This window comes from Cenococcum geophilum, assembly GCF_001692895.1.
Source record: "Cenococcum geophilum 1.58 unplaced genomic scaffold K441scaffold_79, whole genome shotgun sequence".
In the NCBI taxonomy this organism is placed as follows: domain Eukaryota; kingdom Fungi; phylum Ascomycota; class Dothideomycetes; order Gloniales; family Gloniaceae; genus Cenococcum; species Cenococcum geophilum.
Window position 1 is genome coordinate 634,538 of NW_027137637.1, and position 144,179 is coordinate 778,716.

At 38.3% G+C, this 144,179-nt stretch overlaps 13 protein-coding genes across 13 annotated transcripts; 5 read left to right on the forward strand and 8 right to left on the reverse strand.

Annotated features, from left to right (window-relative positions):
- Window positions 1-69,860: 69,860 nt before the first annotated feature.
- On the reverse strand, window positions 69,861-71,009 carry K441DRAFT_670177 (uncharacterized protein). The gene has a single exon (XM_067650243.1). The coding sequence runs from the start codon at window positions 70,962-70,964 to the stop codon at window positions 70,086-70,088; it is 879 nt and encodes a 292-aa protein (XP_067497345.1). The 5' UTR covers window positions 70,965-71,009; the 3' UTR covers window positions 69,861-70,085.
- A 2,873-nt stretch (window positions 71,010-73,882) lies between these two features.
- On the forward strand, window positions 73,883-74,673 carry K441DRAFT_459518 (uncharacterized protein; the record flags this gene model as incomplete). The annotated part of the gene is made up of 3 exons (XM_067641763.1): window positions 73,883-74,109; window positions 74,164-74,501; window positions 74,561-74,673. Coding segments are annotated over 3 exons (678 nt in total), but the record flags the coding sequence as incomplete, so codon positions are not given.
- A 1,161-nt stretch (window positions 74,674-75,834) lies between these two features.
- Window positions 75,835-78,422, reverse strand: K441DRAFT_337407 (urea active transporter). Its single transcript, XM_067641246.1, has 3 exons — window positions 78,191-78,422; window positions 77,759-78,131; window positions 75,835-77,697 (listed from the first exon to the last, which is right to left on the reverse strand). Exons 2-3 carry the CDS (start codon window positions 78,101-78,103, stop codon window positions 76,132-76,134), a joined length of 1,911 nt encoding a protein of 636 aa, XP_067497347.1. The 5' UTR covers window positions 78,104-78,131; window positions 78,191-78,422; the 3' UTR covers window positions 75,835-76,131.
- On the reverse strand, window positions 78,151-78,683 carry K441DRAFT_337370 (uncharacterized protein). Its single transcript, XM_067641245.1, has 2 exons — window positions 78,525-78,683; window positions 78,151-78,472 (listed from the first exon to the last, which is right to left on the reverse strand). Exons 1-2 carry the CDS (start codon window positions 78,590-78,592, stop codon window positions 78,295-78,297), a joined length of 246 nt encoding a protein of 81 aa, XP_067497348.1. The 5' UTR covers window positions 78,593-78,683; the 3' UTR covers window positions 78,151-78,294.
- A 2,233-nt stretch (window positions 78,684-80,916) lies between these two features.
- Window positions 80,917-83,259, reverse strand: K441DRAFT_682354 (sodium/nucleoside cotransporter 1 /nucleoside cotransporter 1; the record flags this gene model as incomplete). Its single annotated transcript, XM_067651561.1, has 7 exons — window positions 80,917-80,958; window positions 81,019-81,355; window positions 81,410-81,562; window positions 81,618-81,815; window positions 81,870-82,262; window positions 82,323-82,751; window positions 82,844-83,259. The coding sequence occupies 7 exons, from the start codon at window positions 83,257-83,259 to the stop codon at window positions 80,917-80,919; spliced, it is 1,968 nt and encodes a 655-aa protein (XP_067497349.1).
- Window positions 83,260-86,128: 2,869 nt separating this feature from the next.
- K441DRAFT_592291 (uncharacterized protein) lies at window positions 86,129-87,547 on the reverse strand (the record flags this gene model as incomplete). Its single annotated transcript, XM_067644869.1, has 4 exons — window positions 86,129-86,347; window positions 86,403-87,185; window positions 87,242-87,369; window positions 87,427-87,547. The coding sequence occupies 4 exons, from the start codon at window positions 87,545-87,547 to the stop codon at window positions 86,129-86,131; spliced, it is 1,251 nt and encodes a 416-aa protein (XP_067497350.1).
- A 247-nt stretch (window positions 87,548-87,794) lies between these two features.
- Window positions 87,795-91,081, forward strand: K441DRAFT_647912 (uncharacterized protein). The gene is made up of 2 exons (XM_067646871.1): window positions 87,795-88,304; window positions 88,355-91,081. Exons 1-2 carry the CDS (start codon window positions 88,117-88,119, stop codon window positions 90,852-90,854), a joined length of 2,688 nt encoding a protein of 895 aa, XP_067497351.1. The 5' UTR covers window positions 87,795-88,116; the 3' UTR covers window positions 90,855-91,081.
- A 703-nt stretch (window positions 91,082-91,784) lies between these two features.
- On the forward strand, window positions 91,785-96,738 carry K441DRAFT_682357 (uncharacterized protein; the record flags this gene model as incomplete). Its single annotated transcript, XM_067651562.1, has 2 exons — window positions 91,785-92,225; window positions 92,410-96,738. The coding sequence occupies 2 exons, from the start codon at window positions 91,785-91,787 to the stop codon at window positions 96,736-96,738; spliced, it is 4,770 nt and encodes a 1,589-aa protein (XP_067497352.1).
- Window positions 96,739-97,622: 884 nt separating this feature from the next.
- On the reverse strand, window positions 97,623-98,457 carry K441DRAFT_670186 (uncharacterized protein; the record flags this gene model as incomplete). The annotated part of the gene is made up of 2 exons (XM_067650244.1): window positions 98,092-98,457; window positions 97,623-97,852 (listed from the first exon to the last, which is right to left on the reverse strand). Coding segments are annotated over exons 1-2 (586 nt in total), but the record flags the coding sequence as incomplete, so codon positions are not given.
- Window positions 98,458-99,293: 836 nt separating this feature from the next.
- On the forward strand, window positions 99,294-100,840 carry K441DRAFT_647919 (uncharacterized protein). The gene is made up of 2 exons (XM_067646872.1): window positions 99,294-100,265; window positions 100,311-100,840. Exons 1-2 carry the CDS (start codon window positions 99,358-99,360, stop codon window positions 100,543-100,545), a joined length of 1,143 nt encoding a protein of 380 aa, XP_067497354.1. The 5' UTR covers window positions 99,294-99,357; the 3' UTR covers window positions 100,546-100,840.
- An 877-nt stretch (window positions 100,841-101,717) lies between these two features.
- Window positions 101,718-104,833, reverse strand: K441DRAFT_709195 (HCP-like protein). The gene is made up of 4 exons (XM_067653834.1): window positions 104,754-104,833; window positions 104,553-104,693; window positions 102,531-104,492; window positions 101,718-102,389 (listed from the first exon to the last, which is right to left on the reverse strand). Exons 1-4 carry the CDS (start codon window positions 104,791-104,793, stop codon window positions 101,980-101,982), a joined length of 2,553 nt encoding a protein of 850 aa, XP_067497355.1. The 5' UTR covers window positions 104,794-104,833; the 3' UTR covers window positions 101,718-101,979.
- A 232-nt stretch (window positions 104,834-105,065) lies between these two features.
- K441DRAFT_709196 (MFS general substrate transporter) lies at window positions 105,066-107,774 on the forward strand. The gene is made up of 4 exons (XM_067653835.1): window positions 105,066-105,756; window positions 105,904-106,322; window positions 106,446-106,604; window positions 106,734-107,774. Exons 1-4 carry the CDS (start codon window positions 105,555-105,557, stop codon window positions 107,667-107,669), a joined length of 1,716 nt encoding a protein of 571 aa, XP_067497356.1. The 5' UTR covers window positions 105,066-105,554; the 3' UTR covers window positions 107,670-107,774.
- An 822-nt stretch (window positions 107,775-108,596) lies between these two features.
- K441DRAFT_682362 (uncharacterized protein) lies at window positions 108,597-109,942 on the reverse strand (the record flags this gene model as incomplete). Its single annotated transcript, XM_067651563.1, has 2 exons — window positions 108,597-108,716; window positions 108,794-109,942. The coding sequence occupies 2 exons, from the start codon at window positions 109,940-109,942 to the stop codon at window positions 108,597-108,599; spliced, it is 1,269 nt and encodes a 422-aa protein (XP_067497357.1).
- Window positions 109,943-144,179: the final 34,237 nt, after the last annotated feature.

A 144,179-nucleotide genomic window follows, 5' to 3' on the forward strand; every position in this document is an offset into this window, starting at 1 on the left:
GTTTAGAGTATAAATAAGGACACCTATAAGTAAGAAGCAAGCGGCTTTGCTATAGATTAGAGAATCTATAATATAAATAGTAGTTAAATTAGAAGACAGATATATAGACTTAGAGAACTTACTAGTTAAATAAGATATTTAGACTAAGGATTAAGAGTTTAATACTAAGATTAAGAAGTAAGAAGACTTTAAGGATCCATTTATAAGACGCAAAAAGAAAGAAACTATAGAGGAATTTAGAGTAAGAATTACCTTATAGTAAGAACAGAAACTAGATAAGAAATCTAGTATATTAGGATATATAAGGGACAGAGTACCCGTATAAAGAATTACTAATAGACCTAAGATAGGTATACTAAGAGCTAAGTGGCTTACTAAACTGGAATAAGAAGAGGATTTAGGGATTCTTACTAAGTTCAAAGAACAATATATAAAAGGCTGTTATAACGTAGTAATAAGAAGATACTTCCTTACGGATAGACTATATATACTTTAACAGCTATACTAAAAGTAGTATAGGCAACGACACAATAATAAGTAGGAAGATTTCTATATATAGTTAGACGAAAAAGTTATCTAAGACTACCTAATTACGGAAAAAGCAATAAATTATATTAAGGGAGCCTTAATTATAACGTTAAAGGATCTAAAGGAATAATTAAAGGACTAGAGGAGCGAGAGACGCATCTTAATACCTATAAATAAAGTTATAACATTTAGATTAGTATAATAAAGGTTTAAACTTAAAGATAAAGATAAGTTAAGAGTTAACCTAAAGCACCTAGTATACTATACGCTATTATAGATTATATGCGTAAATAATATATATAAAATGCATAAGAATCTAAAGAAAAAGAACCAGAAATACCCTATAAGGATGTACTAGATAATAGATAAACAATAGTATAAAAATACCAAGTATATATACAGATAGCATCTAGTAAAAGTCTAAGAGGAAGGAAGTTTAACACTTTAACCAGAAAGGTTCCTTACGGAAAAATGCTTAGATAGATAACAATAGTAGGAATATCTAAAGAATACCTATCTATAGTATATTAAAGATAAAAAGCGAACTAGGCATTAGCTAAAGAATAAGTTAAGTATAATAGGATTAAGTAGCCAATAGTTAGGAAAAGTAGAGGCCTATAGAATTAGAGAAAGCTAGTAGTAGAGCCTTAAACCCTTAAAGGAATTTAAGGACAACACCTAAATCTAAAAGTTAAATGGCAAGATTAGTAGTTTAAAGTATTAGTAAATAGTGGAGCAATAAGGAACTATATCTTACTAGTAATAGTTAAAAGGATAGGGCTACTATATAGGCAAAAAGAGCACCCTTATCTATTAGTAATAATTTTAGGAGATCCAATAGCCTATAAAGGAGGTATTATTAATCTTAAAACAGGACTAATTTAGATAACTATTAAAGGGAGATAAGTTAAGATATCTTTTAATATATTATTATTAGGGAATAGTAAGGCAGTATTAGGAATACCTTAATTATAGAAATATAATTTAAAGATTAATTAGGTTATAGGTTAGGTTAATATTAGAAATATATAATAATATAAAATATAATAACAAACCAAGTTAGTATAGTATTAAGTTAGAGCGATATATAAGGAGACTAATTAAGGATTAAGTTATATACTAAAGAGATACCATAAATATAGTAAAAAGTTATGGTTACTAGAAAGTAAGAAGCTATTAGAGTATATAGTATAGGACTATAAGATAGAATTAGAACTAGGAACGAGTTTAAGGTTCTATCTAACCTATAAATTAACAGAAAAAGAGTTACAGGCACTTAAGGAGTTTGTCTAGGAAAATCTTTAAAAAGGATATATTAAACCATTGTAGTTATTAGCAGAATATCCAGTACTATTTATACTAAAGAAGAATAAAAAACTTAGGCTATACATTAACTATAAACAGTTAAATAGTATTACTAGAAAGGATAGGTATCCTTTACCCTTAATTAGTAAAATCTAAAACAGGATTAGTAATACGCAAATCTTTATAAAGATAGATCTAAGATAGGCGTACTATTAAATTAGGATTAAGGAAGGCAATAAATAAAAAGCAGCCTTTAGGTTAAAGGAAGGACTATATAAACCACTAGTTATATAATTCGGGCTTATAAACGCACTAGCAACGTTTTAAAAGCGTATTAACAATATATTAAGAAAACACTTAGATAAATTTATTATAGCATATTTTAATAATATTATTATCTACTTAATAAATAAGAAAGAATATAGAGAATATATTAAATAGGTCTTAAAGAGACTATAGGAAGAGCAGATACTAGTAATAATTAAAAAATACGAGTTCTTTACTAGGAAGACAGATTTTATTAGATTTATTATTAAACTAGGCTAACTTAATATAGATCTAAAGAAGATTAAGGCTATAGTGAATTGGTAAGAACTAAAAAATATAATATAGTTAAGGTTATTTCTAGGGTTCTGCAACTACTATAGAAGGTTTATAGCTTAATAGTTAAAGAATATTAAGCCACTTATAAGATTAACAAAGAAGGAAGAACTATAGGCATAGGGAGAGAAATAAAAGGAACTATTTAAGAAAATTAAATAGTTATTTACGTAANAGCTAGTTTTTAAAATCTATTAACTATAGTTAGAGATAGTAGTTAAAACGGATACATTAGACTATATACTAGGAGCGTACTTCCTATAGAAATATAAAGATAGATAGTACCTAGTGGCATACTATAGTTAAAAGATAACACCACTAGAACTAAACTATAATATCTATAATAAGGAGTTATTAAGTATAATTACAGCACTAAAGAAATAGAGATTATTCTTATAAGGTATAAAAAAACTATTTATAGTTAAAATAGATTATAAGAACCTAATAGGGTTCCTAATAATAAAAGAACTTAATTATAGATAGGTTAGATAGGCGGAGATGCTTACAGAATACTATTTCAAGATTTAGTATACTAAGGGTGTGGGAAATATATAAGCAGATACTTTAAGTAGAAAGACTAAACTATAGAATAACAAAAATCTATTAGGGGCTTTATTGCGAAAAGATATAAATAGATTAATTAGATATAATTATCCGAAAATCACAGCAATATAAGAAAAACAGATCTATAATTTACTAGAGAGTAATTAGATATAAAAGATCTAAGATATATAAATAGAGGATTTAGACTTAGAGTAGTATAAAAATTAAAAAGTAATATATATATTAAGATCTATTACAAAGGAGTTTATTAAGTTATTTTATAAAGGACTAACTTAAGGACATAACGGAGCTATAGGCTTAGTGTTAAGACTTTAAAAGGAGTATATTATTAATAAAATCTAGGGTTTAGTATGGAAAATTACTAAGAAATATCTAAATTACTAAAGAAATAAACTAATAAGGCATAAGCCATATAGAGGGCTATAACCTATTAAAATACTGGAGAGACTATAGGAGGTTATATTATAGGACTTTATTATTAAGTTACTAAAGTTAAAAGATCCTATTACCGGACAAGATTATAACGCGATTTTAGTAATAGTAGACAAGCTTATAAAGTGGGGATACTTTATAGCATATATAGAAGAAATATTAGCGGAAGATATTGCTAGAATCTATATTAAAGAAGTATTTATAAGATATAAAGTACTAAATAAGATTATATTAGATAGAGATCTAAGATTTATAGTAGTATTTTAGGAAGTATTCTTAGTAGAGTAAGGAGTTTAAGCAGTAACTTTTACCGTATATTATTTATAGACAGACAGTTAAATAGAAAGATTAAATTAGATACTAGAGTAGTATCTAAGGTATTATATTAATTACGTATAGAATAATTGGGTATCGCTATTACTAGTTATATAGTTTATATATAATATAACACCACAAAAAGGAATAGGCATGTTACTATTTAAGGCGAATTACGGATATAAGCTAAGGACCTTATTATCGCCATATTAAGTAAAGAAGATAAGTAGTACAGCTAAATAAAGAATAAAGAGTTTAATAAATCTTTATATAGACCTTATAGAAACAGCTAAGGTGGTATAGTAAAGGATAAAAAAGTATTATAATACTAAGAGATCTAAGGGACCAGATCTTAAGGAGGGAGATAAAGTATAGCTACTATACAAAAATTTTAAAAGTTGATAACTAAGTAAGAAGTTAGACTATGTTAGACTAGGACCTTTTAAAATTATATAGAAAATTTTATTAATTATATTTAAGTTAAACCTACTAGCTAGGATAAAGATCTACCCTATATAGTATATTGTAATACTAGAGCTAGTATATAGGAATATTAAGCCACCGGTTTATAAAGTAGATATATATAGAGGATAAGAGGAAGATAAATAGTAAGTTTTAAGGATTATTAGTTATAAGGATATAGATAATAAAATATAGTATAAAGTAAAGTAGATAGGCTATAATAAGACTACCTAGGAGTTACTAGAGAACCTAAAGAACGCTATAGGAAAGGTATAGGAGTATTAGAAGAAAAAAGGTTAGGCAATATTAATAAAGAGAAATTGCTAAAGAATAAGTCACCTAAAGGGGACCTAGGAAGAGCGACTGCTAAACTACTTAGAGTTATTTCCTTCTCTATTAGAAGAGAATCCGTTTTTTTATTACTAAGTTTTTATAGACCTTATTAAATAAGTTTCCACTCCTTTAAATAAACCTTCTTACGTACTTTCTTAAGACGAAGTAGATAAGTAGACGCCGTAATATAAGTATTTAGGGCCTTCTGTTCCGCATTATAAGAACACTTAAGTTTAGCTAGGGCTTACGCTAAGTTACCATTAAGCTTTATAGCAGCGGATTAAATATAAGACTCTATAACAAATTACTTAGGGAACTTAGAGACTATTAAGAGTTATAAGATGTGCATATTTAGTGTTAAAAGTAAAGCAAATATTATAAGATAATTAAACGTTTGCTTTAGTGCACTCTAAATAAAAAGAGGGTTATTAAGATAAAGGACTTGCTAGCGTAATATAAACTAACCCCTCTTTTAAATAATAAGAATATGGAAATAGCATTATTTTACTAAGCGATAATATTATAGCGATAGTGCGAGCATAACGTTGCGCGTATAAAGAAGAAGAGGCTTTAGGTATTATAAGTAACAATATTAATTAAATTAATTAGACAGATATTATACCTCTAGTAAATAACTTAGAGATATTAGGTATCTTTAAGGACGAAGATAAAGAGAAGGGAGATGGTGTTACGAACGCTTTAAGTATAATATTATAACTACTTAAAGAAGAGTTAGAGGAAGCTAGTTAGTTAATATAAGTACGGTCTAGGATAGAACTTATAGAACTATATAATAAGGAATAGTAGCTAAGGTTATATAACGTGCTATATATTAAATAAGAGGGATAAGAGGAACTTACGTACCTTATATATAATACGTATATTACGTATAAGAAGGATTTCTTAGGAGTATAGTTGCGTATTTAAGGACCCTTAGTCCCTACCTAGATAGTTCCTTTCTTATAGTGATTTTTAGAATACAATTAGAGTTAATCTATTAGGCAACCACTCTACTAGTTATTATTACGTTATTAACTTACTTGCAATACCTATATACCTAGCCCATTAACAAGTCTACCGTAGTCTCTACTACAAGGCTCCGTTATAAGAATTAGAAGAGTATTTTGGCCTAGTGGGCTTATTATTTAGTAAGTTACTTTATAGTTATAAAATACTCTAGGGCTTTATAATCCGTATATATTTTAATCTAAGAGTTAGTACCTTTAAGCTCTACGCGCTATTAAAATAACAATTGGATAATAGCTAGCATTTCTTTATTATATACTTTATAGTTCTACTTAGCCGGGTCTATTATTTATAAAAAAAGGCGATAGGGTATTATTTACTGTCTAAATATAGCTATAATAGGATTCCCACTATAACTCCGTTAGAAGCGTCTGTTTTTAGCATTAATTTAAGGTCTAAATTATAGTAATAAAGGATTAGAGTAGAGATAAGCCGATCTTTTAACTCCCTAAAGGCTTTTATATAGTTATTATTAAAGATAAAAGGCGTATCTTTCCGGGTAAGTTGTGTAAGAGGCTTTACTACTATTCTATAGTTATAGATAAATTAATAGTAGAAGTTATAAAAGCTAAGGAAAGACTATATCCCTTTTACGGTATAAGGGGTTTCTAATTAATAATTCATTGCTTAACATCTAATTTAGATCCCTATTGGGCCTACGCGGACTACTCCTTATTTATATATAGGGAGAAAACTCTATTTAAGAAAAATAAGAAAACCCTGTGATCCATCTCCCCGCCTTTTAGGACTTGCCTACTTAACGCCTACAAGTCGCCTATAGTACTTAACTACCTTACTATTTAACCTCTTTAGGAACTACTACTGCCGTAATAAGCCTATAGACGCGCTAGTATTATAAACTATTACTCTACTACTATAGAGTTACTAGGGGGCACCTACTACTCGCCCCCTTACCTTTTATTACTATTTCCCTTATAACCTAAAACTAATTTAGCACATTTTAACTAATAAGCCACTAGGTGACCGCCTTAAGGCCTTTTTATATTAAGAGCAGTATATTATAGTTCTTTATGCCAACTACTAAGAGTATTATTTCTTAATTGGTGCGTAGGGGGTATAGCAGTATTACGTGTTTTGGTATCTATCTTAGCCAGCTATATTCGCATCTTAGGCTACCTTCTAGGACACCCACCCAGTAAAGCCAATCTTTTAGTCCTATTATTCCTATTCTTAAGAGTGTTGCTATTATATTTTCTGCCTTTATTAGGCCTTCTTAGAGCCCTTAGGTATTTACCCCCTATAGTATTAACTATGCTATTGTAAGGGATATTATTGCGGACACCTTGGGTTGCCCTTAGGACAACCCCTAGACGCCCCTTAGATGGTCGCCGGTTACATGCTAAAGGCACATGCCTGTAGTATATAGTCTCCATAATCCCAGAGGCCTTACCTCCTTAAGGATTCGTCTCTCTCACTAATCTATCTTATTCCAATCGTGTCCTTATAGCCCCCTGTCTATAAGATCCCCTTATATTTAAATCCTTCCTACTCTTTTTTAGAAGGGTAGTCGGCTTTAAGGACCAGATTGTTTGTTTACATTATTTGTTTATAACTACTATCCTCCCTTAAAATCTCGCGATAACCTAAATGGAAACTCTACGGATACCTTATGGAAAGCTGTCGCGCAAAGGTAGGAAGGTCCCTCTAATAGCGAGAGATTGCGATAATATAACCCTCTGGGCAAGACGGCCGAATAAGCCCTAATACCTAGATGCTCTAGGAGCTTGAAGACTCTTACACACCTATAGTTACTGGCAACGCTGAGGAAAATATAGATACCCTCTATAATGGTTATAATACTACTAGAAAGCAGCCGGAACCCCTCTGGTCCTACCTAGGCTAATTAAAAGATTAAGCGCTAGAGGCGACTCTAAGATCTTCCCTTAAGCTAGAAATGCTAGAGGAATATACTAATATATCTAACTAGGGAACCAACCGGAACCCTTCCGGAAGACCACCGGCCTATAATTAGTATAGTGGTAGTACATAGACTGCTTACAAGCCAAGTAGGCCTACCCCTTTAGGTAATTTAAGCTAATTACTAACTTAAGACCTAAGCCCCGTTAGGAAGCCTATACTAGCTACTAGTACTAACACTACCTTTATAGCAGGAGCCTCCCTAGGCCCAAGTTTGGAAGGTTAAGAGCCCTATACCAATCTCCTTTAAGACGGATATCGGGAAGCTATTATAAGGCTCTTGGAAGCTATATGGGAGGAAGCCACTAATAAATATATTAGAACCCTTTAAGGGCAAATCTAGATCTAGCAGGGTCTAATCTAAGCTAGATAAATTCTTTTATAACCTAGTTAAGGCTAAGGGCTTCCTAGGGGCTACCTAGTACCTACCTAAGGAGGTATAGAAGACTTAGAGAGGCACCTATGTAATAAATAGAAAAAGGAAACAGACCGACTAGCTAAGGCCTCTAATAGTCTAGAACTTTATTATAGACCTAACGCCTAATAGCTGGACGATTGGGTTTGCGAGGTAGATAACTTCTTTAAAATGCTAATAATATAAAATAATACTAAAGAGCGTACACGCTGGATTATTAGTAAGATTAAAGACCAATCGCTAAACTAGATTGCGTTTAATTAACTTAATAAAGAGTAAATTATAATATGGTTATAGCTATAGACTTTCCTAAAGGGTTAGACCTAAGATCTGTATATTATATAATACAATAATGCAGAACAATTCTGGAATGGTACGCAGCTGGACCGTTAAGACTTCCGCCAGTTTATAAACTTTATAAAAACTTATGCTTAATAGATGGATTTAGAGCCCTTTAAAAATAAGGATGGCAGCGTTTATAAGAAGGAGAAGATTGGATTTATCTGGGCTAGAATTAAGCTAGTAATTTATAATGAAATAAAGCGCGTAGAAGCCCTATCGCGGATTACCGTATATACGGATTTTAAACGAGCGGTTCTGAATGCTAAGGATACGGTAAGGAACTAGACCTCTTCCGGTAGGAAGCTAGGGGGTTACTAAAAGCGCGGGCACTTTAATAGTAATATAGGGCAGACCTAACCTTTAAAGAAGCCGTTCTTAAAGAGAACTTTAGAAGGGTTAAAGTTAGGAACCTTAAATAATAGGAAAGACTTTTAGGGCTAACCTAATACCCGTCTAGCACCTTTATAAAAACACTCTAAGAAGTTAAAAGAAAACTCTAGAGGTAGATCCTATTAGAAAAATAAGTAGGGCGATAACCGCACTAACAATCTAAAAAAAGAAAAGCCCTAGTTGCGGACCTTTCCCGGCTATAACTAGGGCAAGATACGGAAGAAGAGACTCTCTATATTGCTATTAAGCTAGAAATAACACCCCCTATAGGTAAGGTATGATAGTTCTAAGCACTATACGACAGCGGCGCTGAAATTAATCTTATACGATATAATTTAGTAAAAGAGCATAAACTTATCCTATTGTAAAGGTGGCGAAAACCTATTATAGGCTTTCTAAATAAGCATTGGATTAAACTATATAGTGCCTATAAGCTTATAGTGTTAGTAGCCGATATATATAACTACACTAAGGTAGTTAGCCCGCAACCCTTCTAGGTGGCTAACTTCGTAAGTTATAACCTTATCCTTAGATACCCTTAACTAGCGGAAGTAGATCCTAAGATATATTTTAAAACTAGAGCCTTTAAATAGTGGAACAATAAAGATTTAAAAGGGCGTATATTACTAATAAGCCTAAAGGATATCCTAGAGAATATAGCCCTAGGCGAAATAGTGTATGCTCTATACCTAAAGGAGTATCGGATCTAACCCCTATTTGGTAGCAAGATGGGTATAGAGCCTAGTATAGGTAATAATCCCTCTATAACGGAGACCCTATGGGGAACTGCCGGATAGGTCGCGGAGACATTATAGGGAGGCGGCGATCTTGAGGATTTTATAAGATACTTTAACTGCCATGGATTACTCTGGCTTAAGTAATATACAGAGAGCATACTATGGCACCTTAAATGCTGTGTTAAGGAGTTCCCTACCCTTTACTGGCTACCGTATAAAATGGTTTAATGTATAGTGGCAACCATATATAAGCAACTACTATAGCGTATAATGCTGCCCGTAAGTATTTTAAGGGAGCTCTGGGACCTACCCGATAATAACGTAAAGGATAAACGCGACCCTAATTTGTTAAATATCCTAGTAGGCCTAAGGGACTTACTAAGGGTATTTTCGGGCAGGAGAGTAAAAGTCCTACTGTAAAACTCAGAGTATAATTATATAATTAATTTAGAAGAAGGTAAATAACCGCCGAATCTTCCTATCTATAACCTCTCGCGTAAAGAGCTTAAGATCCTACGGGAGTACCTTAATAGGTTACTGGAAAAGGGGTGGATCTAGCCTAGTAAGTCGCCGTTAGGCGTACTGATCCTCTTCGTCCTAAAACTAAATAAAACCATAAGGCTATATATAGACTATTACGGTCTTAATAAGATTATAATTAAGAACCGTTACCCACTACTACTGGTTAGTAAAATGCTGGATTAACTATCTAGGGCGAAGATCTTTATAAAGCTGGATCTATAAGACGCCTACTATAGGCTCCGTATTAAAGAAGGGGATAAGTAGAAGACTGCTTTTAAGACCTAATACGGCTACTTTAAGTATCTGGTAATGCCTTTTAGGCTAGCTAATACGCCTGCGACATTCTAATCGTATATTTATAGAGCCTTAGGGGGACTAGTTAACCGTATATGCGTTATCTATTTAGATGATATCTTAATCTACTTAGAAGATAAGGATTAACACGAATAATATATCCGCGAAGTGCTGGAACGTTTGGATAATTAGGGCCTCTACGCTAAGGTATTAAAGTATATCTTTAATACTAAGTAGGTTAAGTTCCTGGGTTATATTATAACGCCTATAGGTATAGTTATAGACCTAGTACGGGTGTAGATGATCTAGGAGTGGCCAGAGCTAGAAAGCTACTAGGATGTTTAAGTGTTCCTAGGCTTTGCTAATTTTTATAGGCGCTTTATCTATAACTACTTAGACGTCGCCTAATACCTATTTAACTATATTACGGAAGCTTTTTAAGACCTAACCTAAGGAGCAAAAAGCTTAAAGGCGGTAAGGAAGAAAACTAAGAAGGGACCAACTAAATGGTATAAGCTATAGTTATGGCCTAGAAAGGTTTAGGAGGCCTTCTAGGAACTTCGCGTAAAGTTTATAGAAGCTTTATTACTGCGGCATTTTAACCTAGATTAGCTATTAATAATAATTACTAATGCATTAAATTTTACCCTTATTGGTATTTTATTATAACCTAATAGGTATCCGGACGCTACCTAGCTCTATTAGAGACTAGTAGCATTTTATAGCAGAAAATTCCAGGGACCTAAAGTTAGGTATTATACCCACGATAAGGAACTGCTGGCTATAGTTAACTGCTTTAAACAGTAGCGATATTACCTTAAGCACGCGAGCTATACCACTCGTATACTCTTAGATTACTATAATCTACGCTACTTTATAACTATAAAGGAGCTTATACCTCGACAAGCTAGATAAGTAGAGGAGCTTATGCGATTTAATTTTAAGATTAAATATAAGCTAGGGGAAAACAACCCTGCTAATAGACCGTTACGACGGCTAGACTATGCCAAAGGCTTTAAAACGGGAGAAGGAAAATAAATAATAGATATTTTACTCCTTATATTGTAGAATAAGCTCCAGGTATAGGATGCTTGAGCACCTATAGCTCTATATACTAAGTCTTAGGCGGTATAAGCCCTATTGGTTTTTATTAACATTCCGGCTAGTACCCGGTCCGTTACTAATAAGGGTCCAAATATACCTAGACAGGACGTCCCTAATATATTCTTGGAACCTAGTAATATACCATCTCTAATTGCTAAGCTATCCCCTTAAACAAATAGTAAAGCTATAGAGCAATTGGAACTCAGAGCCCTATAGTAACTAAAGGACTTTAACCTTATAGCGGCCTTCCTAACGTATACGCATCGAAGAGTTATAAGATCTATGGTACCATCTAGTCTTATACTTAGAGCAGTATAGGATAAAATAGCTTTTACCCGGGAACTATCCAAAGGGTTAATAGATTTTATCCATAAGGTGTAATAGAGGGACGCTTTCTATGCTATTCTTAATACGGAAGTAGACCGGAAACGTAACGGAAAGGAAGCTGCTAGGCGCTACTATTGGGAACTGGACCTAATAGGCCTACTGCGTAGAGGTGGTAAGGTTTGGGTGCTATAAGAAGCAAATCTACAACAGAAGATTCTTATAAAGAATTATAATAATCCTCTGGGCGGCCACTATGGTTAAGTAAAAACAGTGGAATTACTTTAGCGTAAATACTATTAGCTAAGGCTTAATTAGAAAGCAAAGGAGTACATCAGCTATTGCAAAAAGTGTTAAGTATATAAGATCCGCAGGCATAAGCTATAGGGTCTACTTAAATTAGTTCCCCCCGCTAGTAAGCTATAGCGATATTACGCCATGGACTTTATTACGGATCTCCCGCCATTTAAAGATGGCTAAGGACGAATATATAATTTAGTTCTTATACTTATTAATAGGTTTTTAAAGTACGTTTAATACCTTCCCGTTAATAAGACGATTAATATATAAGAGCTCGCCAACCTAATTAAGGAGAAATGCTTTCTTAAAGTAGATTAGCCGCACTCTATTATTACTAATAGGGGCAGCGTCTTTATAAGTTAGTACTAGTTAGATCTATACTTCCATTTAAAGATAGACTACTAGTATAGTACGGCTTTTTACCTATAGATAGATAGGTAAACGGAACGCTAGAACTAGGAACTAGAGTCTTACCTACGGATGTATTTAAACTACTAGCAAGATAACTAGTACGAGCTACTTCCGTATATAGAGTACGCTTATAATTTAAAGCAATATATATTATATAAGTATGCACTAATCTAGATTGCCTATAGCGTTTAACTATTTAGGTTTAATAGTATACCTAATGATTACTGGCTAAGGCCGTATAATTAGTTATAGGATCCTACCGGAAAGTCTAAGGATATCCACCGGAGAGTATAAGGATACCTCTAGGAATAGGAGGAGTAATAAAAGCATGCGAAGCAGAGCCTGTAAGATGCCTAAGAGTAATAGAGACTTTAGTATAACTATAAGTACTAGGATAAGCATTTCGGAGTAGGCAATGAGGTTCTATTACGTTTAACGAATATTAAGACCCGTTAACTATTAAAGAAGCTTAATATAAGATACCTAGGTCCCTTCTAAGTTAAGGAACGAATTAGTAAGCTAGCCTATTATCTCTAGCTACCCCTATCTATGGCCTATATATATCTAGTGTTTTATATAAACCTACTAGAGCTATAGCATAGACTACCGCCGGAAAAGAACTTCCGTCTAAGTCCAATTAAACACCCTAAAGTGGTGGGCGAGCGGTATAAGGTTAAAGCTATATTATGCTATAAGTCTATTAAGAATAAGCTTTAATTTAAAGTTAAATGGCTAGGCTAGCCCGCTAAGGACTCTATATAGGAACTAGAGGATTACCTTAATTATTATAAAGATATTCTAAAAGAATATTAGGACTAAGGTCTATAATCTATAAGTCGTAGAAAGCGCTTTAATACTATGGTGTTATCGCGACCTATAAAGAAAGTTTGTAAAAAGAGTAAATAGGTTAAATTAAATATGGAACGGATAGGCTCCGGAAACTATAGGGATAGGGCTATAGCTTAAGGCAGGACGGGTCCTTAGCCTTTTTACGTATATAGCATAGAGTTAATAGGGCATTTTGCTAGAATTGTATTCCTATTCATTAATCTATACTAGGAATATTATTCTTAGGGCTTCTAAGCCCTTTTTAAAAGCCTTATAAGGCCTTCCCGAGCACCTAATTAAGGTCCTTAATTGCTACTATGTATAAGAACAAATCCTAAAAGTCTAAACCACAAATGCCTAATCTAAAAAGCCACTACGCCTTATTATTAGGAGTAGGATTAGTATCTATTAGGCCACTAAGTAATGGCTGACAAGAATGGGATCTAGATGCCTTAGTAGGCGTATAAGTAGGCATAAAAATAGGGGTAGGATGATAAGGTGTAGCTAGAGCAGAGACTCTTAAACGCTTAACACTAATATTAAGTCCAAACCAATACCAACGAAGCTCTCGCGGCGTAAGCTTATAGTTAATAAAGATACGCTCAAGCCTAAAATAAACAGAGACGTTAGCTGGCTGGCATAGTCCAGAACCACTGAGACCTTACTACGGTAACTATTAGTTACCTATCTAGTAGGTATCCGAAGGGTAACCTACCTAATAACGCATTATATTATGCTCTTTCGAAACTTGACGCGCATACGCGAACTCCTTCCTATAGTAGACAGCAACCTTCTTCTTATTACCCCTATCCCTTACCCTATCCTTAGTATACCAACCTTGCTCTCGCATTAGGCGTTGCTAGCTAGCTTGCTGGGAATTATGGGCAGTGTAGATGGCCGTAGTATAGTCTTAAATTCGGCCAAGTTGTTTAGCATTTGCGCTGGAATAAAAAAGAGCCCGGGCGATATAGTAGTCAAGGACATTAAAGGAACGTCGCCACTTAGGCCCAGGCTATTAAAGCTTAAAGTTAGCGGAGGTTAGGGTTCTATGTGTAAAGGTAGGGCTAGGATACGCTGTAGAATCTGTTTAGAAGAGCAGTCAGTAGGAGAACAAAGAGGCATATTGAATTATTGATGGAAAAGAAGAAAATCTTGATAATATATCGAAGATACGTCTAAAATTGGACAAAGGTTGATGATGGGAAAGTAAGGTATTAAGGAAAAGGAGCTGCTTAATAAGCAAAGGTGTCCTTATACTTTACCGTCTAATACCCTTCTAGTAAATAGCCGCAACCTTACCAATATAACTCCGTTATAATAGCGCTATTTAGAAGGAAGGAAACACGCGTATAAGTTATTTAACTATTACTTCCTTATAAAAACTAACTACGCGGCCGGGGGAAGGCAATTAAGACGTTAAATTAAAGATGTATATGGGTTAAATTAAACCTAAAACGATACTATAGTATTAAAGAATAACGTTATAGACGTTCTTAATAATTGCATAATAGCTATAATTACCATCGCGAAATGTCCCTGTTTGCTAGGTAGTAGAGCTATACCAAATATACGGTATAGAACTACTAGATTTAAAACCACATATACTAAATCTTAAGAGATAAGTCTCTTTAACTAACTAATTAATACCTTAACCGCATCTAATAGCCTAAGGGTAAATGCGGGAGTAATACGTTAGTAACGTAGAGGATTATAAGAAAAGGATCATAAGAAAGAATTATAGACTATATCTTAGTAGTTAAAGACGACGGTAAGCCAAGGCTCTATACGTTAAATCCTATACTAAAAGGTTCTATAGAACTATATTAGAATACCAAATTGCCTATAATACTTATAATTAATTATAGACCGGTATAAAGGCTTAGAAGCAGAGTTGCATAAAAATCCCTATATTAGCCTAGGTAGTTACTAGCATACTTTTAGTAGACTTCTAATAGGTCTCCTAGTAATCCTTACGTCTTTTCTTTAGTTACGTTTTTCCCTTATTAAGGTTTTTTAGGAGTTTAAAGCAGGGGTTAGATAGATAGATGATATACAGTGGTATACCAATACCTCTCTAATATCTCTCCGAACCTCTTCCGGGACGAGCCCTTATAATCTCCCTACTATAAGGTAATGGCGATTAGGGGCCGACCGCAAGAAAGGGGGGGGTAATGTAAGGGATATTATTGCGGACACCTCGGGTTGCCCTTAGGATAACCCCCGGATGCCCCTTAGATGGTCGCCGGTTACGTGCCGAAGGCACGTGCCCGTAGTATATAGTCTCTACAATCCTAGAGGCCTTACCTCCTTAAGGATTTGTCTCTCTTACCAATCTATCTTGTTCCAATTGTGTCCTTATAGCCCCCTATCTACAAGATCCCCTTATAGCTATAGCTTAGGTTTATTTTGCCTAAGTTAGCCTCTATACCTTTAACTTCTATTTACCTCTTTAGTATTAGTCTAACTAGTATTATATTACGGTAGATAGTTTCCTAGCATTCTTATATATTCTACTTTAGCTCCTTTTTCTATCTTACTATTATCTTTACTAACCTTTTACACGTCTCCCTTTCTCCTCTATATAGGCCTAGGCCCTAAAGCGGTACTATTCTTCTTTTACTTTCTTTACCTATTTCTCTAATATCTTTTCCCTACTTTAGGGTTATTAGTTTATTCTCCTATAGGGCACCCTAGGGTCCCTTTATAGTTTACTTAGGCGTGTCTTAATATACTTTATAATATTAGAGTTATATTTATTTTACGTCCTTTATATTGCAGCGGCTTTAATATATAACTATAGGGGGGGAATATTAGATTCCTTCTTAAGCAGTACTGTGGCCGTTCGCTTATACCCGCCTATAATACTTTAGAGGTAGACTATTTAGACCTTTTAAAGTAGTTTAAGGAGTAATTTAGGGGGGCCCTTTTTAGTTTCTCTAATAGCCCAAATACTGGATCTATATGTTATAGTTAGCCGGATAACTGCTATATATAGTAGGCGTGACCTTTAGAAGCATAGACCCTATATAGAATTAACAATCCTAGATAAAGTAATAAACTATACTTAGCCTTTACGGGCCGCTTATGCTGTATATACGCTTTACTAGAGCTTGCTATCTACCTATACTCCTAATACCCTTAAGCCCTAAACTAGTTAACCCCTAAAGCCTTAAATGCGAATTATATGCTAAAAATCTATAGATTGGTTGCGTTTTCTTATAAAATAGATTAGCTAGTACTTCTCTAGTAAGAATTAAACTCTATAATGTTTTACCTATTCTATATAAGTATTATAGGCTTTCTCTAGTATTCTACAATTCTCTACGGCTATTAGCCTATATATAATTAGGTTTATATTATTAATAAAGCCTATCCCTTAGGTTGCCCCTTTCTTAAAGGAGTTAAGTAGGTTACTTATAAAGAAAAGGAAGAGTATAGGTAAGAGGGGTAATTCTTATAGTATTCCTGTTATAACTATAATAGGGGGGCTCTAGTATTCGCTAAAGACTAGTAATATTTCTTTCTGGCCTATAAACCCTTAGACAAATTATACAATCTATTTTAGGAAGCCCTTTGCCCTAAGGATATATAGGAGACGCTTATAGGGTATATTATTATAGGCACTACTAATGTCTAGGCTAAGCATTAATACTATAAAGTCCTTTCGTATCGCCTATGCAGATTTAATAGTAGTAGTAAGTAGCGTAAGTACTAATAGTATTAAGTGGTTCTTTCTTACCCCTATTTAGCTTTATAGTAGTAGGGCGTGTTCCTTTACTATATCTACCATATGTTCCGCTATTACCCTTTCTAAGATCTTGCTAAGGGTGTTTTCTAAGGCAATAGGGCGGTAGCTTCCTAGGATTAAGTAATCTGCTTTACCTTCTTTTTATAAAATAACCGTTGTTATAGATTTTCTAAGTCTTAGGTAGTAGCCTATAGCAAAGTATACTTTGGCTATATCTGTAAGCTAAGGTGCTATAAGTGGCCTATAGGTTTTTAGGGCCTTATTTAGAATCCTATCTAGTTCTAGTACTATATTATTTAAAAGGCGGCTAATAGTTCTAGCTATTTCCTCTATTATTATATCGCTATTAACCCATAGGCAAGTCACTAGTGTTTCGCCCATAATATTACTAAGGTCTACTAGAGCTAGTTAGGGGAAGAACCTTTCTATAAGGATCTTTACCTTCTTATTATTATTATTTATAGCCTATAATTCTTCTACTCTTTATAGGGGTAGTAGGTATAAGTCTTCTGCTAAGCGCCCTACCTTTTTTTTTATACCTATTTTACTATAGCCTAAAGGCCCTTATTATGGGGGAGGCTTAAGTTAGAAGTATACTTATTTATAAACCGTCTCTAGTTATTCCTTACTTTTTTTTTAGGGTATTCTTTAGCTAGTTTCTTATATCTTTATATCATCTCTTATCTTTAGGGTTATAGCTGCTTATATATTTCCTTCTTGCTTATTATTAGCTAGTAACTAGAATTACGCATTATATAGACTATATATATCGCGCGTAGGGGCCTAGTTTTAAGATTAGGTAGTACTTTTCTAGCCTATTTTTAATTGCTGCCTAGATCCTTTCTAGTCTTTAGTTAATTTCCTTAGGGGTGGCTAATAAGCCTTACTTATTTAGTATTGGGTGGATTTCTTCTAGGTCTTAGAGTTGTTGTTTAACTATATTAAGGAAACTATCTATCTTAAGCTTCCTTATTACGTATCTTTTTCTATTTAGTTACGCTTTAGTATCTAGGTCTAGCTATATCTAAATAGGGATATAGTCTAGGGTAAGTGCCTATTCTTCTTTGGGGTTATACCTTTTAAGTCTCTAGTATAGGCCTTTGTCTATAAATATAAGGTCAATTATACTTCTGGCGGTACCTTATTACCATATAATTACTCCTAGGGGGGTGGCTAGCTTAAGGCCCTAGATATCTATAGCCTTTAGTAGGCACTCTAACTATTAATCTATAGCAATATAGATACCCCCCCAACCGCGGGTAGTAGAGGTTTATATCTTTTAGTAAGATAAACTCTATACCTTTAGTTTCTAGTAAGCTTATTACTAATATAATATTCTCTATTTATAGGACCCCTTTAACCCTAGGGTTATATATATTAATAATTTATACCAGTCCCCTATATATTTAAATTGTTATAACTATAATATAAGGTTCTACAATCTACACACAACGATGCAATCGCCCGCTAAAGAAACCTTTAAAACAAGCCCAATAGAGCTCCCATAAGCTCTAGAGGACTCTAGAAACCCTTCCTATTAACACTATATACCCCAATTCGGCGTTAGTGGAGGTATATATGGTGCTTTCTAGTATATAACCCCTAAAGCCAGACCATAACAAATAAATAAGCCCCTACCCCCACCCCTAACCCCAACGACCCCAACTAAACAACGCGCCCTTTAAGAACGCGTCTTATAGACTATATAAGCTACAGAATAAACCCAGCAGGTGCTATAGAAACGATCTCTTAATGCAGATAAGGAGCGTACCACTATACTCTCCTTCCTCACTACCGCGATTACAACCCTCTGGGCAGCCTTCGCCACGTTAGCGGAGCTTATCTGGACCTAAGGAACCCAGGAACAGTATACCTAGGATATAAAGGCAATTTAGATAAATATTGGCGCCCTCTAAAGGGCCGCAATAATGGCTATAAAGAGCGGACCAGCGTCTATAGGCCCGCTGTTATACGCACACGTCGCTGCCACTACACTTATAATACCCTAAGCTATAAGACAAGTTGCCTATAAACCTATAGAAGTAAACAAGATTATAATCCGCATAGGCGACGCTGCCGACTGTAAGGAAACCTTAAAGTAAAATAGCTAAGCCCTAGTATATAAGCTCTAGGCTGTAGGACCCCTAAACACCCATAAGATATAAGCCGTAAAGAAGCTATAGAGTAGCGATATTAGGGCGTACGTTATAGATAAAGATATAAAAGATAGATTGCTATAAGAAACGGGGTAGATAAAGGTTATTAGGAAATTTTTTTTTGGGCACGTTGTTGTAAACGAAAATCGGGGTCTGCAAAACCTACGAAAGTCGCAATTTTAGCAATTTGCGGCGATTTGCAGTAATTTGTTATAAATACATAAGCTACCTATGCACGCGCTTGCTCTATCTATATGTTTATAGTAAATTGCTGCAAATTGCCGCAAATACTAAAATTGTAACTTACGCTTGCAGGTTTTATAGACCCTGATTTTCACTTGCAACAACGTACCTAAAAAAAAATCCTAATACAGAGGCTCTGCATAAGGCTCTATATAAAGCTCTGCACAAAGCTCTGCACAAAGCTTTACACGAAGCTCTATACAAAGCTCTACNCGAAGCTCTACACGAAGCTTTGTATAAGGCTCTACACAAGGCTTTACATAAAGCTCTGCGTATAGAGGCTCTGCACGAGGCTCTACATAAAGCTTTGCACGAATTCGTGCACGAGGCTCTACACAAAGCTCTACACAAAGCTTTACACGAGGCTCCACACGAGGCTCTACACGAAGCTTTGTATAAATTTATGCACGAAGCTCTACACGAAGCTCTACACGAAGCTTTGCACGAGGCTCTACACAAAGCTCTACACAAAGCTTTGCACGATGCTCTATACAAAGCTCTACACGAAGCTTTACACGAAGCTTTGCACGAGGCTCTACACGAGGCTCTACATAAAGCTCTATATAAAGCTTTACACAAAGCTTTATACGAAGCTTTATATAAGGCTCTATATAAGGCTCTATACAAAGCTCTATACGAAGCTCTACACGAAGCTCTATATAAAGCTCTATACGAAGCTCTACACAAAGCTCTACACGAAGCTCTATACAAAGCTCTATACAAAGCTCTATACGAAGCTTTACACGAGGCTCTATATAAGGCTCTATATAAATCTCTGTATATAGAGGCTCTGCATAAGGCTCTGTATAAAGCTCTATACAAAGCTTTATATAAGGCTCTGCACGAAGCTCTATATAAAGCTTTATATAAGGCTCTACGGGCTCTATACAAAGCTCTACGTACTAAGGCTCTATATAAGGCTCTATATAAAGCTCTGCATAATGCTTTACACAAAGCTCTATACAAAGCTTTGCACGAAGCTCTGTATAAAGCTCTATATAAAGCTCTATATAAAGCTCTACACAAAGCTCTATACGAAGCTCTACATAAAGCTTTATATAAAGCTTTATACAAAGCTTTACACAAGGCTCTATACAAGGCTCTATATAAAGCTCTACGTATAAAAGCTCTACATAAAGCTCTATATAAAGCTCTACACGAAGCTCTATATAAAGCTTTATATAAGGCTTTACATAAGGCTCTATATAAAGCTCTATATATAGAGGCTCTGTATAAGGCTCTGTATAAGGCTTTACACAAAGCTCTATACGAGGCTCTACACAAAGCTCTGCGCGAAGCTTTGTGTATAGAGGCTCTACACAAAGCTCTACACAAAGCCTTTGTATATACGCGTGATACACTACTATTGGGTCCCCGCTATATTCCTAATAGCCTTAACACGTGCCTCTGCTAAGTATACCCCTTATATTTACCTAGGTAGCCACCTTATTTTTTACCCTTCCTTACATTCTCCCTACTTAGGAAGACACTAGAACGACAGCTAGCAGACGACCGTCGCTGGAGCCAAACGACTGTCGCCAGAGCTAGACGACCGTTAGAGCCAGATAACCGTCGTCAGAGCTAGACAACCGTCGTTAGAGCTAGACGACTGTCGCCAAAGCTAGATGACCGTCGCCAGAGCTGGACGACCGTTATTAGAGCCAGACGACCGTTGCCGGAGCTAGATGACCGTCGCTAGAGCTAGACGACCGTTAGAGCTAGATGACCGTCGCCGGAGCCAGATGACCGTTGCTAGAGCTGGATGACCGTCGTCAGAGCTGGACGACCGTCATCAGAGCTGGACGACCGTCATTAGAGCTAGACGGCCGTCGCCGGAGCTAGATGACCGTCGCTAGAGCTAGATGACCGTCAGAGCCAGACGACCGTCGTTAGAGCTAGATGGCCGTTGCTAGAGCTAGATGACCGTTGCCAGAGCTAGACGACCGTTAGAGCTAGACGACCGTCATCAAAGCCAAACAACCGTCGCCGGAGCCAGACGACCGTTGCCGGAGCCAGATGACCGTTGCTAGAGCTAGACGACCGTTAGAGCTAGATGACTGTTGTTAGAGCTAGACGACCGTCGTCAGAGCTAGACGACCGTCGTTAGAGCTAGATGACTGTTGCCGGAGCTAGATGACCGTCGCTAGAGCTGGACGACCGTCGTTAGAGCTAGACGACCGTCGCCGGAGCCAGATGACCGTTGCTAGAGCTAGACGACCGTTAGAGCCAGACGACCGTCGCCGGAGCCAGATGACTGTTGCTAGAGCTGGACGACCGTTGTTAGAGCTGGACGACCGTTATTAGAGCTGGACGACCGTCATTAGAGCTAGACGGCTGTCGCCGGAGCTAGATGACCGTTGCTAGAGCTAGACGACCGTTAGAGCTAGACGACTGTTGTTAGAGCTAGATGGCTGTCGCCGGAGCTAGATGACCGTCGCTAGAGCTAGACAATCGTTAGAGCCAGACGACCGTTGTTATCGCCATATAACCGTCGCTAAAGCCATACGACCGTTGCTAAAGCTATATGACCGTCGCTAAAGCCATATAACAACCGTTTAAACGACTAGCTAGCGAACACGATAAACGATTCGATTGATTGATTAAATTAAGGTGACATAGATAGGTAGGCACAGATAGGTAGGTATAGATAGGTAGGTATAGACGGGTAGGTATAGACAGATAGGTAGGCAAGTAGGTAGGTAGGTAGGTAGGTAGGCAGGTAGGTAGGTAGGCAGGTAGGTAGGTAGGCAGGTAGGTAGGTAGGCAGGTAGGTAGGTAGGTAGGCAGGTAGGTAGATAGGTAGGTAGGCAGATAATTTAGAGCCTCCGCGAGAGGCTTCCCCCTTAATACCTAAAGTAGATAGCTCTACATTTTATATAGTTATAATATAAATATATTTAAAAGTATACTATAGAAATCTATAGAAATATGTGATAATTTGGTTATTATGTAATATAATTATAATTTATATAGTTACAATTTATACAATTTATACAATTTGTACAATTCGTATAGTTTTTACAATTCGTACAATTCGTACAGTTTGCGCACTATTTATTTATAGGGTAGCGTTTTGCCGCAATTTGCTATTAGGTGCTGCAAATTTATTATAAAACGCGCAAATTGCTATTAGGGTGCTGCAAACTTGTTATAAAACGTGCGTTTTGCGCAAATTGCTATCAACTATATACATCTGCCGCAACCGTACGGTTTGCGGCAATTTGCCGCAAACCGCAACAACGACCCTAAAAAAAAATTTCCTGATGGTCCTAGAGCGCTCTGCTATACTAGCCGTACCGCTAGTACTAGTAGAGGTCTACGCGGTGCCTATAAGCCTTGCTACTTAGGGCCTAGAGGCTAAGTAGATAATAGAGGATATAATAAAGTAGAATTATACTATAGCAGGGCTTATAGTAGAAAGGCTAGCGTAGAAAAGGCCAGGAAGAGTCCGGATAGGAGAAAAGGTCTAATTATTACTTATTATGGGCGTATAGTTAAAAGAGGTTATAAATACGCTATTTAATTAGGGCCTCTTCCTAGGAGGAGACTATTACCTAGTTATAAGGCACGAGACGACATTTCTAGTAACGCAATGCTTTAAATGCTAGGGCTTTAACTATATAGCCAAGAGCTGTAGAAGAAAGGCTAGATACAGACACTGCACTAGGCAATATAACACTAGCAAGTGCGTAGGGGACCCACCTAAGAAGTGCATTAACTATAAGGTAGACCATAAGGTATAGAATAGGGCGTACAGCGTTAAGCAAACACAGTAGGAGAAGGCTATAATAATTAGGGCCTTTACGCTAATATACTACGCGGGCACCTATAAGGCGCCCATAAACGGACAGCAACCATAATTATAATATAAGATTATTACTAAAGAGGCATCGCAACAAACTAAGAAAAGGAAGCTAAAGGAAATAACTACGCGGGAGAGCTCTATATAGGCAGAGAAGGCCCCCTAAAAGGTCGGCCAACTATAGACCATTAACTACTCTAGGAAGGAAAAGGGCCAGAGAACCCTCCAATTAATACTTTAAATAGCGCTAAATAGCAGTATATACGCCCTAATTTAAGTCCTAGTAACTTAGGAGCCCCTATAAAGTATAGAGCTTAATATAAAAGTAGAAGCAGAAGCCTAGATCTAAAGAGAGGTATTTAAAGGCACTAAAACTATATTGTAAGGGAGCAAACAGACGCTAAAGGGCACCAACTTAGCTAACTTAAAGGCCAGCATAAATATCTTATGTTAGGACACCGGAATCTACTTACAATTATACAGTATAATACTAATAATAGCAGAAATAGCGTACTGCTCTACTTCTTATAAGAGGAAGAGTAGGTAGACCCTTAGCTAGATATACTAGCTATCTAGGAGCCGTAGAGGAAGGACTAAGGAAATATAATATATACCACAAAGTCCTACCACCTAGTACACGCGGGAGTTGGCAATATAAGGGTTTGTTTCTATATAAATAAGGCTATTAATATAAATAAGTAGGCGCCTACGCACTACTTAGCGGACGTATATATAATTAAGCTAGAGGGCCGCGAGCGGACTATCTAGATCTATAACATTTACAACCCCTAATAGATAAATAGTAGCCTCCGCGTACTACCGGAGCTACTAAAAGCTAAAGAAGAACATATACTGTTAAGAGACTTTAACCTACACCACCCCTTCTAGGGGGGTATAGCAGTAATAAGCGTAGATAACGCGGTGGACGACCTTATCCGCGCTATAGAGGTAGCTAGCCTAAGCCTAGCCACTAAGGCGGGCATAGAGACGTGGGTAAAAGGCATATTAAGGAGCACGCTAGACCTAGTATTTACCTCCCCCTAAATTATAGATAGACTACTATAGAGTTAAAGGCAGGACTATTAGTATATAGGGTCTAACCACTTCCCTATTACCACAGAGGTAGACGTAGAGGCGCTAAAGGGGCCTCCGCTACCTAGGAGACCACTATAAAAGAAGGCCAATTAAAAGGAGGTATAAAATGAACTAAAGGGCTAGCTCTAACCCCTATATAGTTTCCTATATAACATAAGAGATAAACTAAACGCATTAGCAGAGGCTATACACTAGGCGATTAAAAACACTATAACAAAGATAATACTTAGCGCGCGGCCCTTGCCGTAAGCCTTTAAAGCGTAGTTAGAGAAATATATAGAGGTAGTAAAGGAAACCCAACAGGCTTCCCAGGCGTAAAAGGCCTCCCAATTAATACCTAATTAGATTAACTATAAAGTCGCATATAATAAGAAGAAAAGGGTAATCTAGTAAGAGGCTAATAAGCTATAAAGATATACCGTTAAGAAGCTAATAAATAATCCTAAGGGAGTGTAGAGGTTAGTAAAATGGGCGTATACAGCGGACGGGAAGCCAAAGGCCCTACTATAGTTCCCTCCTATTAGCAGACCAAGAGAAGAGACCCTACACTATAATAATAAGGAGAAGGCCGCTATCCTTATAGAGCAATTTTTCCTACTACCTATAGAGGCAGACCTTAGTAATATATTAGGCTTTATATACCTAGAGCCAAGAACTATAAAGGAAGAAGTTAAGGAGGAGGATATTATTGCGGCTCTAAAGGGGCTTACCCCTAATAAGGCCCTAGGCCTAAAGAAGATTATTAATTAATTTCTTAAGATATGCGGAGAGCAGCTAGCCCCAGTACTGGCTAAGCTCTTTAACAGCTGTATAGGAATTAGATACCACCCAAAACCGTTTAAAGACTCTATTATAGTAGTCCTCCAAAAACTATAGAAGCCGTCCTACTCTACGGCAAAGGCCTACTAGCCAATTACGCTGCTTAACACTATTAGAAAGCTACTTAAGAGAATAGTAGCTAACAGACTATCTAGAATTACGAAAGAGATAGGTATACTACTAGCTAGCTAGATAGGAGTAAGGCCGGGGCGCTTAATACAGATAGCGCTAGAACTACTAACTTAACAGGTATATATAGTATAGAGGAGCAATCTAAACCTAGTAGTATTACTGCTTAGCCTTAATATTTCCGGGGCCTTTAACTAAGTCTCCTATAAAAGAATAATCTATAATATAAAAGCCTAGGCCGTGCCCTACTAGATAGTATAGTTTATAAAGTCCTTTCTTAAAAACTAAACAATAAGGCTCTTAATTAGAGGATATATAGCGCAAATAATATAGACGAATACTAGCATACCCTAAGGCTTAGCGCTATCGCCAATCCTATTCCTCTTCTTTGCCTATACGCTCCTGCCGGAGCTATAAGGGGGTACCACTACAGCGTTTAGGTTCGTTAATAACTTAAATATACTAACATATAGTAAAACTATAGAGGAGAACTATAGAGCCCTAGAAAGGGCATATAAAATATACATAAAGTGGGCACGTTAATATAGGGTAGTGTTCGCCCCAGAAAAGTACCACCTTATCTATTTTATAAGAAGCTATAAGAAGTTTAATATAAAGGCCACAGTTAATATATATAAATTCACGGAAGGCCTAGTTAGTAACCTACGCGTACTAGGGGTATAGGTTAATTTAAAGCTTAAATAGGGACCGTATATTAATATCGCTAAGGCAAAGACGGTTATATAAATAGCCGCACTAACCTAACTCACAGCCTCTATATAGGGCGCCTCCTTTTAAAAGGCGCGGACGATATACTCCGCCATAGTCCGACCGATAATCTTATATGGATATAGCACCTGGTACTTGCTACTGGAGTGGTTAAAGCCTAAGGAGATAAGTAAAGCTAAGCTGCGCCAACTAGGCGTAGCGCAGAACCTATACCTCCGTACTATTACGGGGGCGTATAAATTAACACCAATAGTAGTGCTAAAGCACGAGACGGGGTTTTCGCCGCTCTAGATATACCTAGAAGAGCTAGCTATAGCCTATATAAAAAGAACGCGGGAGAAGTAGGTAAGAGAATATATTAAAAGGGAGTACAATACTATACAAACTATAATAGCCTACTAGCTTTAACCTAGAACGAGGCTACCAATACAGCCCACTAGAAGGGACAAGCTTAAGAGAATAGCGGCTATTATTATAGGGATAGATATGCGGCCGGCGGACCTATCTAAAGCGTAGTATAGGAAGAGTAGAAGGGCTAGGGTATAAGAGGCGTTTAAAGAGCAGTGGAAAAAGGAGTAGGAAAGGTACTAGAGCACACTTATATACTATATAACGGCCTAGGCTAAACCATAAAATAAGAAGGCCCATAAACACTACATAAGGCTTACTAAGATAGAGAGTATAATTAATACGCTGCTTAAAACAGAATATATAGGACTTAATAGATACCTCTACCATTAGAAAGTACTAGAGTAACTAACTCTAGCCTACCTATGCGGCTATAACTAATAATTAACGATATATATAATAGTATACTACCCTAAACACATCGCTAGCTAGGTAGAAATATATTACCGCGCTAGAACATCCTTATATAGAGAGCTCCTAGCTAAGCTAAATGCTATAAAGGTAGTTACGGACTGGTTTATATAGATAAACCTCCTACTATACCTCTTACTAACTAGGGAGCTAGCTAGGGCTAAGGGAGGAGACTAGGAAGTACCTTAAGAAGAGGGACGATAAATTACGGCAATATTGCGGCAATTCGCCGAATATGGCAGAATACTATAGATATAGCAGAATTCGGCAGAATTTGGCAGAATCTAGCAATATAGCAAAATTTAGTAGAACTTAGTAAGCTAGCAGAATCTAACAGAACTTAGTAAGTTAGTAGAATTTAATAGAACGCGACAAGTTAGCAAAATTTAGCAGAAATTAGCAAGTTAGCAAAACTTAGTAGAACTTAGTAGAATTTAGCAAGTCGGCAGAACTTAGCAGAACTTAATAGAATTTAGTAAGTAACGCGCCTTAGCACCGTCATAGCTACGGAGCTGCGTATAGACTTCTATACCACTAGCCTTACAGGCCGCTAGCCCTCGCCCTACCTAGATAACTAGACCAACTAGGATAGAACTTAGGCCCTAGCTATATACCCCACCAGATAAACCTAGGAGTACGCATTAAGATAGCTTTTCTATAGCGACTTAAAGAGACGTCTACTTATACTTAGCAGCTACTAATTAGAAGAGAGGCTATATAGGCTATATAATAGTAAAAGGAGAGGTTTTATCCGGCTATAGCTATACGGTTTCCCTTTTATATATATATACCTATATAGACCCACTACATAGACCCTAACGGGAGCCGCAACAGCGTAATTGAATATCTTATCTTATCTTATAACTATAATATCTAGGTTAACTGCCTGCTATAACTATAAGGATAGGCTAATAGCCTTACTAATTATAAAGCACACGCGTATAGCTGCTTTTAGTTTATATAAGAGCTAAAATCCTTAGGGGTAGTATATTAATTATATAAAGGTATTATAATACGGTTCTTATATAGTAAGGATATAGTATTTCTCTAAGTCTAAACTGTCTAGTAGGGGCCTTATAAGGCGGTGGTTTATATTGCCGCAGTTATACTATATAATAGATAGGTGGCGGACCCCTAGTAAGGGTCCTTTAACTTTCCTTTATTCCTTACTTCTTCTATTTCTACTTTCTTTAGGATATTTAGAGCTTCTGTCTCTTATATTTATACCCTAGTTACTACTTATTTTATATAGAGCTTTCCATTCCTATATCTTATATTCCTATTAGCGCTTTTATATCTAAATCTGTTATTATTACCAGTTCTTTCCCTATTCTTACTAGTTGGCTATATACCCTTTATAGGTTAACTATAAATGTTATATTTACCGTATTAAGTCTAATTCTTAATTGTCCTAGTCTTAAGCCTACTATTGTTATTTATAGGGGTCTTCCTATAGGGCGTTCTCTCCCTTATATCCCCTATAACCTTTATATCCCTAATTAGTCTAGTAATATCGCGCGGTATCGCTTCTGGTCTATTAAGGCTTAAGATAGCTAGCCTAGCCCTCTAGTATTAAAGGTAGGAAACGCTAGGAAGGCGCCTATATCCCCTTAGCTTATTACCTATTATTTCTATTTATATAACCTAGTATATAGTTATTCCCGCAGCTATTAAGCCCTTACCTTCCGTCTTCTATATTTAATATAGTTTTCTCTCTCCTACGCCTTATATATACTTTGGTAGCAGTTTACGCATTTTATTTAGTCTTAATTTAAGCAATATCTTGTATTATAGGGGCCTATATAGTGGCCGCAGCATACCTATACTACGCATATAGATTAGGTGTGTCCCTATTATATATAGCAATAGTATTATTCTAGGCGTAGTCTGTAGTTATAGAGCCTTATATTATATATAAGGCCATTTATAATTATTCCTTTTTAGATAAGGAGTTTTTGTATTCCTAGTATATATATACTAACAATAAGGGAGCTATATATTTGTCTAGCGTCTCCCTAATAAGTCTTTAGCGACCCTTATATCCTCTTATTATTCTTATTATATACTTAGTTTATATTTTCCTATTAAAGCTATTAAATTTAGGTGATTTTAAGTCCTAATATAAGGCGTTCTGTTTATCTTACTATCTTCTATATAATTACTATATTGTCCACCTAGCGTTCCTTTTCTACCCTAAGGCTTATAAAAACCGCTAGGACTTTAACTAGGTAATCCTTATAAAGTACTTTTATACTAATACGTTTTCCTAGCCTATCCCCTACCTTTACGGCTTATTCCTTTACCTATTAGTTCTTTAGGGTAACTCTAATATCTCCGCTCTTAAGGTATTAGACTATAATAGCATTATAGACCTCTTTACGTATCTTTATAAGGACTTTTATTTCTAATTATCCCCTAAGCCCCTTTACTTATTTTATATTTAGTTATATTATAATTATATACCCAGTTATTAACTTAAGGGGGGTAGGTTCCCTATACTGTAAAACCGCAGCTATGGCGGCCTAGGTGCGGTTTGCCGGTAAAGAAGAGTTATACTTATTTTTAATTTTGCTTAGCTATTAGAGGATTTAATTAAGGGTTTACTAGAGGGGCGCCTAAGGTTCGCTAGACTAGCGGAGCTATTCTACTAGCTATATTAGTTCGTTATAGCTAACGGTTACTCCCTTATAATTTTAGATACTAAACACGTCTAATAGGCTTTATATTTTATTAGATGCCTTCTTAATAGAGGTATTTCTGCTTTATAGTGTAGTATTTGCCTATCTTTATTATAGAGGGCTATTACTAGGCGTAGTTCTAGCGGTCGCACGCGAGTGTAAGCCACTGTCATTTAACGTATGCCTCCCCTGCGATACATACATCTTAGGGGGATTCTCTAGGTGTTTTTCAGGGTTCTTTTGGTTAGTTTTAGTCTTTTTAGGCTAGGTGCAGTAAGAGCTCCTTTTTAGTATATATGTTTAGGGGTTTTTAATTATAAATTACTTTAACCTTCTCTAAATTAACTTTAATTCTATTTATAGTAATAATAAACTTAAGATACTTTATACGCTTTACCCCAAATTTATATTTCTTAATATTAACTTATAAGCCTATATTCCGTAATCTCTTTAAAACCTTCTTAATATAAACCTAGTGCTTTAGTTCGTTATCTAAGTATATAATGTTAGGCCGTCAAAAACGGACTTTGCACCTATACGTGGTAACGGCTACAAACCTAAGTCTTTAAAGTTTAGACTTAGAGCCAACGTAGAGACGTTACACAGCGTGCGATATAACCTAGTGGTGGTAGTTATAGGTATTATGGGCGGTGGTAAAAAGTTTTTATATAGGATGGTGAGATCTCGAAAATAACCACTAAGTGCCCCTTACAGCAATAATAATAACACTATTCTCCTATTAAGGCACCTATACGATCCAATATAGATACGCGGCATTTAATAATATCCCCTAACCCCTAATAGAGAGCATTAACGACCTCTTATATTGACGAATAAGCGATTATAAGCGATTATAAGCAAATATACGGCCCCTTCTAATCCCTAGGGCAATCGCCTACGGAGCATACAGTTACTTACCATTAACTATTAAATACTATCTAGCAGCCTAGATAACACCGTACGGTTTTTTTTATCTCCTTTTAAAAAGTAGTAACCCTTAGCGAGGGCCTAGTGACTAGGGCCTAGGCATAAAAGATACTTAGGTATATACGTCCCGCTCGCCTTTTAGTATAGTGGTTTATAGATAAATCCCCCTTACGCCTTCAATAGGCCTTAGGGGGGGGGGAGGCATAGCGTATATAGTAATGGTTAATAAGAGATAGTATATAGGGGGTGGTTAAAATACGGAATACAACTATAAGTATACAGCAATCGAACGGTAAGGCCTAGCTAGGACGTAGTGAACCCTAGCTAGGATAAGCTAAAGAAGGAAGTAGTGGTTCCTAAGGAGTTTAAATATCTAAGGAGGATAGGACGTAGCCGTAGGCCCGTAGGGCCGCCGCTATAGACAAACATAGCAAACTAGGGTTTTTATCCTACTAAGGTGGCTTATAGGGTTTTTCCTCCCCTAAACTGCAGGGTTTTCTTCCTATAAATTATAAGTTTTCCCCCTATGACGGAGTAGTCTGCGTGGGCCTAGATAGGATCCATATCAGACGTTAATTAAGAATTACTACTAATAATGTTATCTAGGTAGGCCGTATAGAATTTGTTAAGGTAGTTAAATAGGACGTTATTTATATACCTTTAGTATATAGTAGGCCCATTTATAAGTCTAAAAGGGAGGACTTTATATTTATAGGACCTATAATAGGTATAGAATGTCGTTAAGTTTTTAAAAGTAGGGGTTATCTAAATTCGGTAAAAAGCCTAACGGATATTAAGTTTAGTAAAGATCTTTACCTAACTTAAACATATAAGGGTCTTATTAATTAAGGGGAAAGGGTACTAATTCTTTTAGGTAATAGCGTTTAACTTTTAATAGTTAATATAGAAGCGTAGGCCTCTGTTAGGCTTTTTTATAAATAGGATAAGTAAAGTAAAAGAGGCTTAACTTGGCTTAATAAACCCTTTATTAAGGTTATTAATTAAGTACTACTTTATTACTTTTAGCTTATCTATTAATTATTAGTAAAGGGGGCTAAAGCCTAGTAATTTATTAGCTTCTAATTAAATCTTATAATTATATATCTGGTAAGGTGGTAGTATATCTAAAGCTATCTTTAAGAATGCGTCCTTATAATCTATATAGATAGTAAAATAGAGGTATTTAACTAGTTCCTTATTAGTTTCCTTAGCTAGCTTTTCTTCCCTATTATTAATAATTTAATTAATCTTATATAGGCTTATTATAATAATTTATTGCTTAACGTCCGATTTAGATCCCTATTGGGCCCACGCGGACTACTCCTTATTTACATATGGGGAGAAAACTCTATTTAAGAAAAATAAGAAAACCCTATAATCCATCTCCCCGCCTTTTAGAACTCGCCTACTTAACGCCTACAAGTTGCCTATAGTGCTCTACTACCTTACTATTTAACCTCCTTAGGAACTACTACTGCCGTAATAAGCCTACAGACGCGCTAGTATTATAAACTATTACTCTACTACTGTAGAGTTACTAGGGGGCACCTACTACTCGCCCCCTTGCCTTCTATTACTATTTCCCTTATAACTTGGAACTAATTTAGCACATTTTAACTAATAAGCCACTGGGTAACCGCCTTAAGGCCTTTTTATATTAAGAGCAGTATATTATAGTTCTCTATACCAGCTACTAAGAGCATTATTTCTTAATTAGTGCGTAGGGGGTATAGCAGTATTACGTGTTTTGGTGTCTATCTTAGCCAGCTATATTTATATCTTAGGCTACCTACTAGAACACCTACCTAGTAAAGCTAATTTTTTAGTCCTATTATTCCTGTTCTTAAGAGTGTTGCTATTATATTTTCTACCTTTATTAGGCCTTCTTAGAGCCCTTAGGTATTTACCCCCTATAGTATTAACTATGCTATAGCTTAGGTTCGTCTTACCTAAGTTAGCCTCTATACCTTTAACTCCTATTTACCTTTCTAGCGTTAGTCTAACTAGTATTATATTACGGTAGATAGTTTCCTAGCATTCTTATGTATTCTACTTTAGCTCCTTTCTCTATCTTACTATTATCTTTACTAACCTCTTACATGTCTCCCTTTCTCCTTTATATGGGCCTAGGTCCTAAAGCGGCACCATTTTTCTTTTACTTTCTTTACCTGTTTCTCTAATATCTCTTCCCTACTTTAGGGTTATTAGTTTATTCTCCTATAGGGCACCCTAGGGTCCCTCTATAGTTTACTTAGGCGTATCTTAATATCCTTTATAACATTAGAGTTATGTTTATTTTATATCCTTTATATTGCAGCGGCTTTAATATATAACTATAGGGGGGGAATATTAGATTCCTTCTTAAGTAGTACTATAGCCGTTCGCTTATACCCGCCTATAATACTCTAGAGGTAGGCTATCTAGACCTTTTAAAGTGGTTTAAGGAGTAATTTAGAGGGGCCCTTTTTAGTTTCTCTAATGGCCTAAATACTAGATCTATATGTTATGGTTAGCCAGACGACTGCTATATATAGTAGGCGTAACCTCTAGAAGTATAGACCTTATATAGAATTAACAATCCTAGATAAAGCAATAAACTATACTTAGCCTTTACGGGCCGCTTACGCCGCATGTGCGCTCTACTAAAGCTTACTATCTACCTATACTCCTAATACCCTTAGGCCCTAAACTAGTTAACCCCTAAAGCCTTAAATATAAATTATATGCTAAAGATCTATAGATTAGTTACGTTTTCTTATAAAATAAATTAGCTGGTATTTCTCTGGTAAGAATTAGACTTTATAATGTTTTGCCTATTTTATATAAGTGTTATAAGCTTTCTCTAGTGTTCTATAATTCTCTATGGCTGTTGGCCCGTATATAATTAGGTTTATATTATTAATAAAGCCTATCCCCTAGGTTGCCCCTTTTTTAAAGGAGTTAAGTAGGTTACTTATAAAGAAAAGGAAGAGTATAGGTAAGAGGGGTAATTTTTATAGTATTCCTGTTATAATTATAATAGGGGGGCTCTGGTATCCGCTAAAGACTAGTAATATTTCTTTCTGGCCTATAAACTCTTAAATAAATTATATAATCTATTCTAGGAAGCCCTTTGCCCTAAGGATATATAGAAGACGCTTATAGGGTATATTGTTATAGGCACTACTAATATCTAGGCTAAGCATTAATACTATAAAGTTCTTTTGCATTGCCTATATAGATTTAATAGTAGTAGCGAGTAGCGTAAGTGCTAATAGTGTTAAGCGGTTCTTTCTTGCCCCTATTTAGCTTTATAGTAGTAAGGCGTGTTCCTCTACTATATCTGCTATATGTTCCGCTATTACCCTTTCTAAGATCTTACTAAGGGTGTTTTNTAAGGTAATAGGGCGGTAGCTTCCTAGGATTAAGTAATCTNCTTTACCTTCTTTTTATANNATAACCGTTGTTATANATCTTCCGAGTTNTNGGTAGTAGCCTATAGCAAAGTATGCTCTGGCTATATCTGTAAGCTAAGGTGCTATAAGTGGCCTATAGGTTTTTAGGGCCTTATTTAGAATCCTATCTGGTCCTAGTGCTATATTATTTAAAAGGCGGCTAATAGTCCTAGCCATTTCCTCTATTATTATGTCGCTGTTAACCTATAGGCGAGTCACTGGTGTTTTGCCTATAATATTACTAAGGTCTACTAAAGCCGGTTAGGGGAAGAACCTTTCTATAAGGATCTTTACCTTCTTATTATTATTATTTATGGCCTATAATTCTCCTACTCTTTATAAGGGTAGTAGGTATAAGTCTTCTACTAGGCGCCCTACCTTTTTCTTTACCTATTTTGCTATAGCCTAAAGGCCCTTATTATAGGGGAGGCTCAGGTTAGAAGTATACTTATTTATAAACCGTCTCCAGTTATTCCTTACTTCTTTTTTTAGGGTATTCTTTAACTAGTTTCTTATATCTTTATATTATCTCTTATCTTTAGGGTTATAGCTACTTATATATTTCTTTCTTACTCGTTATTAGCTAGTAACTAGAACTATATATTATATAGACTATATATATTATATATAGGGGCCTAGTTTTAAGATCGGGCAGTGCTCTTTTAGCCTATTTTTAATTGCTGCCTAGATCCTTTCTAGTCTTTAGTTAATTTCCTTAGGGGTGGCCAATAAGCCTTACTTATTTAGTATTAGGTGGATTTCTTCTAGGTCTTAAAGTTATTATTTAACTATATTAAGGAAACTGTCTATCTTAAGCTTCCTTATTACATATCTTTTTCTATTTAATTGCGCTTTAATATCTAGGTCTAGCTGTATCTAAATAGGGATATAGTTTAGGGTAAGTGCCTATTCTTCTTTAGGGTTATACCTTTTAAGTCTCTAATATAGGCCTTCGTCTATAAATATAAGGTTAATTATACTTCTAGCGGTGCCTTATTGCCATATAATTGCTCCTAGAGGGGTAGCTAGCTTAAGGCCCCAGATATCCATAGCTCTTAGTAAGTACTTTAACTGTTAATCTATAGTAATATAGATACCCCCCTACCGCGGTTAGTAGAGGTTTATATCTCCTAGTAAAATAAACTCTATACCTTTAGTTTCTAGTAAGCTTATTACTAATATAATATTCTTTATTTATAGGACCCCTTTAACCCTAGGGTTATATACATTAATAATTTATACCAGTCCCCTATATATTTAGATTGTTATAACTATAGTATCTAGGTTAACTGCCTGCTATAACTATAAGGACAGGCTAATAGCCTTACTAATTATAAAGCATACATATATAGCTGCTTTTGGTTTATATAGGAGCTAGAATCCTTAGGGGCAGTATATTAATTATATAAAGGTATTATAATATAGTTCTTATATAGTAAGGATATAATATTTTTCTAGGTCTAGACTGTCTAGTAGGGGCCTTACAAGGCGGTAGTTTATGTTGCCGTAGTTATACTATATAATAGATAGGTAGCGAACCCCTAGTAAGGGTCCTTTAACTCTCCTTTATTCCTCACTTCTTCTATTTCTACTTTCTTTAGGATATTTAGAGCTTCTATCTCTTATATCTATACCCTAGTTACTACTTATTTTATATAGAGCTTTCTATTTCTATATCTTATATTCCTATTAGCGCTTCTATATCTAAATCTATTATTATTACCGGTTCTTCCCCTATTCTTACTAGTCGGCTATATACCCTTTATAGGTCGGCTATAAATATTATATTTGCCATATTAAGTCTAATTCTTAATTATCCTAGTTTTAAGCCTACTGTTACTATCTATAGGGGTTTTCCTACGGGGCGTTCTCTCTCTTATATCCCCTATAACCCTTATATCCCTAATTAATCTAATAATATCGCACGGCGTCGCTTCTAGCCCATTAAGGCTTAGAATAGCTAGCCTAGCCCTCTAGTATTAAAGGTAAAAAACGCTAGAAAGGCGCCTATATCCCCCTAGCTTATTACCTATTATTTTTATTTATATAACCTAGCGTGCAGTTATTCCCGCAGCTATTAAGCCCTTACCTTCTATCTCCTATATTTAATACAGTTTTCTCTCTCCCACGCCTTATATATGCTTTAGTGGCAGTTTACGCATTTTATTTAGTTTTAATTTAAGTAATATCTTATATTATAGGGGCCTATATAGTGGCCGCAGTATACCTATACTGCGCATATAGATTAGGTGTATCCCTATTATATATAGCAATAGCATTATTCTAGGCGTAGTCTGTGGTTATAAAGCCTTATATTGTATATAAGGCCATTTATAATAATTTCTTTTTAGATAAAGAGTTTTTATATTCCTAGTATATATATGCTAATAATAAGGGAGCTATACGTTTATCCAGCGTCTCCCTAGTAAGTCTTTAGCGACCCTTATATCCTCTTATTGTTCTCATTATATACTTAGTTTGTATTTTCCTATTAAAGCTATTAAATTTAGGTGATTTCGAGTCCTAGTATAAGGCGTTCCATTTATCTTACTATCTTCTATATAATTGCTATATTATCCGCCTAGCGTCCCTTTTTTACCCTAAGGCTTATAGGAACCACTAGGACTTTAACTAGGTAATCCTTATGGAGTACTTTTATGCTAATATGTTTTCCTAGCCTATTCCCTACCCTTACGGCTTATTCCTTTACCTATTAGTCCTTTAGGGTAACTCTAATATCTCCGCTCTTAAGGTATTGGACTATAATAGCGTTATAGACCTCTTTACGTATTTTTATAAGGACTTCTATTTCTAATTATCCTCTAAGCCCCTCTGCTTATTCTATATTTAGTTATATTATAATTATATACCTAGTTATTAACTTAAGGAAAATAGGTTCCCTGTGCTATAAAAGCGTAGCTATAGCGGCCTAGGTGCGGTTCGCTAGTAAGGGGGGGTTATACTTATTTTTAATTTTGCTTAGCCGTTAGAGGATTTAATTAAGGGTTTATTAAAGGGGCGCCTAAGGTTCGCTAAATTAGCGGAGCTATTCTACTAGCTATATTAGTTTATTATAGCTAACAGTTACTTCCCTATAATTTTAGATACTAGACGCGTCTAATAGGCTTTATATTTTATTAGATGCCTTCTTAATAGAGGTATTTCCGCTTTATAGTATAGTATTCGCCCGTCTTTATTATAGAGGGCTATTGCTAGGTGTAGTTCTAGCGGTCGCGCGCAAGTGCGAGCCACCGTCGTTTAACGTATGCCTCCCCTGCGATGTATGCATCTTAGGGGGATTCTCTAGGTGTTTTTCAGGGTTCTTTTGGTTGGTTTTGGTCTTTTTGGGCCGGGTGCAGCAAGAGCTCCTTTTTCCCTTAGATTATTGGGTATATATATATATATGATTTATAGGCTTATTATAAAGACCTTATTATCTTTCCGGTACATATTAAAGTGGAACGCTATAGCGCTAATTACGGCAATATTTACTATAGGGGGGCTATATAATAAGGATATACGCAACTTTAGGGGCTTCCAGGGTATTAGTACTATTATTACTCCTTTTAGCTCCTATTGCATCTTTTAGAGGTTATCCCTTATATCTTATTAGTACGTTCTTTTCTATACTGGTTATGTCACGGGACGGAGGTAGTGGCTACGAAGCGTATATATTTAAGGAGTCTATAAGATATTACGCGATCGATTGTAAGGGTCGAGGGCGTAAGGAGGTAATACACCTACGCGTAGCTGACATAAGCTGTACGCGAGGTGTATGCGAGAGCACGGGGCTTTCCTATAGAGGCCCCTGCGTGGGGTTCCGTAACACTACCCCCCCTTTTATAAAGGCGGAGCTTTGGTGACGCTATGGTTACTATATATATATAAAAGGGACACTTAAGGTATAGAAAAGAAGAAAAGGGGGGTATTACTAAAGGCTTAAAACAACGTTATATAATAGGGCTTAGTATCTAAAAATCCAACTAATTAGATAACTTTAACCGCCGGTTAAAGTTCCTAGATATCTTAATAATATTCCGGTTATATAATCGCACTTTACCGCAATCTAATGGCAATCTAATAGCAATTTACCCTTACGTAGTAATATATAACGGTTTAACTCTATAAGGGCTTCTATAGAGGATTAGGTATAAAGTCTCTACTTAAGCCTAGTGTTTATAGGTTCGCGTAGTAAAAGTCGCTAATTAGATCCTTTGCATTTTTAAAGTCTTTCTATAGTTGCCATTCTGGCTAATTTATGTCAAATCCTATATATATAGCTCTATAGTAGAGCCGTCGTCCTCTACCTTTACTAAAGTATTTAGAGTTAATAATTCGTTTAATGGTCTACTCCTTATAGTTCTTATCTTTATTCTTATCTCGGATTAGTACTAGTAGGGGTTTAGGCTATATTTGCCCTAGTAAGAGGTTAGGCTAATAGAGGTATAGTAGCTATAAGTAAAATACGGGCTATATCCCGCGGGTAGCTAGGGTAGGTAGAAGTTCTAGCTTATATACGGCTCCCCTATTAATAACTTGTTTAATTAAATAGGGGCTAAGGTTCTTATAATTAAGTGACTTTATAGGCCTCTATATAGAGATATTATATATATCTAGCTATACTTAGTCGCTAACACGCATCTCCAGTGGTGGCGTTTTATAATAATTGGCGAAGTAAACCTACTTTACTTAAGCCTAGGCTATTTCTCCCTTATAGTAGTTAAGTAGATTTTTTATATAGTTTATATGCTGGTTAGTAAGTAGTATCTTAAGGCGTTTTTTATATGGCAGTTTCTTATTAATAGGTTTTAGTAGCTCTATACTGGATTAGGGGTAATAACCCTTATTTATAAAGAATGGGGTAAGTCCTATAGTGGTTAAAACGTAGTTATTTACTACGAATTTACCTAGTGGGAGGTAATCTACCCAGTTATTTTAACTATAGGCGACTACCTATTATAGGTACACTTTTATACTAGTATTAGCGTTTTCTAGTTACCTAGTAGTTTTATAATAAAAGGATGTAAATATCTTAACGGAGATACTAAGGCGTTAGTAAATTCGTCTTTATACATTAGAGTTAAATTATATACCTTAGTTGGACGTAATTAAGTTAGGTAACCTATATAGTTAATAAACTTTGCGGAAAAAGGCGTTAGTAATGTCACTAACGACTACGCCTTTAATTAGGACATAGTGGCGCTCTTTTATAAGTCGGTATATTATTATAAGGATATTCTTATAGGTACGGCCATATCGTTTATAGGGTAGTAGGTTAATAACGAAATCTATAGCAATATCTGCCTATTGTTATATAGGTACTAGTAAAGGGTATAGTAGTCCTTAGTACTTTATATTAAAGGCCTTAGCGCGCTTATAACCGTAGCAGGCACCTATAAAGTGTTTAACTAAGTCTATTATTTTTAGCTAAAAGTAGTATTAGCTAAGAAGCTTATAGGTTCCTCCTTTACCTAGGTAGCCGCTTAATTAGAGGTCGTAGGCTATTTAGATTAGTTGCCGTTATATAACGGAACCTTATAGTAAGAACTACGGTGGATTTGTCAATAAGCTAGGTATGTAGGTAATGCAGGAAGTTAATAACGTAATAATAACTAGTGGAGTAGTTGCCTAACAGATTTGTTACGAACGCTTTAAGTACAATATTACGATTACTTGGAGAGGAATCGGAAGAAGCTAGTTGGTTAATACAAGCACGGTTTAGGATAGAACCCGTAGAACTATATAATGAAGAATGGTAACCAAAGTCACATAAGATGCTACGTAAGGAACGCGAGGAACGAAGGGAACTTACGTACCTTACGTATAACACGTACATTACGTATAAGAAGGATTTCTTAGGAGTACGGTTATATATTTAAGGACCCTTAGTCCCTACCTAGATAGTTCCTTTCTTGTAGTGATTCTTAGAATATAATTAGAGTTAATCTGTTAGGCAACCACTCCACCAGTTATTATTACGTTGTTAACTTACTTGCAATACCTATATACCTAGCCCATTAACAAGTCCCTACTATAAGGCTCCGTTACACAATCACTACTATAGTTACGGTTTCAATAAGTTAAATAACATGCCACCAAAAGCAGCCACCACAACGCCATTAACGGCGGCAACTACGTTAGAATTAGGTAACAACACTAACTTATAGCAGCCTATAACAGTAGGACAGTTACAAGCAATAGTTAATTAGTTAATAGGAGATAATGCGGTACTTAAAAATAGGATTAATGGAATAAGAGCAGTAAAGGTTAAGTTACTATTAATTAAAAGATTCTTAGGAGAAAGATTAAAGCTTAAAGGATTTCTTACGCAAATATATTTTAAGGTTGCGCAGGAAGGAGCAAAGCTGGCAATAATTATGGATTAAGTAGCATATGCGGGATTGTTCTTATTAGGAAGAGCACTTAAGTAGTTTAAGCCTTACCTTATAGAGATATAAGCAAATGGAATAATAATAATAAACCAAGAAGTACGGTTTATATTTTTAAGCTAGAATGGATTTATAGAGCGACTTATACAAATATTTGGGGACCTAGAAGCAACAACTATAGTAAAAAAAAAGCTTTAGGACCTAATATAACGAACTTTAGTAATTAAGTACACAATATAATTTTAAACGCTAGCTATATAACTTAAATGGAACAATAAGGCGCTTATGGCATAGTATAAACAGGGATTTAAGGCTAAAGTCTAGGATATAATTATTCTAATAGAAGATGCGGACACCCTAAGGGAATTAATAGATTAAGCGATTAAGATTAATAATAGGATCTTCTAAAGGGAATAGGCTAAGAAAGGCTAGGATAGAGTTCTATAGTTATATAAGACGTAGAGCACGTAATAACCTAAGCTAAATTAAAAACTATAGTATGGCGCAGAGCTAATAGACCTAAGTGGTACCAAAAAAACCTATAAAAGATAGAGTAAGAAACTATAGAAACCTAGAGGTTAAAAATTAAGTAATTATAGGACTAAGGAGTATAGGCTAAACTAAGGATCTTAGTAGTAGAAGATATTTAAGCAAACTTTATAGTAAAAACAATAGTTTAAAGATGGAGCTTATATAAATTATAAAAAATAGGGTTATTTTACTAGAGACTATAGAAGTGGTTAGAGTTATTATATAGTAAAGGGAACTAGACTAGTAGTATATAATATATATATATAGAGGGATAATAGTACACTGCGAAAAACAAAAGAATATTTAATTAGAAGTTTTACGTTTTATTATAATAACGCATACCGAATTTATAAGAACGCTAAGTATAGTATAAGCTATTGGCTACAAGAGCTAGAGTTAAAAGGACTTAAAGGAACTAAAGAGTTAAATAAAGAATAAGATTAACTCTATAAGCTAGATTAAGATATTACAGTAACGTATAGATAAAAATTAGTAACAATAATAATAGAGTCGGAGTACTTATTAATTAACAGCGACGAGGATAGTAAAAGAACTAACTAGGGGTATCCAAACCTTAATAACGTAATAGAAGTAGAGACTAAGACCGCTATAGAATAAGGTTTAGTAACAGGCATTATAATACTATTAGATACGGCATCTATTACTTTATAAAATAGAAGGAGTAATATCTAGAGATAATTAAGCAAGCAGACGACTGCTAGTGCTAGCTTACCACTTAATAAAGGTAAAAGGCCAAAGGCTTAAGATTCTTAAGATAAAATAAGGTATGCTTAAAGACCTATAACGGACAATAACCAATAGAGTAGAGTAGCAGCTTAGTTTAAGAATATATAAATAAGCTCGGGATAAGTATTCCTAATAGCATAAGACTCTTAAGATAAGATAAGTAAGATCTAAGATTCTTAAGACAAGATAAGGACACTAGTAAAGCCTAGTTAGACTAAGGCTAGAGCTAAGCTTAAGTTAAAAGCAAGCTTAGGATTAAAGAATCCAAGGGATTAAGAATTTAGAGTATAAATTAGGACACCTATAAGCAAGAGGCAAGGAGCTTCTTTATAGATTAGGGAATCTATAATACAAATAGTAGTTAGACTAGGAGACAGATATATAGACCTAGAAGACTTACCAGTTAAACAAGATGTTTAGACTAAATATTAAGAGTTTAATATTAAGATTAAGAAGTAAGAAGACTTTAAGGATCCACTTATAAGACGTAAAAAAAAGAAACTATAGAGGAATTTAGAGCAAAAATTACCTTATAGTAGGAACAGAAACTAAATAAAAGATCTAGCATATTAGGATGTATAAAGGATAGAGTACTAGTATAAAGAATTATTAATAGGCTAAGAATAGGTACATTAAGAGCTAAATAGCTTAACGAACTAGAAAGTAAAGAGGATTTAGGGATCCCTACTAGGTTTAAAGAACGATATATAAAAGGCTATTACAACACAGTAATAAAAAGATACTTTCTTATAAACAAGCCGTATATACTCTAGCAGCTATACTAAAAGTGGTATAAATAGCGACACAATAATAAGTAGGAAGATTTCTATATATAGTTAGACGAAAGAGTTATCTAAGACTATCTAATTACGGAAAAAGCGATAAACTATATTAAGGGAGTATTAATTATAATATTAAAGGATCTAGAGGAACAATTAGAGGACTAGAGAAGTAAGAAACGCGTCTTAATACCTATAAATAAAGTCGCGACGTTCAGATTAGCACGATGAAGGTTTAAGCTTAAGGATAAAAACGAGCCAAGAGTTAACCTAAAGCACCTAGTACACTATACGCTATTATAGATTGTATATATGGATGATATATATAAAATGTATAAGAATCTAAAAGAAAAGAATTGGAAATACCCTATAAGGATATACTAGATAATAGATAANNNATAGTANAGNAATGCTAANTATATATATANATNGCATCNAGCAGAAGTCTAAGAGGAANGANATTTAATACTTTAGCCAGGAAGATTCCTTATAGAAGAATGCTTAGATAGATAATAATAGTAGAAATATCTAGAGAACACCTGTCTATGGTATATTAAAGACAAAAAGTAAACTAGGTATTAGCCAAAAAATAAGCTAAATATAATAGGATTAAGCAGCTAATAGTTAGGAAAAGTGGAGGCCTACGGGACTAAAGGGAGCCAGTAGTAGAGCCTTAGACCCTTAAAGGAATTTAAGGATAATACCTAAACCTAAGAATTAAATAGCAAGATTAATAGTTTAAAGTATTAATAGATAGTGGAGTAATAAGAAACCATATCTTACTAGTAGCAGTTAAAAGAATGGGGATACTATATAGGCAAAAAGAGTACTTTTATCTATTAGTAATAATTTTAGGAGATCTAATAACCTATAAAGGAGGCATTATTAATCTTAAAACAGGACCAATTTAGATAACTATTAAAGGAAGATAAATTAAGATGTCTTTTAATATATTACTATTAGGGAATAATAAGGCAGTATTAGGAATGCCTTAGTTATAGAAATATAATCTAAAGATTAATTAGGTTATAAGTTAGATTAATATTAGAAATATATAATAACATAAGATATAATAATAAACTAAGTTAGTATAGTACTAAGTCGGAGCAATATATAAGGAGACTAATTAAGAATTAAGTTATGTACTAAAGAGATACTATAAGTATAGCAAAAAGCTATAGTTACTAGAAAGTAAAAAGCTATTAAAGTATATAGTATAGGACTATAAAATAGAGCTAGAACTAGGAATAAGTCTAAGGTTCTACCCAACTTATAAGTTAATAGAAAAAAAGTTATAAGCACTTAAGGAGTTTATCTAGAAAAATCTTCGAAAAGGATATATTAGACTATTATAGTTATTAGTAGGATATCTAGTACTATTTATACTAAAGAAGAATGGAAAACTTAGGCTATATATTAACTATAAATAGTTAAATAGCATTACTAGAAAGGATAGGTATNNTTTACCCTTAATTAGNNAAATCTAAGANAGGATNNGTAANNCGNAAATCTTTANAAAGATAGATCTAAGATAGGCGTACTATTAGATTAGAATTAAGGAAGGCAATAAATAGAAGGCAGCCTTTAGGTTAAAGGAAGGACTATATAAACCACTAGTTATATAATTCGGGCTTATAAACGCACTAGCAATATTTTAGAAGCGCATTAACAATATATTAAGAAAATATTTAGATAAATTTATTATAGCATACCTTAACAATATTATTATCTACTTAATAAGTAAGGAAGAATATAAAGAACACATTAAATAGGTCTTAAAGAGACTATAAAAAGAATAAATGCTAGTAGCAATTAAGAAATGCGAGTTCTTTACTAGGAAAACCGATTTTGTTAAATTTATTATTAAACTAGGCCAACTTAGCATAGATCTAAAGAAGATTGAGGCTATAGTAAATTAGCAAAAACTAGAGAATATAACGCAGTTAAGGTTATTTTTAGGGTTCTGCAATTACTACAGAAGGTTTATAGCTTAATAGTTAAAGAATATTAAGCCACTTATAAGATTAATAAAGAAAGAAGAACTATAGGCATAGGAAAAGGAATAAAAGAAACTGTTTAAAAAGATTAAATAGTTATTTACCTAAGAACCAGTTCTTAAGATCTATTAACTACAGTTAGAGACAGTGGTTGAAATAGATATATTAGACTATATACTAGGAGCGTACTTTCTATAAAAATATTAAGATAAATAGCACCCAGTAGCATATTATAGTTAAAAAATAATACTACCGGAACTAAACTATAATATCTATAACAAGGAGTTATTAGGTATAGTTACAGCATTAAGGGAATAAAGATTATTCTTATAAGGTATAGAAAAATTATTTATAGTTAAAACGGATTATAAGAACCTAATAGGGTTCCTAATAATGAAAAAACTTAATTATAGATAGGTTAAATGGGCAGAGATGCTTGCGGAATACTATTTTAAGATTTAGTATACTAAGGGTATAGAGAATATATAAGCAGATGCTTTAAGTAGAAAGGCTAAACTATAAAATAATAAAAAGCCATTAGGGGCTTTATTGCGAAAAGACATAAATAGATTAATTAGGTATAATTATCCAAAAATTATAGTAATATAAGAAGAGAAGATCTATAAATTACTAGAGAGTAATTAAATATAAAAGATCCTAGATATATAAGTAGAAGATTTAGACTTAGAGCAGTATAAGAATTAGGAAGTAATATATATACTAAGATCTATTATAAAAGAGTTTATTAAGTTATTTTATAAAGAACTAACTTAAGAATATAATAGAGCTATAGGCTTAGTATTAAGACTTTAAAAAGAGTATATTATTAATAGAATCTAGGAACTAGTGGGGCAAGTTATAAAAAAATATTTAAATTGCTAAAGAAATAAACTAATAAGGCATAAGCTATATAGAGAGCTACAACCAGTTAAAATACTAAAAAGACTATAAAAGGTTATATTATAGGACTTTATTATTAAGTTACTAAAGTTAAGAGACCCTATTACCGGATAAAATTATAATATAATCTTAGTAATAATAGATAAGCTTATAAAGTAGGGGTACTTTATAGTATATATAAAAGAAATATTAGCGAAAGATATCGCTAGAATCTATATTAAGGAAGTATTTATAAGATATAGAGCACTAAGTAAAATTATATTAGATAGAGATCTAAGATTTATAGTAGCATTTTGGGAAGTATTTTTAGCAGAGTAAGAAGTTTAAGTAGTAACTTCTACCGCATATTATCTATAGATAGACGGTTAAATAGAAAGATTAAATTAGATACTAAAACAGTATCTAAGGCATTATATTAATTATATACAGAATAATTAGGTATCGCTATTACTAATTATATAGTTTATATATAATATAACACCACAAAAAGGGATAGGTACGTTACTATTTAAGGTGAATTATGGATATAAGCTAAAGACCTTATTATTGCTATATTAAGTAAAGAAAACAAGTAGTATAGCTAAGTAAAAAATAAAGGATTTAATAAATCTTTATATAGACCTTATGGAAACAGCTAAGGTGGTATAGCAAAGAATAAAAAGGTATTACGATACTAAGAGATCTAAGGGACTAGATCTTAAGGAGGGAGATAAAGTATAGCTACTACATAAAAATTTTAAAAGTTAATAACTAAGAAAGAAGTTAGACCACGTTAGACTAGGACCTTTTAAAATTACGCAGAAAATTTTATTAGTTATATTTAAGTTAAACCTACTAGCTAGGATAAAGATCTACCCTATATAGTATATTATAATACTAAAGCTAGTATATAGGAATATTAAGCCACTAACCTATAAAGCGGACACGTATAGAGGATAAAAAGAAGACAAATAGTAAGTTTTAAGGATTATTAGTTATAAGGACGTAGATAATAAAATATAGTATAAAGTAAAGTAGATAGGCTATAATAAGACTACCTAGGAGCTACTAGAGAACCTAAAGAACGCTATAGGAAAGGTATAGGAGTATTAGAAGAAAAAAGGTTAGGTAATAGTAATAAAGAGAAATTACTAAAGAACGAGTTACCTAAGGGGGACCTAAAAAGAGCGACTGCTAAACTACTTAGAGTTATTTCCTTCTCTATTAGAAGAGAATTTATTCTTTTATTACTAAGTTCCTATAGACCTTATTCTATAAGCTTCCACTTCTTAAAATAAACCTTCTTATACACTTTTTTAAGATAAAGTAAATAGGTAGATGCCGTAATATAAGTATTTAGAGCCTTCTATTCAGCATTCTAAGAATGCTTAAGCTTAGTAAGGGCCTACGCTAGGTTACTATTAAGCTTTATAGTAGTAGATTAAACATAAAACCCTATAATAAATTACTTAGGGAACTTAGAGACTACTAAGAGCTATAGGACGCGTATATTTAGCATTAGAAGTAAAGTAAATATCATAGGACAATTAAACGTTTGCTTTAGTATACTCTAAATAAAAAGAGGGCTATTAAAATAAAGGACTCGCCAACATAATACACACTAACCCCTCTTTTATATAATAAGAATATAAAGATGGTATTATTTTACTAAGTAATAATATTGCAGCAATAGTACGGGCACGACGTTACGCGTATAAAGAAGAAGAAGCTTTAGGCATTATAAGTAATAATATTAACTAAATTAATTAGACGGATATTATACCTCTAGTAAATAACTTAAAGATACTAAGTATCTTTAAGAACAAAGATAAAGAAAAGGGAAATGGTATTATAGACGCTTTAAGTATAATATTACAACTACTTAAAAAAAGTTAGAAGAAGCTAGTTAGTTAATATAAGTATGGTCTAAGATGGAACCTATAAAACTATATAACGAAGAATAGTAACTAAAGTCATATAAGGTGCTATATAAGAAACGCAAGAAATAAAGGGAACTTACGTACCTTATATATAACATATACATCACATATAAGAAGGATTTCTTAGGAGTACAGTTATATATTTAAGGACCCTTAGTCCCTACCTAGATAGTTCCTTCCTTATAGTAATTCTCAGAATATAATTAGAGTTAATCTGTTAGGCAACCACTCCACCAGTTATTATTACGTTATTAACTTATTTACAATACCTATATACCTAGCCTATTAACAAGTCCCTACTATAAGGCTCCGTTATAAGATTAACTCTAATTATATTTTAAGAATTATTATAAGGAAGAAACTATCTAGGTAGGGATTAAGGATCCTTAAATATATAACTATACTTCTATAAAATCCTTCTTATATATAATATACATAATATATATAAGGTACGTAAGTTCCTCTTATTCCTTATATAGTATATGTAGCATACTATATAACCTTACTTACTATTCCTTATTATATAGTTCTACGGGTTCTATCTTAGACTATGCTTATATTAACTAACTAGCTTCTTTTAACTCTTCTCTAAGTAGTTATAATATTATACTTAAAACGTCCGTAATACTATCTCTCTCCTCTTTATCTTTGTCCTTAAAGATACCTAGTATCTTTAGGTTATTTACTAGAGGTATAATATCCGTCTAATTAATTTAGTTAATATTTTTACTTATTATACCTAAAGCACTTTCTTCTTTATACGCGTAATATTATGCTTATACTATTACTATAATACTATCGCTTAGTAAAATAATACTATCTCTATATTCTTATTATATAAAAGAGGGGTTAGTTTATATTACGCTAGCGAATCCTTTATCTTAGCAACCCTCTTTATATTTAAAGTGCACTAAAGTAAATATTTAGTTGTCTTATAACGTTTACTCTACTTCTAACGCTAAATATATATATTTTACTATTCTTAATAGTTTTTAAGTGCCCCTGTTAATTGCTACTAGGGTTTTAAGTTTAATCTGCTGTTATAAAGCTTAATAGTAACCTAGCGTAGGCCCTTACTAAGCTTAAGTGTTCTTATAATATAGAACAGAAGGCCCTAAATACTTATATTATGGCATCTACCTATCTTTTTTGTCTTAAGAAGGTCTATAAGAAGGTTTATTTTAAAGAGTAAAAACTTATAGAATAAGGTTTATAGGAACTTAGCGATAAAAAAACGGATTCTCTTTTAGTAGAAAAGGAAACAGCTCTAAATACCTTAGCAGGTACTCCTCTTAGGTCCCCCTTAGGTGGCTTATTCTTTAGTAATTCTTCTTTATTAATACTACCTAACCTTTTTTCTTCTAATACTCCTATACCTTTCCTATAGCATTCTTTAAATTTTCTAGTAGTTCCTAGGTAGTCTTATTATAGCCTATTTACTTAACTTTATACTATATTTTATTATCTATGTCCTTATAACTAACGATCTTTAAAACTTACTATTTATCTTCCTCTTATTCTCTATATATATCTGCTTCGTAAACTAGTGGCTTAATATTCCTATATACTAGCTCTAGCATTATAATATACTATATAGGGTAGATCTTTATCTTAGCTAATAGGTTTAACTTAAATATAACTAGTAAAATTCTCTCTATAATTTTAAAAGGTTTTAGTTTAATATAGTCTAACTTCTTACTTAGTTATTAACTCTTAAAATTTTTATATAGTAGCTATACTTTATCCCCCCCTTTAAGATCTAGTCCTTTAGATCTCTTAGCATTATAATACCTTTTTATTCTCTACTATATTACCTTTACTGTTTCTATAAGGTTTATATAAAGATTTATTAACGTCTCTATCCTTTACTTAGCTATACTACTTATTTTCTTTACTTAGTATAGCGATAATAATATTCTTAGTTTATACCTATAATTCGCCTTAAATAGTAATATTCCTATTCCTTTTTAAGGTATTATATTATATGCAAACTATATAACTAGTAATAATAATACCCAATTATTCTATATATAATTAATATAGTATTTTAGATACTGCTCTAGTATCTAATTTANTCTTTCCGTTTAACCNTCTATCTGCGNATAATATGCGGTAGAAGTTACTACTTAAACTCCTTACTCTACTAAGAATACCTTCTAGAATGCTGCTATAAATCTTAGATCTCTATCTAATATAATTTTACTTAGTGCTTTATATCTTACGAATACTTCCTTAATATAGATTCTAGCAATATCTTCTACTAAGATTTCTTCCGTATATGCTATAAAGTATCCCTACTTTATTAGCTTATCTACTATTACTAAAATTGCGTTATAATCTTGCCTAGTAATAGGATCTTTTAATTTTAGCAACTTTATAATAAAGTCCTATAATATAACCTCCTATAGTTTTTCTAGTGTTTTAACTAGTTATAGCTCTCTATATAGCTTATATCTTGCTAGTTTATTTTTTTAGTAATTTAAATATTTCTTAATAACTTATCTCGCTAGTTTCTAGATTCTATTAATAATATACTCCTCCTAAAGTTTTAATACTAAGCCTATAGCTCTATTATATCCTTAAGTTAATCCCCTATAAAATAACTTAATAAACTCTTTTATAATGTTTTTAGGCACGTATGCCACATATTACTTCTCTATTTTTATACTACTCTAATTCTAGATTCTCTACCTATGTGTCTTAGATTTTTTATAACTAATTACTTTCTAGTAATTTATAGGTCTAACTAGTTTCCTTTATTACTATAATTTTTGGATAATTATATCTAATTAATCCGTCTATGTCTTTTTGTAGTAAAGCCCCTAATAGCTTTTTATTATTTTATAGTTTAGCTTTTCTACTTAGAGCGTCTACTCGTGCATTATCTGTACCCTTAGTGTGCTAAATCTTAAAATAGTATTCTATAAGTATCTCTACCTATTTAACCTATCTTTAATTAAGTTCTTTTATTATTAGGAACCCTATTAGGTTCTTATAATCTATTTTAACTATAAATAGCTTCTCTATACCTTATAAGAATGCCCTCTATTTCTAAAGTACTATAACTATACCTAATAACTCCTTATTATAGATGTTATAGTTTAGTTCTAGTGGTATTATCTTTTAACTATAGTATATTACTAGGTGCCATCTATTCTAATATTTCTATAGAAAGTATACCCCTAGTATAAAGTCTAATATATCTATTTCGACCACTATCTTTAGCTTTAGTTAGTAGATTTTAAGGATTAGGTTTTAAGTAAATAACCCCTTAACCTCCTTAAATAGTTTCCTTTATTCTTCTCCCTATACCTAAGGTTCTTCTTTCTTTATTAACCTTATAAACGGCTTAATATCCTTTAACTATTAAGCTATAAACCTTTTACAGTAATTATAAAACCCTAGAAATAACCTTAACTGTATAACGTTCTTTAGTTCTTGCTAATTTACTATAGCCTTAATCTTCTTTGGATCTATACTAAGTTAGCCTAGTTTAATAATAAATCTAACGAAATCTGTCTTCCTAGTAAAGAACTCGCATTTCTTAATTACTACTAGTATTTGTTCTTTTTATAGTCTCTTTAAAACCCATTTAACGTATTTTCTGTGCTTTTCCTTACTTATTAAGTAGATAATAATATTATTAAGGTATGCCATAACAAATTTATTTAAGTGTTTTTTTAATATATTATTAATACGCTTCTAAAATATTACTAGTATATTTGTAAGTCCGAACTATATTACTAATAGCTTATATAGTCCTTTCTTTAACCTAAAGGCTGCTTTCCATTTATCACCTTTCTTAATTTAGATTTAATGGTACGCCTATCTTAGATCTATCTTTGTAAAGATTTATACATTACCGATCTTATCTTAAATTTCGCTAATTAAGGGTAAAGGATACCTATCCTTTCTAGTAATGCTATTTAACTATCTATAGTTAATGCATAGCCTAAGTTTCCCGTTTTTCTTTAGTATAAATAATACTAAATAACCTGCTAATAACTATAATAGTCTAATATATCCCTTTTGTAAGTTCTCCTAGATAAACTCTTTTAGTGCTCTCCCTTCTTCTTTAGTAAGCTTATAGATTGGAAAGAACCTTAAACTTGTTCCTAGTTTTAATTCTATCTTATAGTTCTATACTATATATTCTAACAGCTTTTTACTTTCTAGTAACTATAGCTTTTTACTATACTTATAGTATCTTTTTAGTACATAACTTAGTCCTTTATTTATTTCTTTATAGGTTACCCCTACTTAGTACTATACTATCTTAGCTTATTGTTGTATTTTGCGGCGTTAAGTATTTTTAATATTAACCTAACCTATAACCCAATTAATCTTTAGATTGTATTCTTATAACTAAGGCATTTCTAATACTGCCTTATTATTCCCTAATAGTAATATATTAAAAGACATCTTAATTTATCTTCCTTTAATGGTTATCTAAATAGGTCCTATTTTAAGATTAATAATGCCTCCTCTATAGGCTATCAGATCTCCTAAAATTATAACTAGTAGATAAAGGTGCTCCTTTTATCTGTATGGTAGCCCTATCCGTTTTATTACTACTAGTAAGATATAGTTTCTTATTATTTTACTATCTATTAGTGCTTCAAACTATTAATCTTGCTATTTAACTTGCAAATTTAGGTATTGTCCTTAAATTCCTTTAAGGGTCTAGGGCTCTACTACTAGCTCCCTCTAGTCCTATAGGCCTCTACTTTTCCTAACTATTAGCTACTAGATCCTTATATACTTAGTTTATTTTTTAGCTAATACCTAATTCGCTTTTTATTTTTGATATACTATAGATACGTATTTTCTAGATATTTCTACCACTATTATCTATCTAAGCATTCTTCTGTAAGGAATTTTTTTAGTTAAAGTATTAAGTTTCCTAACTCCTAAACTTCTACTAAATGCCAGCCGTATATATACTTAGCATTCCTATACTATCGCTTATCTAGCGCCCAATATATCCTTATAGGGTATTTCCAATTCTTTTCTTTTAGATTCTTATATATCTCGTATATATCATCTATATATGCAACCTATGCTAACATGTAATGCGCTAGGTGTTTTAGGTTAACTCTTAACTTATCTTTATCTTTAAGTTTAAACCTCTATTACGTTAATCTAAACGTTTTGTTTTTATTTATAGGTACTAAGATACGTCTTTTACTTTTTTAGTCCTCTAATCGTTCCTCTAGATCCTTAGATATTATAATTAAGGCTCCCTTAATATAATTTATTACTTTTTCCGTAATTAGGTGGTCCTATATAACTCTCTCATTTAACCACATATAGAAATCTTCCTACTCGTTATTATGTCTTTGCCTATACCACTTTTAGTATAGCTGTTAAAGTGTATACAGCTTATCCATAAGGAAGTATCTTTTTATTACTGCGTTATAACAGCCCTTTATATATCGTTCTTCGAATCTAGTTAGAATCCCTAGATTCTCTTTATTTTCCAGTTTAGTAAGCTACTTAGCTTTTAGTATACCTACTCTTAGCCTATTAGTAATTCTTTATACTAGTGCTTTGTTTTATATACGTCCTAATATACTAGATCTTATATCTAGTTTCTTTTCTTGCTATATAATAATTCTTGCTCTAAATTTATCTATTATCTCTTTAACTACTTGCCTTGCAAGTAGATCCTTAAAGTCTTCTTACTTTTTAATTATAGTATTAACTTTTTAATCTTTAGTCCGAACACTATGTTCTACTAGTAAATCCTTTAGGTCTATATATATATCTCCTAGTCTAGTTACCATTTGTACTACAGATTCTCTAATCTATAAATAGGCTTCTTGCCCCTTTATAGGTGTCCTTATTTATACTCCGAATTCTTAGTCCCTTAAATTCTTTAATCCTAAGCTTGCTTCTTTCTTAAGCTATACTCTAGCCTTAGTCCAACTAGGCTTTACTAGTGTCCTTATCTTATCTTAAAAGTCTTAAATCTTACTTATCTCGTCTTAAAAGTCTTATACCTTTAGGAAACTTTGTCCTAAGCTTATTTATATATTACTAAACTAAGCTATTACTTTACTTTATCGGTTATCGTCCATTATAGGTCCTTAAGCGTACCTTATCTTATCTTAAGAATCTTAGTTATTTCTTATCTTGTTTTAAGAACCTTAAGCCTTTAGCCTTTTACCTTTATTAAGTAGTAGGCTAGCACTAGCAGTTATCTGCTTGCTTAATTACCTATAGATATTACTCCTTTTATCTTATAAAGCGATAGATGCCGTATTTAACGGTGTTATAACGCCTGTTACTAAACCTTGCTTTATAGCGGTTTCAGTCTTTACTTCTATCGCGTTATTAAGGTTTAGATACCACTAGTTAGTTCCTTTTTTATTCTCGTCGCTATTAATTAATAAGTACTCTAACTTTATTATTATTATTGCTAATCTTTATCTATATATTACTATAATATCTTAATCTAGCTTATAGAGTTAATTTTATTCTTCGTCTAACTCTCTAATTCCTTTAAGTCCTTTTAACTCTGGCTCTTATAGCTAATAGCTTACGCTATACTTAGCGTCTTTATAAATTTAATATGCGTTATTATAACAAAACATAAAACTTCTAATTAAACATTCCTTTATTCCTCGCAGTATACTATTATCCCTCTATATGTATATATTATATACTATTAGTCTAGTTCCCTTTACTATATAGTAACTCTAATTACTTCTATAGTCTTTAGTAAAATAACCCTATTTTCTGTAATTTATATAAGCTCTGTCTTTAAACTATTACTTTTACTATAAAATCCGCTTAAACATCTTCTGCTATTAAGATCCTTAGTTTAGCCTATACTCCTTAGTCCTATAATTACTTAATCCTTAACTTCTAGGTTTCTATAATTGCTTCCCCTATTTCTTATAGGTTTCTTTAGTACTACTTAGGTCCATTGGCTTTACGCCATACCATAGTTTCTAATTTAGCTTTAGTTATTACGTACTCTACGTCTTATATAACTATAGAACTCTATCCTAGCCTCTCTTAGCCTGTTCCCTTTAAAAGATCTTATTATTAATCTTAATTGCTTAATCTATTAATTCCCTAAGGGTATCCGCATTTTCTATTAGAATAATTACATCCTAGACTTTAACCTTAAGTCCCTATTTATACTATGCCATAAACGCCCTATTATTTTATTTAACTTATATAGCCAACGTCTAAAACTACATTATATACTTAATTGCTAAGGTTTGTTACATTAGGTCCTAAAGCTATTTTTTTGCTATAACTATTACTTCCAGGTCCCTAAATATCTATATTAACCGCTCCGCGAATTTATTCTAGCTTATAAATATATATCGTACGTCCTAATTAGTAGTTATTATACCATTAACTTGTATTTCTATAAGGTAAGGTTTAAACTATTTAAGTGCCCTTCCTGTTAAGAATAATCCTGCGTATACTACCTGGTCTATAGGTGTCACCAACTTTGCTCCTTATATAACTTTAAAGTATATTTACGTAAGGAATCCTTTAAGCTTTAATCTCTCTTCTAAGAATCGTTTAATTAAAGGTAACTTAACCTTAGCTACTCCTATTCTATTAACCCTATTTTTAAGTGCCTTATTATTATCTGTTAACTAATTAACTATTGCCTATAACTGTCCAACTGTAACTAGTTATGCGTTAGTATCCGCTATACTAGTGTCGTTACCTAACCCTAAGGTCATTGCTGCCGTTAATGGCGTTATTATGGCTGCTTTTAGTGGTATATTATTTAACTTCTAATACCGTAACCGTGGTAGTGATTATATAACGGAACCTTATAGGAGGAACTATGGTGGATTCGTTAATAGGCTAGGTGTGTAAGTAATATAGGAAGTTAATAACATAATAATAACTAGTGGAGTAGTTGCCTAATAGATTAACTCTAATTATATTCTAAGAATTACTATAAGAAAGGAACTATCTAGGTAGGGACTAAGGGTCCTTAAATACACAACCGTACTTATATAAAATCCTTCTTATACATAATATACGTGATGTACGTAAGGTATGTAAGTTCCTCCCGTTCCTCGCGTAGTATACATAGTATACCATATAACCTCGCTTACTATTCCTCGTCACATAGTTCTATGGGTTCTATCCTAGACCGTGCTTGTATTAACCAACTAGCTTCTTCTAACTCTTCTCCAAGTAGTCGTAATATTGTACTTAAAGCGTCCGTAACACGTTATAGATTTTCTAAGTTAGGGATAAATAGGCGGCCTCTATAATAGAGCCTAATCTCTTTTACTTTTAAGGCTGCTATATTAATCTAGCCTAAGCTTTAAAGGTTAGTAGGCAGCATATAGGCGCTAGCGGTCTTTGCGGCAATAAGTTAATATAGTAATGGGTTAATAGAGGCGTTATATGCCGTAGTAATAAGCTTATTAATTTTAGAAGGTAACTCTAGTTCTATAGTATAAAGCTAAGGTATAGTTAGCTCTATTATAGGTAGTATACCTAGGGCCAAATTTCGTGCTTTTAGGATTGTTTATTATTGGAACTAATTATAGGGGTTATTTTTAAACTAAGGAAGGTCTTGCGAGCGGCGTATTAGGCTATTAGGTTTAGTACCTTATACTCCTAGTCTATATACAATTTTAAAGTTAAAACTAGAGAGGAACTCGTTCTAATATACTTAGCGTTAGTTTAGCTACTTTGTGGTTATAAAGTACTTAAGGTTGCGATGGTCCGTAAGGACTTCGGTTAGCTAGTTAGGCTCTACTAAAGAGAGTTCTAGTTAGAATTCTTTAAACGCTTATACAATTATAAGGAGTTCTTTATTATAGATCTTATAGTTATACTCTTATAGTATAAGCTTAGACGAGTAGAATATAACTAGGTAAAGAAGACCGTTATTACCTATCTAGGAAAGAACGCCTACGTTAACATAGTCTAAGGAGTTAGTTTTAAGGTAGAGTTGTTATCCTAGTGTAAAGTAAGCTAGAATAGGTGCTTTAGTAAAGGTATTTTTAAGGTCTTAGAATGCCTTCTCGTATTTAGGCGTCTAGGTAAAGTATAGGTGCGTTTTTCTTCCTTTTACAGAAAGGCCCTTTATTCGCATTATTGCTATAAGTAGTACTACTACGCCTAAAAAGTTATATATAAATTTCTAATAAAAGTTAGCGAAACTAAGGAAGGCTTATACGTCCTTAATATAGTTAAGGGCTTACTATTTAGTAATTATGCGTACCTTCTTAGGGTCTATATAGACACCCTTAGTAGTAATAATTAGTTTAAGGTATTTTACTTCTATAACTAAGAATTCGCACTTCTTTAAATTAATATAAAGTCCTACGTCCCTAAGGCGCTGTAGGACCTTTTAAACGTATTTAGTATACTTAGAGGGGTTATTACTATAAATAAGTATATCGTCCAGGTACGTAGAGTAGAAGTTATTAATAATAATTCATTGCTTAACGTCCGATTCGGATCCGTATTGGGCCCACGCGGACTACTCCTTATTTACATATGGGGAGAAAACTCAACTTAAGAAAGACTTAACTTGAGAAAACCCCGTGATCCATCTCCCCGCCTCTTGGGACTCGCCTACGAGGCGCCTGCGAGGCGCCTGCGAGTCACCTGTGGTGCTCCTACTACCTTACTTTTTGACCTCCTTGGGAACCACTGCTGCCGTAACTAGCCTACGGACGCGCTAGTATCGCACACTTTACTCTGCTACAGTAGAAGTTATTAAGGTAGTCCTATAAGGCGTTATTAATATAGCTTTAAAAGGTGCCTAGGCCGTTATATACGCTAAAGGGTATAACGGTATATTTAAATTGGCCAAAGCGCGATACGAATACGGTTTTCTATTTATTACTTTCCTGTATTTAAAAATAGTTAAAGGCGGCGATAATATTAAGCTTAGTATAGATTTTAGCTTAACTAAGCCGCTTAAGGGTCTTACGTATAAGCGGTACTAGGTATTGGTTTTTAATTAATTAATAATTTATTGCTTAACGTCCAATTTAGATCCCTATTGGGCCTACACGGACTACTCCTTATTTATATATAGGGAGAAAACTCTATTTAAGAAAAATAAGAAAACCCTATAATCTATCTCCCCGCCTTTTAGGACTCGCCTACTTAGCGCCTATAAGTTGCCTATAGTGCTCTACTACCTTACTATTTAACCTCCTTAGGAACTACTACTGCCGTAATAAGCCTACGGACGCGCTAGTATTATAAACTATTACTTTACTACTATAGAGTTACTAGGGGGCACCTACTGCTTACCCCCTTGCCTTTTATTACTATTTCCCTTGTAACCCGGAACTAATTTAGCATATTTTAACTAATAAGCCACTAGGTGACCGCCTTAAGGCCTTTTTATATTAAGAGTAGTATATTATAGTTCTCTATACTAGCTACTAAGAGCATTATTTCTTAATTAGTACATAGGGGGTATAGCAGTATTACGTGTTTTGGTGTCTATCTTGGCCAGCTATATTTATATCTTAGGCTACCTACTAGGACACCTACCTAGTAAAGCCAATCTTTTAGTCCTATTATTCCTATTCTTAAGAGTGTTACTATTATATTTTCTACCTTTATTAGGCCTTCTTAGAGCCCTTAGGTATTTACCCCCTATAACATTAACTATACTATAGCTTAGGTTTATCTTACCTAAGTTAGCCTTTATACCTTTAACTCCCATTTACCTTTTTAGCGTTAGTCCAACCAGTATTATATTGCGGTAGATGGTTTCCTAGCGTTCTTATATATTCTACTTTAGCTCCTTTCTTTGTCTTGCTATTATCTTTACTAACCTCTTATACGTCTCCCTTCCTCCTCTATATAGGCCTGGGCCCTAAAGCGGCATTATTTTTCTTCTACTTTCTTTATCTATTTCTCTAATATCTCTTCCCTATTTTAGGGTTATTAGTTTATTCTCCTACGGGGCACCCTAAGGTCCCTCTATAGTTTACTTAGGCGTATCTTAATATACTTTATAACATTAGAGTTACGTTTATTTTACGTCCTTTATATTATAGCGGCTTTAATATATAACTATAGGGGGGGAATATTAGATTCCTTCTTAAGCAGTACTATGGCCGTTCGCTTATACCCGCCTATAATACTTTAGAGGTAGGCTATTTAGACCTTTTAAAGTGGTTTAAGGAGTAATTTAAGGGGGCCCTTTTTAGTTTCTCTAATGGCCCAAATATTAGATCTATATGTTATGGTTAGCTAGACGACTGCTATATATAGTAGGCGTAACCTCTAGAAGCATGGACCCTATATAGAATTAACAATCCTAAATAAAGCGATAAACTATGCTTAGCCTTTACGGGCCGCTTACGCCGTATATACGCTCTACTAGAGCTTACTATCTACCTATACTCCTAATACCCTTAGGCCCTAAACTGGTTAACCCCTAAAGCCTTAAATATAAATTATATGCTAAAGATCTATAAATTAGTTGCGTTTTCTTGTGAAATAGATTAGCTAGTATTTCTTTAGTAAGAATTAGACTTTATAACGTTTTGCCCATTCTATATAAGTGTTATAAGCTTTCTCTAGTGTTCTGTAATTCTCTGCGGCTATTAGCCTGTATATAATTAAGTTTATATTATTAATAAAGCCTATCCCCTAGGTTGCCCCTTCCTTAAAGGAGTTAAGTAGGTTACTTATAAAGAAAAGGAAGAGTATAGGCGAGAGGGGTAATTCTTATAGTATTCCTATTATAACTGCGATAGGGGGGCTCTAGTATCTACTAAAGACTAGTAATATTTCTTTCTAGCCTATAAACCCTTGGATAAATTATATAATCTATTTTAGAAAGCCCTTTACCCTAAAGATATATAGGAGACGCTCGTAGGGTATATTGTTATAGGCACCACTAATATTTAGGCTAAGTATTAATACTATAAAGTCCTTTCGCATCGCCTACGCAGATTTAATGGTGGTAGTAAATAGCGTAAGTGCTAATAGTGTTAAGCGGTTCTTTCTTACCCCTATTTAGCTTTGTAGTAGTAAGGCGTATTCCTCTACTGTATCTGCTATATGTTCCGCTATTACCCTTTTTAAGATCTTACTAAGGGTGTTTTCTAAGGCAATAGGGCGGTAGCTTCCTGGGATTAAGTAATCTGCTTTACCTTTTTTTTATAAGATAACTGTCGTTATAGATCTTCTAAGTCGCGGGTAGTAGCCTATAGTAAAGTATGCTCTGGCTATATCTATAAGCTAAGGTGCTATAAGTGGCCTATAGGTTTTTAGGGCCTTATTTAGAATCCTATCTAGTCCTAGTACTATATTATTTAAAAGGCGGCTAATAGTTCTAGCTATTTCCTCTATTATTATATCGCTGTTAACCCATACGCAAGTTACTAGTGTTTTACCTATAATATTACTAAGGTTTATTAGAGCCGGTTAGGGGAAGAACCTTTTTATAAGGATCTTTACCTTTTTATTATTGTTGTTTATAGCCTATAATTCTCCTGCTCTTTATAGGGGTAGTAGGTATAGGTCTTCTACTAGGCGCCCTACCTTTTTCTTTACCTATTTTGCTATAGCCTAAAGGCCCTTATTATAGGGGAGGCTCAGGTTAGAAGTATGCTCGTTTATAAACCGTCTCTAGTTATTTCTTACTTCTTTTTTTAGGGTATTCTTTAGCTAGTTTCTTATATCTTTATATTATCTCTTGTCTTTAGGGTTATAGCTACTTATATATTTCTTTTTTACTTATTATTAGCTAGTAACCAGAACTGCATATTATATAGACTATATATATCACGCATAGGGGCCTAGTTTTAAGATTAGGCAGTACTCTTTTAGCCTATTTTTAATTGCTGCCTAGATCCTTTCTAGTCTTTAGTTAATTTCCTTAGGGGTAGCCAATAAGCCTTACTTGTTTAGTATTGGGTAGATTTCTTTTAGGTCTTAAAGTTATTATTTAACTATATTAAGGAAACTATTTATCTTAAGCTTCCTTATTACGTATCTTTTTCTATTTAGTTACGCTTTAATATCTAGGTTTAGCTATATCTAAATAGGGATATAGTCTAGGGTAAGTGCCTATTTTTCTTTGGGGTTATACCTTTTAAGTCTTTAGTATAGGCCTTCGTCTATAAATATAAGGTTAATTGCACTTTTGGCGGTACCTTATTGCCATATAATTACTCCTAGGGGGGTAGCTAGCTTAAGGCCCTAGATATCTATAGCTCTTAATAGGTACTCTAACTATTAATCTATAGTAATATAAATGCCCCCCTACTATAGGTAGTAGAGGTTTATATCTCCTAGTAGAATAGACTTTATACCTTTAGTTTTTAGTAAGCTTATTACCGATATAATATTCTCTATTTATAGGACCCCTTTAACCCTAGGGTTATATACATTAATAATTTATACCGGTCCCCTATATATTTAGATTATTATAACTATAATATCTAGGTTAACTACCTGCTATAACTATAAGGATAGGCTAATAGCCTTACTAATTATAAAGTATATGCGTATAGCTACTTTTAGTTTATATAGAAGTTGGAATCCTTAGGGGCAGTATATTAATTATATAAAGGTATTATAATACGGTTCTTATATAGTAAGGATATAGTATTTCTCTAGGTCTAGACTATCTAGTAGGGGCCTTATAAGGTAGTGGTTTATGTTACTATAGTTATACTATATAATAGATAGGTAGCGGACCCCTAGTGAGGGTCCTTTAACTCTTTTTTATTCCTTACTTCTTCTATTTCTACTTTCTCTAGGATATTTAGAGCTTCTGTTTCTTATATCTATACCCTAGTTACTACTTATTTTATATAGAGCTTTCTATTCCCGTATTTTGTATTCCTATTAGCGCTTCTATATTTAAATCTGTTATTATTACTAGTTCTTCCCTTATTTTTACTGGTCGGCTATATACTCTTTATAGGTCGGCTATAAATATTATATTTACCGCATTAAGTCTAATTCTTAATTATCCTAGTCTTAAGCCTACTGTTGCTGTTTATAGGGGTCTTCCTATAGGGCGTCCTCTCCCTTATATCCCCTGTGACCCTTATATCCCTAATTAGTCTAGTAATATTACGCGGCGTTACTTCTAGCCCGTTAAGGCTTAGGATAGCTGGCCTAGCCCTCTAGTATTAAAGGTAAAAAACGCTAGGAAGGCGCCTATGTCCCCTTAACTTATTGCCTATTATTTCTATTTATATAACCTAGTGTATAGTTATTCCTATAGCTGTTAAGCCCTTACCTTTTATCTCCTGTATTTAATATAGTCTTCTCTCTCCTACGCCTTATATGTGCTTTAGTGGCAGTTCGCGCATTTTATTTAGTCTTAATTTAAGTAATATCTTATATTGTGGGGGCCTATATAGTGGCCGCAGCACACCTATGCTGCGCATATAGATTAGGTGTATCCCTATTATATATAGCAATAGTATTATTTTAGGCGTAGTCTATAGTTATAGAGCCTTATATTATATATAAGGCTATTTATAATTATTCCTTTTTAGATAAGGAGTTTTTGCATTTCTGGTATATATATACTGACGATAAGGGAGCCATGCGTTTATCCGGCGTCTCCTTAGCAAGTCTTTAGCAACCCTTATATCCTCTTATTATTTTTATTATATGCTTAGTTTACATTTTCCTATTAAAGCTATTAGATTTGGGTGATTTTAAGTCCTAGTATAAGGCGTTCCGTTTATCTTACTATCTCCTATATAATTGCTGTGTTATTTACCTAGCATCCCTTTTCTACCCTAAGGCTTATAGGAACCGCTGGGACTTTGACTAGGTAATCCTTGCGGAGTACTTTTATGCTAATATATTCTCCTAGCCTATCCCCTGCCCTTATGGCTCATTCCTTTACCTATTAGTCCTTTAGGGTAACTCTAATATCTCCGCTCTTAAGGTGTTAGACTATAATAGCGTTATAGACCTCTTTATATATCTCTATAAGGACTTCTATTTCTAATTATCCCCTAAGCCCCTCTACTTGTTCTATGTTTGGTCATATTATAATTATATACCCGGTTATTAACTTAAGGGGGGTGGGTTCCCTATGCTGTAAAAGCGCAGCTACGGCGGCCTAGGTGCGGTTCGCCGGTAAGGGGGGGTTATACTTATTTTCAATTTTGCTTAGCCGTTAGAGGATTAGTTTTTAATTATAATAGCGTTAAGTCCTTTATAGTTAACGTAGAATTAAATACCTCCTCCTAGCTTCTTAGTAAGAAAGATAGGGGCGGCTGCTAGTAATATACTAGGACAAATAAATCCTTTATTAAGGTGCTTATTAATATACTTTTTTATAACTAGAAGTTTATCTTTTAATATTAGGTACATTAGGAAATTTTTTTTTAGGGTCGTTGTTGCGGTTTGCGGCAAATTGCCGCAAACCGTACGGTTGCGGCAGATGTATATAGTCGATAGCAATTTACGTAAAACGCACGTTTTATAATAAGTTTGCAGCACCTTAATAGCAATTTACGCGTTTTGCAATAAATTTGCAGCACCTAATAGTAAATTACGGCAAAATGCTACCCTATAAATAAATAGTGCGCAAACTGTACAAATTGTACAAATTATAAAAACTATACAAATTGTACGAATTATACGAATTGTACAAATTGTAACTATATAAATTATAATTATATTATATAATAACCAAATTATTACATATTTCCATAGATTTCTATAGTATACTTTTAAATATATTTATATTATAACTATATAAAATGTAGAGCTATCTACTTTAGGCGTTAAGGGGGAAGCCTCTTACGGAGGCTCTAAATTATCTACCTACCTACCTACCTACCTGCCTACCTACCTGCCTACCTACCTGCCTGCCTACCTACCTACCTACCTACCTACCTGCCTGCCTGCCTACCTACCTGCCTACTTACCTACCTATCTGTCTATACCTACCCGTCTATGCCTACCTATCTGTGCCTACCTATCTGTGCCTACCTGTCTATGTCACCTTAATTCGATCGATCGATCGAATCGTTTATTGTGTTCGCTGGCTGGTCGTTTAAATGGTTGTTGTGTGGCTTTGGCGACGGTTGTGTGGCTTTGGCGACGGTTGTGTGGCTTTGGCGACGGTTGTGTGGCGATAATGACGGTCGTCTGGCTCTGACGGTCGTCTAGCTCTGGTGATGGTTATCTGGCTCCGGCGACGGCCGTCTAGCTCTGACGATGGTTGTCTGGCTCTGATGGTTGTCTAGCTCTGGCGACGGTCATCTGGCTCCGGCGACGGCCGTCTAGCTCTGATGACGGTCGTCTAGCTCTGATGACGGTCGTCTAGCTCTAACGACGGTCGTCCAGCTCTGGCGACGGTCATCTAGCTCCGGCAACGGTTGTCTGGCTCTAACGGTTGTCTAGCTCTGGTGACGGTTATCTGGCTCCGGCGACGGTCGTTTGGCTCTGACGACGGTTGTCTAGCTCTGGCGACGGTCATCTAGCTTTGGCGATAGTCGTCTGGCTCTAACAACGGTCGTCTGGCTCTGACGACGGTCATCTAGCTCTAACGGTCGTCTAGCTCTGGCGACGGTCATCTGGCTCCGGCGACGGTTGTCTGGCTCTGANGACGGTCGTCTGGCTCTGACGGTCGTCTAGCTCTGGCGATGGTCATCTGGCTCTGGCGACGGCCGTCTAGCTCTGACGACGGTCGTCTAGCTCTGACGGTTGTCTAGCTCTGGCGACGGTTATCTAGCTCTGGCGACGGCCGTCTAGCTCTGATGACGGTTGTCTAGCTCTGATGACGGTCGTCCAGCTCTGACAACGGTCGTCTAGCTCTGGCGACGGTTATCTGGCTCCGGCGACGGTTGTCTGGCTCTGACGGTTGTCTAGCTCTGGCGACGGTTATCTGGCTCCGGCGACGGTCGTCTGGCTCTGACGACGGTCATCTAGCTCTGGCGACGGTCATCTAGCTCCGGCGACAGTCGTCTGGCTCTAATGACGGTCGTCTGGCTCTGACGACGGTCGTCTGGCTCTGACGGTCGTCTAGCTCTGGCGACGGTCGTCTGGCTCCGGCGACGGTCGTCTGGCTCCGGCGACGGTCGTCTGCTGGCTGTCGTTCTGGTGTCTTCCTAGGTAGGGAGGATGTAAGGAAGGGTAAAAAATGAGGTGGCTACCTAGGTGAATATAAGGGGTATACTTGGCAGAGGCACGTGTCAAGGCTATCGGGAATATAGCGGGGACCCGATAGTAGTGTGTCGCGCGCACATATAAAGGCTTTGTGTAGAGCTTCGTGTAGAGCCTCTGTACGCAGAGCTTCGCGCAGAGCCTCGTGTAGAGCCTCGTGTAGAGCTTCGTGCAGAGCCTCGTGCAGAGCCTCGTGCAGAGCCTCTATATGCAGAGCTTTGTGTAGAGCCTCATGTAGAGCCTCGTGCAAAGCTTCATGTAGAGCTTCGTGTAGAGCTTTGTGTAGAGCTTCGTGCAGAGCTTCTGTACGCAGAGCTTTGTGTAGAGCCTCGTGTAGAGCCTCGTGCAAAGCTTCGTGCAAAGCTTCGTGTAAAGCTTCGTGCAGAGCTTCGTGTAGAGCTTCGTGCAGAGCTTCGTGTAGAGCTTCGTGTAGAGCTTCGTGCAGAGCTTCGTGCAGAGCTTCGTGCAGAGCTTCGTGTAGAGCATTGTGCAGAGCTTCATGTAGAGCCTCATGCAGAGCCTTAGTACGCAGAGCTTCGTGTAGAGCCCGTAGAGCCTCATGCAAAGCTTTATATAGAGCTTCGTGCAGAGCCTTATGTAGAGCTTTGTGTAGAGCTTCGTGCAGAGCCTCGTGCAGAGCCTCTATATGCAGAGATTTATGTAGAGCCTCGTGTAGAGCCTCGTGCAAAGCTTCGTGTAGAGCTTCGTGTAGAGCTTCGTGTAGAGCTTCGTGTAGAGCTTCGTGTAGAGCTTCGTGTAGAGCTTTGTGTAGAGCTTCGTGCAGAGCTTCGTACAGAGCTTCGTGTAGAGCCTCGTGTAGAGCCTCGTGCAAAGCTTCGTGTAAAGCTTTCGTGGCAGAGCTTCGTGTAGAGCTTCGTGTAGAGCCTCGTGTAGAGCCTCGTGCAAAGCTTCGTGTAAAGCTTCGTGCAGAGCTTCGTGTAGAGCATCGTGCAAAGCTTCGTGTAGAGCTTCGTGTGGAGCCTCGTGCAAAGCTTCGTGTAGAGCTTCGTGTAGAGCTTCGTGCACGAATTCGTGCAAAGCTTCGTGTAGAGCCTCTCGTGTGGATCGTGCAAAGCTTCGTGTAGAGCTTCGTGCAGAGCCTCTGTACGCAGAGCTTTGTGTAAAGCCTCGTGTAGAGCCTCGTGCAAAGCTTCGTGTAGAGCTTCGCGCAGAGCTTTGTATAGAGCTTCGTGTAGAGCTTCGTGCAGAGCTTCGTGCAGAGCTTTGTGTAGAGCCTCGTGCAGAGCCTCTGCATCAGGATTTTTTTTTAGGCACGTTGTTGCAAGTGAAAATCGGGGTCTGCAAAACCTGCAGGCGTAAGTCGCAATTTTAGTATTTGCGGCAATTTGCAGCAATTTGCTACAAACACATAGATAGGGCAGGCGCGTGTATAGGTAGCCTATGTGTTTGTAGCAAATTGCTGCAAATCGCCGCAAATTGCCAAAATTGCGACTTTCGCAGGTTTTGCAGACCCCGATTTTCGTTTGCAACAACGTGCCCAAAAAAAAATTTCCTGATGTATAGTCTTTTATAAAATAGTATTTTTCCTTATTTAATATTAATAGTATAGTTATTAGGTTAATATAGCGGGAGTATATCTACGCCCTTTTATAAGTATATATTAGTAAAGTTATAGACCTCTTAGGGAGGAGCTTATAGAGTTCTTTATTGGTAAGTCCTTTTTTAAGCTTTATAAACTTTTTAAAGTCTAAAGGTAAAAGTCTGTAGAGTTCTATAGGGGCGTCGTCTTTTAAAAGGTTAACTATATCTATCCTATTACTATAGAGGACGTAGTCCTATTCTTTATTAAGCTTATATAGTTATAATTAGAAAGCTATAGTAACGGTTTAGCCTTTCCTATATACTATACGGTAGAAGGATAAGGTATTTATATAGTAGTAGTTAGTTATAGATAGGATAATAAGGGGTTCCTTAAGTTAATATCCTAGGGAGTAAATAAAGGCGGCTAGGCTATGCCCTAGGCAAGTCTCTTTATAGTATTTAGAATTAAAGGTTACTTCTTTTTTCTTCTAGTTAATAGCGGGGTTATATTATTTAAGCTAGTTTATTCTAAGGATAATAGGCTAGTTAGTAAGTAGTATAATATAGGCCTAGAGTTTTTCCTAGTGCCTATTTATATCTAGGTGGAGTTATACTATATAGGTAATCTTCTATATAGTATAACTACCGTTAGCAAGTTATAGGGCGCGGGCTTTAGTAAGGGGTAAGGTAGGTAGATTATAATACGCATAAATTAGGTATCTATAAATTTATTAGTAGCTCTACAATTAATTATAAGCCCGGCCTGCCTACCGTACTACATTTAATCTATATATTTAGCGCTTACTAAGCAATTAGTTGCTACCTTGTTTAAGAAGTCACTATTTCTTTTACCTTTATAAGTGTTTTAAGCTTCTTCTAGATACCTCTCTTGTACTTATAATTACCTTTATTTACTAAACGGACGGACGATTAAATATTAATTGCATTAAATATTGGTTAAACCGAACTAAACCTAACCATATAAACCCGACCGTACGAACCCCAACCTTCTTTAACCTAGATACACAACCATTTGACAAAGTCAACCTATTTACTACAGCGTAACGACCTTATATAGCGTCTAAGTGAGAGCCTAGCTAGCGCGATAGCCCAAGCATAGAGCTAGAGCGAGATGCTAAAACATAGAGCTAGAGTATAGAGCTAGAGCGAGATGCTAGAGTACGGAGCTAGAGTAGAAGCTAGCTTGGATATACTAATGGTAAGAGATAAGGATATTGGGTAGATATAAGGAAGGCACTAAACTGACAGCAGCTAGTAGAGAACTGTTGCTAAAACTAGACAACCGTTTGAACGACCAGCTAGCGAATATTAGATTAAACCAAACTAGAGCCTTAATATAGGCCTATCGCCAAATTAAATTAAGGCTTCCTAGGGAGGCACTAATACTATACTAAACGGACGATTAAACTAAGTGTATAAACCCGACTAACGAACGAACCGACGAATTAAATTAAAAGTTTAGAACGTCTAAATAAGGTTACACTAAGACACTAATTAGACACTTCTTAACCCTTTTAAATTAATATTCTTTAACTAGTTATAACAGACGACTTCTATAGTACTATAAGCTTATAGGGCAAACCAGATATAAGGCAATAGGCTAGATACGAGGCTTATGCTAGATGGATAATTACTAAAACAGTATGGAAGGATCTAGTACTACTACGACTTAGCTAGATACTAGATGGATAGTTACTAAAGGATATTTAATTAAGAAACCACCGTTACTAAAGCCGTACGACGACCGTTTAAACACTAGAATAATTTAATTAATTAATTAATCGAATTAGGCTAAAGCTAATATTAATATAGGAACAATTAATTTTAATTCCAAAGCACTAATCCTAACGTCTCAACGTTACTAAATCTGATGTCTTAACGTCACTAGATACGACGTCTTAACGTCACCAAAGTCACCAAATGACTACGTTAATCTCCTGCAATAACAGCAGCGTCTAAAGCACATTAATGCAATTAAGCAGCTTTATAAGCACGTTAATGCAATTGAACAGCTTTATAAGCACGTTAATGCAATTAAACAGCTTTAAAGATCTACCTCTATATCTACCTTAACTATAGATTAAAAAGGTCTACCGTAAGCACGGATTAATTAACTGCCTCAAATATAGATTAAAATACTACACCTAGATTAAACGATTTAGTAGAGCCTCCTATAAAGGATGCTAAATATCTACCTCGACTATAGATTAAAAAGATCTACTGCAAGCACAGATTAATTAACTGCCTCAAATACAGATCAAATCACTACACCTAAATTAATTAATTTAGTAGAGCCTCTTATAAAGGATGCTAAACAGTTACTAATTCCACGCAGGACTGTATTACTAACTCCTAGTAGAATGGTACCTCCAGATCTACTAGCGTTAAATACCATAAGGACTTTAAGACGGTATCTTAGATATAATTAAAGCAATTCCTGTCCAGCCTACATTAGCACCAGTTGCGATAACCGCAACGTTACTAAATACGACGTCTATAACGTCACCAGAGCATTAATATCGGCCCATTAGCGATTAAATTAAGCTTTACCATTCTTAAATTGTATCTAAATTTCCTATTTTTAGTATAGTTTCTACCTTTATTTTTGTTTTTTATAGCTTTAACTACACCGTCAAATCTAGGGGGGTGTGTAACCAACTACCTAGACTGTGCTAAGACACAAGGTTGCAGCCTAAAAGGCTGCATCAATACTACTTTCGTATACCTCGTATACCTCATATATGGTTAAAATCGAGTCATAGACCCTACGGTTATGACTCTACTTTTATGTATATATACCACTTGATTTCCATAGATTTACAATCAAGTCGCTCGTTTAATTCCTACACACTGCAAAGCTTACATTTATTATTAGGCGATTATAGTCGTACCAGGCGTCCTATACTTTATTTAGGTTAATATAGATAGCCGCTAGGTACTGTATTATCTTATTAACAGATATAAATCGGATAGGGGAATCGTCCTTAAACTTAGCTTAAAGGTACCATTAGGCGTCCGTAGTAGTTTAACTAAAGAGGTAGAGCATTTTGGCTTCTTTAGAAAGGAAATAGTTATAATTAATGCGGAGCTTTCCTTATACTTAAATCCTCTAATTCTTAAAGGTAGGGTCTATCCTATTAGATAGTAGTTAGGGGTTAGGGAGCTTAACGGACTTTAATTACTTCATTATTATATCCGTACTCCCTAGTATATTATATTCGGTAAAGTAAATAGGTTAGCTAGGGCTTTAAAAAGGGAAAGCTAGGCTATTTTATAGGGCCGTAAGGCTTGTTAGGATCTCTTATAAGGTCTCTTATATATTCTTTACCTTAAGACAATCGGCTTTTTAGCTAGCTATAAGGGCGCGAATCTGCTCGCGTATATCTACGACGTCATTATTGTCTTTAATTTCTAATCCTAATTAGATCTTAGGTTCCTCTTAGGTAAAGGCAGCTCTCTTAAATAAGCTAGCTTTAAATACCATTATTAGCTTTTAGGGTTCGTTAGTATTATATGCTTTAGTTTTAATTCTAGGGGTATAGGTCTAGTCCTATCTGGCTTATAAAGTAGGATATTAGTAAGGCCTTCCCAGGCAATATAGAGTAACTTTAGTGTTTAAGTATAACGCGTTAACACGTCGTTATAGACAGGGGTCTTCTTTTAGGGTGGGATATTATTAAGGCCTTCTTAGGTAATATAGGGAGAGCTTAGTATAATGTAACGGCTCGCACAAATGCCTCTAAACTAAAGCTTGTAGATTGCTATCTAATAAAGATACTAAGCTAAGGAGAAGAAAAGGTGGTCGCGAGGGCTGGTGTTAACAAATAGGTAGCGCAAGTCGCTAAGGCGCTAGCAGTAGACGAGCCAATAGTAGGCGAGCTAACAGTAAGAAACAGTACCAGACAGTATACGACAGTATGACAGGTGGCAGAATATGGCAGAACTTGGTAGGTAACGCGCTCTAGCACCGTCACACTTATAGGGCCCTTAATATAGAAAAGCTTAGTACTTACTATACTTTATACCAAAGGATGCATATAATAGTTCTATTAGTTCTATAAGTTATAATTATAATTAAAATCAATCTTTTAATTATAATTATATATCTATAATTAATACAATTACCTATAATAAGAATAGGTAGGAATAGAATATAGGAATAAAGCTTTAGTATTAAGAAAATTGTTTATTAATTTTCCTACTATATAGTCGGCGTGAAAGAAAAGGAGAAGAGGTAGCCTGTGCCATAGATATGCTAACTATCCTCTGCAATCCTGCCTTGTCCTGAATACCCTTAATAACCGAACCTAGAAGGCTGGAGAGATATGCACAACAAGCCCTCCTCCACACGACGCCGACCTCTCACCCTTACCTTTCCTATGCTATCTCAAAGGTTCCAGGCTCTGGCTATGGCCATGGCCCATACCTCTAGGTCGACCGCGTCAATTGAAATGTTCCGCTCTGGGGCTATTGGAGGGCGTCGCATGATTCCGGCGAAAGGCAATACAAATGGCGCACCAGTGATGATCGGGGGTGTTGACCTAATGTCAATTGTCGTAACTTGCGTACACATTGCGAGATTTCGGACTCCGAGTGGTGCAGACCTTGTTACGACTCTATTGGGGGTGGTGACAAGCTCGTATTTTTCAAGGCGAAAGGTACGTTGAGATTTTGTGAATGAAAGCAGAATTACCAAAGTAGTATTATTCGGGGGCACCTGGGCAGAGAGCCACCACTGCGCGTCAATATGCAGACGCGCCAAAGTCTCCGCCCAACCAGCCTCGATAACTAAGGCGGGCCATGGCTGGAGACAGATAGGTGCTATCGTGCTATCGGCTTCTTTGAATGAATTATTTGAGCGATGTTGGTACCGGGCTGATCCAAGGATGAGGTAATTACGACCAGGCCGAAGGCCTATGCGTCCCATTTCTTCTTGTATGAGAGCCATCAGGATATTGTGCATCATTTCTTGCACTAGGCCCACCATCTTTACAATTAATTTACTATCATCGAGCTGCAAACGAATTGGGTAACGGAGTCGGTCGATGTACTTCAGCTTTGAGCAGTCGAAGTCCGAAAAAACGATCCACAGCTGCGCGTCATCACCGTCCGGAGCTCGTAGACGGTCTGTAACGGCCTTTTTGAAATTGGCAATGCTAAATGGCAGTTCTTGGTTTTGCTCGAGTCCTGCTGCGGGTGGAATTTCAAGAGTCGTGCCGAGCTCGAACACTGGCGGTTCAGTAGTTGGTGAGGCTGGAGAAGTCATGATGATGAGCTAGAATTTCCAGAAGGCGGTATCTGGCGTTCGTTTAGGAAGGAAGGAGTTGAGGAGTAGCCGAGTTGAAGATAGAGTGACCGCCCAGATCGTGCACGGTCCTGCATCGTTCACACCCACGTGAACTCGCGATCTTGGAATTTCTCCCTCGCCCTTAAGCCAATACATGGACTTACACCTTGAAGCCTCCTTCTACGTCTTCCTAGACAGTACATCTACAAATAATCGGAAATGGATTCCTACCGTATACTTGTTCTTAGGCTACATGTAAACTTGAACCCCGCGAAATATCCTATGCCACTTTATCAGCCACCCCCACAGAGCGCCAACCACACCACCAACTATGTGGTTTCGCTTCATAGATACATGCCAAGAGCTTGGATAAGGAAGTTATATGCGTCAGATGGTCTGCGTCCTAGCCTGATGGCGCACATTTTAGCCTGGTCATCTACATGGCATCCATTAAAGCGCTCCGAGCTGGAGACTTGCCTTGAGGACATTCTAGCATCACCTACGGCAAGTAACGAAGAACTCGAATTGAAGAACCCTTCATTTGGACAACCCTTATAGACGTGCATTGGAAACAGCAACCTGGCTATAAGCTTATCCTTGGTAATCAAGAGCCTACTGAGATGGGGACATCGCCTAGTGTAAAGAAAGACGAGGATTTGGGCGGAACCGCGAGGCCGAGTGGTGATTGGCTAGACTTTGGAAATATGAGTGAGTATAACGGAGAGTCATCCACACCAAAGCTGTCGGAGCCGTCTCTTGGTGTTCCAGTATGGGGCCTAGCGGATGTGGAAGAGGCGTCGTTTCTAAAAGACTTCGATTTCTTTGGGAACGAAGAAGATGACACGCATTGTGAGGCTCCTACCCAGAGCTTCCTATCTCCTTTTCCGCCAAGCGGTTTGGGAGACTTTAACTTCACGGCACCTGTCGAACTGGCCAATCAGCCCTCGCTATTCAACAATAGAAAGCGGCGCGCGTGTTCGCCGCCGGGTACGTATAACAGGCGCGTTGGGCCTCCTACTTACAATCAAGACTCTTCCCCCACCCCAGAGAGCTCAACACACCCCGCATATAGGTATCCCAGCGGAGTCTTAAAAAAAGGGGTTCTCCCTTGGGATGACAACGAGAGTTCGAGTCGCGAAAGACGCCGTCAGAGGATATTCTCTGATCGGGGAGATGCTACCAAAGAGATTCAACGATCTATTTCCAGAATCAATGGAAGAGCTAGAGAACCTATACCACTCGTACCACCTCCCTTCGTTTGTCCCATCTTTCTTTCCGGCAACCCTATGAGCAAAGATAGGGCCGACGATATTATCCCTGTACACAGTCTACGAAAGCAGTTCAAACCATTCTATATGCGCTTTCCTCCGATGACTGTCGTCTCGCAGACGCTGTTAGTAGGACACATTCGATCATTGATCGCATACCATCTGGGCATCGGAGATCATGCTCGAGTATTCGTCGTACCATACCCCCAAAGTTCTACATGTTATTCTCTAGGACCCGAGCCTGCGAAAGTCATCGTTTCAGACTACCTTTTACTTCGAGATGCTCGGGATGAGCAATTCCGAGAGAAGGCCGAGTACGATCCTGGTGAAACGGTTGATCAGTTTAAGAAATCCAACTTCCGGGAGATTTACCAAGCAGGATCAAGCGTCCGGCTCTTTTCGAGATATCGGGAGCTGAAAGGCAATATAAAAACGTTGCAGGAAGAGGGCGTCGCACCGAACTCCGAGCTCTTTTTCTTACATGCCGATAAATCTAAAGTTAAATCCAGGGGTACTGTTCATGCCCTCCTTACGCGGGAGCAACACCCTTCTCTTTGTGTTCCTGGGGCGCGGTCCGACCGACTAGCGGGCAAAACCACGCACGCACACGGAACTTGGGAAGTCGCATACTGTAACAGGTCCAAGCCAGATCAAGCAATACAGCCTACCGTTTCGTTTCGGAGGCCCCACGATAGGAGCCACAACGTCGACGCTATCGAGATCGAAGATACGCGGCCCTATAGTACACGCCTTCGGCCCCGATATCGTCATGAAGCTATCTCGCGCGTCGGCTTGAAAGCCCCACTCCGCGTGGTGTTCCGAATTGACCATAGCAACAATGGACAATTGTGGACCGAGATGGGCGCATTGAAGGGGAAAATTCACTTCCCTCTCCTCATAAGCGATCTAAGGGAGTCTGTCGCCGTGAGATACAATTGCCAGGCTGATCGGGTCCGGTTGTTCAATGGCGGCACAGAACTGAGACATGACCACATCCGGCTTACTGATCTTGGAATTGGGCTAGGAAACGAAATTGACTACAGCATCTTAGAAGGAGCACGGCCATTTACTTTAATATTTCTGTTGTGGGAGGACCATGTCTTCGGTGTTGATTACCCCTCCGGCGAGGAACCAACGGTTGGGGATATCAGACAACTTGCTGCAAAAAGGCTAAACATCTCCGACGCTAATACGCTAAGGCTAGTGATCACGGGTGGGTCATTGCAATGCGACAGCTGGAGCATAAGAAAGGTGATGAAGCACGTTCAAGACCACACAGTGCGTATCTGGCCCTCGGAATACCTTGTTCTGCGCTACCGGGACGACACACATCTGATTCACTTTCCCAAAAACGACATTTCGAGTGGCAGGCTCACAATCACTTGGCTTAGGGCCCAGGCAGGGTGGATTCTAGGGAAACGTCTTAGAGCTTTCGATCCAGACGGCATCATTCTTTTCTTTGATGGCGGGCAGCTCCATGACAGATTTACAGGCAAATATGACGTCACGGCTCAGATGGCAGGGCTGAAATCTGGGTCGGAGGTTTGCTGTATACTGACTAACGAGAGCGATCAGCACCACTATGACCTCGACTTAAAAGAGGAGAGGAGACTTTTCCACATTATCCCGAGGCGAGACTGCGCCGTGTGCGGCGAAACAAAGGAAGTGGATGATTTTCCAGATCATATTACGCAAGCATGCGATCACGAAGTCAGCACGTGCCGGGATTGCTTGCAAAGCTGGATTGCCTCCAGCTTGGAAAGCAAGTTTTGGGACCAGATTAGATGCTCGGAATGCTCGGAGGTTTTGAAACATTCGGATATGAAGGCTAGCGCCAGCGATGATGTTTTCCAGAAGTAAGCCCTGAATGCAATGAATCAACATTAGGAAGTACCACTAACAATAACTAGGTACGATAGACTGGTAACCAGGGCTGCCTTGAGTGGTAATCTGGATTTTAGGTGGTGTATTAACCCTCGCTGCGAATCCGGGCACATCCACACATCCGGGACTAGCAACCCGATTTTTCGGTGCAGAAGCTGTGGGTTTAAAGCCTGTGCCATACATAATATAGCCTGGCATGAGGGTGAAACGTGCGAGCAGTTTGACATCCGAACGGATCCTGTCAAACGGAAGAAAGCAGAAGAGGATGCGTCGATAAAGAACATCATGGAGACTACAAAGGTTTGTCCTGGAAAGGGATGTGGAAAGAGGATTTATAAACACGATGGATGTGATCACATGGAATGTAAGACTCAGACCTTTCCACTTAAGTTTATAGTGGTCGCTGACGGGGCATTTACTAAGGTTCGCAATGCATGTATGAGTTTTGTTGGCTCTGTCTTGCTGACTACGAGACCATTCGTTTGAGGGGAAATGCAGCGCATAAGAGTGAGTGCAAGCATCATACTCTAAACCTGATGTTGTAGAGCCTGTCTATTCTGTCTGTCGAGATAGATACACCTGAACATCTCAGAGATTCATTGGAAATTTTCTTCTTACCCAGGTCCTGGCGCTCGTCACGCCTTTTTTCTGGACAAATTACGATGAAACGGATACTCCAAACCACCAGTAGTCACTGCAGAATTCACCTCTGAGGCGGTGATGGGTTCGTGGTTGTGTCCATGTCGCCATACCATCATGATATCTTCCAAATCTATGCAGCTCCGTTTTCAGGATTGATATTTGGGGCATGTTGCTGCTATCTTGGCTCTGCATGACAAATGATAGGCGCTCCCAACACCAGTAGGCCATGGTCCTCCCCCGACGTCTAAGTAACCGCACGCCAAGAGTTCGACCGCATCGTGGGCGCCGCCCGGCTTCCTGAATGGACAGACTAGCACACCCCGCCCTACGTCCGCAGCTGCATGAAAGAAACTCTCCGCTGTAAGCAGCCCCGCCCCGCCCCGCCCCGCCCCCGCTCTAACCTCCCCCAAACCCAGGGGGTCCCGCCACCATCGCCGGGGGTATGCCGCACGCCGCCGCCAAAGACGACGTCTACATGGGCTACACCATCCCCGCCGGCGCAGGGCTCACCAACAACGCAAGCCCCTTCCTCTTCCCCCTCTCCCCCCCTCTCCCCTTCCCTCCCCAGCAAAATACCCAACTTGCCACATTCATCCCCACCCCAGACCTGGACCCTCAACAACTCCCCCCCTTACGCCTTCTACCCTCAGCAGCAGCGCGCCCGCGCACCTGGACCCCCCCAGCGCGCCCGCTTCAACCTCGGCGCGGCTGCCTCGTCCGTCCCGTCGCGCTCGCAAAGGCTGCTCTGGGCGTTTTGAGTTCTGCGCGCGCGGCCGGGACGCCCGATCGAGCGGGGTGCTGTGGCGGGCGGGCTCGTTGTTGCGCCCGGTGTGGTTTAGGTGAATGAGTGAGTTTTTTTGCCTGCTTGGGTTGGGTTGGGTTAAGGGGGGTTTGGGCTGATGTGGGTTGGGTGTAGGTGCGAGACTGTTCCGTGGGAGGTGTTGAGGTTTCTTTTGGACGAGCGGGGGGATTATACCCAGGGGTTTTGCGGGCGGATGTTCGAGGGTCAAGCGGGTTGAATGGGGTTCATCGTGCTTCTGGTCTTGGTCTAAGCAGGTTCAGGCCGTGGTTTTGCGTCTCGTTGTCTTTTGTTTTCGAGGACCTCCTATCTGGGCCTCTTGGGTAGTCTCGTCGAACAAACAGGTGGTCACCGGAAGTGAGAGGGCATGAAAACTCGAATCGCATTTCATCAGGGGCTGCCAGCTCTAAATAATGGTATCTAGGTATATAGGCATCACAATTCATAGGCTATACAGGACCCCGCATCATAATCACATACGTCTTCCCCAACCCCCGAACCCTCCCCCTCCCTAAAAAAAAGAACAGCTTGCAGCGACACAGCGTGGGCAAAACTACCGCTTCTCGTGAACATGCTCGGCCACCTTCTCCGTCGGCGTCGCATCGCCGCTGTCCTCGACGACAACCGGGCGGCCATGCATGACGTTGGGCTTGCCCTTGCCCGTGATGTCGAGGAAGATGCTCTTGAAAGTGTGCGAGCTGGTCTTGCGGCCCTCCCACAGCGGATACAGGCCGACGCAGAAGGCGGAGCAGAACATCCACAGGATGCCGACGACCACCCAGCCCGCGAAGAACTTCTTGCTGAACACGTACCCGGACCCGTACATCGGCATCGGCCAGAGGACGAGCAGCGCCAGCGTCATGAATACAGTCATGTAGCGTGCGACCCGCGACGCTTTCTTCAGCTTCGCTTGCTCCTCGGCGTCTTCGGCGTCGCTGTGGCTGCGCTCGCCGGGGATCAGTTCGAGGTCGACGTGCGCGGCGGCGGCCAGGTCGTGGTCGTCGCCCTTGCGGATCGCCTTCATGGAGACCCAATCGTAGTGTTGCGGGCCGAGGGCATAGGTGAAGACGGGGACGAAGATGAGAGGGGAGAGCAGCGCGACCACGTTCCCTGCAAGCATGGGGTTGTTGGCGCCGGTGGTGTTGACGTCGAGTTTGCCGCCTTGCTTCTTCGCGGTCACGAGCCAGGCGATGAGAGCGCAGGCGAAGCCGAGGATCGGGGAGAAGGTGGCCGCGGCCCAGTTCTGCTTGCTCCACATGAGGGTCAGAGTGGCGGGAAGCACAGCGGAGGAGATGATGACGCCCATCAATAGATAGAGGTAGCCCATGGAGATACCGATGTAGACCAGGGCAGTGGACCATGCAGCCATGCAGATGGCGAATCCCACGACCATGGCGTGGGACATGTAGATGAGCTGCTTGCCCGTAGCGCGGGGGTTGAAGTAGGTCTGGTACAAATCGTAGGTGAAGATGGACGATACGGCGATGAGCTCAGCAGACATGGCGGAGGTGACGGCCATGAAAACGAGCAAAAGGGTTGCTGTAGCACCACCCTTGCCAAGGAGGGCAACCGCGGCGTTGGGAAGCACTAGTCCAGCAGATACGTCCGCGTGAGACATCCTGTCAGGATAAGTAGGGAAGACTGGGTTAGTCTCCAGGGCGAGCGCAGCGAGACCCATAGTAGTAGCTGCAAGCCATGGGATGGCGAACCAGCTTAAACCTCCCATGATATAACCAGGAAGAGCATCAACTGGGCTAGCAGCGATGGCCTTGTTGTAATAACCGTTGTCGCAGAACACAGTTCCGAAATTTCCGACAATGTTGATGACGAAGAAGATAGCACCCTCCTTGGATCTCATGGTGAGGTAGCTGCCCTCAGCGTTGCCGGAGACTGGATGAGCCTTAGCGGCTTCAACCAACAGATCGAAGACCTTTCCTGGACTGCCCAAGACGTTGCTCGTCGCGTAGGTTGTGAAGGCAAACGTGAGAAGAATGACGAGAATGACGACGGTGTGGGCATAGTCAGTCAAGAAAGTAGCCTTGATACCACCAAACATGGTGTAGAGCACGACACCAACCGGGAGGAGGAAACAAGCAGCAGCAGTTGGAACACCGGAGAGCTAAGAGAAAATCAGCATGGTTCTCAGCCGTTATGGGGATTTTGCAGCTGCGAAAACTTACAGATGTAACGACTGCAGAGCCGCCAGTCAACAACATGGAGGTGACCAAGATGTTTGTCATCAGGCCGAAAACCATGAAGACGATGTGAGTCACGGCGCCATAACGCGCGCGGATAACCTCCAGGAAGGTATGGGCATTAGGCGCTCTGCGTTTGAGCTCAATAGCGATGGTGGCGAATAGAATAATCTGTACGGTTGCTCCGGAGGCGTACCAGAAGGGACCAGAAACACCATACGAGTAGGCAACACCGGAAGATTGAAGGAGTGTAGCAGCCCAAGTCCAGGAGGATACGACAGCGGAAGCAACGAGACCTGATTTGACAGTTCTGCCAGCAGTGCTGAACATTTCTGAAGTTTGGAGTTCATAGTTGTATCTATCTGAAAATTAGTAATTTCATCCAAAATCATGTGCTTATCAGTGATTTGTGGATACAAGGCGAGAATCTCGGAGTTATTTCATACGTGTTCCCCGGAAAGCTGCAAACCTCGTAATTGAAAGGAAGCAAGCTCTGCAGTAATAGACGGGTGCTTTCAGACTCAATTACAGCAATTACTCCCATCATCCAAAACTTTCTCAAAGCTCCAGAGCTTGGAAAAAGAGCCACGGTATGCAGATAGGGGAGCTTCATATGACGATGATGCGGGGTAGTCTGAAACGCAGACAATAGAAACCACATACCTCTTGAGCACGAAGGTGGTCAGAATCATACCAAGCCTATCGTCAAGTCAATTGCAACTCTTGCCCTCTTGTCCGATGGAGAACTTACGCAAAAGCGAATCCCAAACCGATAACGATGCCATAGCCAACGCCTTGGCTGAGAGGAGGGGAGCCCATAGCTGTTGGACGTTTCAAGCTGGGTCTTTGGTAAGGGCAATTGTGCTTGGGGTTCTCAGCAGAGAAGCTTGAAGATGTCCAGCCGGCAGAGGTCTATATAAATACGCAGCAAAACGAAGCCTCTCAACGCTAGGGGGGTTAAAGCTGGCGCTAGAGAGGAGTAAAAAAAATTGTGGTAGATTCATGGGTGCCTGCTGTGTGGATTATTCGACTAAGCAGTGCCCCCAAGCTGGCCCTGCCGTGGCGAGAAGCGAAAGACGGCCATGTTCTGGAGAAGCTACCCGTTGCCTCGAGCTTGATGAAGCAAGCTGCACGTCAATCGCAGGTGTGGCACCCTAGTCCATGCTGATAAGGGCCGGGGGGCCTGCGAAGCTTGGCCCGCAAATCTCTCGATAAGATGCAAAACGTTGAACGCTGGAATTTAGTCACGTCCACAGGCCAATTAGCGGGGGCATAGAGTCACGAGATGACATGCCTGTTTAGATCAGCAGCGGGAGCATCCTTTGGTCCGCCTAATGGGCTTTAATTGGGGGGGCAGCCTTAGGAGAAAAATCGGAAGAAAATGCAGACGCTACATAGCTTTCGAAAGCAGCTTACGGCCTGCAAAGGTCGCGGTTCCAAGGGAGAAAAAAAGCCTCCTCCACGTTCCAACCCCTGCCTGCATACGGCCAAGCGGAGCCAGCAGCCCAAAAAAGTGTCTGGGCGTGGGCGCGGTGTTGTAGGCAAAAGCAACGAGCAAGCAGCAACTCATGCTTGCTGGTCATCAAAGTCGTCTCATCAAGCTCTGGAGAAAGCCCGTAAACGGGGCCCGAGCGGGAGGTCCCTGCGCCCGCATCTCGCGTCGTAATTGGCGAGTGCGCCGTCTTATCTTGTGCCTCGCCAGCCACGCCCTTTTTCCGACCTCAACTCCACATCGACGTCCATTATGTGGGATTTGTGCCATACAACCCCGAGAGCGGGAAGATAGGCTTCACTATCCAGACTTTCGTCTCGGTCGCAAGCGCGCTGGAAACTTGGCAGAGAAGGTTGCCCTTACATTCCAGCCAGGCAGACCTTATACGTTGCCTGCCTCCGGCATATGCAGCCTGTGGCCAACACATCCTTGGGTTGCCCCCGTCGCGAAGAACTTGAGAGCGGGCTGGAATGGACAATCTTACCTGGCTTCGGATCTCAAAGCTTGATAGACGGGATCGCGAATCTGATGGGAAAAGTTTTCATTCAGAGAGCCCTAAATCCTCCGATGTCGTTCTTGCCGGGTGAGATCCCACCCCAAAAGTTGCCGAGACCGCAAAATGCATTTGGGTGTGGAGAATTATATGGCCAAGTCACGGGCTGAGAGCTCTGTGCTTGGCTACTAAGAACCTCGTTTTGATATTAGACTTTAAGTGTGGGGGGCTTCCCGCACAAGACAGTAGTGTAAAAAAATGTTGGAGTAACGCAACTGGCCGCCACGAACGCCTTGTGTTAAATGCGAGAGGCCGTGCGTCCGGATGAATGGATGAAGGCCCGCATTTTGGCTGCATAAAGACATGTCTGTGCTTGAAACACCAAACGCCCACACGGCTCACTTCTCCAGAAACGGTGCCAAGTCGCTCGACTCCGATGGTAGGCGGCGAGCGCCTCAGCTGCCCTGCGCTGAGTCTGCACAAGGTACCCATTTTTGGGCCCACTTCAAACGGGACAACTTGTCACCTCGCTGCCATTACTTATTTATTAAATCGCTCAGCTTGATCAAAACCACAAACATGATGACATAAATACGAAGATACTGCTTCTCAACTTCCATTTCTCCGAAACGCTTGCCATCTCTTGTCGTCCCCAAGAACAATACGCGGGATGCGGGTCCACCAACAAGACAATGGGCAAAATATTCGTTCTGGAACCACCATTTGATTATTGAAGAAACACAGTCGCCAATCAGACCAGGCTTGTCTGGATATAAGAGCAGGATTGAGATAGGATCATCGTATGGATGGATGCTGTGGCTGATTTTCAGAGGACTGCATGCACAGAATCGGCTGATATGTTCTGGTGAGTTCTCAGCCCGATAAGGCTGGCAGCGGCGATCCGACGTTCTGGCCCACCAGGGGTGCTATCACTCTCACTTTCCGAGGTTTGGTTCTTTAGACGTCAGCACGAAATTCACAGCATCATCTACAATTCCACGTATGAGCGCCGCTCAACCAGCTGGTTGGCAAAGCTTTTGAGTGCTGAGTGACCGTATTTCAGAATAAATAGATGGGTATCGCTTTTCTAACTTCGTGAATATTATAGAATCAAGCCGTCCATCCCCGAAGCACTTCTAATCCCCTGACAATCAGCGTTTATGTCGTTGTCGAATTGGCCGGCTGAGAGAAATATTGTGCCTGCGATATATTTTGTTAGCATAAGGTTAATCTACTGGGATCGTGCAGTTTTCCACATACCTCGTTTGTGACGAGCAAGCCAGCAATACTCGCGCTGCTAAGCGTTGAAATTACTCCGGATATCAATGCACTCACAGCCAACCTCGAGACATCGCCACTCCTGCCAGGGCTGATTTGACTCAGCACGCCAATCTGGGTACCGAGTGCGCCAATATTTCCGAATCCGCAGACGGCATAAGTGGCAATAAGGCGGGATCGTGATGAAAGAGTTTGGTAAATTGGGTCGGTCTGCAAAGTGCTGAATGCCACAAACTCGTTCGCAATAACCTTGATACCGATTAACCTGCCAACGAGAAGCAAGTCTTTACCGGTTCGTGATACTCCGAGCAAGAACGCACTAGATTTGTCAGCAATTCAGGGTCGACCGTACTGAATAATGAGAAAATCTTACATAGGGTAGCAGACGTAACCCAGGATCAACTCTAGCGTGAGGTCATACTCTCCATCAAGATTAATATAGTGACCCCACCAGGTGAGAAGACCATCGACAAAGTTGAGGAGAGCGATAATGCATAGAAGCGTGGCGACGATCATCCCACCAATTCTGTGAAGGTGTCAGCGATTGGCAATCTTATGTTTGATCCCTAAGGAAAGCTTACTTCAAGCCCAACCAAGCACCATTGGCGAAGGCGTGAAGAGAGTTCGCAGCGCGGTGTTCATCGTCATCTGGAATCACCACTCTTCCGGCAGTCAGAGTCTCTTCCTCCTCTGGATAACGAAGTTTGCTAATGGCGAGTGAGGCGGGAATGCTCATGACGCAAGAAGAAATTAGAGCTTGTGGGTTGATACCCATGCCACTAGTACGCATTAGTCGGACAAACTCTTTCTGCCAAATTCCCATGGATACTCACATATATGCAACGAGCACACTACCCGCAATCGTGGCAAAACCAGAGCACATAACTTGGTGCAGCTCTGCCTGGGTAAGGTGAGCAACGAAGGGCCTGATAAGCATAGCGGATTCTCCCTGTCCGATGAATGGGGATGCAGAAGCGACAACTGCTTCGGCGCCAGAAACGCGCATGCTCCAGAAGAAGAAGACGGCGAATTTTTGAATGAACCATTGGAGAACGCCCCAGTAGTACAAAAGCTGGACGAAGGAGACGAAGAAAATGATGGCCGGAATCACACTGGTAAAGAACCATCCCAACTTTGGAACACTCGCATCGGTTAAGAAGGAGACACCGTCATTGGCGAAGCCGAGGAGTTCTCTACAGAGCGTCGAAATGAATGTGAAGATATCGCTGATAGAAGAGTGTGGTTAGTGTTCTATTTCGTGCTGGGTATTTGGATTGGTGACTTACTAGCCGGCCTTGGTTCTCAAGACGAATAGAGCAATGATGAATTGAACCAGCATTCCAACAATGACTGTGTGCCATTTGATCATCTTCCTGTTCCTTGACGTTGCCCAAAAGACAAAGATGAACACAACCAGGCCAAACAAGCTGACAGCACGGTTTGCTCGTGTGTTATCTTGACTCTCCGGGCTGGCAAAAGCTCCGACGATGATCACTGCAAGCGTCAAAGCAGCCCCGGCAGGGATTCTCATCTTCTCAGGAATGAGAGCACCAACTCTCACACCAGTATTGTTCCAGACGAAATGCATTGGCCTTGTTACAATGGTGATAGGGACATGCCAGAAGAGGAGTCGCAACATGATGGCTAGCCAGAGGAGGAAAGGAATGATCCAATTCATGTCATGGCGATGGACGACCAAGCCCGCAATCCACCATCTGCCCAATAGAAATCAGCCTGCATAAAGCCAAGAGGAAACCACTTTGCGCAAACATTGCGTGTTGCGAGCTCATGGTGCAGCATTTCTTACCCAGTGAAGAGCATTGCGATGAATATGTGGAAGAAGATCCTGTATTTGGCGTAGAACCTGGAGAAGGCATGGCCTCGAGGATCCTCTTCGTCTCCAGCGCCTTCCACGGGGCTCATGCTGTCCCTGTCCATATCGCCAGTGCTAAACCCTCCGTTTTTCTCAATGTCCTTCTCTCTGCGCTCGGGGTGCTTTCGGCGGTGGAGCGCATTGTCCATTGGGTCGGGGTCGGGGATCACACTGGGCTCAGCCGTTGTGCCTTTTGAGTAGGCAATGTCGTCGTGGCGGCCCTTCTCCGCAAAGGCACTGTGATGGAGGTGGGCATGATGATGCTCATGTGCGACGTCGAGCACAGGGTCGGTATTCTCGACCACACCGGGCATTGGGGAGGCATTGTGCTGGCGGGGAATGTGGGCCATGTTGAAGGCGGACGAGTGCGATTGTCTGCTGCGGCAAGAAAACGGCGTTGGAGAAAATGGATCATCGTGATTCTGGCGCAAGTTTATAGAAGTCTAACGCCCGGTACGTTGCACCAACGTCTGCCAGTTAGGGCAGTGAATGGCGCTTGGCGAACAAAGGCAACTGCCCCTTCAGGCTACGGCGATAGGACCAGCCATGGTTGATTGGACAGCTATCGGTCATCTCCGCCTCCCTTGTGCTTCAGTAACTGTTTATCGGTGTCGGAGGCTGTTCATCTATTCCTTCCTCGGTGCGTTTGGACGGCGATAAGGCTGTCCTATCGAATAGGACTGTTGCCAGCATCTAAATTGCCCGCCTATCATCGTCAGCCCGTCAGCCCCAAGCTCTTCTTGGCGTGATAAGCGGCGGCAACTCGGCGGCGAAGGCTTCGGCTGAGGCACCGTCTTTGGCTGTTGTAGCATTCCAGAACTGACAACTCCCTATTTTGGCACCAAATCGCCGTCCTTCATGCCGGTTTCAGCCGCTCATGTTGTTGCACACTGACAACTTGCGATTTGCCACCCGGCGATGCTCCAAGATCAATGTCCCATCGGAACGGTTATACTCGCATTAGTTACCTTCTCAACATGTAAATCATCTTCGGAGATTTATAGCGAGCGCATCTATCGTATCTATGAATGCTTATTTGTCCGTCTCGGTCCACAGTAATTAGAAGCCATGTTTATGGCAGAGACTCGAACCAGTAGCGCATCCTTCCAGATAACGAATTGATACACAACAATATCGTGCATTAGCATCCTTCCCACCTAGCTCTGGTCCGTCTGAGAACATTGCAATTGAAGCTAGTTTGCTCCTTAAAGGCGATATCTCGATCGTCTTGGCGTCATCTTCGGACTCGCTCACTCTGCCAGAAGCGGCATCGTAGGTTTGTCGCAAACACTTCTCTTCCACCTTCCCTACCAACTTTAATTAGTCACCCTCAAGTGTCCGTGTTCTCAGCTAGTCCCCCATTGATTAGTTCCCAACATACAAATAGCCTGCGCTCCACCATTATATCTTCAATCCCAACTTCAAGCCTTTCTCTTCTCCTTGCGACCAGCGAATAATTCATAAACGATAATCAGCCACCAAACCCAAGTCAGCACTCTTCCCTCTTCTCTCCCATTCCTAACACAAAAAAAGAAAACCACACTCACCTCCGCCGCCATCATCACCGCAGGCGGACAACGCGCCCCCATAACGACCCCTCCTGCCACCCAGCCGCGCGCCCCAGCTTCCCCGCCGCGTCCGCCGCAAGCGGCAGCACGTCGCGCGTGCCTCACCAGCACCAGCTATTCGCAACCTCGCTGAGCAGCGTGACCCGGACGCCGCCGCAGCCCCAGTAGACGACGCGGCGCTGCCACGCGGCCAGCTGGTCGACGAGCCGCACCGCGCCGCCGAACGGCTACAACTGCAGCGCCAGGCCAGCCCCCAGCACCATTGCGCCCTCTGCCATGAACTGGATGTGTGCGGTTAGTCCGAGACATGGGTAGGGGCGTTGGGGGGACGAGGGAAGTGGGAGGTTTTTGCTGGGAGGCATTGCGGGGGGCGGGATCGAGGCGGTTCGGCTGACCAAGAGTCGGTCGAGTCGAGCGCTAGAGGGCTGGGAGAGCCGCGGCTGTGGTGCTGGGCTTCGGAGAGGGTTGTGGAGGAGGTTCGGGGCTGAAAATGGGCAGGTCAGAGCGGCTTTGTGGCTTCTTTAAGGCTTCGCCGACGCTCTCGGCTTAGATTCGGCTTCGTCCGGTGCGTAGACGCGGTTTCAGGATGGGCCATCGAGACGACGTGCTGGGCCAGCTCTAGCCCGCAAGCCACCTGTTGTTTAGAGGGCCTAGGAAGTCGAATTAGGCGTCGCCTTACGCTGGGCCTACCATAGGGTGAACCTTCACGCCAGGGATGGCTGGTAGAGTGTCGAGAATGTGGAGAGGAGTAGCGAAGTGGCGGCGCTGTGTGAGGGTCCTGGAAGCTCCATTTGGGCGTGAAATGCTGGTGATGACTTTGCGTAGCACCGCGTTGGCCCAAATCTAGTTGATGACCCTGGAATTTCAATGCGAGCTTTGCGGTGATGAGAGCCTCGTTGGGAATTTAGCAGTCGCTTGGCATTCCGGCTCGACGATTAGATGCTATTCGAGCTATTTCAGAAAGAGCAGCTTTTTTTGGAGAGAAACTGGGGACCGGTTTAGGTACGCTCCATTTTGGAGGGAATTACATGAATTGTAAGGAATTAGAAATAAAAAACTGGAGATTTAAGAGAGCTCATATCCTTCACGAGCACAAGAAGATTTTTTTTCAATAGGACGTTGAAATGAAGACGCAGCATGATTCGACGTGGCTGAGCCGAATCCCTCGCATTGGTAGGCGCCTGGCGTAGACCCTACAGCGTGCACGAACCGCAATCCAGAGGTGTCAATGGTACAGTGAGAACTCTAATGCCATCTGATGGTAATAAGTAGCATTGGAAAGGAACTTTAAAACCTAATCAGCACGAGTTAAGGATGGTCAGTAGAGACAAGACTGCAACATGAAAGCATGTTGTCGCGGGATAACTCCCGATACAACAAGATTGTTTGGCAGATAGCCTTAGAAGGCATGTTCTCAAAACCATCATTTAACAAGTAATCAAACAATAGGCTTTTCCAACCCAAGAAACCACCCTACACCAGTCCCTGCCAAATGCTAACGAAACAATCTAACAAACCCTCAAGAAATATACGGTAAGTTGAGATGATCCGTTCAACGCTCGGGAACGCCTTGCTCTCCACCCAGTTAAGTGCCTTGATAACCTTGCGCCACATATGCATGGACGATGATAAATTTAGCCTCCCAAAAATATTATAGAAACACCTTCTTCGCATCACGAGGATGACTTTCTCCGGGGCAGTACGGACATTTGAATTTTGCACCTTTGCTCAGCTTGTCGAGAGATTCCTGAGCAATAACATGGCCGCACGGCATCATCATCGGAGGGTTCTGATCCGTGCCTTGCTCCTTGGATACAGGGCATACGAAGATGGAATGGAAATGATATGAGGGCGGCAACGGTATTTCGACCTAGAGTGCCATAATTAGTAGAGCATTTAGGAAAAATATTAGAGAAGGAGCTTACAGGCAGCTCGTTCTGGGTAGTCCACTCAGTCCGCTTCTCTTTCATAATATTTTGCAACTTTAGAAGAGTCGGTAACGCGATGGCTCCAGCCGTTGCAGCAATGTACAGCGGGGAGTCTGCCGAAAGCCCCAGAAGCGAACAAAATTCTCTCGTAAATGAATTTGCCACCTCTTCCCACGCAGAGTCGTTGTAAAAGAACCGTCGATAGGGCGAGTCAGAGATGTTTTGCCAGAAAGCCATTGCTCCTACTAGTTGCTGGACTTCCCGAGCGTATCTATGCTGGAAAGGCCCAAATTCACTCCTTGCGTATGCCCATGCACGCAGAGGACCGTTGGCCGAATCTCCCATGTTCCCCTCGCCATCATAACCCACGAATAGACAAACAAATTGTAATCGACACAACTCAAACTCGAGATTGCTACCACGGGTTTCTAATACTGCGCTGCGCTCTCTTGCCCACGCGATAGCCGGTGCAAGGTTCCTTTGTTGTCTTAACTCACGCAGAATGTGGTACATTTCCGCGAACTGCTGTTGCAGCTTTTCTGAGTTGAAGGTTCCATTCACCAGGTCCTTCTCCCAAGCCTTCTCTTGTACGTATGGGTTTGGGGTTCCAGGCGTGGGCTCGGGATGTGGCGGACGAGCCTCCGCTTCTTGGATAAACGTAGAGGCAACAGAGAATTGGCCCTCGCGAAGGAGGTGCATGGCTATCGCTCGATTGACCAAGGAAGGGTGAGATGAGAGTGCATCATTCTCAGCAGTTGGTAATGGCTTGTCTTTGAATTTCTGGGAGATTTGTGATTAGTTCACAGTAACACAGCGGACCGCAGGAGACTTCACACCTTATCGAGTGCTTTGGAATATTTGTTGAGACCCGAGTGAATCTTCTTGAGATCGTCGTTTACTCTATCAAAGGACTGTTTGACGGGATTCTGGAGCTTTGCGAGGGTCATGGGTGTAGAATTAGGGTCTGCATGGGTCCATAATTAGCTAGGAATCATTGCAGAGCTGTATTACGGAGTCTTACCTGCTGAGAGAGCTTTCCTAGCGTTTAAAAGTAGATCAATGGTCTTTTGGGCATCATCGATGCTCTTCTCCAGATTATCTCTCTTCTGTAGCTGCTCGACCTCATGTTTGAGTGCGTCCATAGCTGTCGACGTCCGCAAAGGCTATCCTAACTAGGACACCTTTCGGAAAGGAAGTTGAAGGCGTGATTGAAGACAAGAAGAAGAGACGGTTAGAGGTCGTGTTGCCACCGGGATCACATGTCCTGGGTCCATCCTAATCCGACGTTAGATGTTGGGGTGGTGTTGGTGCTGCAGGTGATCTACAAGTGACGTGGGGCTAGTCGGGGTTCGTGCGGTCCACAACAAAGTGCTTTTCACTCCTAACAACCACTTTCACGCTCCAGAACGGCAAACGATCCTACTTAGAGGAAGGCTAGCAAGCATAGGTAGTTAAGAGTGTTGGCTTCAGCTTTACCACTACAGCCTCCAGACGCCGTGGCGACGAGCCTCAGCATCATAGAACTCGGATTGCAGAGCTGGGCACCCAGTCCTCTCTGCGAGCCCCATCTAGATGAGATGAAGACAACAACCCGAATGGCTCCGCATATCTGTCTTCGTCCTTGTTGTTCTTGAGATGTTTCAGCGTCACCCAATACCTTCTTAGGACCATCTCCACGACGCCGCATATAACTCTATACACACATTCCGACATGGACCTTCGTCGGCGCGTTCCTGAGATAGAGACTGCTGTACCAGACATTAAGGACGGTACGGTAGCTACAGGCTACCAGACTGATTCATCGTTGTCCGGCACAACATCCTTGAAAGACTCTGCAAAGAACCCCTCCGGCCAGACTGCACATCAACGCTTTGTTCTTCCCGATCCTGTAGCATTTAGGTAGATAGCATGCCATAAAATTTTAGCAAAAGGCTGATTCGCATATATAGATACCTTGAGGAAGACCCTTCTACCACTGTTCTTGCGACGCGCCAGAAGCTCGAAGGTTACGAAATCTACCTCGTCGAACAATGGGCTTGTTCCAGAACACACCCGACCTTTATCATCACAACTTATACCGGAGACCCTTCAGATACGGTGGTAGTGAACGTGTTGAGCGTTCCAACGGATGAAGCAGCATGGTCACCCCAAATGAGGGTTTATTTTAGGGCTCTCAGCCAATATCACGCACGAAAAAGGGAAACAAATCTTGGAACTCTGTTCATCACAAATCTAAGTGGCTTCCCTTCTTCATTGACAGTTATACCAGTTCCAGATGGCGATGTCAAGAAGCATCGCGAACTCTTTTTCGTCAACGAAAATTTGAAGAGACTAGGCTGCTCCGGACGTCTTGGAATCAAACTCGCAACTCCAAGTAATGCCACGGTGGCAAAATTCCATCAGCTTTATAGGACAAGCGATAAGATCCCCTTCTTCAGTTCTGTAATTGAACTTGTCAAATTGTGCCAAGTGGCTCTGGTGTTATTTGGCTCGCTCAAGCCGGAGTATGCTGATGGACTTCTATGTGACTTTACCGAGAAGGCCATCAATGACTGGTGGGTAGAGTTCGGAACAGAATATTATAGCATTGAGCCCCATGACGGAATACTCGGCCCTACTACGGTTGCTGCCCTATTGGGAATGCTTATGGGTGCACGGAACCGGCTGAGCGCATATAACGCACCTGTTGCAAAAGATGTCTTTGACATCGACAGCACGAAACGTGGAATTGCATACTTCCAAAAGTCTCAACGAATGCAAAAGACCCGACGTCTGGATCGCCAAACCCTAGAGGGACTGCGGAGAGCAACCGCGAAAGCAGCAAGTGGGGAGGGTTGGACTATGCCTCGAGCAGTCAAATCAACTGTTGCAGAACTTAGTGGGAAAGGAGGTGAGATGGTCATGGGAATGGTTGGTGGCAGAGAGAAAGCCGGAATTGCAGATATCGAAACTGTCGATATTGAAAGGTTCGTTGAACTTGTACATGGTCAACGTTCAAAGTGGTTATGGTGGGGAAAACCACGGAAGACGCACACTGGAGACATGTTCAGCCGTTTACCTACAGAAGAAGGTATGATATTCCAAAAGGACGATCAAGGCGGTTACGCATGGTCACGACAAAGACGAGAATCCATGCTTGACGACTCTAACTTGCGACGACGTGAGACTGCTGGGGATGATAGAAGGCAGCAATCTGATGCCCGAACTAGCTGGGACGGAATTGAAAGAGAGGCGCCATCAAAGAAGGGAGCGCTCAAAAAGACTACTGGGAAAATTGATGCTCGCAGCGGCTTTGGGCGAATCAAAGATGCAGTAGGACTGCGAAGCCACCAGTCGAAACCATCTAAGGACGAGAATGGCCATGTTACTTCCTATCAATCAAAAGACGAGAACGGCTCTGCTGTTCAACATACCGGCGGGGGACTTTCTAAGATCTCCGTCATTTCGCAGAAAGTTGAAGATGGCGGTTTAAAATATAATGCGGGCAGTGCAGCGAACTCTATCTCATCGCCTCGCCCTGGGGAGTCTTCTCGACCTTCATTTGGACCTACGTTCTCAAAGGTATTGACTGAGACACCCCACGAATCTCAGAATGCCTTTTTTCCAGATAAAAAGTCAATATCGCAGGGGGCTGAACAACCACAGGTGGATGCCATTCTCAGGTCCGAAGCCGACGAGTCGTCTAAACCACCCACGGCCGAGAGCTCAGTTGCAGGCTCAATATATAGAGGCATTGATCTCACAAATCTCTTTCCATCAGATGACGCTCAAGATGTAGGAGTTCTGCTTCGTAGGACTCTGAGTTTTGATGAGTCCGCTTCCTATCCAAACGAAACCAGGAATGACAACTGGTGGCCCCGCCATCTATCCTTCAGCGTCGCTGAGGACAGCGTTTTAACATGGAACGCTATTGGTCACGCTTTCGCCCAGACATCGGACAGTAATACGTCTCCAAGGGAACAGATAAGGAGAGAGTTGGTTTTAGCGGATGAAGCAAAGCGTATGCGGGAGCGTGTTGCACGTTTAAGCAGCATAGACGGCGCTTGGGTAGAAGAAAGGATCATTAATATGCAATACTTGGATGAGCAAGCGGATCGCGACCAGCAGCAGCTTGATGAGATGTACTATCCTCGCCTCGAGGAGTATCGGGCCCTCCGGGAGGATGCTCATGAGATCTTGACGCAGGAACGGTCCCAACTGCAGAATGCTATCAAAGATGTTGAGACTCTGGGGGCAAAACTTGAATACGAAATCAATGCTCTTAGAAGCAAGGTTGATGATGTTGATGACGGAGTTGCTGAATTTGAGAGGCAGGTTGATATTGTAGAAGACAGAGTGAAAGAACTTGAGGAGGTGGTAAGAGAGAAAGAAGGCTGGGCACACTGGATGCTGAGGGTAATGACGGGCGTTGGCAGGCCGCCGGATCCTACTGTCCCCGCTGCAGGTTAAGGTCTGGACGTAAGCAACGAGTTCCTCATCCAAGCGTCTCGAATGTCTAGAGGACTACTAAGAGACCGAAGATATAATTATAATAAATTTAAAGGCATACCTTGGTGCTATTACCTAGTCTAATGCTGCTGAGAGTTGGTTGCCTCCCTTTTGTAATGCGCCTTCTCTGTAATTAATAGCTATCTGCATACAAAAATTCTTTTTGAGCGTGGTGGTACCTTGGCTTCCATGAACTTGTTGCCAAGCAGATCGTGAAGTGTTTCTCTAAATGGAATGGCTAGGAAGCGATCACGGAAATTCCAGCAATGCCGATGAGCTTCTCAAGCTTCGCCCAATCCACCCAGCCACATCATAGGGCAGTCCGGTTGACAGAAACAGTTTGAGCTGTGGAGTGCTGCGCCTCCTTTTAGCGAACTGCTGCCTGATGCTTAAGGAGGCCGTTAAATTGTCAATGAGCTCTGACCAAATGCTAGCCACTCAGGCATAGGTACTCAGCGACTACATTCTATCTTTGCTAATGCTGAAGCGTTTAAGCATCTTTCAAGTTGATATTCCTTGAGTTTAACTCTGTAGTTCTTCGAGTCTCGAAAACGCCTTGGATAAATTTATAAGTTATATACAGCAGGAGGCGATAGTTCTTTGCACGATCTTGGCTGCATTAGGTTAATAGCAATGTAACCGGGTCCTCCAAGTCACTCCGCCCTTTTCCAAGAGCCCTTGAGAAAAGGGCTCTTGAGCTGCAATTGCGCCCACCTGCAAAAAGGCGGAAGATGAGCAAAAGTCCTATGTAATAAGCGTCAGGCCACCTTGTCAATCCTAATTCATTTCATAGTCTGTCTGTCGTTGAGTCATTGCCGTTAACAAGACGTTTTCTGTCCATCGCGACGTCGACTGCCGCTGCTGACAATTCCCACGAGTTCGACAACGAAGATGGAGACCGAAATACGAAACAACGATGGACTCGATTTTGGTAGTTCGGCCTTCATGAGCTATAATTCTGTACCCTTACCTCTGAGCCAAGCTGCCACCAGATATCCAGACATGGATATCCCGTTACCTCAGCCGGAAGATGCGGTAGACCTAGGCAGTCTCCAGTTTATGACAGATGATCAATCATACCCAGACCCTGCTCAGCAGAGTCACATCACCGACTATTATTCAGGGCTGATCGAAGATGAAGCCATCTCGACGGATTCCACAACGCGTTCATCCTTGCCTTTGCCTGTCATGCCAACGAGCCAAAGCAGTTTCCAAACAATGCCGGACACTCAGCAATCATACCTACCACCCTCATTGGATCCTCTTCTACCTATTCATCAGAGCGATTACAGCTTACCCTCTGACCATGACTATGTACCGAATGAGAGCTTTGTAAGCCGTTCCAAGCAGATTGGTGCTTAAAGTGTTTGGATGCTCCTGCTGGAATGGCTTAAGACCGCTTTGTTGAGCAGTCCTGTAACCACCGTTGGTTACTGAAGGCCTTCAGGCATGCGGGTCTATCCAATCACTTCTGGCATTGACTTCGTGCTCTTCCTTGCTTTACTAACGATCATAGGACGTAAATGACATGCCAAATTCTGGTACCTGGAGTAGCCAATTTTCTTCTACGATGGTCGTTGATGACCCGATACCGGCGATAACACCACCGTATTCCTCTCTCTATGCTAACCCGCATACCGTGGGTACGGCCAAGCGGCCGCTGTCGAACAACAGTCCTGAATTACCCGCGCCAAAGCGCCAGTTTCTAACCGACACTCATAACCCGGGCCACTATGTCCCAGTAGAGCTTGACTCCGTGACTTCGAACTCTATATGGAATGCGGACAGACGAGTAGAGTCGTCTCAGAGCAGCCATCAAAGCGAAGGACTTCCAGGAACGCCAATGCTGCTTGAGCCCCGGACAACATGCCTAGTTCGTCAGGAGGAGATTGGGCTTGACGAGGATGCCGCCGACGTTTGCGCCATTTGGTTCAGTAAAAAATACTCCGTCTTGCCTAGCGATCAAGACATTGAAGCATTGAGCCACTTAACTAAAGCGTCGACCACCGCTGTTAAACATTGGTTTGGCCAGATGCTCAAACAAGGATTGGCAGGACACGATTCTGCCTACAAGTCCCAGTCAACTTTGGCATGCTCTCAAATGTCTCTCGAAAAGCAGCAAACGTCGAATGAAACCACCGAAGAAATTCCCCAGCATTCTACCGAGGAGAATACCAGCGAACAACGCGCTCGCGGATCACATCGATGCACTGAGGGCCAAGCCAGAAGGCGTTCAGGAAAGAAGAGCTGCACTCCGACAATAAACCCAGAAATGCTCCAGAGGGATGAGAGCAAAATTTTCCAATGCACCAGGAAATGCGGGAAGCGGTACGGGCGAAAGTGTGACTGGAAACGAAATGAAGAGGAGGGGTACCCATCAAAGCATTGGCTCTGCAGCTTGTGTCAATCTCAGGGGGAACGGGCTAAACCATGCTATCGAAGGTATCACTTCACCCAACATTTTAACAATATCCACCCTACGCTCTCTGCCGCCGACTATGAAACCGCTAGCCTTGTCGAGACGGAGACTACTTTTCCCAGGAAATGCGGATTTTGCCCGAAGCGCTTTGTTAACAGGCAAGAACGTATCGATCATATTGCGGACCACTTCAAGAAAGGAAAGTGCATGCTAGACTGGAATGACAGTGATGAGTCTGATGACTTTAATGATGATGATGATAGCGATGATAGCCCGGCAGATGATAACGGCGAAGGCAGCGATTCTAGGAGTTCAGGTGACAAGCAGAATCCAGAAAACAATCCCGGCTCCGGAGAATGCGATGACAGTGAAGGAAATGACCAAAGTGGCCCATCTGCAGGCAGCGGTACGAATTCTCGGAATTCTCCAGCCACGACATTATGGAGAACAAGTTTTATACCGAACAACGTAGACAAGGACCAAGTTTCAGAGACACAAGGAAATGTCGAACCACCTCAAAGCACAAGCAGCCAATCCCCTACTACATACAACAATCAATCGGACCGCGGATGGTGTATCCTCGAATCTCCACCCATAACACCCTTATTCTCTGACATCAATAGCCTGCATGACCCAGATAACCGCCCTATTTCACCAGGTTCCCAATGGAATAAAACTCAGTTAGACGACTCTTCGATGAAGGGTGAGGATTCTGCGACAGATCGTGGTCAGACCGAAAAAGAGTGTGATATCCGGCCTCCCGGACCCATCCTCGTCACGATGGCTGCCTGGCCAGCTCATAGCTCCATTGCGAGTGATTTGCTGTATGACCATTTGCCAGGAATTGACCCGCGCAAGAAGAGAAGGTATTCCCAGAACGCCCAGAGCGATCCTGTACCAAGAATCACTTGCAAGATTTCTAGGCCGGGACCCCACATAAGCAACATATTTAGGCTTGAAAGAGAAAGTAATCTCTCCACTGGGGAGGTTGTTGAGGCTACCTCAAACACACTATCCTCCCCGTATATCGATTCCGGCGACCCATCGTGCCGCCATAACCCCCTCAATTCTGGTTATGCAACATACCCACCAACTTTAGCTTCAGCTTTGGCCCCAGCATCTGCCCAACCAACTTTAGCCTCAGCTTTTACCCCAACCCAAATGATGCTTGACTTCCCGGCGACCGAGGCACTTGTTATTCCGAATGCCTCCGGAAAGCTGTTTTTCTGCACTTATGAAGCTGAGAAAGGAGATGAGAAACGCTTTGGAACGAAATCCGACTGGAAGAAGCATGAAAAGAGCTTCCATGAGACGGGCAAAGAGTATCGATGTCCTGATCCGAGTTGTTCTTGGACCTCCCGTTGCAAGAATGATTACTATCGGCATTCCGAGCGCCATGGAAGCCTAAACGCTTTACCTGCGTTCAAAATGATGAGAAAATTGTCCCAGAAGACCGCGTTTAGATGCGGCTTCAACCACTGTAAAATGGTATCTTGTTCATGGAACGAACATTGCAATCACGTTGCAGATCATTTGGAAGTAGTACAAGCAAGTAGTGACCAAGAGAGCACGGGAGCAAAGGATTTCCTTGCTTGTCTCGCATTTCTTGGGAAGCACCATTATCCCCGTGCATTCACGAACACTGGGGGTCCGGCCCTTGCTGCATCCGGGTTTAACCTACTGCAAGACTCTATGCAATCCATTTGGTCGCGTTCGCTCCTTACCAGCCTTCGGCTGCTAGGCACAGGTGGTTTCTCATTAGTGGATGAAGTCCTTGTTCGAGGAACGAACTTGAAAATTTGCCGAAAGACACTTAAGAAACGAGATAGCTCTGCGTTCGACGATCTTATCCAAGAGGTTGAAGTCTTGCAGCAACTTCGGCATCCTCACATAATCCGCTTCCTCGGCACGTACTCTCGAGGCGACAGCCTTTCTATCTTCCTATCTCCGGTCGCAGAAGTCACCCTTTCAGTCTGGCTAGACAAACATGCTGTGGATATTCCGTCGTATGGACGAGATGATATGACTAAAATGTTTGGATGCCTAGCGTCTTCGGTCCGTTATCTCCATGAGAAGCGACCGTTGATTAAACATATGGACATCAAGCCCCAAAACATTCTAGTCATGGAAGGCAAGTACGAGTTCCCAAATCTGGTTCTGAGTGACTTCGGCATTTCGGAAATATCCAAAGAAAGCCTCTCGAATGCAGGTTCAGGTCCTATGACTCGGCGATACTGCGCCCCCGAAGTAGCAAGCTCTGTTTCCAGAGGAATCGAAGCTGATATTTACTCCCTTGGCTGTGTCTTTTTAGAGATAGCCCTTGTCATACATCGCCATGCTGGTCGAGGTTACCGCGAATTCCAAAGCGAGTTCCGCGAAGGAAAGTGTTATTACAACGACCTTCCGCGCGTTTACTGGTGGATTGATTTCCTTCGAGGACAAGACACTAACCCTAACGGTGGATACATACTCCAAACCGTCAAGAGTATGCTAAATCCGAAGCCCACCGGTCGACCCGATGCAGCTGCTGTCTCGGCCATTTTTACCCCTGGACCTTGTTGTGTGGCCTGGCCTACTGGTACCAAATCCTTTCCTGGACCTCTGGAGGAAATTAGTTCCCTGGCTGACGTACTTCTTGAAAAAAGCGATATTAACTTGCAAAAAGAGCTCGATTTGCTGGAAGGTGCAAATCTACACCAACATCATGATTGTCTGCAGAGCGCCATCCACTGGTTCCAGTTATGTTCTACTCAGCATCCGGCGTGCAATGACATGGGCAACCATTCGTCACTACTTCCAACACGTCTTCTGGATGTCCAGCAGACTAGACATGATGAATCTCCTGGTCGGCTTATCTTCACAACTGAACTCCCTTCTAACGTCGACTATGTCACACTAAGCTACGTTTGGGGAAATGCTGACCAACTCATGCTCACCACCAATAATGTTCACACTATGCTCCAATCACTTCCAAAAGAAAGCTTGCCTCAAGCCGTCGCCGACGCTATCTCTGTCACAAGACGCCTAGGCGTCCGCTACCTCTGGGTAGATTCGCTGTGCGTGATCCAAGATTCCCAAGAAGACCGGCATAGAGAATGCGACGGGATGGCCGAAGTGTACCGCAATGCTGTACTCACCATTGTCAACAACAGCAACGATCCGCTAATTGCCCACTCGGACGATCATTCAATGATCGACTGGCTGTCTCCCGGTTTCGCCTGGGACACACGGGCATGGACGCTGCAAGAGCGACTCCTCTCAAAACGTGTCCTTCACTTGACGGACAAGCAGATGTATTGGGAGTGCAATGAGCTCAAAGCTTCAGAAACTTTCCCGCACGGTCTTCCGCCGCTTCTCTGGGAATCGGTCCACTGCCACTCGAAGCAGCCGCTGCTGCAAGAGCGCCATCCTGCTGGGTTGATTTAGGGACTTTTTCTACATGGAGAAAAAAGGAAAGAATGAAAGAAGTGAAAAAAATTCTTCACCAAAAAATTTTCGGGATGGATGGCGCAATGTCTCTATGTTTCCCTTCACTGAAATTGAGACATTTGCTTGGTTTTTTCAGAGGAGTTCCAGCCTTGTCATAGTTCTTGAGCGTGGTTGCGAGTTGTGGTGGTCAGATTATTTTCTGCTGTTTTTAATACCCAACTGTCATTAAAATGAAGTTAAGTTGTTCACGGCCATTCTAAAAGCTATTATTCTGGACTTGTTAAACCGCTCAGGTTGGCCAATCATTATGAGTAATTGCGGAGACGACATAAATCAAGATATTACCGTTCTCAAATATGAAGTATGAGATCTACACTAAATTACCGGAGGTGGAACTGCACCACCAACGCTCTTTTTGCTGACATTTAGGCTACAATTAAACTAGGTTACAATCGAGTCCTTATTTGCACAGATTTCCCAGCGATAATTCATGCTTAAGAGCGGTTCGTCACAGAGCTGTAATCACGGCCAAAGGAGGCGAGGCTGGCTAGGAGAGTCTTAGAGAGGCTAAGTCAAGCCATTGGCCGAATTGACAACCCTTTCCTAGGTGTGGGGGTTGATTCTCAAAGCTTTCAGTCTCTGGACTGCTGAGAATAGTGTCTCCAAGAGGTTCGTTCATCATCCACCGAAGTAACAACTTGACGTTATCCACATTCTCTTCCTCAAAATCAAGGTACTTTGTCAAGCGGACGACAAGATATTTGCCGTCAAAATGCACCTGGACAATCCGAACTTTCCGGCCGGCGAAAGTATACACAAAGACCTTTGAGCCTAGTCATCAGCATTAATCACCACTCACGGAGCCAGGAAAAAACAAACCGGAAATATCTGATGCTCCTTATATTCCTTTAATTGCATTCGTCCCCTTATAAGACTGACGGCACAGATCATCTCGCTCCGAAGCAGCTTGTCTTCCCCCGTAGCCTGTTCCACTAGTATGCAGGCAGTGTGCACTTTCGGTCGCGGATAAGGAATAAACACCGTAAGCATCCGCCACTTTTGGGTAAGCCGCGAATAGTCGGATAGAAATCTATTCTCAAGGGTACTTGTCCTAAAACAAATCAGCATTCTCCATACATTACTCTGCAATGAGTCTAGTAGGCCGACGTATCTAAGCCGTTTGCTTTGCCGGTCTGCCAGACCGACTCCACCATAGCACCCAGCAAATCAAACAGGTCCGCCGTCGGTAGGGTAATGGGTCTAGTTCGTTGGATTTTGCCAAACCAACCGACCGTCCGGTCGGTTTATTGGAGACATTGTTACTCCGCGATTCCCGAATTAAGAACTCACATTTGTTCCCAATTTCTTGATGCTAATAGATCCCAATCATAACGGTGAGACCCCAGATACTCAGAAAACCACTGCCCGAGTCCGTAGGCTTCATGAAAATTGTCATTGTAGCCTGGAGCAGGTTCATCCCACTCAGGTTTTTCGACTTTTTCGAATAACTCGTCGAATTTATGGGCCGGAAATGGCGTGCAGAAATTAAGGTCAGTTGTGTCCTCGGGGTGGAGATTCATCTGGAACAACTGAATGCCAAAGGTCGAAAGGTCGCTGTTGTCGATATAAGACGATTGTAGCTGTGTGAAGGTTATCTTCATTTTTCCGAGACGATTGTAGTTCTCGAGCCTGGTTTTGAGGTCCATGACGATTGAGGGCAACTGGAGGTTGGGTTAAGGCGGAAGATGGGAGTACGCCTGCGAGATCGCCAGGAACGGTGAATACAAGTGTGGCTCTCGCAAATGCGAGGAGCACTACGGGATCCGTAAATTTACATGTCCAATGAGGAGGCCGGAATTGAGTCAACAAATTGCCCTTGGCGTGTCACGCGAATATTATTGGCAGAGCAATAAGTCGGTTACGCAGGTCCGAGAAAATAACTGCGGTAATAATAATAAACTATCGTTGTTGCATTTCAAGCTATGAAAACGTCGTGAACTCATCCCCAAAGCCTTTAAATGCGTGCATTGCCTCCCACAGTAATCACTATTGTCAACTATGCCTTCGGAAAAGAAAAGCCGGAACTGTCCGAAAGCGCAACACCGGCGCTGAACAGCTCAATTAAGCACTTCGAGGTCTAGACTGAGCAGATACTGGATGTGTTACTAGAAGGAGAACGAGGAGATACTGATCACACATCAGATATCTATAACGAGAAGAAGCTCTGGAAGGCCGGACAACGGGACATATCCATGATCATTGAACATTATACATGTGAAGTTCGGCCTTTGCTGAGAACCTTTTCGATAGCGATCCAAACAACGTTAGCACAAAGCCTCTATTGCTCTCACTTCGGTGAAAACTGAAGTCAGTGTGAGTGACCGAATGGCCATCGTCACAGAGAAGAATAACTTGTAGGCGTTCGAATATCAATCATTACATTCCAGAACTCTGGTAATATCTAGCCCGAACGGGATTTAGTAGCGCTGGCAGCAACAGGGACATTGCTACGTCACCCTAAAAAGCCCGCATCGCCGCCTAGGCACCGCCCTCGTACTCGCTTTTCTGTCCAGCTACTTACATCGTATCACTTTGTCTTATCACCCCAATTATACGATGCCCCAAAGGTTGCCTAGAACAGCTAGTGAATGGGCACGAGAGGTCAAAAACCATGGATTATCTGATGGAAACATCCATAACGTCCTGGAATACAAGTCGACGTCAAAGATAGAGTTTGAGCGATATCTCTGTCTCAGAGTTATATGGAGGGTCCGGAAGCAGGCTTACTTCAAGCCGTCTGACTGGCTTCCTGGTGACGCTCTCGTCAAAGCCGAAGAATTCTTAGGAACCATGACATCCTGGTCTAAATACTTGGATTCGATGGGCAAAACGCTGGCTGGCGCTCCTATTGCAGACGTTGGCACCTTCACCCTTGCCCAATATTATCAATTACGGGTTTACGAAGATATAGACAAGGACCATGGAAATTACGAATTGCCAAAGATTTTTCCAATAGCGGGACGGACCAGTTCCAAAACGACGGAACAGACTGAATTAGCACCGACTACTCCGACACGGTTATCCGGAAAGAAGGCCAGCAGAGTGGTACTAACAGATGACTCTGGGGAGTTAGACAGCTTCTGTCCGGGCTCGGAAGAGAATCTGATATTTGGACCGTGGCACCCCCTCACAATTTCAGCTACAAATGACGAGCTGAAAGTAAACATGGCTCTCGTCTTCTTCCTTAACTCAACTACTATGCACCATCCAGACGTTCGAGCGGACTGGAAAATGCACAAGAGATTTTTCAAATTTGGCAACCTGTTCGAGGCAAGCACAGATGGGTACCTGGAAAAAGGCCAGTCCGGCGAAGTGGGTGCTATTTTGGAAGTGAAAGCATATATCAGGGAAGATAATATACTTCAAATTCAGATGCAGGAAAGTGCTCGAATGGCGGCTTGGATATTCGCAAATCCCGATGACGGCGAACTGCATCGTTCGGCGAGTGGAAAAGAATCGACCAGGTGAGAATTGCCCATTTTTCTCGGGTGTCGTGCTAACCAATGCAGGCGGTTGCTTATATCTCAGGACAACCACGAGATATATCTGACCTTTGCGGAATACGATGCAGCGTACGTTGAATACCTTAGAGACAACGGCAGTCAGGACTCGTCTGAAACCGCAAAGCGTCCGCGATCATTTATGAGAATGAATCAGTTTGGTCCATGGGACACGACTATTAGCGAGCACATGAAGCAACTCGGTCATATTGTTTTAGCCTTCACCATTCAGCAAAGCCATTGAGAAACAAAATCGGAATCTGGGCAATTGCTGGATATGGCGGTTGGGAAGGCTGAGAATAGAAGGGACGATGATTGGTTCGAAAAAGGCATTAGGAGTCTCAGAATCACGTAGGTAGCGTAATATCTAATAACAGGAATAGCCGAATATCTCCATTTCGATCAATTGGCTGCAGCGCTGCCTAAGTGTTGCATGTTCACTGTTATCATCATCGTTGTAGGGCGCAGTGCCTTCTACTTCTGTACTAGTATTCGACAATTAAATGAACTGTCGCCTTGCAATTGAATTGCTAATTATGCCTTTACCACGGCTTCCGTAATCCTTCAATTACCTCCTTCCACGCTTCTCTTGCTCGTCCGACTCGTGCCCTTTTATTCCTGTTTCCTTGCCGTAGCAGCCTGCTCTACCATGGCATTCCGTAGACATCCCTCTTTCCCCGTTCTAGTGAGCTTTTTTCAGCTACCGCCTGCGCTGCTTTATCGCCCAACTGGGCACTAAGTGCTAGCTAAGTGTTTCCAAACACAAGGGCCTACGAAGCAGGTTTGAATCAAAACTCCTACACAAGGCTGCGCTCAGAGCTCCAAGCCTCTTCTTGCCCTTTTTGTGTCAGTCACTGCCAGAGTTGTCGTAGTTGCCTAACCCGTACACTAGAGCGTCGGTTCATCTGAACGTGGCATATCAGGGAAGTAACCTCCATTTCCTGATGCAGGTGCACCGTAAGGTCTTTTGCGTTCTAAATAAAAGACTCGTAGTTCTCGATTATTATCTGAAGCTGGCTCGTCGGGTCAGGTACTCCAGCTGCGGTAAGAAGAGGGCGGCGGTAGTCACGGGAGGGGTGCGGCTGCTACGACTTGGGCGCGTTGGGCGCGACGACGAGATAACGAATTGGAATCGGGTAAATTGGGCAACCTAGTCTTCTTTGCAGGGGTTAATTTAGTTATTCTAGCCATTAGTAATAGCTAGGAAGGATGCCGATGTTGCTAGAATCAAGCTTAAAGTAGGTGTATATAGGCCCAATTACCCAGCGCGCGCCTATATAAAATCCGAACCGTATACCAGACCTTCTCACGAAGGTCTAGGACTAAAACAGCCGCTGAGTCACCAATTTGCAGGCGGTGCGGCCCGTGCGCTTAGCGGCATATGGATATTACCCTATCCACGTCGATCTCTTGTAAGCCAAGTATTGCAATTTTAGCCTCTGCGAGAGTTTCAGCAGCAGGTGATCATGAACACGTGATTTGTAAGCTGAACAATTCAGAGCTTCATGTTACACCATACAACATACATACACAAGCGGGACGCATTGATCCCTTCAACAAACATCAAAAACGGGCCCAAAACACCTTCCAATGCTGCTCTCATGACCCTCTCCTGCCCCCAAGCCTTTTCCCTACTAATACCGCTCAAAAAGATAGCCATAGTCACGAGAAGAATAGCTCAGTGTCCTACACCGCCGACTTGCCAATTCAAAAACTCCGGATCATTCGCCTGGGGAAACACGCCTCGGTCCTCCTGCTGTCCCTGCTGCTGCTGTCCCTGCTGCTGCTGCCCCTCTTGCACTTGCCCTGGCCCTTGCCCTTGTTGTCGCTGCTGCTCTGCCCTCCGCTGCCGCCGTGCGCGGTAGTAGACTAGGAAGGCTAGAGCAGCGGTGAGCGAGAGGATGATGAGGCTTTCGAGAATGTCGGAGTCGATATCCTCATAGTAGTCGTCGTCGGCGCCGGGCATGTGGCCGTCGTGGCCAGTATGCGTGCCGTCGTAGTCGTCGACCTCCATGTTTTCCCATGCGGCCGCGTCAGCTTCTAGGAAGGCGTGGATCCATTCGGCGAAAGACCAGTCCTTTTTGGGTGCTGTTGGAGCAGTGGTTAGTCTGAAGCTTAGTGAAGAGATGTAGAATCGATTGAGATGGGGGATGGGATAATATGAGAAGGTAGAATGAAGAGATACATGGGCGGAGGTAGAGAACAGTGCGGAAAAGTAAGATGACTTACGTCGATCATCTTGAATAGAATTAACACGCCCATTGGTGACAGTGTTCCACCAACTTCGCAAGCGTAGCTTGTAGAGTGATAACAGTACGGGAAGGTATGCCTCTCGAGGGTTGGTTTCAAGAGCCTGATCGTAGAATCTTTTGGCAAGATGGAAATCCTGCTCAATGCCAATCCCATTTTCGTGCATCCAGCCTAGATTCCACATAGCCTGAGCACTTTGCAGCGTCTCTGCTGCAGCAAGATAACATGCAGCGGCCTTTTCCTGGTCAGGAGGTGTGCCAAGGCCTTTGAGATAATAGTCGCCCATTTTGACCATAGAGTCGATATTCGATTGTTTAGCGGAGCGGGTCCAGTAAATGAGTGCAGGTGCGGCATCTCCAACCAGAGATACCTTTTGCTTCACGAATGGAATGAACGAACTCAAAGTAAAGCGTGGCTTGACTTGGTCAAGAAGGTAAGCAACGTTTGCTTGCCCGATTTCAAAGCCTTGCTCAGCGGCCATCATATAGTCGATGAGGGCAGTCTCAAGATTACCGTTTTCATAAGCCTCGTTTGCTTCTTGAAATGACGAAAGAATAATTTCTGCTTTTTCTGCCACAATCTTGTAGTACGCAGCTGCGATACCACAAGATTTGTCGCGGCCAACGCCTTGATTGCTGAGCTCAGCGAGGTAATAGTATGCTTCAATGTGGCCGTTGCGAGCTGCGAGATCGAAATATCTCATAGCTGTTGGGACATCTCCTTGGTCAAGAAACAGAGCCCCAAGCCTGACCTGCGCGACAGCAAGATCCTGGTCTGCTGCTGGGGCGAAGTAATCTGCGGCTTTGACAGGATCCTTTGGCACCCCTAGCCCATGAAGATACATCAAGCCCATAGAATATTGAGATAGGGCATCTCCGTTCGCAATACCGCGTTTGAACCATGTCTGGGCGATTGAGAAACTTTGCTCCATTCCCTCGCCACGAAGGAACATGCGTCCAAGATAACCCGCTGCTTTCGAAGCGAGCTTTTCTGTGCCAAGCGGTACATCGGATTTGGTTTTCCCGTCCCTAGTCCAATACATTCGGGCCAGCTCAAGGAACCGCTTTTTTGCGGAAGCGAGGTCTCTTTTGAACGCTCTGGAGCCGTCGTAGTGGAGTTTTGCAAGGTTGTACGTGGCTTTTGGATCGCCTTTTCTTGCCATCAAATCGAGATATTCCAGGACATCATCGAAGGACGCGTGGACATCTGAGTTTGGCCCTCCTTGTTTGGCGTTGGGTCCAGCGCTGCTAACGCTTGCTCCCTCTCCATATACACCCCCCTCATCATCCGCAATTCTATACGAATCCTTGACCATGGAATATCCACCAGGAGGCCCTGACCTCATATATCCGATAGCCTTGTCCGCGACCTTTTTATAATGAAAGACAGCTTCTTCACAATTCCTTGGCGTTGCGATTCCAGTATGATGCCTATACGCGACTGTCATTTCTGATCGAATATCGCCTTCTTCCGCAGCCAATGTGTGATATAACATTGCTTTCGCCTGATCTTGTTTCACAGCACCTCCAATACCGGTCGCATACATAAACCCAACCATGCTCTGGGCGGAGCTGTTCCCATTCAATGTAGCGAGCTCGTGGTATCTTCGGAAGGCCTCAGAATAGTTTCGTGGATGAGTGAAGTTACCGTAAAAGTTCATTTCAGCGAGCACGAATATCGCGTCCGGGTTCTTCAGAGCAGCCGCATCTTCCAGCAGCTTAACAGCTTGAGACAGGGGGGGGCTGAGTTTCTTCGACTGTGGTTTCGAAGTGACAAGATTCTGTTGCGGAGGACCGTTCATGAAAAGGAGGAAGAAGAGTTCTTTGACATAATATGCAGTAGTCCCAAATACTCCCGTGGGCTTGCTGAATCGAGAAAGATGGTATGTTGAAGGTCGAATCTTGCGAAGGATGGCTGTGGCTTCTTGAACAGCGGAGGCACCTATGAAGAATATAAATATTTTATCAATATAAACTGTGATAATGTGGATAATTTGCCCACCGTCATTGCGCGGTTTGCTTCCCCAGCCATCGTCTAATATCGAGTGATGTCCTAGAGGCTTCTGTGTTCCGTCCCCTCTCACTGAACGCTCATATGCTTGATTCTGGGCAGATGTCACAGCGACGAAGATATATAAAACCACTGTTATGTGTCGGCGCGTTAGTATCGCCTCTCTTGATCGAAATGGGGAAGTAGACATACCGAAAAAGAGCGGCACGAGCCGCAGGGATGATTGCTTCATAATGGCTTAAGCTCGACTATCCAGTCAGTCGAAGAAGTGGGCTTCATTTCGACATCTGCTATGAGGTTGACATGTACGCGATTACTCAGGATAGAAAGATGTAGCGATGCGAATATATCGCGTGGAAGATGACACCTTTTGTCCAGCTCGGCAAACATGGAGCTCCACCAAAGAGGCACGCCAAGGATAAGAGGCGATTAAACTGCACATAAACTTACCCATAAACAGAACAAGAACTCGTGGTTATCGTCTCTAACTAATTCCCTTCGATACTAAGCTGTCACATGCTAAGGTCAAACGATTCTCAATTTACCTCTTCAGCCAGCGTTTTACTCGCAAAGAGGTATCGGACTGCTTCAGCGTGCCTGTTCTTTATTACGCATCCGCCACATCCCTGCGTCATCTCTTTCTACATTCGAACACGTCCATATAATTTCTTAGCCCCAGTTAAACCCTTCTCAATCTTTTCAGGCTAGCATACCTGAGACTGTGGCAGAGACAGTGAAGGAAGCCAGTTTGATCTATCCAAAGATTGAAATTTGAGGTGCTGAAACCGCCCTAGCCTCAAAAGATTCGGACCAGGTTTGGTCCGTGTACAATCTCCGATTTCTAAGCATATCAACAACGAACTACTTCGCAGCTAAGCATCATGATACTTAGGAAATACTATCTTCCTCCGCTCCACTCTCAAAGAGCCAATTCATTATTATACACCAGATAATACCTAAGCAGTGCTCGGAAACCATTTTACCACCTGGCTCATGGCGGAGCCTAGCAGTACCAACTCGGAGCGCTCTCCTCTCCTGCCGCAATTACCCACTGCTAGTATATCCTCTGCATCAAAGCCTTCTGGAGCTCTAGCGAATCCAGAGGTAACGCAGCAGAATGATACAGCACCGACGATTTCAGCCTTGAGAGGCACCTTGGTTGTGGTATCGATAGGGGTACTCATTTTCCTTCAAGGTAGGTCTCAGGGCGAAATAATCTTCATTTCGCTACTACTGAATATTTCTACTTTTGCCAAAGAGGCGCCGTTTTCCAAAAAATAGATTACATTCAGACCTTTTATATTTGGTCTAATCTGAATGGATGTCGCTTACGCTTTGGTAGCTACCAATATGTCAATCCTGACAACGACACAATCAGCAATTGCGGCAGACTTGGATGCATTTGAGGAAGCAAGCTGGCTTACTTCTTCCTATTTGATTGCCATATCTAGCATCGCACCTTTATCAGGCCGATTATGCCAGCTCTTCTCGCCCCGTTTATGCATGTTCGTGTCTACGGTAATAGTTTGTCTCGGATGTATAATTACATCTATATCACCCTCATTGGCAGTGTTTTTACTTGGCCGTGCTGTGACTGGCACTGGCGCCGCTGGTATTATGATAGTAGCCACAATTATCGCTGTTCAACTGGCCGGTGCCAAACGGAGAGGCTTGTATATTGGACTCATCAACTCCAGCTTGACGGTTGGTGTTTCATTAGGTGCTGTTATTGCTGGAGCCTTAGAGCCTAAGTTTGGTTGGGTATGTCGCTATTATCTTCATCTCCTAGAATTTGTGGACGAGCACAAAATATTTCGTCTCATTTTGCTTCCCTGTGAAATCCGTTTAACCAAGAGGTAGATGATAAGCTAATCATTGTAATAGAAAATCCTTTTCGGCATCCAAGCTCCAATAAGCATGATAGCAGGCCTTTGTGTATTGTTCGGTATCCCAAAGAAATACCTTACAAGCAATAGCGAGTTTGCTGGCTTCTCGCTGCGGCAGAAGCTCGCCAGTATCGACTATTTCGGAGCCGTGAGCCTTGTAAGTGCACTTTCAAGCCAGAAATTCTTCAATCTGTGCACTACCTGCCTGAACCAATCTATATATCGACCCGCCTAAAATCATGCCATTTCGATACCTCATTAAATGTCAATCTAACGCACCCGGCAGACCTCGACAATACTCCTCTTCCTACTCGGCCTTTCAGGTAGACACATAATGCCCACCCCTATCATTCTATCATTCCTCCTCTTCCCCCTCTTCATCATCAACGAAACACGCACAGCCAAATACCCCATCATTCCCGTCACCATCCTGCGCTCCCGCGGGACCCTCCTAACCTGCCTCGCCACCGTCGGCTTCATGATGGCCCGCTGGTCCGTCCTCTTCTACACGCCGGTGTACGCACTCGCCGTGCGCGCCTGGCCTCCCGCAGTCGCAGGCAGCATCCTCATCCCCACGAACCTCGGCTTCGGGCTCGGCGGCATCCTGGCTGGCGCAATCCACATCCGGCGCGCAGGCAGCTTCTACGCGCCCAGCCTGGCATCCATGGCGCTGCTACCCGTCACGCTGCTCGTGCTGGCGCTGACGAGCCTGCCCACGACGCCCGCGGCGGGCTACGTGGCGACAGTGTTCTTCAACGGCCTGCTGACGGGCGCCGCGCTGAACTATACGCTCGTGCATATGCTGCATTTGACGCCGGGCGCGGCGCATCCGATCGCGCTTTCGCTGCTCGCGACGTTCCGTGGTTTTTCGGGCAGCTTTGGCAGCGCGATTGGGGGCGGGTTGTTCATGCGGATCTTGAGTAGGGAGCTGGAGGACGGGTTTGCGGAGGCGGGGCTGAAACATCGGGAGGATTTGGTGAGGAGATTGATGGGGAGTCCGGCGCTTGTGAGTGGATTAGAAGGCAAGGAGAGGGAGGTGGCAGTTGGTGCGTATGTGGCGGGTATTAGAGCACTGTTTTTAGCAGCTATGGGGCTATCGGTGGNCATGGCGTTTATTCAAGCCGGGACTGGATGGAAGGGGGTGACCGAGGAAGGAGAGATGGGAGAGAGGGAGGTAGAAGAGGAGGTGGAAGGGGAGGAGAGCTTGATTGTAGGGTCGTAGACTATCCCTTAACCCGTTGAAATTCGTCCAATGATGATCAGCCAATTAAAGTATCTAGATTAGCGACACCCAACGAAATCTACAAGGGGGTAACATGAATAGCTCAGACGCCCCCCCTGCTTTTTTGGAGAGGAAAATAAGCGAGCCCCGAGTAATATAGCAGGGCTAGGTTATTTTGTGTACTATACTAGCAGGGGGGGCGTCTGAGGCATTGATGTTACCCCCTTGTAGTCGTGAACTTAAGCGACCTTAGCGTAGGACTCCAACGGGTTAAGGGATAAAATTAATTGGTAGAAGTATGTTTATACAATCATACGTCATTTCAATGACGTTAATACGTACCTAGAAATAACATTGTTTCACCCAGAGTTTCTACTTTTGACGGGACAACCTATATCTAATTGAGATGTTCATGTGTTTTCCGCTCTTTAATGAAGATCTGAGGTTGTTAGAAAGCATGTCTAGAGTGCTGCGAGCTCCTTACTCGAGGGAGGTGTGCGATTGGAGGCGCGAGCAGCGAGTTCAACAAGAAATTATCAAGAGTCTACCCTCGCGGACGAGTCTAAATTCCCACCTAGGTGAATGCATGGTATGAGAAATTCATCGAGCATGTCTTCGTAACTTGAGCCATGTAATTGACTAGCGTATCGACCCCAATAAATATGCATGTAAGTCTAACATTAAAAATTTAAAACCGGAAAATACAAGCTGGCTCGTAAATAGGAACGAAAGGCTCTGCAGAAATAGACCGGCAGTTGCTGGGATGATCATAACATATCTATGAGAGGACAAGAGAAATCATCAGGACTTGTTGAAGTACTACAGGTAAGATGATTGACCAATCCTCTGGCACTATGTGCCAAACACATTTAGTTGTGTTTATGCTGAGTACCCAAATCCCCTAGTCTAGATAAAACGGTCTCCTACCTATTCCCAAAAGTTCTTCCACTCATTCTCGATCATCTGGATCTGGCTGAGCGTCACTGCAGCCTGTACTTCCATCTGCGATCCTTGATTCCTCGATGCGTTCACTGCCGTGAAATCGGTCTGTCATGCCATACGAAAATCAATAGGTCAATCTGACTACACATCTCGAGACAATCAACTAGAGTGTGAAGACTTACAGGACGAATAACACCCGTCGTAGCCTGCCAGGTCAGGGCACTATGCATCGCAGTGCTTGCCTCTATCAACATCATTTCATTATGATACTTCGCCTGCATTTTCTGCTGGTGGTAAGTCAGTGTCAACTGATCCGCCTTTTGCGTGAGCTCCATCTGCTTCTGCTTTCGCTCCGTAACCTTCTGGCGTAACAGGCCCGCATCTCCGGTTGTTAGCGAGTCCTGCCAAAATTGACGTGTGCGTGGGGAATACAGCTGGCACGAGAAACCGTCAGGCGGAATAGACGGCGCGGTGCTAACTTGCCTCGCGAGCGGAGCCTCATTTCGCACTTCGGAAAGGATAACTTCGGTGTAGCATTCTTGGCAGACAGTGAATTCGGGCACCGAGGACGGCATCGAGTAGCATCCCACGTTCTTGACCGTGTTGTTCTTAGGACATTCGGGCAGCAAGGCGTATTTCTCTATGTACTCGGCTGCGGGCGTAAGGTCAAGGTAGCCTGTTTTCAGCGTCCTTTCGGCAACTTCGACGATCTGGTCGATGTAGCTCAGCGATCTCTGGCTGTTAGGGACCATTAAATCGCAGGTCGCTGGACATGAGGCGCCGCCTGCCGCGGCGCCGAAAACGCCACGCATAGGAGGGAGGATGGTCTCGATATGAGCGATGCAGTGGGAGCAGATAGTGAGATCTTCTATAAGTGCACCAGTCCTAGGATTGGGAAGACAAAACCACCGACGCGTTGCCGTCGGTTTCTCGCCTGCCTGCTCGGCCTGGCTATTTGGACACGGACCTTCTGGAACTTGGATAGCAGCAATCATGCCAAGAAGAGATGCGTCTGGAGCAGACTGAGAGAATAGCCACACCCAAGCTATGTGTACCCACAGATTGCTGAAATCGCATTGGGTCGCCATAGTTTCTGGCTTCGGCGGCGATCGCGAGAAGAAGCGGGCATACGCGGTTGGTTTGATAGATGTGTCGAAGCAAGTCAGACATATGTCGAAGTTGGGGAATTGCTGTGGCCCTGAAATCATATACCAATCTTGATGGCCTGTAGCATACTGAGAGCGCGGGCAGTCAGCGAATGGCGGAATTTCCGGGGTAGCTGCTGGTGCTGACCCTGGCATATTCGATGCCGCTGGGCGCTGCAAAGGCATGGTGTTGATGAAGAAATGAAGTGTACTTCTAATTTGACGCTGAAAAGATAACTCCCAAGGAAGCTTCTTGCGGACAGGTTGTAAAGCTTTGGAGCGTGAAGCGTCGAAGTACTTTTCCTGCAGGCTTCAGCTTCAGCGCTTCCGCTGAGTCTCGACCTTCTGCGCAGCGTTGGTGACACGAGCCCGAGGTTCCACCCCCCAAGGCTGCCTAGCCACTTCCATGTCAGTTCTTAAATGCGTGCGATATCTGATGGGGAAGGTGATCCGCATAGTCAATGTGCTAACTACGATTCTTGGGCTTGGAAATATTTACTTGATTTGCATTAAGATGAAAGTAAGCTTTCTGAAAATGCTTGATTCAGGATCGTGATCCCTTCGGGGGGCCAACTGACTTCGAAGAAGTATCTGGGAACGGGAATTAAAAGCTTTGAATATCGCAAAAAAAGAATTTGAGGCGCAAATCCAAGGGGTCGAAGAGAGGGATATCCTGAGTAGACGGAGATGTGTGGCTGGAGGATCTGGAGTGCGCTATTTTAAGAAGCAGGCTTGCATCAATACGACGTTATCTCAGTAAGCGACCCAGACGGTAATCGCAATTCCCTAGTACCTAAATAGTATAGCTTTATAAAACCCCTACTAACTTTATAAAACCCTGCTAGCGTTATATTTTAGAATAACTGTCTTGGTTGTCGACTTAGTGTCACGGCGACTCAGTCAATCGAGACTCTAGCACTGTAATACAACGAGCGCAAACCCGTACAATTGGTAGTCTATTAAGCCGAGGAGCAGAAGGTGGTCGAAAGGACACGTCTATATTGCATAGGCCAAGCCTTAAGCGAACCCCTGACTAGGCTTCGTAACGGTGCCGTTACACTTAGTAGAACGCGACGCTACTAAAGAGTAATACATCTCTACTAGTTGACTAGTTAACTATTTTAAAAGGTAATCGATTATATTTTAAGGGCCGCCTTATTTATCTATATACTTATTTATATATTTTAGCTGCGTAACGATCGATTTTTAGTGTAACAACGTTCAACTTTTAAAGCTCTATATGTAAGGCACATTGCCAGGGCGTACGGTAGGGAGCAGGCAAGCCGAGCATGAGTCACANNGAGAGNCGATGGAAGAGGACGATATGGTAATGAGGGTAGGCAATAGCCTAAGTACAGAGAGAGACGAACCGATGAGGAGGGAAGGGCTGTAAGCCCAAGGGAGCTTATAAGGAGGTGCCAAAAGATCCCTTACACTATAGCTCTATAGAAATCGTAAATTAAGTCTATTTTTTTGGTATAACAACTTACAGAGCTTAGAGACTCTTATAGGGCGATTTATTAGGTACGAAACCTCTATAGGAGGTTGATTTGCCTATTGCGACGACTTTAAGCTAAGGTAGGGGCTACCACATCAGCATCCTAGAGGCCTCCTAGCAGGATTTTTATTTTCCTAATCGTCTTAGTCGAGGGATTAGTTAAGCTCACCTGGCTAAAAGCTCGGCTTACGTGTCTGATACTGCCGATCGTGCCGGGTAAAAGGGGCTAAGCTTATTACTGGGTGAGCTTAGCGAAACCAAAAGTTGGATAAACTTTTATTTAATAAGACGACGTTTTCCCACTAATTTTACAACGTAAGCGACTCTAAACTACTATATTAAAATAGGTTAGTATAACTAAAAGGAGTTTATAATATGTTCTTAATATATTTTAAATAATATCTTGCCTAACTTTATATATTCTATTAATTTTCTAAAGCTATAAAATGGAGATAGTTTATTATAAGGGTACGAAGAGGCTTTAGAGTAGATTTAAAGGAATATAATATATTCTATTTAAATCTAGGGGTATAGCTTTTATAGAGAACAAGACGTTATATAAAGAAGAGAAAAGAATAATAAGAGAATCTTATAATTAAATAGTTAGGAGTTGTTACGTATAATAAAGCCTTATAGGAAATACTACGGTAGACTTGTTAATGGGCTAGGTATATAGGTATAAAATAGTTAACAACGTAAATATAACTGGTAGAGTAGTTGCCTAATAGATTAACTCTAATTATATTCTAAGATTTACTATAAAGAAGAGAAGCTATCTATAGAGGCTATATATCTTTAAATATATAACTCCTCCCTATAGTAAAGGTTTAGTACGTTAGTACATTAATATATTAGTACGTCGCGTTTATTACGGACCTTATTATAATAGCTTATATAAATGCCTCTAAACTAAAGCTTGTAGAATGCTATATTACGAAAATACTAAGCTAAGGAGAAGGGAAAAAAAGGGGTCGCTAGGACCGATGTAAATAAATATATAGGGTAAGCCGCTAAGGCGCTAGCTCCGGGCGAGCTAATTACAGGTCGGTAGAATATAGCAGAATTTAGCAGGTAACGTGCGATAGCGCCGTTACATTACCCCCCTCTTTAAAAGAAAGCCTACCCTTAGGCTTAGTTAGAAATAGGGTAGCACTAGGCTTATAAATATAGGATTACAAAATATAAGATAAGGAGATAAAGGGGATATAAATAAGTGCGTCCGGACTAAGTATAAAAGGCAATTATAGGCTAAGTAGAAGCACTAGGCTAAAAAGAATAGCTACTAAAAGTCTTAGCACGGATCTGGCTAATTAGATAACTTTAACCAGTGGTTAAAGTTCCTAGATATCTGAAATTTTATAGTACTAGTAGAAAACGGCAGAATATAGCAGAATTTAGTAGTCAGCTGTATTAGGGCTTTGGGGCGTTTTTATCCCTATATTCTTCCGGTAACTTATTATCTTTATTATACTAGTATTCTATCTATTTATCTAGGTACTTCGGAGGTCTAGGCGTATTAGGGTATTAATTATAGAACTCTTTAAGCTTTTAGGGGCAGCCTATAAAGTTTTATATAAGGTACTAGGTTGGGTTTAGATTATAGCCCTTTTATTAGATACGGTATTTTAATATTCCCTATACTATCTTATAGGCTAATATTTTATTAACTTCCTATTTATTATTACTGTTTACTTAAACTAGTTATAATAAAGCCTTATAGCAGGAACTACGGTAGACTTATTAATAGGCTAGGTATGTAGGTAAATAAGAAGTCAACAACGTAATAATAACTAGTAGAGTGGTTGCCTAATAGATTAACTCTAATTATATTCTAAGATTTACTATAAAGAAGGGAAACTATCTATAGANACCGTACGTTCTTAAATATATAACTCCTCTCTATAGTAAAGGTTAAGTACGTTAGTACGTTAGTACGTTAGTACGTCGCGTTCCTACGTTCCTATATTCCTATATTCCGAACTTATAACATAACTAGCCACGTAACTTAGCTACCCATTATCCTATAGCTTAATTAGTTCCAGCGCCTCCCGTATTATCTTAACTAACCTGTTTATATCTGTCCTTAGTAGTTGCACTACTGCTAATATAAGGTCCGTAACACCATCTCCCTCCTCTTTATCTTCGTCCTTAAAGATATCCCCTATCTCTAAGTCGTCTATTAGAGGTATAGCATTCCCATCTTTAATTTAGTGACCTTTATTATTCCTAATGCCTTTTATTAGATCTTCTATGTCTAATCGTTATAACCAGCTGGTAACGTTTATTCTATTACTTAGTAAAGTTATACCGTCCTATTCTTATTATGCGGAGAAGAAGTTAGTGTATATTGCGATCGTATCTCTATCTAGTTGCTAACTGTAAGGGATATTATTGCGGACACCTCGGGTTGCCCTTAGGACAACCCCCGGACGCCCCTTGAATGGTCGCCGGTTACGTGCCAGAGGCACGTGCCCGTAGTATATAGTCTCCACGATCCCAGAGGCCTTACCTCCTCAAGGATTCGTCTCTCTCACCAATCTATCCTGTTCCAATCGTGTCCTTATAGCCCCCTGTCTACAAGATCCCCTTATACTAACCTTCTTCCTATACTAAATATACGCGAGCGAATATACGGTCTTCCTATAATATTTAATCCATCTTTAACGCTAAGTATACGTGTCTTATTATTTTTTATAACCGTCTAGTTCCTTATCTAATCTCCTCTAGGGTCGCGCGTATTAGTAGCGGCTAAAAGACTAGAGAGTAAGCTAGCCGAGGCTCTAGCTAAAGTTTAGCGTCGTTTTAATAAAGCGTCTTAGGCTCTAAAAGCTTAACTAGATGCTTATACTCGCCTAAGCCGTCTAGTAAAGGTTTATAAAAAGGTACGCTTAAAAGAGCTTTATTTAGTAGAGTAAGGTCTATTTAAGCTTAAGGCTAAGGAGGCTAAAAGGGATTTTAATTAAGAAGAGGCGGAAATAACTAGTACGCTAGTAGTAGATCCTCTAGATAACCTAGCTTATTTATTACCTTTAACTAATTTCTTTATCTTTAGCTCCTTTTTAATATTACCTAACCTATTTTCTTCTAATACTCCCATACCTTTTCTATAGCATTCTTTAGGTTTTATAGTAGTTCCTAGGTAGTCTTATTATAGCCTATCTACTTAACCTTATACTATGTTTCTTTATTAATATCCTTATAATTAATAATCTTTAAAACTTACTATTCGTCTTCCTCTTATCCTCTGTACGTGTCTACCTTATAAACTAATAGCTTAATATTTCTATATACTGGCTCTAGCATCGCGATATATTATATAGGGTAGATCTTCATCTTAGCTAGTAGGTTTAACTTAAATGTAACCAGTGAAATCCTTTAAATAATCTTAAAAGGTCTTAGTCTAACATAGTCTAACTTCTTACTTAGTCGTTAACTCTTAAAATTTTTATATAGTAGCCACACTTTATCTCCCTCCTTAAGATCTGGTCCCTTAGATCTCTTAGCATTATAGTACTTTTTTACTAATTCTATAAGGTCTATATAAAGATTCATTAGTGTCTTTATTTTTTCTTTAGCTATACTACTTATTTTCTTTACTTATTATAGTAATAACGATATTTTTAGCTTATATCTATAATTTGCCTTAAATAGTAATATGCCTATTCCTTTTTATAGTGTTATATTATATATAAACTATATAATTAGTAGTAATAATACCCAATTATTTTGTGCATAATTAATATAATGTCTTAGATACTGTTCTAGCGTCTAATTTAATCTTTTTATTTAACTATCTGTCTGTAGGTAATATACGGTAAAAGTTACTACTTAAACTCCTTACTCTGCTAAAAATACCTTCTAAAATACTGCTATAAATTTTAGATCTCTATTTAATATAATCTTGCTTAGTGCTCTATATTTTATAAACACTTCTTTTATATAGATTTTAGCGACATCTTCCGCTAAGATTTCTTCTGTGCATGCTATAAAGTAGCCCTATTTAGTTAACTTGTCTATTATTATTAAGATCGCGTTATACTTTTATCCGGTAATAGGATCTCTTAACTTTAGTAACTTAATAATAAAGTCCTATAATATAACCTCCTATAGTCTTTTTGGTATTTTAATAGGTTATAGCCCTCTATATAGCTTATGCCTTATTAGTTTATTCCTTTAGTAATCTAGATACTCCTTTATTACTCTTCTTATAATATTCTAGATTCCATTAATAATATATTTTTCTTAAAGTCTTAATACTAAGTGTTACGGACGCTTTAAGTACGATGTTACGACTACTTAGAGAAGAGTTGGAAGAAGCTAGTTAGTTGATATAAGCACGGTCTAAGATGGAGCCGGTGGAACCATGTGACGAGGAATGGTAGTACGAGTTACGTGAGGTGATCTGTGTGATCTGTGTGATCTATAAGATCTGTGACAGAGTAGATAGAGTATATGTACATTACGTACGAGAAGGATTTCATAGGAGTACGGTTGTGTATTTAAGGACCCTTAGTCCCTACCTAGATAGTTCCTTCCTTATAGTAATTCTCAGAATATAATTAGAGTTAATCTGTTGGGCAACCACTCTACCAGTTATTATTACGTTATTGACTTTATTTAATACCTATATACCTAGCCTATTAATAAGCCTACCGTAGTACTTGCTACAAGGTTCCGTTACATAATTATTACTATAGTTACGGTTTAATAAGTCGAATAATATGCTACTAAAAGCAGCCACCATAACGCTATTAACGGCGGCAACTACTTTAAGGTTAGGAGGTGACACTAATATAGCAGATACTAACTTATAGCAACCTATAACGGTCGGATAACTATAAGAGATAGTTAACTAGTTAACAGAGAATAATGTGATACTTAAATAAAGGATTAACGGGATAGGAGTAGTAAAGGTTAAGTTACCTTTAATTAAGAGATTCTTAGGGGAGAGATTAAAGCTTAAAGGATTCCTTACGTAAATGCACTTTAAGGTTACGTAAGAAGGAGTAAAGTTATTAATACCTATAGATTGGATAGCATATATAGAACTATTCCTATTAAGGAGGGCATTTAAATAGTTCGAGCTTTACCTTATAGAAATATAAGTAAATAGAATAATAACTACTAACTAAGACGTATAGTTTATGTTCTTAAGTTAGGAGGGGTTTATAGAGCGACTTATATAAATGTTTGGAGATCCAGAGGCAGTAACCACGGCGGAAAAAAAACTCCAAGATATTATGCAACGAACCTTAGTAATTAAGTATATAACGTAGTTCTAAACGCTAGCTATATAAGTTAAGTGGAATAATAGGGCGCTTATGGTATAGTATAAATAGGGACTTAAGGCTAAAGTCTAGGATATAATTATTTTAATAGAAGATACGGACACCCTAAGGGATTTAATAAATTAAGTAATTAAGATTAATAATAGGATCTTCTAAAGGGAACAGGCTAAAAGAGGTTAGGATAGAGTTCTATAGTTATATAAGGCGCAGAGCACGTAATAACAAAAGCTAAGTTAGAAACTATGGTATGGCGTAGAGCTAATAGACCTAAGTGGTACTAAAGAAGCCTATAAGAGATAGAGTAAAAAACTATAAAAACCTAGAGGTTAAGGATCTAGTGATTATAGGATTAAGGAGTATAGGCTAAACTAGGGATCTTATTAGCAGAAGACGTTTAGGCGGACTCTATAATAGAGTTAGTGGTTTAGAAATAGAGCTTATATAAATTATAGGAAATAAGGTTATTTTATAAGGGATTATAAAGATAGTTAGAGTTACTATGCAATAAAGGGAACTAGACTAATAGTAGAAGACACACATGTATAAAGGGATAATAGTGTACTGCGAGGAATAAAAGAGTGTTTAATTAGAAGTTTTGTATTTTATTATAATAACGCATACCGAGTTTATAAGGACGCTAAGTACGGCGTAAGCTATTGGCTATAAGAACCAGAGTTAAGAGGACTTAAAGGGACTCAAGAGTTAGATAAAGAATAAGATTAACTCTATAAGCTGGATTAAGATATTATAATAACATGCGGATAATAATTAGTAACAATAATAATAGAGTTGGAGTATTTATTAATTAATAGCAATAAGGATAGTAAAGGAACTAACTAGGGGTATCTAAACCTTAATAACGTAATAGAAGTAGAGACTAAGACCGCCATAGAGCAAAGTTTAGTAACGGGTATTATAATACCGTTGGATATAGCATCTATTACTTTATAAGACGGAAGGAGCAATATCTAAAGACGATTAAGTAAGCAGATAACTGCTAGTGCTAGCTTACCACTTAATAAAGGCAAAAGGCCATAGGCTTAAGATTCTTAAGATGAGATAAGAGATGACTAAGATTCTTAAGACGAGATAAGGCACACCCTAGGACCCATAATGGACGAAAACCGATGGAGTAGGGCAGCGGCTTAGTTTAAGAACATATAAATAAGCTTGGGATAAGAGTTTCCTACGGCATAAGATTCTTAAGATAAGATAAGTGAGATTTAAGACTCTTAAGATGAGATAAGAACACTATAAACGCCTAGTTAGACTAAGGCGGGAGCTAAGCTTAAGCTAGAAGCAAGCTCAGAATTAAAGAATCTAAGGGACTAAGAATTCGGAGTACGAATAAGGACACCTATAGGCAAGAGGCAAGGAGCTTCTTTATAGATTAGAGAATCTGTAATATAAATAGTAGTTAGATTAGAAGACTAATATATAGACCTAAAGGACTTACTAGGGGAACGTAGTATTTAGCCTAAAGATTAAAAGTTTAATACCAAGATTAGGAAGTATAAAGACTTTAAGGATCTACTTATAAAACGTAAAATAAAAGAAACCATAGAGGAATTTAGAGTAAGAATTACCTTATAGTAAGAATAGAAACTAAATAAGAGATCTAGTATATTAGGACATATAAGGGATAAAGCGCTAGTACGAAAAATTACTAATAGGTTAAAAGTAGGCATACTAAGAGCTAAGTGGCTTACTAAACTAGAATAAGAAGAGGATTTAGGGATTCTAACTAGGTTCGAGGAACGATATACTAAAGGTTGTCACAACGTAGTAATAAAGAGATACTTCTTTATGGATAGACTGTATATACTTAAGCAGCTGTACTAAAAGTAGTATAGGCAAAGGCATAATAACGAGTGGGAAGATTTCTATATATAGTTGGACGAAAAAGTTGTCTAAGACTACCCGATTATAGAGAAGGCTATAACTTATATTAAGGGAGCCTTAATTATAACGTTAAAGGATCTAGAGGAGTAATTAGAGGACTAGAAAAGTAAGAGGCGAATCTTAGTACCTATAAACAAAATCGCGACGCTTAGATTAATATAAGAAAGGTTTAAACTTAAGGATAAAGACGAGCTAAGAGTTAACCTAAAATATTAAGCATATTATATACTATCGTGGATAGCATACGTGGATAATATATATAATATATATAGAGCACCTAAGGACAAAAATCGGAAGTATTTAATAAGAATGTATTAGATGACGGACGAGGCGAAATATTAAAACGCTAAGTATATATATGGTTGGTACCCTATAGAAGTTTAAGAACAAGGGGACTTAATACTTTAACTAGAAAGATTCCTTATGGAAGAATGCCTAGATGGACAATAGTAGTAGGAATGTCTAGAAAACACCTATCTATAGTATATTAAAGATAAAAAGCGAACTAAGTATTGGCCTAAGTTAGACTAAGTATAAACCAGATTAAGTAGCTAATAGTTAGGAAAAGTAGAGGCCTATAGGACCAGAGGGAACTAGTGGTAGAGCCTTAGACCCTTAAAGGAATTTAAGGANNNNACCTAAATTTANAAGTTAANTAGTAAGATTAANAGTTTAAGGCATTAATAGATAGTAGAGTAATAAGGAACTATATCTTGCTAACAGCAGTTAAAAGAATAGGGTTACTATATAGACAGAAGGAACACCCTTACCTATTAGTAACAATTTTAGGAGATCTAATAGCCTATAGAGGAGGCATTATTAATCTTAAAATAGGACCTATTTAGCTAACCATTAAAGGAAGACCAGTTAAGATGTCTTTTAATATATTACTATTAGGGAATAATAAGGCAGTATTAGGAATGCCTTAGTTATAGGAATATAATCTAAAGATCAATTAGATTATAGGTTAGGTTAATATTAGAGATACTTAACGCCGTAAGATGTGATAATAAGCTAAGTTGGTATAGTACTAAGTAGGAGCAACCTATAAGGAAACAGAGAAAGGACTAAGTTATGTACTAAAGAGATACTATAAGTACGGTAAAAAACTATAGTTACTAGAAAGTAAAAAGCTATTAAAGTATATAGTATGGGACTATAAGATAGAATTAGAACTAAGAATAAGTCTAAGGTTCTTTCCAATCTATAAGCTTACTAAAGAGGAAGGTAGAGTATTTAAAGAGTTTATCTAAGAAAACTTATAAAAGGGATATATTAGACCATCGCAGTTATTAGTAGGTTATCCAGTACTATTTATACTAAAGAAAAATAGCAAACTAAGGCTGTGTATTAACTATAGATAGTTAAATAGCATCACTAGGAAGAATAGGTATCCTTTACCCTTAATTAGCGAAATATAAGACAGGATCGGTAATGCGCAAATCTTTACGAAGATAGATCTAAGATAGGCGTACTATTAGATTAGGATTAAGGAAGGCGACGAATAAAAAGCAGCCTTTAGGTTAAAGAAAGGACTATATAAACTATTAGTTATGCAATTCGGGCTTATAAACGCACTAGTAATATTCTAAAAGCGAATTAATAATGTGTTAAGGGAATACTTAGATAAATTTATCATAGTATATCTTAACGATATTATTATCTACTTAATAACTAAGGAAGAACACGGAAAATACGTTGAATAGGTCTTAGAGAGACTATAAGAAGAACAGATGCTAGTAGCAATTAAGAAATGCGAGTTCTTTACTAGGAAGACCGATTTTATCGGATTTATTATTAAATTAGGCCAACTTAGCATAGATCTAAAAAAGATTAAGGCTATAGTAAATTAGCAAGAACTAGAGAACATTACGTAGTTAAAATTGTTCCTAGGGTTTTGCAATTACTGCAGAAGGTTTATAGCGCAATAGTTAAAGAATATTAAGCCATTTACGCGGTTAACAAAAAAAGAAGAACTATAGGTATAGGGAGAAGAATAATAAGAACTATTTAAGGAAGTTAAAAGGTTGTTTACCTAGGAGCTAGTTCTTAAGATCTATTAACCAGAACTAGAGACGGTTATAGAAACAAATGTATTAAACTTTATACTAGAAGTATACTTTATATAAAAGCATCTAGATAGATAGCATTTAGTAGTATACTATAGTTGAAAGATAATACTACTAGAACTGAACTATAACATCTATAATAAGGAGTTATTAGGTATAGTTACAGCACTAAAGGAATGGAGAGCATTCTTATAAGGTATAGAGAAACTATTTATAGTTAAGACAGACTATAAGAACCTAATAGGATTCCTAATAATAAAGGAACTTAACTAAAGATAGGTTAGATGGGCAGAGATGCTTGCAGAATACTATTTTAAGATTTAGTATACTAAGGGTACGGAGAATGCATAAGCAGATGCTCTAAGTAGAAAGGCTAAACTATAGAATAACGAAAAACCATTAGGGGCTTTACTGCGAAAGGATGTAAATGGATTAATTAGGTATAATTATCCAAAGATCGCAGCAACTTAAGAGGATAAGTTAGAGAAAGTCTACGAGATACTAAAAAGCTTTTGGGTATAAAGAATTCTAAAAGTATAACTAGAAGATCTATAGTTGGATATATACGAAAACTGAGAAGTAAAGTACATCCTAAGAAGCATAGCAGAGCAATTTATAGAAGATTTCTATAAAGAACTAACTTAAGGACATAATGGAGCTATGGGCTTAGTGTTAAGACTCTAAGAGGAGTACATTATTAACGGAATCTAAAGGATAGCTAGGAAGGTCACTAAGGAGTATCTAGATTACTAAAGAAATAAACTAATAAGGTATAAGCTATATAGAGGGCTACAACCTATTAAAATACCAGAGAGACCATGGGAGGTTATATTATAGGACTTTATTATTAAGTTGCTAAAATTAAGAGACCCTATTACTGGATAAGATTATAACGCGATCTTAGTAATAGTAGATAAGCTTATAAAGTAGGGATACTTTTAGCCTATATAGAAGAAATCTTAGCAGAAGATATCGCTAGAATCTATATTAAAGAAGTATTTATAAGACATAGAGTACTAAGTAAGATTATATCGGATAGAGATCTAAGATTCGTAGCAGCATTCTAGGAGGTATTTTTGGCGGAGTAAGGAGTTTAAGCAGTAACTTCTACTGTATATTATCCGCAGACAGACGGTTAAATAGAGAGATTAAATTAGATACTAGAGTAGTATCTAAGACATTATATTAATTACGTATAGAATAATTAGGTATTACTATTACCAGTTATATAGTTTGCATATAATATAACACCATAAGAAGGAATGGGCACGTTACTATTTAAGGCGAATTACGGGTACAAACTAAGAACATTGTTATTGCTATATTAAGTAAAGAAGATAAGTAGCAAAGCTAAGTAAAGGATGGAGACTTTAATAAATCTTTATATAAACCTTATAGAAACAGCTAAGGTAGTATAATAAAGAATAAAGAAATACTATAATGCTAAGAGATCTAAGGGACCAGATCTTAAGGAGGGAGATAAAGTATAGCTACTATATAAAAATTTTAAGAGTTGACGACTAAGCAAGAAGTTAGACTATATTAGACTAGGACCTTTTAAAATTATAAAGAGGATTTTACCGGTTACGTTTAAGTTAAACTTACTAGCTAAAATAAAAATCTACCTAGTACAGTACATTATAATACTAGAGCCAGCATACGGAAATATTAAGCTACTAGCCTACGAAGCAGATATATATAGAGGATAGGAAGAAGACAAATGGCAAGTTTTAAGGATTATTAGTTATAAGGATATTAATAATGAAATATAGTACAAAGTTAAGTAGATAGGCTATAATAAGACTACTTAGGAGCTACTAAAGAATTTAAAGAACGCTATAGGAAAGGTATAGGAGTATTAGAAGAAAATAGGTCAGGTAATATTAATAAAGAAGGATCGCTAAAGAATAAGTTACCTAAGGGGGACCTAGGAAGAGCAACTACCGAACTACTTAGAGTTGTTCCCTTTACTATAGGAAGAGAGTCAGTTCTCTTATTACCTAGTTCCTGTAGACCTTATTCTATAAGTTTCCACTCCTTAAAACGGACCTTCTCGCGCACTTTTTTAAGACGAATTAACTAAGTAGACGCAGCAAGACGGGAGTTAAAAGCTCGCTATTAAGTATTAGCAGCCTCTCTCTTAGCGTTATAGGAACGACAAAGTTTAGTAAGGGCTACTGAGAGCTTATTATTAAGCTTTATAGCAGCAGATTAAATATAAGACTCTATAACAAATTACTTAGGGAACTTAACGACTATTAAGGGTAATAGGACGCGTATATTTAGCGTTAGAGATAAAGCGAACGTTATAGGACGAACGAATATTCGCTTTAGTGCACTTTAAACATAAAGAGGGTTGCTAGAAGGAAGGACTCGCTAACGTAATATAAACTAACCCCTCTTTCATATAATAAGAACACGGAGATGGTATAATCTTACCCAATAATAATATTACAGCAATGGTACGAGACCGACGAGCTATAGAAGATAAGGAAGTTACTTTAGGTATAATAAGTAACAATATTAACCAAATTAATTAGACGGATATTATACCTCTAGTAAACAACTTAAAGATATTTAGAATCTTTAAGGACAAAGATAGAGAGGAGGGAGATAGTGTTACGGACGCTTTAAGTACAATATTATAACTACTTAGAGAAGAGTTAGAAGAAGCTAGTTAGTTAATATAAGCACGGTTTAAGATAGAGCCGGTAGAACTATATAACGAGGAATAGTAGTATAAGTCACGTGAGGTGATCTGTATAATCTATATAATCTATAAGATCTATAATAGAGTAGATAGAGTATACGTATATTACGTATAAGAAGGATTTTATAGAAGTACGGTTGTGTATTTAAGGACCCTTAATCCCTACCTAGATAGTTCCTTCCTTATAGTAATTCTCAGAATATAATTAGAGTTAATCTATTAGGCAACCACTCCACCAGTTATTATTACGTTGTTAACTTTATTTAATACCTACACACCTAGCCTATTAACGAGCCCACCATAGTACTTGCTACAAGGTTCCGTTACACTAAGCCTATTGCTTTATTGTGTCCTTAAGTTATTCCCTTATAGAAGTCTTCCATAAAATACTCTACTATGCTTTTTAGGATATACTTTGCTTTTTAATTCTTATATATATCTATCTATAAATCTTCTAGCTATGCTTTTAGAATTCTCTATACCTAAAAGCTCTTTAGTGTCTTATAGACTCTTTCTAATTTATTATCCTCTTAAATTGCTACTAGTTTAGGGTAGTTATATCTAATCTATCTATCCTTATCTCTACGTAGTATTACTCCTAATAGTTTCTTATTATTCTATAGTTTAGCCTTTCTACTAAGTACGTCTACTCTTATATTCTTAGTTCCTTTAGTATACTAAATTTTAAAATAGTATTCTATAAGCATCTCTACCTATCTAACCTATCTCTAATTAAGTTCTTTTATTATTAGGAACCCCGTTAGGTTTTTATAATCCGTTTTAACTATAAATGGTTTCTCTGCGCCTTATAAGAATGCTCTCTATTTTTTAAGTGCTATAACTATACCTAATAACTCCTTATTATAGACGTTATAGTTTAACTTTAGTAGTATTATCTTTTAACTATAATATAATATTAGATGCTATGCGTCCTAGTACTTCTATAGTAAGTATACTTTTAGTGCGTAGTTTAATGCATTTATTTCCATAACTATATCTAGTCCTAGTTAGTAGATCTTAAGAATTAGTTTCTAGGTAAACAATTCCTTAAGTTCCTTAAATAACTTCTTTTATTTATCTCCCTATGCCTATAGTTCCTTTTTCTTTATAAGCCTAGTAAACGGTTTAATATTCTTTAACCACTATACTATAAACCTCCTATAGTAGTTGCAAAACCCTAAAAATAACCTTAACTATATTACATTTTCTAGTTCTTGCCAACTTACTATAGCTTTAATTTTTTTTAGGTCTATACTAATATAACCTAGTTCGATAATAAATTTAACGAAATTGGTCTTCCTAGTAAAGAACTCGTATTTCTTAATTGCTACTAGCATCTGTTCTTTTTATAGTCTCTTTAAGACCTATTTAATATATTCTCTATATTCTTCCTTAGTTATTAAGTAGATAATAATATCGTTAAGGTATACTATAATAAACTTATTAAGGTATTTTCCTAATACACTATTAATTCGTTTCTAAAATATTACTGGTATATTTATTAGCCTAAATTATATAACTAATAGTTTATATAGTCCTTCTTATAACCTAAAGGCTGCTTTCTATTTATTACCTTTCTTAATTCTAATCTAATAGTACGCCTATCTTAGATCTATCTTCGTAAAGATTTACGCATTACCTATTTAATTCTAGATTTCGCTAATTAAGGGTAAAGGATACCTATCCTTTTAAGTAATGCTATTTAACTACCTATAGTTAATACATAGCCTAAGTTTTCTATTCTTCTTTAGTATAAATAATACTAGATAACCTGCTAATAACTATAATGGTTTAATATATCCCTTTTATAAGTTCTCTTAAACAAACTCTTTAAGTGCTCTTAACTCCTCTTAAGTAAGCTTATAGGTTAGAAAGAACCTTAGACTTATTCCTAGTTTTAACTCTATCTTATAGTCCTATACTATATATTCTACTAGCTTTTTACTTTTTAAGCTTTATAGTTTCTTACCATACTTATAGTATCTCTTTAGTACGTAACTTAAGCCTTACTTAGTCTCTTTATATATTACTCCAACTTAGTACTATACTAACTTAGTTTATTATTATATTTTGCGTTATTAAGTATTTTTAATATTAACTTAACCTATAATCTAATTAATCTTTAGATTATATTCCTATAACTAAGGCATTTCTAGCACTGCCTTATCCTATCCTAATAGTAGGATATTAAAAGATATCTTAATTTGTCTTCCTTTAATAGTTATCTAAATAGGTCCTATTTTAAGATTAATAATCCCTTCTCTATAAGCTATTAGATCTTCTAAAATTATAACTAATAGGTAAGGTTACTCCTTCTGTCTATAAGATAATCCTATCCTCTTAACTACCACTAGTAAGATATAGTTCTGTATTACTCCACTATCTATTAACGCTTTAAACTATTAATCCTACTAATTTACTTATAAATTTAGGTGTTGTCCTTAAATTCCTTTAAGGGTCTAAGGCTCTATTACTAGCTCCCTTTAGTTTTATAGGCCTCTACTTTTCCTAACTATTAGCTGCTTAATCCTATTATACTTGGCTTACTCTTTAGCTAATACCTAGTTTACTTTTTATCTTTAATATACTATAAACACGTATTTTCTAAGCATTTCTACCACTATTGTCCGTCTAAGTATTCTTTTATAAGGAATCTTTCTGGTTAAAGTATTAAGTCTCCTAACTCTTAGACTTCTATTAGATGCCATCTATATATATATTTAGTATTTTTATACTATTACTTATCTAGCGCCTAATATATCCTTATAGGGTACTTCCAATTCTTTTCTTTTAGGTTCTTATGCATCTTATATATATTATCTACGTATATAATCCATAATAGCGTATAGTATACTAGGTGCTTTAGGTTAACTCTTAACTCGTTTTTATCTTTAAGTTTAAACCTTTATTATATTAATCTAAATGTTATAACTTTGTTTATAGATACTAAGATACACCTCTTACTCCTTTAGTCCTCTAATCGTTCCTCTAAATCTTTTAACGTTATAATTAAGGCCCCTTTAATATAAGTTATAGCCTTTTCTATAATTAGGTGGTTTTAGATAACTTATTTATTTAACCATATATAGAAATCTTCCTACTTATTATTATATCGTTGCCTATACCACTTTTAGTATAGTTATTAAAGTATGTACGGCTTGTCCGTAAGGAAGTATTTTCTTATTACTATATTATAACAGCCCTTTATATATCGTTCTTTAAATTTAGTAGGGATCTTTAGATCCTCTTCACTTTCTAGTTTAGTAAGCTACTTGGCTCTTAATATGCCTACTTTAGGCCTATTAGTAATTCTTTATATAGGTGCTTTATCCCTTATACAACCTAGTATACTAGATTTCTTATCTAGTTTCTGTTCTTACCATGCGATAATTTTTCGCCTAAATTCTTCTATAGTTTCTTTTAGTTTGCGTCTTATAAATAGATCCTTAAAGTTATCTTACTTCTTAATTTTGGTATTAATATTTCGATCCTATTACTAAGTCTTACTCGCAATTTCTTTAATAGTCCTTATTCTATTGCTAAAATCTTAGTCCTATAAGATTCTTAATCCTAAGCTTGCTTCTATCTTAAGCTTTACTCTAGCCTTAGTTTAACCAGGCTTCTTTAGTATTCTTATCTTATCTTAAGAGTATTAAATCTCACTTATCTTGTCTTAAGAGTCTTATATCTTTAGGAAACTTCGTCCTAAGCTTATTTATATATTACTAAATTAAGCCGTTACTCTGCTCTACCGGTTATCGTCTATTATAGGTCCTTAAGCTTACCTTATCTCATCTTAAGAATCTTAGTCGTCTTATATCTCGTCCTAAGAATTTTAAGCTTTTGGCCTTTTGCCTTTATTAAGTGCTAAAGTGGTTTATTATCCTACTTCTCTTACGTTTTATAAAGTAATAGACATTGTATCTAGTAGGGTCTTGATCCCTACTAATGTTCCCTATTTTATAGTGGAATTATCCTCTACCTCTTATATAATATCTTTAAGATCTATATACTTCTAGTAAGCTACCTTTATTACCTTATCGTTATAGAATATTTCGCCTATATTAAAGTTATCGTCCTTAATATCTAATCTGCGAACTAGTTTATTGGTTCCCCTATATTCTGTGGGTTCTAGCTCTTATAGCTAATAGCTTACGCCATACTTAGCGTCTTTATAAATTCGGTATGCGTTATTATAACAAAACGTAAAACTTTTAATTAAATACTCTTTTGTTCCTTGTAGTATATTATTATCCCTTTATATATATATGTCGTCTGCTAGTCTCGTTTCTTTCACTATATAGTAACTTTAACCACTTTTATAGTCTTTAATATAGTAACCCTATTTTCCGCAATTTATATAAGCTCCTTCTTTAAACTATTTTTCTTGCTATAGAGTCCGCCTAAACGTCTTCTGCTATTAAAACCCCTAGTTTAGCCTTTGCTTTTTAGACCTTTAATTACTTAATCCTTGTCCTCTAGGTTTCCATAATTTCTTATTTTATTTTCTAAATTCTTTAGTACTACTTAGGTCTATTAGCTCTGCGCTATACTATAGTTTCTAACTTAGCTTTAGTTATTACGTGCTTTACGCCTTATATAACTATAGAACTCTATCCTTACCTCTCTTAGCCTATTCCCGTTAGTAAATCCAATTTTTAATCTTAATTGCTTAATTTATTAGTTCTTATAGGGTTTCCGCATCTTCTATTAGGATAATTACGTCCTAAACTTTAGCCTTAAGTCCTTGCTTATACTGTGCTATAAGCGCCTTATTATTCTACTTAACTTACGTCGCTAACGTCTGGAACTACATTATGTACTTAATTGCTAAGGTTTATTATGTAATATTTTGGAGTTTTCTTTCCGCTATAGTCGCTGCCTTTAGGTCTCTAAATATTTGTATAAGTTACTTTATAAACCCTTCCCAGCTTATAAATATAAACTATACCTCTTAGTTAGTAATCGTCATTTCATTTGCTTATATTTCCGTAAGGTAAAGCTTAAACTACTTAAGTGCTCTTCCTGATAGGAATAGTCCCGCATAGGCTATTTAATCTATAGGTATTAGCAGCTTTGCTCCTTCTTATATAACCTTAAAGTGCATTTACGTAAGGAATCCTTTAAGTTTTAATTTTTCTTCTAAGTATCTTTTAATTAATGGCAACTTAATCTTTACTACTCCTATCCCGTTAATCCTATTTTCTAGCGTTATATTATTTTCCGTTAACTAGTCAACTATCTTTTATAGTTGTCCGACCATTACAGATTGCTATAAGTTAGTATCTGCTATACTAGTGTCGTTTCCTAACCTTAAAGTAGTTACCGCCGTTAATAGTGTTATGGTGGCTGCTTTTAGTGGTATATTGTTTAACTTTATTAATACTATAACCTTAGTAGTAAATGTATAATAAAGCCTTATAGCAGGAACTACGGTAGACTTATTAATAGGCTAGGTATATAGGTAAACAAGAAGTTAACGTAATAACAACTAGTGGAGTAGTTACCTAACAGATTAACTCTAATTATATTCTGAGATTTACTATAAAGAAGGGAAACTATCTATAGAGACCGCACGTCCTTAAATATATAACTCCTCTCTATAGTAAAGGTTAAGTACGTTAGTACGTTAGTACGTTAGTATGTCGCGTTCCTACATTCCTACGTTCCTATATTCCGAACTTATAACATAACTAGCCACGTAACTCGGCTACCTTTTATCCTATAGCTTAATCGGTTTTAGCGCCTCCCGTACTATCTTAACTAACCCGTTTATATCTATCCTTAGTAGTTGCACTACTGCTAATATAAGGTCCGTAACACTAGTAGGGGAAGCTTATTTTTTTGTCTAGGTAATAGGTCGTTTATAGCTTTCTGTAACTTATCTAATAAGAAGATAGGGTAAACCCTAATTAAATTTGGGAGCTTTACCTTATATAAGTTACCTATCTTCTTAAAAACCTTATATAGTCCTACTATCTAATAGTTTAGCTTATAGCTGGGTCGTTTGGTTTTCTAATTCCTTATTATAACCTAGACTATATTACTAGGGGCAAAGTTAGGCTCTTAACGATGTTTGTTTGCCTACTATTTTATTAACCTTTAAGCTTTTTCTAGGTTCTTATAGGCTACCGTCTAGGCTTTCTCTAAGTATTTAGCGTACTATTAGGCCTTAGTATAGGATAGCTTCTCTTATATAGTCTAGGGTTCTTCTAGCCTTTTCTAGTTAAAGCTTATATAGGGTAAGTATCCCATTTCTAGCTAAATTAGGGTAAACCCTATAGAGTTATAGAGTAGGGTTACTTAGGCGTAGTCTATTAATAGTAGTAGTTTAGACCAGTTATTCTAGAAATAGTTAATAAAGGGCCTAAGCCTCTAGTCTAGGTACTAATTTATAATCTCCGTCTAGCCGTCTATTTAGGGGTAGTAAGCCGTAAAAAGCTTTAGCTTAATGTCTAGGATTTAGGTAAACTTATTCTAGAAGGCCGATATAAACCATAGCCTATAATTAGATATAATAGTATCTAGTAGTCCGTAGATTTAGTAGACGTAATAAATATATAGCCAGGCCGCCTCTTTAGTATTAATGTTTTTATAATAGGGAATTAAGAACGGGCGTTTGCTAAAGTGGTTAACTATAACTATAACTATATTATATCCGTTATAGTCCCTAGGTAGTTTATAGAAGTTTATAAAGATATACTACTACGGGCGCTCTAGTATTAAGAGTAGCTTAAGTAGTCCTAGGGTCTTATCCTATGGGATTATAGCTCTCCTATAGTTTTTATAGTTCCGTATATATTAATTAATATCCACAACTATTCTTAGCTAGTAGTAGCGGCAGTTAATAATTTTATAGGTCTTATTCTTACTAGGGTGTGCCATAGAAACTTAGTAATAAGCTTCGCGGATTAGTTTAGTCTATAGATTATTAACGTTAGGGACTATAAGTCGCTCCTAGTATAGGAGCAACCCTTCCTCTACTTTAAAATCGGAGTCTTCTTTTACAGCTTAATTATAGAGGGCCTTTAGGGCGTTAGCCGTGCGGTTTATAGTTAGGAGGCGGTTAATTAGCCCTATTAGTTTATCTAAGGTCTCCTCTATTAATGCTAGCTCGTTTAGCTAGAAGTCTAGCTCCTTAAGAATCCGCAGGTTAAGCTATTTAGGGTAAAGAAGGGCGCGCGTCTAATATTAGGTCTTTAGCTTATCCTAGGGTCCTATATCTTATTCTCTTTGGGTTAAAGTATTAGCCTTAGAGTTTTGCTTACTAGAATAATATATAATCATAAAGAAGAATTAAAAGAGTATCTTAGCCTACTAGGCTTATTATCTAGTAAGCTGCTTTATAGTTATAAAGTACTCTAGGGCTTTATAGTCTGTATATATCTTAATCTAGGAGTTTATACCTTTAAGCTTTACGCGCTACTAGGAGAGTAATTAAATAATAGCTAGCATTTCTTTATTATGTACTTTATAGTTATACTTAGCTAAGTCTATTATTTTTAAAAAGAAAGTAATAAGGTACTATTTACCGTCTAGATATAACTATAATAAGATTCCCGCTATAACCTTATTAAAGGCATCCGTTTCTAGCATTAATTTAAGGTTTAGGTTATAGTAATAAAGGATTAGGGAAGAGATAAGCCAATCCTTTATCTTTTTAAAGGCTTTTATATAGTTATTATTAAAGATAAAAGGCGTATCCTTCCTAGTTAGTTATATAAGAGGTTTTACTATAATTCTATAGTTGCGGATAAACTAGTAATAGAAGTTATAAAAACTAAGAAAAAATTAGATTCCTTTTACTATATAAGGGGGCTTTTAGTTACGGATTACCTCTACCTTCTTAGGGTTAACCTTAATTCCTTCTATAGTTATAATAAACCTAAGGTATTTTATACGTTTTACCCTAAACTCGCATTTTGTAATATTAACTTATAAGCCTACGTTCCATAGTTTCTCTAGAACCTTCTTAATATAAACTTAATACTTAAGTTCGTTGTCTAAGTATATAAGAATGTCGTNTAAGTATACTATACAGAATTCGTCTAGGTAATTAAAAAAACGTTATTTATATACCTTTAGTATATAGCTGGTCCGTTTATTAGTCTAAAGGAAAAAACTTTATATTTATAGGAGCTATAACGGGTATAAAACGTGATTAAATCTTTAGATATAGGGTCTATCCTAATTTAGTAGAAAGCTTAACGGATATTAAGTTTAGTAAAGATCTTTACCCAGCTTAGATATATAAGGGTTTTATTAATTAAAGGAATAGGATACTAATCCTTTTAAGTAATAGCGTTTAGCTTTTAATAGTCAATATAAAAGCGAAGGCCTTTATTAGGCTTTTTTATAAATAGGATAGGGGAAGTAAAAGGGGCTTAATTTAGCTTAATAAACCCTTTATCTAGGTTATTAATCAAGTACTACTTTATTACTTTTAGCTTATCTATTAATTATTAGTAGAGGGGGCTATAACCTAGTAAGTTATTGCCTTCTGTTTAAATCTTATAATTATATATCTAGTAAGGGGGTAACTTGTCTAAAGCCGCCTTTAAGAATACATCTTTATAATTTATATAAATAGTAGGAAAAAGGCGTTTAACTAGTTCCTTATTAGTTTCCTTAGCTAGCTCTTCCTCCCTATTATTAATAATTTAGTTAATCTTATATAGTCTTATTATAAAGACCTTATTGTCCTTCTAGTATATATTAAAGTAGAACGCTACAGCGCTAATTACAGCGATGTTTATGGTGGGGGGGTTATATAACAATAGGGGTATATATAACTTTATGGACTTCTAGGGCACTAGCGTTATTATTACTCCTTTTAACTCCTATTATATCTTTTAGAGGTTATCCCTTATATCCTATTAATGCGTTCTTTTCTATACCGATTAAATCTGCGCAATTTAGATATTATTTATATTACTATCTATCCCACTTCTATATATAGAGTCCTCTTTAAATATAGCGCTTTAGAAGAGTATCTTTATTAGTATAGAGTTCTTTCTAGCTTTACGGCGGGCGTTTTCTTAGGTAAAGGCTAGATTACGGGCTAGGATATCCTACTAGTAAGTAGGGTTAGCCCTTATAGCTAATATCTTACGGTTAGTTCAGATCTCCCTAATAAGGAAGGGTAACCTTAGTCTATCCTCCGGCTAGATAAACTATCTCTATTATATATTTAACTAAATATTAAAATAGGACATCTATTTCCGTTTAAGGATTATATTATAGGACCCTAGGTCTAGAATATAAAAGGGGATACCGTATTAGCGTTATCCGTTAAGAGCGATATATAACTTTAAGATATAGGTAACGGGCCAACCGGCTGGCCGTTATAGCCTTTTACCTAGATAGGCTTCTCTAGTTAGATGGCTTCTATATTTAGAAACTTAGTAATATTATTTATATAGGCAGTATTTATAAAGGCAAAGCTATTTACTCTAGTATTAATTAGGGTAGTTATATTAACTCTATATCTATTTTAAGATACTCTATATAAAACTATAAAATGCTTTCCACCTATTAACTAACTAAGATTAATCTCTTTAAGATTAATAGGGTACTTTAGGGGGGAGTCTTTCCCTAGGGTTCTTCTTTTCCCGACTTATTAAACATTTCTCCTTCCTCTATTTCCTTAATATCGCCTATATCCTTTAGCTCCGGGCAAGATAAGGCAAAGTAACCCTCCTTATCGCAGTTATAGTACGTAGCTAAGGTAGGGTTAATTAGAGTATTGCGGTGAATACTAGTTAATAGCGTAGTACGTAGCTAGTTAGGCGTTACTCACCAATGCGTAGTTATAACTACTTTTAGTATAAGAGTAGTTATAGCTTATCTTCATGCTCTAGCTCCTATAGGTATAGCTAGCGAGTTCCAATTACTATAGAGTTACCTCTACTAATTAGGACGGGCTTTAATCCGCTTTAGTTCTAAGTTTAATAATAGGTAATAAGCTGCGAGTCTATTATAAGTTGGTAGGTTATTTAAGGTTATAGCAATTTTCTCTTATAGCCGAATTATTAGCTTATTATATAGGTCTAATTAGTAGTTCTTAAGGGGAACCTAGCCTTTTCCTGTAAGGTGTAGGAATTAAGTCTAGAATTTAGTAAAGGGTTAGTTTAGTTTTATTATTAGGCGATTATAGTTATACCAGGCATCTTATACTTTATTTAGGTTAATATAAATAGCCGCTAGGTACTATATTATCTTATTAATAGATATAAATTAGATAGGGGAATCGTCCTTAAACTTAGCTTAGAGGTGCCATTAGGCGTCCCTAGTAGTTCAACTAAAGAGGTAGAGTATTTTAGCTTTTTTAGAAAGGAAATAGTTATAGTTAATACGGAGCTTTCTTTATACTTAAATCCTCTAATTCTTAAAGGTAGGGTTTATCCCATTAGATAGTAGTAGGGGGTTAAAGAGCTTAACAGACTTTAATTACTTTATTATTATATCTATACTCCCTAGTATATTATATTTAGTAGAGTAAATAGGTCGGCTAAGGCTTTCTAGGATCTCTTATAGGGTCTCTTATATATTTCTCGCTTTAAGATAATCGGCTTCCTAGCTAGCTACAAGGGCGCGAATCTACTCGCGTACGTTTATAATATTATTATTATCTTTAATTTCTAATCCTAATTGGATCTTAGGTTCCTCTTAAGTAAAGGCAGCTCTCTTAAATAAGCTTACTTTAGGTGCCATCGTTAGCTTTTTAAGGTTTATTAGTATTATATACTTTAGTTTTAATTCCGGGGGTATAGGTCTAGTCCTATCTAGCTTATAAAGTAGGATATTATCTAGGCCTTCCTAGGTAATATAGAGTTATTTTAGTGTCTAAGTATAGCGCATTAACGCGTTATTGCAGACGAAGTTTTTTTTAGGGTGGGATATTATTAAGGCCTTCCCAAGTAGAGTAGGGTGAGCTTAGTATAATATAACGGCTTATATAAATGCCTCTAAACTAAAGCTTATAGAATGCTATATTACGAAGATACTAAGCTAAAAAAAAAGGGAAAAAAAGGGGTCGCTAGGACTAATGTAAACAAATATATAGGGTAAGCCGCTAAGGCGCTAGCTCTAGGCGAGCTAATTGTAGGTCGGTAGAATATAGCAGAATTTGGCAGGTAACGTGCAATAGCGCCGTTACACTTATATTGGCAGTAGTGCAACTACTAAGAATAGATATAAATGGGTTGGTTAAGATAGTATAGGAGGCGCTAGAACCGATCAAGCTATAGGATAAGGGGTAGCTAAGTTATATAACTAGTTACGTTACAAGTTTAGAACGTGGGAACGTAGGAATATAGGAACGTAACGTACTAACATACTAATATACTAACGTACTAAACCCTTTACTATAGGGAGGAGTTATATATTTAAGGACACACGGTCTCTATAGATAGTTTCTCTTCTTTATAGTAAATCTTAAAATATAATTAGAGTTAATCTATTAGGTAACTACTCTACTAATTATTATTACGTTATTAACTTCGTGTTTATCTATATACCTAGCCTATTAATAAGTTTACCGTAGTTTTTACTATAAGGCTTTGTTATATATTTACTACTAAAGTTATAGTATTAATAAAGTTAAATAACATGCTACTAAAAGCAGTAGCTATAATAGCGTTAACGGTAGTAACTACCTTAGGATTAGGTAATAATACCAATATAGTAAACACTAACTCTTAGCTAGTTACTATTAAATAGCTATAGAAAATATTTAATTAATTAATAGATAATAATGGGATACTTAAAGAGAGAATTAATAGGATTAGAGCAACTAAGGTTAAGTTACCCTTAATTAAGCAATTCTTAGGGGAGAAGTTAAAACTTGAAGGATTCCTTATATAAATGCACTTTAAGGTTATATAGGAAAAGTAAAACTAAGGACGCCTATAGATTAAGTCGCTTATATAGAATTATTCTTAACGGAAAGGGTACTTAAGTAGTTTAAATCTTACCTTATAGAGGTATAGAAATATAGCATAATAACTATTAACTAGGAGGTATAATATATATTCTTAAATTAGAGTAGATTTATAAAACACTTAATATAGATATTTAGAGATTTAAAAATAACTACTATAGCGGAACAAAAACTTTAAAACCTTGTATAAAGGACTTTAGTAATTAAATATATAATGTAGTTTTAAATATTAGTAATATAAGTTAAATAGAATAATAAGGCGCTTATAGTATAGTATAAATAGGGACTTAAAGTAAAAGTTTAGGATATAATTATCTTAATAGAAGATGCGGATACTTTTAGGGAATTAATTAATTAAGCAATTAAGATTAATAATAGGATTTACTGAAGAGAGCAGACTAAAAAGGGTTAAAATAGAGTTCTATAGTTATATAAGATATAGAGCACGTAATAATAAAGTTAAAATTAAAAACTATAGTATAGCGCAGAGCTAATAGACCTAAGTAGTACTAAAGAAAATAAGAAATAGAATAAACAACTATAGAAACTTAGAGGATAAAGATTAAGTAATTAAAGGTTTAAGGAGCAAAGGTTAAACCAGGGATCTTAATAACAGAAGACGTTTAGGCGGACTCTATAGCTAAAAAAAATAGTTTAAAAAAGGAGCTTATATAAATTGCGGAAAATAAAGTTATTTTATTAGAGACTGTAAAAGTGGTTAGAGTTATTATATAGTAAAAGAAATAAGACTAGTAAAAGATATATATATATAGAGGGATAATAGTATACTATAAGGAACAAAAGAATATTTAATTAAAAGTTTTATATTCTATTATAATAACATATACTAAATTTATAAGGACGCTAAGTATAGCGTAAGCTATTAGCTATAGAAGCTAAGATTATTAAAGTTTAAAGGAACTAATAAACTATCTTATAAATTGGATATTAAGGATAATAAATTTAATATAGGCGAAATATTTAGTAATAATAAGGTAATAAAAGTAGCTTACTAGGAGTATATAGACCTTAAAAATGTTATATAAGAGGTAGAGGATAATTCTACTATAAAATAGGGAATATTAGTAGGGATTAAGACCCTACTAGATACAATGTCTATTACTTTATAAGATGTAAGAGAAGTAGGATAATAAACCACTTTAGCAGTTAATAAAGGCAAAAGGCCAAAGGCTTAAAATTCTTAAGAAAAGATATAAGATAATTAAGATTCTTAAAATAAAATAAGATAAGCTTAAGGACCTATAACGGATAACAACCAATAAAGCAGAGTAATGGCTTAGTTTAGTAATATATAAATAAGCTTAGGACGAAGTTTCCTAAAGGCATAAGATTTTTAAAACGAGATAAGTAAGATTTAAAACTTTTAAGATAAGATAAGAACACTATAAAAGCCTAATTAGACTAAGGCTAGAGCTAAGCTTAAAATAAAAGCAAGCTTAGAATTAAAAATTCTATAGGATTAAGATTTCTAGATATAAATAAGGACTATTAAATAAACTAAGATTAAGAAGTAAGAAGACTTTAAAGATCTACTTATAAGGCAAAAACTAAAAGAAAATATAGAGGAGTTTAGATAGAGAATCCTTATATAGTAAGAATAAAAGTTAGATTAGAGAACTAGTATACTAGGTTATATAAAGGATAGAGCACCTATATAAAGAATTACTAATAGGCCTAGGGCAGGCACGCTAAGAGCTAAGTAGCTTACTAAACTGGAAGATAAAGAGGATCTAGGGATCCCTATTAGGTTTAAAAAACAATATATAAAAGGCTATTATAATATAGTAATAAGAAGATATTTCCTTATAGATAAGCTATATATACTCTAGCAGCTATACTAAAAGTGGTATAAGCAATAACACAATAATAAGTAGGAAGATTTCTATATATAGTTAGATAAATAAGTTCTCTAGGACCACCTAATTATAAAAAAGGCTATAACTTATATTAAGGGAGCCTTAATTATAATATTAAAAGATCTAGAGGAATAATTAGAGAACTAAAGAAGTAAGAGACGTATCTTAGTACCTATAAATAAAGTTATAACATTTAAATTAATATAGTAAAGGTTTAAACTTAAAGATAAAAATAAATTAAGAGTTAACCTAAAGCACTTAGTATACTATATACTATTATAAATTGTATATATGGATAATATATACAAAATATATAAGAATCTAAAAAAAAGAATTGGAAGTACCCTATAAGAATATATTAGGCGCTAGATAAGTAATAGTATAGAAATATTAAGTATATATATAAATAGCATCTAGTAGAAGTTTAGGAGTTAGGAAACTTAATACTTTAATTAAAAAGATTCTTTATAGAAGAATACTTAGATAGATAATAGTAGTGGGAATACTTAAAGAATATATATCTATAGTATATAGAGAATAAAAAGCAAACTAGGTATTAGCTAAAGAGCGAGCTAAGTATATAAAGATTAAGTAGCTAATAGTTAGGAAAAGTAGAGGCCTATAGAACTAAAGGGAGCTAGTAGTAGAGCTTTAGACCCTTAAAGGAATTTAAGGATAATACCTAAATTTATAAGTTAATTAGTAAAATTAGTAGTTTAAAGCATTAATAGATAATAGAGTAATGCAAAACTATATCTTATTAGTAGTAGTTAAAAAAAATAGGATTACCTTATAGACAGAAGGAACAACCTTACTTATTAGTTATAATTTTAGGAGATCTAATAGCCTATAGAGGAGGGATTATTAATCTTAAAACAGGACCTATTTAGATAACTATTAAAGGGAGATAAATTAAGATGTCTTTTAATATCCTACTATTATAACGAGATAAGGTAGTATTAGATATGCCTTAGTTATAGGAATATAATCTAAAGATTAATTAAATTATAGGTTAGGTTAATATTAGGGATACTTAATAATATAAAATGCAATAATAGATTAAGTTAGTATAATACTAAGTTGGAGTAATATATAAAGAGACTAAGCGAGGCTTAAGTTATATACTAAAGAGATACTATAAGTATAGTAAAAAGCTATAAAGCCTAAAAAGTAAAAAGCTAGTAGATTATATAGTATAAAACTATAAAATAGAGTTAGAACTAGAAATAGGTTTAAGGTTCTTTCTAACCTATAAGCTTACTTAAGAGGAGTTAAGAGCACTTAAAGAGTTTGTTTAAGAGAACTTATAAAAGGGATATATTAAACCATTATAGTTATTAGCAGGTTATCTAGTATTATTTATACTAAAGAAGAATAGAAAACTTAGGCTATGCATTAACTATAGGCAGTTAAATAGTATTACTTGGAAGGATAGGTATCCTTTACCCTTAATTAGCGAAATCTAGGATTAAATAGGCAATGCGTAAATCTTTATAAAGATAAATCTAAGATAGGCGTACTATTAGATTAGAATTAAGGAAGGTAATAAATAGAAGGCAGCTTTTAGGTTAAAGGAAGGGCTATATAAACTATTAGTTATATAATTCGGATTAATAAATACACTAGTAATATTCTAAAAGAGAATTAATAGTGTATTAGGAGAATACCTTAATAAGTTTATTATAGCATACTTTAATAATAATAATATTTACTTAATAACTAAAGAAGAATATAGAGAATACGTTAAATAGGTCTTAAGGAGATTACAAGAAAAATAGATACTAGTAGTAATTAAGAAATATAAGTTCTTTACTAAAAAAACCAATTTCGTCGGCTTTATTATTAAACTAGGTTATATTAGTATAGACCCAAAAAAATTAAAGCTATAGTAAGTTAGTAAAAACTAAAGAACGTAATATAGTTAAGGTTATTTTTAGGGGTTTATAACTACTATAGGAGGTTTATAGTATAGTAGTTAAAGAATATTAAACCATTTACCAGGCTTATAAAGAAAGAGAAACTATAGGTATAAAGAGATAAATAAAAGAAGTTGTTTAAGGAACTTAAAGAGTTATTTACCTAGGAGCTAATTCTTAAAATTTATTAACTAGAACTAGATACAGTTGTAAAAATAGATATATTAGACTTTGTATTAGGAGTATACTTGCTATAAAAGTATAGAGACGCATAATATCTAGTAGTATATTATATCCCCTTTATAGCCACCTTATTTTTTACCCTTCCTTACATCCTCCCTACCTTAGGAAACACTAGAACGGCAGCTAGTAAACAACCATCACTATTATTAAACAACCGTTGCCAAAACCTAACGACCGTTATTAGAACTAAACGACGACCGTTACTAAAATTAGACGACAACCTTTTAAATAACCAGCTAGCGAATACCACGAACGATTTAATTAATTAAATTTAATATCGGCCCATTACCGAATCGAATTAAGGCCTTCTAGGGAGGTATCCTAGATAACTACTATTTAAATATACAGCTAGCGAACGGCTATAGAGAACGATCTGGATTAATTAGAGCCTTTAATCGGGCCGACCCCACCCCTAAATTAAATTAGATACTAATATAAGCAAATAGGCAGGCAGACAGGCAGGTAGGTGGGGACTAGGCCTAGTTAGGAAATCAGTATACAGCTGGCGAATTATTAGGAATATCGCCAATTAACGATTTAGAGCCTCTATAAGAGGCTTCTTAGTTAATTAATTAACGCCTAAGTAATTATAGAGCTCCTATAACAGACACAGGCGGTTAGCAGATTGGATTATTTAGATTATATATAATTAAAATAATTTTGTATTTTTTTAACTAGCTATAAATACTAGAGTGTTAATATACCCTATTTTTAAATCTAAAAATTTTATTATTGTCCTAATAGTCCGGGTAACCTCCTAATAGGATATTAACTATAAGTGTTTTTTAAAGCTCCTAATAGCCCTAATAAGAGCTATTAGGAGCTGTTAGTACTATTAGGAGGCATAAACATTTTGCTAATATAGCTAGTCTATAAGCGCTTCTTATATAAATATTAGGTCGATTATACTCTTTTAGGTCCCTCTTTTCTAGGTAGATTTAATAGTTAGGGTAGTTAAGGCAAGGCCTCGCGATTCTAGTTCGTTAAGTAAGTATATTACCTATACTTCTACTATAGCCTACTATCCTCCCTATACTATATAGTGTGCATTAAAGGACTATTATCTCGCCTTCTACTATATTAATAGTATATTATAGTAGTCCCTACGTAGTTATCTAAGGTCTATTATCTTTTAGGTTATAAACATCAATTATACTAATTTAGCCCCTATCTATAGCTATTTATAATTTAGCTATATTAGGGCTGATAGTATAGTAGCTCTATACCTTTATATTAATTTATTAGCTAATTAGAAAGTATATACGGGTAGCTAGGTCCGGTTTATATAAAAAGTAGTATTTTTTTAGTTAGTATATTTTACGGGGTTGCTTATTATATACTAGTTCTTATAAGGCTATTATTTAGTACTCTTTTAGGTCTAGGCTATTAAATAAAGGGCGTATTAATCTATAGTTTAAGTATCTGTAGTTATATTATACTATTATAAGTCCTTTTATTATTCGTCTAGCGACTTATAGGCGTCTTCCCTTTATATCTAGGGCGTCTTATCTAAGGTTACTATAATTGGGATTCTCTACTAGAATAGGTCTTTGGCCGCATTTATACTGCCTTATAGCTGTCTTACACTCCGTTTTACTACTAGCTGTATAGATATGCCCCTACTAGGGTAAGTACCCTAAATCTCTTCTTTTATGCAATTATCTACCCACTATCGCTTACCTTACTTATCTCCTTCTCCTTATATACGTTTCTCTATAGTATAGCTATAATCTAATATAGCTAGGCTTATTTTATCTTAGTGGCTTCTAGGTATACCTAGTAGGTTTTACACTCTAACTTCTACTATACTCTATACTCTTTACCGCAATTTATATATCTAGTTCCCTTATCCTTAAGGCAGTCCTTAGTATTATAGGTATTAGTATACTCTCTATACCTAACCTACCTCCTATATACGCTCTAGGTATATCCCTACTATTAGTATCTAAAGCATTATTAGACTTAGACTCCATAGTAGTATAGCTAGGCCTTATACCAGAGGTTATTTATAACTGCTCCCTTTTAGGCCAGTACTGCCTATATCTCTTAGGTTAGTAGGTTAATTATTAAAGTACCGCGCGTTTTAACCCTTTAGAACCTAGGTAATTCCCCTATATATATTATACGTTCTTTATTAAGCTATATAACTTTAATTATTATAATCCCTAGGGTGTTACGGACGCTTTAAGTACAATGTTACAACTACTTGGAGAGGAGTCGGAAGAAGCTAGTTAGTTAATACAAGCACGGTCCAGGATGGAACCCGTGGAACCATGTGACGAGGAATAGTAAGTAGAGTCACGTGATGTAATCTGTATAATCTGTATAATCTGTAAGATCTATCGTAGAGCGAATAAAGCAGATAGAGCAAACAGAGTAACAACTTTCTTAGGAGTACGGTTGTGTATTTAAGGACCCTTAGTCCCTACCTAGATAGTTCCTTCCTTGTAGTAATTCTTAGAATACAATTAGAGTTAATCTGTTAGGTAACCACTCCACTAGTTATTATTACGTTAATTAACTTTTATACTTGCATTTTCTATATACCTAGCCTATTAATAAACCTATCGTAGTTCTTGCTATAAGGTTCCGTTATATAATTACTACCTAGTTACAGTATTAATATAAGAAGTTAAATAATATGCCACCAAAAGCAGCCACCACGACGCTATTAACGGCAGCAACTACTTTAAGGATAGAAGGTAACACTAGTATAGCAGATACTAACTTATAGCAACCTATAACGGTCGGACAGCTATAGGAAATAGTTAACTAGTTAACGGCTAACAATATAGTATTAGAAGAAAGACTTAACGGGATAGGAGCAGTAAAGATTAAGCTACTATTAATTAAGAGATTTACAGGAAAGAGGTTAAAGCTTAAAGGATTNCTTACGTAGATGCACTTTAAGGTCTTATAGGAGGGAGTAAAGTTACCTATACCCATGGATCGGATAGCCTATGCAGGACTATTCTTATTAGGGAAAGCACTTAAGTGGTTTAAACCCTACCTTACGGAGATATAGGCAAACGGAATAACAACCACTAACCAAGACGTGCGATTTATATTCTTAAGTTAGGAAGAATTCGCAGAATAACTTACGCAGATATTTAAAGACCTAGAAGAAATAACTATAGCGGAAAAAAAACTCTAGAACCTTATACAACGAACTTTAGTAATTAAGTATACGATATAGTTCCAGACACTAGCAATATAAGTAGAGTAGAATAATAAGGCGCTTATAGCACAGTATAAATAGGGACTTAAGGCTAAAGTCTAAGACGCGATTATCCTAATGGAAGATGCGGACACCCTAAGGGAACTAATAGATTAGGTAATTAAGATTAACAATTGGATCTACTAAAGGGAATAGGCCAAGAAAGGCTAGGACAGAGTTTCACAGTTATATAAGGCGCAGAATACGCAATAATAAAAGCCAAGTTAGAAACTATAGTATGGCGTAGAGCTAATAGACCTAAGTGGTACTAAAGAAGCCTATAAGAAATAGAGCAAACTATAGAAACCCAGAGGACAAGGATTAAGTAATTAAAGGTCTAAGGAGCAAAGGCTAAATTAGGGATCTTAATAGCAGAAGATATTTAGGCGGACTTTATAACAAAAGAAATAGTTTAAAGAAGGAGCTTATATAAATTGCGGAAAACAGGGTTATTACATTAGAGACTATAGAAGTAGGTAGAGTTACCACGTAGTAAAAGGCATGAGACTAGCAGATAATATACACATATAGAGGGACAATAATATGCTGTAAGGAACAAAAGAATATTTAATTAAAAGTTTTGTATTTTGTTATAATAACGCATACCGAATTCATAAGGACGCTAAGTACGGCGCAAGCTATTAGCTATAGGAGCTAGTACCTATAGGATATAGAGGAACTAATGAACTAGTTTGCAGATCGGATATTAAGGACGATAAATTTAACCTAGGTGAAATATTCCGTAATAATAAGGCAATAAGGGCCGCTTACTAGGAGTAAGTAGACCTTGGAGATGTTATACTAGAGGTAGAGGATGATTCCACTATAGAATAGGGAACATTAGTAGGGATCGAAACCCCACTAGATATAATGTTTATCGCTTTATAAGACATAAGAGAAGTAGGACAGTGAACTACTTCGGCACTTAATAAAGGCAAAAGGCCAAAGGCTTAAGATTCTTAAGACGAGATAAGAGATAACTAAGATTCTTAAGACAAGATAAGGTAAGCTTAAGGACCTATAATAGACAGAAACCAATGGAGCAGAGCAGCAGCTTAGTTCAAAGATATACAAATAAGCTCGGGATAAGAATTCCCAACGGCATAAGATTCTTAAGACGAGATAAGTGAGATTTAGGACTCTTAAGACGAGACGAGGACACCAGTTAAGCCTAATTAGACTAAGGCAGGGGCTAAACTTAAGTTAGAAGTAAGCTCGGGATTAAAGAACCTAAAGGGTTAAGGATTTGGAGTATAAATTAAGACACCTATAAGCAAGAGGCCAGGAGCTTCTTTATAGATTAGAGAATCTGTAGTATAAATAGTAATTAGACTAAGAGACGAATATATAGACCTAGAGGATTTACTAGTTAAATGAAGCGTTCGGACTAAAGATTAAAAAATTAATACTAGGATTAAGAAGCAAGACGACTTTAAGGATTAGAGCGTAAGGCGCAAACTAAAAGAAACCATAGAAGAATTTAGGTAAAGAATTATCGCGTAGTAAGAACAGAAACTAGATAGGAGATCTAGCATATTGGGACGTATAAAGGACAGAGCACTAGTATAAAGAATTACTAATAGGCCGAGAGCAGGCACATTAAGGGCTAAGTGGCTTACTAAACTAGAACAAGAAGAGAATCTAGGGATTCCTACTAGGTTTAAAGAACGATATACTAAAGGCTGTCACAATACAGTAATAAAGAGATATTTCCTTACGGATAGACCGTATATACTCTAGCAGCTATACCAAAAGTGGTATA

Excerpts from the sequence above, each read along its gene's own strand:
- K441DRAFT_337407 (XM_067641246.1), bottom strand. The coding sequence starts at position 78,103 with ATGTTCAGCACTGCTGGCAGAACTGTCAAATCAGGTCTCGTTGCTTCC. Across the intron at positions 77,698-77,758 it reads GCTCTGCAGTCGTTACATCT|CTCTCCGGTGTTCCAACTGC; the intron begins GTAAGTTTTCGC and ends ATTTTCTCTTAG.
- K441DRAFT_647912 (XM_067646871.1), top strand. The coding sequence starts at position 88,117 with ATGGACCTTCGTCGGCGCGTTCCTGAGATAGAGACTGCTGTACCAGAC. Across the intron at positions 88,305-88,354 it reads CCCGATCCTGTAGCATTTAG|ATACCTTGAGGAAGACCCTT; the intron begins GTAGATAGCATG and ends TCGCATATATAG.
- K441DRAFT_337370 (XM_067641245.1), bottom strand. The coding sequence starts at position 78,592 with ATGGGCTCCCCTCCTCTCAGCCAAGGCGTTGGCTATGGCATCGTTATC. Across the intron at positions 78,473-78,524 it reads GGTTTGGGATTCGCTTTTGC|GCTTGGTATGATTCTGACCA; the intron begins GTAAGTTCTCCA and ends ACTTGACGATAG.
- K441DRAFT_670177 (XM_067650243.1), bottom strand. The coding sequence starts at position 70,964 with ATGACTTCTCCAGCCTCACCAACTACTGAACCGCCAGTGTTCGAGCTC.
- K441DRAFT_647919 (XM_067646872.1), top strand. The coding sequence starts at position 99,358 with ATGCCCCAAAGGTTGCCTAGAACAGCTAGTGAATGGGCACGAGAGGTC. Across the intron at positions 100,266-100,310 it reads AGTGGAAAAGAATCGACCAG|GCGGTTGCTTATATCTCAGG; the intron begins GTGAGAATTGCC and ends TAACCAATGCAG.
- K441DRAFT_709195 (XM_067653834.1), bottom strand. The coding sequence starts at position 104,793 with ATGAAGCAATCATCCCTGCGGCTCGTGCCGCTCTTTTTCG. Across the intron at positions 104,493-104,552 it reads AAGCAAACCGCGCAATGACG|GTGCCTCCGCTGTTCAAGAA; the intron begins GTGGGCAAATTA and ends TATTCTTCATAG. Across the intron at positions 102,390-102,530 it reads TTCTATTCAAGATGATCGAC|CACCCAAAAAGGACTGGTCT; the intron begins GTAAGTCATCTT and ends CTGCTCCAACAG.